General features: G+C 61.7%; 3 protein-coding genes across 4 annotated transcripts; 1 reads left to right on the forward strand and 2 right to left on the reverse strand.

The window, feature by feature from the left end:
- The first annotated feature begins 3,692 nt into the window (after window positions 1-3,692).
- Window positions 3,693-76,502, forward strand: AP2A2 (adaptor related protein complex 2 subunit alpha 2). Of its 2 annotated transcripts, none has more exons than XM_066372486.1 (22): window positions 3,693-3,910; window positions 32,870-32,938; window positions 41,078-41,220; window positions 42,889-43,082; window positions 46,502-46,631; window positions 50,174-50,275; window positions 52,288-52,396; window positions 53,995-54,145; window positions 55,580-55,748; window positions 57,434-57,571; window positions 60,167-60,349; window positions 60,748-60,845; window positions 61,166-61,397; window positions 61,477-61,644; window positions 67,710-67,870; window positions 71,234-71,316; window positions 72,660-72,749; window positions 73,806-73,929; window positions 74,950-75,066; window positions 75,158-75,227; window positions 75,319-75,453; window positions 76,126-76,502. In XM_066372486.1, the coding sequence occupies exons 1-22, from the start codon at window positions 3,844-3,846 to the stop codon at window positions 76,201-76,203; spliced, it is 2,811 nt and encodes a 936-aa protein (XP_066228583.1). In that variant the 5' UTR covers window positions 3,693-3,843; the 3' UTR covers window positions 76,204-76,502. The 2 variants fall into 2 exon arrangements, with proteins under 2 accessions (XP_066228583.1, XP_066228624.1); XM_066372527.1 differs by having other exon boundaries at window positions 53,998-54,145.
- Window positions 76,503-78,720: 2,218 nt separating this feature from the next.
- On the reverse strand, window positions 78,721-105,034 carry MUC6 (mucin 6, oligomeric mucus/gel-forming). Its single transcript, XM_066372591.1, has 33 exons — window positions 104,824-105,034; window positions 101,800-101,862; window positions 101,288-101,528; window positions 100,937-101,063; window positions 100,473-100,563; window positions 100,285-100,394; window positions 99,941-100,148; window positions 99,686-99,808; window positions 99,165-99,285; window positions 98,881-99,019; window positions 98,596-98,700; window positions 98,392-98,464; window positions 98,175-98,312; window positions 97,762-97,923; window positions 97,581-97,675; window positions 97,350-97,482; window positions 96,962-97,211; window positions 96,820-96,872; window positions 96,630-96,739; window positions 96,036-96,187; window positions 95,787-95,928; window positions 95,245-95,355; window positions 94,685-94,870; window positions 94,142-94,381; window positions 93,884-94,040; window positions 93,559-93,702; window positions 93,237-93,299; window positions 92,843-92,875; window positions 92,205-92,417; window positions 91,463-91,690; window positions 80,312-80,350; window positions 79,569-79,671; window positions 78,721-79,299 (listed from the first exon to the last, which is right to left on the reverse strand). Exons 1-33 carry the CDS (start codon window positions 104,882-104,884, stop codon window positions 79,122-79,124), a joined length of 4,392 nt encoding a protein of 1,463 aa, XP_066228688.1. The 5' UTR covers window positions 104,885-105,034; the 3' UTR covers window positions 78,721-79,121.
- LOC136389646 (mucin-6-like) lies at window positions 81,506-91,028 on the reverse strand. The gene is made up of 3 exons (XM_066361485.1): window positions 90,977-91,028; window positions 82,268-85,639; window positions 81,506-81,699 (listed from the first exon to the last, which is right to left on the reverse strand). Exons 1-3 carry the CDS (start codon window positions 91,026-91,028, stop codon window positions 81,506-81,508), a joined length of 3,618 nt encoding a protein of 1,205 aa, XP_066217582.1.
- Window positions 105,035-135,631: the final 30,597 nt, after the last annotated feature.

Genomic DNA, 135,631 nt, shown 5'->3' on the forward strand with positions numbered 1-135,631 from the left:
TCCTCAACCTCCCCTCCAGGTGGTGTCATCAAATGCACGGTTCTGTGGAGGTTTACTGATGACTGACACAGCGCTAGCTAAGCCCTTTCAACCCCGGGCAGGTGGATGCGAAGTGCTCTTTTTATTTATTTACTTATTTATTTATTTTTATTCAATGACAGGAGGGGAGGCAGAGCGAGACTATTGCATGTGTCCTGACCGGGATCGGGAACACCCAGCAGGCTCACTAGGGGCGATGCTCTGCCTATCTAGGGCGTTGCTCCATTGCTCAGCAACTGAGCTCTTCTTAGTGCCATGGAGACATCCTCAGCACTCGAGGCCAACTTGCTTCAATTGAGCCATAGCTGCAGGAGAGGAAGAGAAGGGGGAGAGGGAGAGGGGGTGGAGGGGTGGAGAAGCAGATGGGTGCTTTTCCTGTGTGCCCTGACCGGGTATCGAACCCGGGACTTCCACACGCCAGGCTGATGACAAGCCACAGGACAGGATGGGGATCGCCCCGACATGCCTCAGAGACCGTAGAGCCCCAGAGACTTCCATGACACGGTATCCCTGGGTGCGGTGATAGGTACTCATTAGGACCAAGGTTGGCAGACTGAAACAGAGCCCCCAGCCACCACCGCGTCAACACAGCTGGCCTGAGGGCTGGCATGGCGGAAGGAGCGGCGCCTGCCCTCACGGTGGGAAATGGAACCCCGTTCTTCCTCCCGATGGAAAGGGGGCGTGCGCTCAGACTCCTGTTCCCAGATGGGCTCACATCATCATCCATGAGGGGCTTGAATAATTAATTGTATGTATCCCCTAAGAGTTTACAAGTTGAAGTTTCTACCTCCCACCTCCCACTGGCACCTCAGAATGTGGCCTTATTTGGAAAAGGGTAATTGCAGATTGAATTGAGATGATTTCATACCGGGGTAGGGCGTGTCTTTAAAGGGGACATTGGAGCAGAGAGAAGGGAGGCAGCTGCCTACGAGCCGAGCTGAGGAGACTCCGAGCCAGGTCCTCACGCACGCTCAGAGCAGTCCGCCTTGCCAACCCCTACGTTGCGGACTCCGGTCTCTGGGAGACCTTACGGCTCTTGCGTTTCTTTCTCCGCATTCTATCCAGGAATTTCTGGCATCTCAGCCCCGTCTTAACCTGGGTCATCCTGACTCGAGCCTCTGAGCAGTCAACAGCCCAAGCTGGCTCAGCTGACCCAGGTGGCCGGCTGTCTGAGGACTTTGTCCCGAGCACACTCTGCTAGGACGTTAACTCCACTTCCTGCAGTCACTGGGCATCGACCTTCCCTATCTGGGTGAGACTTTTTTTGTTGGGACCTGACTGTCCCAGGTCTCAAAGGATGGGGCTGGCCAGGCGGCTTTGCGAGCAAATGAGTTTTTCTCTTACAAGGTAATTCCTTCATGGGATGTCACTTACGGGGTCTTCAACTATGGGGACAACTTCATCCAATGAGGGGAGGCAGGTGGAGGCCTTTTGGGAAGTAGAGGTTGGAGGGTCTTCCCTTGGGGACCCCCCAAGCGACCTCATTTATGGCATCACTGTTCCCTGGGCCCCACACATACCACACCATCACGCCAGCTTTCTCGTAAGACGTGGGGAAGCCACAGGTTCCACTTCTGTGGCTATTTCGCAACAATCGAATCCAGCTGTGTGTGGCTTTGGGCTCAGTTCTGTGGCCGCCAGATGACATCTGCAGTTACAGGCAGCTCCTGCCACCCCTGGATGAGTAGTTAGGGACCTGAGCTCTTCATTCTCCTTCTTCAAGTCCAGCTTCACTTGAAGCATCCAGTCCCCCTTGCAGAATTCTTGAATTCCTCCTGCTGCACATGGTCCGTGGCTGGATTGTATTCCATCTCCAGAGACTGGGCCTTCTCCAAGCATGTCATTCCTGGTGACCACAGGTAGCCCTTGGGTGCCAAGGACTTGCCATCTCTCTGCGCCTGACCAGGCATGGATATTCAGGGCCTCTAGCCATGCCATGCCATGGCCCCAATTTTCTGGAAGGGTCACTGTCTGAAACCCATTTCATAGTTTATGGGAGGAAGGGGAGGCTCAGGTCTTGGTAGGAGCCCAAACGCAGCTGGTTAACCCTGCTGGGATGCTTCCCGACCGCCTGGCCACACTGCAGGCTCTGGGCTCTGCGGTCTCCACTCCCTCCTTCTCAATGTAAGTGTCCAGCATGCATCTGTGGGGCCCTCACCCCTTGGTGGAAAGAGATTTCAGCTCCACCCCTGCTCTTGGCAACCTGCTGTGACGAGAAGTGGCTAAAATACAACAGATGTCCAGTTTACACAATTTAAGGAATGCAACTGTTTCCAAGCTCTGCAGAGTCAGGAAGGTGGTGGCCTGTGTCTCCCGTAGCAGTGACTGTGGTCTGGGAGGGTCCCCGAGGACTCAGGCCTGAAGCTGGATGGTAATAAGTGATCTAAAAGGCTTGCAAGTGCCGACTGGAGGTATGAAGCCTCCTTATGGCCACTGTGTGTCTCCTCATGCCCTGTGGACCCCTGACACACACACACACACACACACACACACACACACACACACCCTTCCCAGAAGCCTTGGCATGCCCAGAGTTACCACTGAGAGGAGGTTGATGGTGGATGCCTGTCCAGCCCCAAGACCCTCCTCCAAGAAGCCCTCCACCTCAGACTGGCTTGGGCACTCTGTCCATGCTCCTCGTGGACCCCTGGCTGCTGGGGTGGGTGGGGGTCTGCTTGTTGAGTACCCGGTATTATTACCTCCTACTGTGGGGGATGCAGGGCCTGGGGATCTCCCCTCCTCCAGGAAGCCCTCCAGTGGCCAGTTCCTTGGGAGATCTTAGAAGGTGGTGAAATTGCTGTCTCACGAGGAGCTGGGTTTGCACAGATTCAGGTTTCCCCTTGGGGGTCCTGCAGGCCCAGAGCGTGGGTGGGGTGCCTGGACCGTGAGAGGGGCCTGCCCTTTTCTTCTGGCCATGGTTCACCCAGGCATGATCCCTCAACGGGAATTGAGGAAGTAAACCAGGGCGGGATAGAGCTCTCACTGGTGGGTTTGGGCCACTTCCAGGTGCAGGGCCCAGATAACTCCTGATGAGGAAGGGAGATTCCTCTTGAAAGCCTTAGGGCTTCACAAAGGAGCGCTCCCCAGGGCCACTTCCTCCCCAGGGCAGACTCCCTGGGTGTCCATGCCGGCCAAGTCCCCTGCCGCGCAGTGTGGTGTGGGCTGCCCTCCGCCTCCACTGCCCTGGGGTGCAGAGGCCCGTGGTGGCAGTAGTGGCAAAAGGCCCTGTTGGACATTGAGGAATCCGATTGTGAACTGGGCCCTGAGGCCACCTGGTGCTGTCCGAGGGTGGGGGTGAGCAGTCCTTTCCCTTTAGGTAGGGCTGGGTCTGCTACGTGCATCAGGATTTCAGAGCACTTGCACACATACCTGGCCTTTCAAGGCGGGCGGCAAGTTGGCGCAGCACCTGGGCTGGGCAGCGTCACGGGGAGCCGGGGAACCGAACCTGTGGCTCCCAGAACGGAGCCGGCCCCGCGCCCGGCCCCGGCCTCGCCCCCGCGCCCCCGCGCCCTCACCCGCGGCGTCGGCCTGCAGGGGGCGCCTCCGCGCTTGTCATCATTGCACGACGGCCTTCAACGTGCTCGCCCCCGTGCGGCGGCCGCGCGAGCGAGCGTGCGCGTGCCTGCGGCTGCTAGCGTGCGTGCGTGCGTGCGCGCGCGCGCGGCGGCGCCCTGAAAGCGGCGCTGCGAGCCTGAGGTGCCTGGGCTGAGCGGCTCCTCCCGTGGCGCGTTGCCCGCTGCCCGCTGCCCGCTGCCCGCTGCTCCCTCGGGCCTGTCAGCTCAGGCCGCTCCCCGGGGCCCGAAGATGCCGGCCGTGTCCAAGGGCGACGGGATGCGGGGCCTGGCGGTCTTCATCTCCGACATCCGCAACTGTGAGTGGCCGCGGCGGCGGAGCCGGCCTGCGGGGGGCTGGGGTCCGGGGGTGCGGGTCCGGGGTGCGGACCGAGAGGGCGGGGATCCGGGGGTGCGGGTCCGGGGGTGCGGGGATCCGGGGGTGCGGGTCCGGGGGTGCGGACCGAGAGGGTGGGTGTCCGGGGGTGCGGTTCCGGGGGTCCGGGGATGCGGACCGAGAGGGCGGGGATCCGGGCTTCGAGGTGCGGGGTTCGGGTCCGGGGATCCGAGCTGGGATCGGGGGGGGGGTGCGGACTTAGCGGGGGTTCGGGGTTCGGGGGTGCGGACCGAGAGGGCGGGGATTCGGGGTCTGGGGGTGCGGACCTAGAGGGCGGGGGTTCGGGGTCCGGGGGTGCGGACCGAGAGGGCGGGGGTTCGGGGTCCGGGGGTGCGGACCTAGAGGGCGGGGTTCGGGGGGCACAGGTGCGGGGGCGGGGCATTAGGGATGCAGGGTTGAGGGCTCGGACTGGGGTACGGGGTGCGGGTCGGGGAGCCAGGTGAGGACCTGGCCTGGCACCACCGAGGGGCTTCCTGCGAAGACGCCCCTCCCTCGCATGATGTCACCGCAAGCCGTCCAGTCTTTCTAGCAATGGAGCATTTAACCCAGCCGTTTCCAAAACAGCGTGGGTTTTCACTCGGGGCGTGGGGACAGCGAAGTCTGTGTCTTGCAGGGGAAGGAGGGGAGCAGCTTTGTGACCCGGGATTCCCGGGCTTATTACTCCTGATTGAAATGACTCACTCCCCAGGGAGTTCCCACAGCAGACTGGGGGGCAGTGGGCTGGCGAGTGGGATGGCTTTGGGGAGACTTCTCTGCCTGCTGCCTCCAGTCAGGGACATGCAGGGGTGCGTGAACCCCCTTAGAGTGGCCAAACCCCAAAGGCGGGACAGGCCTCCAGGGGCGGTGGCTGCCGTCTGTCCCTAGTAACTTTGGCTTTGGTGCGCAGACATCCTTGTTGGTGTTCAGAGAATGCTCCTTTGATTTCCTTGAAAAAATAAACACAAAGCCAGTTTCTGTCTGGTGTGTTTTATTACCCACCACCTTGTTGACTGTGGTTTTCACTTATTTATTTATTACCTTAGGTTTAATGTATATTTTGAAGAATGTTGGTAACCTCATTTCCTTAGACTGGGGTGGAGGACCCAGACTGTGGAAGATTCAGATCCTCTGTCCCCCTCGCCCCTTTACGCTGCCAGAAATTGGTGTGGAAACACAGCCTCGAAGCTTCTGCAAGTAGGGCAGTACCCTCTCTCTTTGCTATGGAAAGTAATTTCCAAGACAGTAATAGTCACCATCCTAATGCATCTTGTAAAGCTGAGGGTGTGTGTGTGTGTGTGTGTGTGTGCACCACTACTTCAGGGGACCCTAGGGCAAAGGCTTAGCAGCCTTAAATTAGCAGTGACAGATATCCTTCATTTTGGGAGAAAATTGCATTGGGCAGGGAGTTGGGATGGCCACCCACTTGCTCCCAGAGCTCATCGGCCACAGACCTGTGCCGTGTGTGCGCGAGGTCTGCGTTTGACTGGAGGGTGCCCTGCACCTGGGGAGGGCACGCAAGGGCTCCTCAGCTGACTGTGGACCAGACTTTCTCCGCTGCTGCCGGGTTGACATTCCGGCTGCTCGTTTGCTGTGTGGAGAGCTGGGCTGTAGTGAGCAGCTTCCCAGCCTCTGCCCTAGAGGCCTCAGGTGTGACAACCCGAAAACGTCTCCAGCCAGACATTGCCCCGCGGGGCAAAGTTGCTCTGGGAGAGAGCCACTAGTGTAGACCCGGCGATAAGACACTCTCTCTCCTCCCGAAGGAGCTTATATAAGAAGGGGTACCTGGTCCCTGGTGGGGGCCGGGGCCGGGTCCCTGTTCCTGACCCCGCTGTCTGGGCGTCTTCCGTCACTCAGCACCCTCAGAGCGGTGGCGCGCAGCCCCTGGGCTCCGCAGGTGGACCGCGTCTGTCTGCTCGCACAGCTCCCGGCACGGGACGTAGGCCCCGTAGACGGACAGACGAGTGAGGCAGAGCAGATGTCACCAACGGGGTGACTTAGGCCGATTGTGTCTCAGGGGCAGGCGGAGGGCCGAGGGCTGCAGGGACAGCAGGGGATTAACATCTCCACAGCGTCGGTGGGTGGCTGGAGATGGGAGTGGAAAGTGAACCCTGGCCAGAGCTGGTCTGCGCTGGACTCCGGTGTGGCAGGGAGAGGGTCCCTGTCTCCTTTCCCCTCGACTCTGCCTGATGCTGGGGCCTTCCTGCTTTCCTGTGAGGGTAGTGGACGTGGCCAGGCTCTGAGGAGCGGGCACTGAGCTGGCAGCAAGGGACTGGGCTCCCACGGCCTCTCCCCAGCTCCGTGATCTGCAGCCACCGGCCACTGAGCCTTAGTTTCCTCAACTGACGGGGTGGACGTTGAACTGAAGTATCACTGAGATCTGTTTCGGCTCTAAAACCACAACTTCCTTCTGTCTTTCTGAACTGGTCTCGTCAGGGTCCCCCTTGAAGACTGTGGAGAGCTGCCCCGACCTGTGCGTACTTCAGGTCAGTCCTCGGCTTCCGGCCGGCTGGCGGGGCACAGGGCACCTCTGAGCACGGGCAGCAGTGACGAGCTCCGTGGCACAGGCGGCGAACCAGTCCGGGGCCTCGAAGTTAACTCGGTCCTTTCCGACCAACTTCAGCCCGGTGCCACTGAATTCAGCTCATGTGACTTCAGTGAGGGCATTAGTGAACTCCTTCTCCCTCTCTTTCTCTCTCTCTAAACGGGTATTCAAAACCTGTGCTCCTTTTATTTAGTCCTAGTTCTGTAAACAGATCTTTATTTTGAAGCAAGTCTAGATTCATAGGATGTTGCAAAGAAATGGACAGGGAGGTCCCTTCACTCTCTCTCCCCCCTGAGGCGGACATCTCACACAACAGGACAGTTTCAGCCCCAGGAAGCCAGCAGGGGTACAGTCTATGCTGGGCATAGTCACACCTCACCACTGTCGCTGCACCGAGGGGTGTGTGTAGGCACGTGTGCTGTTGTCACGTGTAGCTTCCTGTAAACCCCGGTCCACCGAGACAGAGAGCTGTTCCATCACCACAGAGCCCCCGTGTTATCCTGTGTAGCCAGACCCCCCCCAGCCCCTCATTCTGCCCTCCGTCCCCCCATCCCATCCCCAGGGTGCTGCGTGAGGGGGGCGTGTGTGTCTGTCCTGCTGAGGTGGATTTTCTCACTCAGCACCGTGCCCTCGAGGTCCCGGTGATCAACCTGCTATTCAAGCTGTCTCGAAGAAAACAAAAGAACTGCTTGAATTGGGGAAAGAGTGGTTATTTGATATTTTTTCAGTTATTTTGGAACTTTTGTTTGCTTCTGCACATGTGAAGTATTATTATTGGTGAAGGAGAGTCATGTGCTGTTGATTCTTGAACAATGCTGGGGGTAGGGAAGCTGACCTCCCTGCAATTGAAAATCAATGTAAATTTCGATTCCCCAGAAACTTAGCTATATCTCAGTATCTGCAGGGACCTGGTTGCAGGACCCCCATGGGCACCAAAATCCGTGGGTGCTCAAGTCCCTTATATAAAATGGTGCAGCCTGACCAGCAGTGGCACAGTGGATGGAGCATCGACCTGGGACACTAAAGTCCCAGGTTCAAAGTCCTGAACCTGGCTTGAGCGCAGGCTCACCAGCTTGAGTGCGGGGTCGCTGGCTTGAGCAAGGGCTCACTGCCAGGACCCTAGCCCCCCCCCCCCACAAGACTCGAATGAGAAGCAATGAACAACTAAAGTGATGCAATGACTAGTTGATGCTTCTCATCTCTCTATCTTCCTGTCTCTCTCAAGAAATAAATAAAGAAAAAATAATGGCACAGATCATTGTATAGTCCGCTTTCCACGTCCCTGGATTCTCCATGGTGGATGTGGAACCTGGTGCGCACTGAGAAATATCTGTCCGTCCGTGGCCCAGCGCAGCTCAGACCTGTGTGTTGCCAAGGTGCACCGCTATAAATTAATGCTTGTCTTGATGTGTTGCTCTTGACATGGCAACACAGTGTAGTTAGAATATCGCTGAAATGATGAAATGCTGCTGAAAATGTCGGACTCAGAATTGCCCGCAGAATCACAGGACTGCCGTCAAAGGGGAAGAGTTGAAGGGTCGCTATTCTTGGGAGACCATCCTGGGCGCCCTGCCCGTGGGGCGGAAATCTGCCTGTATCCCTGCCAGCTGGGTGGTGGGCAGGGCTGCCCTGATGCAGACAGGGCACCGCCCTCCCGCTCGGAGGCGTTGACCGAGTCCCTCGGGGCTGGGGAAGGGAAACAAGTGGACAGATGTAATTAGCCCTGTGGCAGAAACCCAGAGTTCCCGGTTCTTGGAGAAGGGACGTGATTTTGCTTCGGTTGCTCCTGTGAAACAGGTCGAGAGTCATCCCTGTGCTCCCCACAAAACTCGGCCCCTTTGCTGTCTGTCGGCTCTGCTGAGATTTGGCAACACTCAGCGTGATGTTTTAGCATGACTAAAGTTCAGAAAAATGTTATTTCTTCATAAAACCCATTTCTCATGAGTCAGAAACTGGACACGGAGAAACTGAACACGCAACTTGAAATTCAGCTTAAACGTCAGTGTGCAAATTAAAGCCGGGACTTGATTTTCCTGAGCGAGAATCTGGATCAGCCTCCGAGGTTAAGTCTGCTCCGTAACGTTCTCAAGTAAAAAAACCCCAACAAACCCTAAAAACCGAAGGCTCATTTTAGTCTTGACTGTACAGTTTAAAAATGCTGACTTTTGAAAAAGAATGCTCTTCTGGCATGTTTTCTGCTGCACTTTCATGCATAATCTGTGTTTCTGAGAAGCTGATTAAGGAAGTATGTGACGGAGGGTGCAGGGAGGGACGGCCAGCAGGCAGAGGAGGAAGGAAGGGTTTGGTCCAGGTTGAATTTCTCTGCCAAGGCTGGTGGTTGCGGCTTCTAGGAACTATCGCCCTGTTCCTCCCGGGTCCCTCTGGCTCCGGCGAAGGCGCTCCCTCTCTGTGACAAGTAGACAGGTCCCGGGTGATAAGTGTGTTCTCCTGCCGGATACCTAGACTACTGCTTTCTTCTCCTCCTAATATGATTTTCATTCTGGGTTTTTTTTTTTTGGGGGGGCAATAATAAGTCAGGATTTTGTAATTGCAGAGTTAGAGCAAAGGCCGTCTTTCTGGGATTAAAGGGCATTTCCTTGGCTCTTAAACTGCCAAACAACAGAGTCAGACCCCGGGGGAAGATCTGCGGGGGTTTTTGCGCCAACGTGACCGGGGAGTGTGACTTGGAGTCAGCTCCCGAGTGTGAGTGCGAGGGGTCCCCACTCCTCAGGATCTTAACTGCCGGTTTTCGTTTTCGTAGGTTCTGGGATGAGGCTGTCCTCTCCCTTAGCTCAAATTTCAAAACTTAGACGGCTCCGAAAACTAAATTTCTTTCGTTGTAAATCTCTGTTGAACTTGTTTGGCCAAAATGCTGTCCCGGCGCTGCCCTGAGCTCTGTGTGGCCTCCCGGCCGGGCGGGTGTTCAGGACACGGTGGTGGGGGCTGACGGGTGGTGGCTGTGCACCTTGAGCACCTCTGAATCCTGGGACAAAACTGGGCCCTAGGTTTCGGATCTGGGATGCATCTGGGCCTGTCATGGGACCTACTGGTGGGGTTCAGAGAAGTGGCCCCCTGAGGAGCTCAGACACACGCATTTGCCCTGACTGAGCATTCGGGACTCTGGACGTCAGGTAGACCCTGGCCCCAAAGGGCTCCCTGGTTTGGAGGTGGGCAGAGGGCACAGGAGAGGCACACAGGGCAGGCGGGCAGAGGGGACAGGAGAGGCACACAGGGCAGGCGGGCAGAGGGGACAGGGGAGGCACACAGGGCAGGCAGGCAGAGGGGACAGGAGAGGCACACAGGGCAGGCGGGCAGAGGGGACAGGAGAGGCACACAGGGCAGGCGGGCAGAGGGGACAGGGGAGGCACACAAGGCAGGCGGGCAGAGGGGACAGGAGAGGCACACAGGGCAGGCGGGCAGAGGGGACAGGAGAGGCACACAGGGCAGGCGGGCAGAGGGGACAGGAGAGGCACACAAGGCAGGTGGGCAGAGGGGACAGGAGAGGCACACAGGGCAGGCGGGCAGAGGGGACAGGAGAGGCACACAGGGCAGGCGGGCAGAGGGGACAGGGGAGGCACACAGGGCAGGTGGGCAGAGGGCACAGGAGAGGCACACAGGGCAGGCGGGCAGAGGGGACAGGGGAGGCACACAGGGCAGGCGGGCAGAGGGGACAGGAGAGGCACACAGGGCAGGCGGGCAGAGGGGACAGGAGAGGCACACAGGGCAGGTGGGCAGAGGGGACAGGAGAGGCACACAAGGCAGGCGGGCAGAGGGGACAGGAGAGGCACACAAGGCAGGCAGGCAGAGGGGACAGGAGAGGCACACAGGGCAGGCGGGCAGAGGGGACAGGGCAGGCGGGCAGAGGGGACAGGAGAGGCACACAGGGCAGGCGGGCAGAGGGGACAGGGGAGGCACACAGGGCAGGCGGGCAGAGGGGACAGGAGAGGCACACAGGGCAGGCGGGCAGAGGGGACAGGAGAGTCACACAGGGCAGGCGGGCAGAGGGGGCAGGAGAGGCACACAAGGCAGGTGGGCAGAGGGGACAGGAGAGGCACACAGGGCAGGCAGGCAGAGGGGACAGGAGAGGCACCCAGGGCACGCGGACCTCTGGGAAGGTGGTTCCGCCCGACTGTGGAGTGCTCCCGTCTGTCTGTGGGTGGCCTCATCTGTGTTCTTCTTCTGTGGACGTGCGTTTGGTCCCCCTCCCCACCCCACCAGTGTGATGACATGGACGCGGGGTGCAGAGGCGTGGCCCCTCTGGTCCTGCCCCCCCGCTGGTCTGCACAGTCTGCCCGACTGAAGGTCACTGAGGTCCCCAAAAGTGGGAGCGTCAAAGTTGATGACCTCTGTAGCATGTGGAAAGTTCACTAACCTTCCCAGCTCCACAAGATAAATGGGGTGCTACTCATGGGAAACCGGTCACGGGGTGTCTGAGACGTGGCCGACAAAACTGTATTTGCTGATCTGGTATTGGCCTTCTTTCAAACCTTTCCGACTTTGGTATGAAAGCTGACATGGTTGAAATGCTGTGAAAAGCAGCATGATGTTGCACTGAGAAGACTTTCTGGGTGCTGGGGTTCAGGTCGGTGCTCCCGTGGTGGGCTGCGGCTGAGATAGAACGGGCTCTGGGCTCTGGTCGGGAGGCAGAGGGGAGCAGCGTGCCAGCAGGAGGCGGCCTGTTCCCCCGTGGAGGCTGAGTAGGAAAGAGGACGCGGAGTTTGGGGACAGAGATGCACGTGCCAGAAAGGGAGAGGAGGCCCAGCCTCTCCCAGCGTGCTGCCACGGCCCCCGGGACCCGCGTGGCACTCTGGCCCTTGCCTGCCTTCTCTGCGTTTTTCTTGAGCAGTGTCCGCAGAGAGGAGCACAGTGGGGCTGCCATCACCCAGGACTGAGTGTGGGCCGCAGGTTCTAGAGCAGGGGTCGGGGACCTGTGGCTCGCGAGCCAGACGTGGCTCTTTTGATGGCTGCATCTGGCTCGCAGACAAATCTTTAATAAAAAAATAATGTTAAAAATATAGGCCTGACCTGTGGTGGTGCAGTGGATAAAGCGTCAACCTGGAAACGCTGAGGTTGCCAGTTCAAAACCCTGGGCTTGCCTGGTCAAGGCACATATGGGAGTTGATGCTTCCTGCTCCTCCCCCCTTCTCTCTCTCTCTCTCTCTCTCTCTCTCTCACTCTCTCCCCTCTTTATAATGAATAAATAAATAAAAAAATTTTAAAATATAAAACATCCTCATGTATTACAATCCATTCATTTCCTACCGCTCATGTTCACGGTTGCAGGTGGCTGGAGCCAATCACAGCTGTCCTCCGGGACAGCACCACATTTTTATTGGATAATGCGTAAGGTACACAGGTCGTGGTATGGCTCTCACAGAATTACATTTTAAAATATGTGGCGTTCATGGCTCTCTCAGCCAAAAAGGTTCCCGACCCCTGTTGTAGAGGCTTCTGAGGTGGGTCCAGTTCTTCTCCTGTGGTGGTGGGGTGCTGCAGATGTAAGAAGGGCAGGGGTGCGCCCACATCCACCTGAGCCCCAGAACGAGAGGACGGCCTGTGCAGCGAGGCTGAGCCCCTCTTCCTGGTGCCGCCGAGCCCCGTGGGGCTCCCTCAGCCGCCTGGCCCCTCCGAGTAGTCACTGAAGACGAACGCTTCCCTGGGGATCTGGTCAGAGTCTGATTCTGTTCCCTTTCCCCCTTTCTCTCACCTTTGCTTGCTGGGGTCTGCAGAGCCCGGGCTTTAAACCCAGTGAGAGTTCTGGGGGCCTGTGGCCACCCACGTCTCACCTGCCCCGGGGTGTGGCGGTTTTACAGGGGTTGCTGAAGCTGGAGGCCAGCGCCCAGGGGGGGTGGCCCGGTTTCCATTTTGCATGGCAAGGTGTTTTTCTTACCTTTGAAGTCCCTTCTGGTGGTGGTGCAGGGGTCGCGGGGACTCGCTCCGCTCCGTGTGCTGTGCCTGCAGCTCTCTGCACTCCGCACGCAGGGCGGTGTGCTGGGCTGGGACCCTGCTCTGCCCCGTGTGCTGTGCCTGCAGCACTCTGCACGCAGGGTGGTGTGCTGGGCTGGGACCCTGCTCTGCCCCGTGTGCTGTGCCTGCAGCACTGTGCACCCCGCAGGGTGGTGTGCTGGGCTGGGACCCTGCTCTGCCCCGTGTGCTGTGCCTGCAGCACTGTGCACCCCGCAGGGCGGTGTGCTGGGCTGGGACCCTGCTCTGCCCCGTGTGCTGTGCCTGCAGCACTGTGCACTCCGCAGGGTGGTGTGCTGGGCTGGGACCCTGCTCTGCCCCGTGTGCTGTGCCTGCAGCACTGTGCACTCCGCAGGGTGGTGTGCTGGGCTGGGACCCTGCTCTGCCCCGTGTGCTGTGCCTGCAGCACTGTGCACTCCGCAGGGTGGTGTGCTGGGCTGGGACCCTGCTCTGCCCCGTGTGCTGTGCCTGCAGCACTGTGCACCCCGCAGGGCGGTGTGCTGGGCTGGGACCCTGCTCTGCACTGTGTGCTGTGCCTGCAGCACTGTGCACCCCGCAGGGTGGTGTGCTGGGCTGGGACCCTGCTCTGCCCCGTGTGCTGTGCCTGCAGCACTGTGCACCCCGCAGGGCGGTGTGCTGGGCTGGGACCCTGCTCTGCACTGTGTGCTGTGCCTGCAGCACTGTGCACCCTGCAGGGTGGTGTGCTGGGCTGGGACCCTGCTCTGCCCCGTGTGCTGTGCCTGCAGCACTGTGCACTCCGCAGGGTGGTGTGCTGGGCTGGGACCCTGCTCTGCACTGTGTGTTGTGCCTGCAGCACTGTGCACTCCGCAGGGTGGTGTGCTGGGCTGGGACCCTGCTCTGCCCCGTGTGCTGTGCCTGCAGCACTGTGCACCCCGCAGGGTGGTGTGCTGGGCTGGGACCCTGCTCTGCCCCGTGTGCTGTGCCTGCAGCACTGTGCACCCCGCAGGGTGGTGTGCTGGGCTGGGACCCTGCTCTGCACTGTGTGCGGCCAGCCTCCCTTCATGTGATAGGTTGAGAGAGCAATTATGTGTTCCTGTTACAGCTTAGAAAGCATCGAAAACAGCATCAAATTGATGCTGAATGTCTTTTAAAACAGCCAGTAGAAAAAAATACAGCACAATAATGAGTATTTGGAACACTTACGGATTCCGTTGATCGCTGTGGAAAACAGCAGTTCTGTAGCTTTACTGTGTTGTTTGTTTGTTTGGGTCGTGTGCAGTGCAGCCGGGTCAGAACCTGACCTGGGCCTCGCTGTGTCCACGAGCATGAGTCCTCGGCGCTGAGCTCGTGCCGAGCTGTGCGGAGAGGCCGGGACAGCTTCCTCGGTCTCCGTCCTTCCTTCAGCTTTTATCACCTGTTTCAAGCTTCGGTCACCTCATCAGGGAACTGCCCTTTGAACTGTCCGTGGACGGAGCAGCACCTCCAGCCTCCCGGCACCAAGGACGTGCACAAGGAGGCGGGGAGGCTGACTATCCTCTGAGGGCCGTTCTCTGGTGCCCAGGCGTGCGCTTTACGGGGCCTGGCTCTGAGGTTGTCATCCCCGGGACGGATGCTGGTCGCAGAGGGACAGGAGATGCTCTTCTGTCGGACGTGCGGCCTCTAATGCTGCCTTTCTGTAGACCCATCTAAAGTTTGCTTTTCATGAGCGGTCCAGAAAGCATAGTGTTCGCATTGCGTCCCTAAAATGTTTTGCTGTACTTGGGATACAGCCCCAAGAGTGAGCCATGTTTTGAAGGTGTGTATTTCAGAACTTACCTTTGTTTTTCTGACATACTTGTTCAGTTATATCAGACCTTTTCTGGGTAATTGTTCAGCGTGTTCATTCACTTGAGAAGTCTGCAGAGTGCCTGCTGGGTGTCAGGATTCTTCCGGGCTCTGGCGATTCAGTGGTTAACCAGATGGACGAGACCCCGTGCTTCAAAACCAAATGCTGGAGAACAGCCAACACCGGGCAGAGAGGCATACCTGTCTCTGTCTCCATCCACGCGTCCATCGGTTGGTTATGCAGAAGATCAAGTCGGGAAGGGAGTGGGAGGGCTCTGAGCTTCCACGAAGGGGTCCGGTGAGGTAGCCTGGGGAAGGTCTATTTTCAGGAAGCTTGAAGGAGTGTGGCAGGGACCCTGGGGACGTGCAGAGAACATTCTGCAGACGGAGGTGCTGCCCTCAGCGCGTGCCGCAGGCACACGTCCAGTCAGGGTGAGCGGGCTGCAGAGATGGAGGCTCCTTACGTGTTCGGCGCAGGAGTGGGTGTGGCTTCCGTGTTGGCGGTCAACAGCAGGGCAGGCCGGAGGCGGGCAGCCCGTGGGGGCGCGGGATTGTGCCGAGCACCGGAAGAGGCTGCTGCTCGGGCCACGCGGAAACGGCGAGGAGCGACTCCGCGTGCTTCGTTCAGCTTAAGGGTGCTGCCCTGGGTCTCAGGCCTGACTTCTCTCCCGATGGGACTGCCTGCACGCGAGGTGGCTCTTTCCTCTGGCTGCTGTTAACACCTGGCCTTTTCGCTAGCACTGGTCAGCTTTATTTATTTATTTATTTATTTATTTATTTATTACAGAGACAGAGAGTGAGTCAGAGAGAGGGATAGACAGGGACAGACAGACAGGAACGGAGAGAGATGAGAAGCATCAATCATTAGTTTTTTATTGCGCGTTGCGACACCTTAGTTGTTCATTGATTGCTTTCTCATATGTGCCTTGACCGCGAGCCTTCAGCAGACTAAGTAACCCCTTGCTTGAGCCAGTGACCTTGGGTCCAAGCTGGTGAGCTTTTGCTCAAACCAGATGAGCCCGTGCTCAAGCTGGCGACCTCGGGGTCTCGAACCTGGGTCCTCCGCATCTCAGTCTGACGCTCTATCCACTGCGCCACCGCCTGGTCAGGCTGGCCAGTTGTTTTTTTTTTTGGTATTTTTCTGAAGCTGGAAACGGGGAGGCAGTCAGACAGACTCCTGCATGCACCCGACCGGGATCCACCCGGCATGCCCACCAGGGGGCGATGCTCTGCCTATCTGGGGTGTTGCTCTGTTGCGACCAGAGCCATTCTAGCGCCTGAGGCAGAGGCCATGGAGCCATCCTCGGCGCCCGGGCCAACTCTGCTCCAATAGAGCTTTGGCTGCGGGAGGGGAAGAGAGAGACAGAGAGGAAGGAGAGGGGGAGGGGTGGAGAAGCAGATGGGCGCTTCTCCTGTGTGCCCTGGCCAGGAATCGAACCCGGGACCCCCGCACGCCAGGCCGACGCTCTACCACTGAGCCAACCGGCCAGGGCCTGTTCTCTGTGTCTCTGAACAGGCTTGTCATCTGTCTCCATGAGCATGTGGAATATGTCATAGTGACTTTACTGTTCTTTCCTGATTCTGTCATCTGTGTCATTTCTGGTCCTATTCCTGTTGATTGATTTTTTCCTACTTATTATGGTTTGTATTAATCCTGTTTCTTCACATTGCCTGGTAATTTTCTTTTATTGGATATTGGGCATCATGAATTTTATCTAGTCAGTCCTGAGTATTTTTGTATTTCTTTAAATATTCTTGAGCTTTGGTCTGGGATGAAATTGTTTGGTCCTTATAAGAAGGGACCAGATTTTATTTATTGATTTTATGGAGAGAGGAGGAGGGGGTTGGAGTGAGATGTATCAACTCATAGTTGCTTTACTTTAGTTCATTGATTGCTTTTGTATGTGCCTTGACCGGGCAAGCCCAGGGTTTCCAACTGGCAACCTCAGCGTTTCAGGTCGACACTTTATCCACTGCACCGCCGCTGGCCAGGCACGTCCAGGTTTGTTTTTTTTTAGATTTAATTTATTCATTTTATAGAGAGAAGACAGAGAGAGAGAGAGAGAAAGAGAGACAGACAGAGAGAAGGGGGGAGGAGCAGGAAGCATCAACTCCCATACGGGCCTTGACCAGGCAAGCCCGGGGTTTTAAACCGGCCACCTCAGCGTTCCAGGTCGACACCCTACCTACTGTGCCACCCCAGCTCAGGCCAGGCATGTCCAGGTTTTTAATTGCTTCAGGTGGGAGGGTAAATCCTTAGTTAGATATCCATGAGTGGCATTCAGAGGAGAGGTCTGGGCTGGAGGTGAGAGTGTAGGGCCTGGTTTGTAGCTAGTTTGTGAAGCCCAGAGACAGGAGGTCAGGTCAGCGTAGGCGTGAGTGCAGGTTGTTAAAGGTGGTCTCACCTGCATAGGTTTCCTGTGTGAGTGGGTGTGCTCCCAGCATGAGTTCACATGCGCTTCTGATCTGCGTGGGAATACTGGACGTTAGTTCTGTGATTCTCCTTGTTATGGGTGGGGAAACCAAGGCACAGGAGCCCGGGGCCCCATGGCTGCCTAACTGTGGTAGAGCCCATTGGGACTGCCTGCCTCCAGGTCTGTCTGAGCCCCAGTGCTGGGCCTGCTCTGCCGGGAGGAGGGGCCGGCAGGTGGGCTGTGGGGAGGGTTGAGCTGGTGAGCCTGGTGTGGTGGGTTCAGGGAGAAGGGTTGGGACACCTTCCTAACAACTCTCTGAGGAATTCTGTTGTGAAGAGGAAAGAAGGAAGCTGGTGATTGCTGAGAGCAGAGGGTGTGGCTCTCTGTAGCCCTGTAAGGAACAAACCAGCACTCCTGTGTTGTGCAGATTGGAAGCTCGCAAAACCTGGCTCAACAGAGGCCCTACCTGGAGTCTCACCAGGTGTCTGCAGGGCCAGGTCCCTCTGGATACTTGGGGTGGAGCTGCCTCCACTCAGCCCCTGCTGCCTGGGGCTGCGCCCCGGCTCCCTGCCGCCTGCGCCCCCTGCGGCCTGGGGCTGCGGCCCCGGCTCCCTGCCGCCTGCGCTCCCTGCGGCCTGGGGCTGCGCCCCGGCTCCCTGCCGCCTGCGCCCCCTGCGGCCTGGGGCTGCGGCCCCGGCTCCCTGCCGCCTGCGCTCCCTGCGGCCTGGGGCTGCGGCCCCGGCTCTCTGCCGCCTGCGCTCCCTGCCGCCTGCGCTCCCTGCAGCAGAGCTGGCAGAGCTGCGGTCTCGCTCCCAGGGCGGGCCTGCCCACATTCCTTTTCAGGCTTTCCCGGAGGCCCCTCCCGCCAGTCCTTTCAAGATTCGGATCTCTGACTCTCTGACTTCATCAGCCCCTTCTCCTGCCTCCAAGCAGAGTGTTATCTGTGGTGAAGGGCTCATCTAATTAGATTGGGCCTACTTGCAGGACCCAGGATATCTCCTGTCTTAAATTTTTTTTCTTTTAAGTGAGAGGAGGGGAAAGAAAGAGACAGACTCCTGCATGCACCCCAACTGGCATCTGTCAACCCCTGTCTGGGGCTGATACTCGACTACTGAGCTAATTTTAGTGCCTAAGGCCAGTGCTCTGACCAACCGAGTTATTCTTAGCACCCAGGGCCACTCTCAAACCAGTCGAGCTGCCGAGGGGAAGAAGGAGAGAAGGGGGAGAGAATAAATGTGTGCCCTGACCGGGGATGGAACCTGGAACTTCCACTCTCTGGGCCAATGCTCTATCCACTGAACCACTGGCCAGGGCCTAGTCTTATTCTTAATTAAATGTTTTAAAAAATTTAGTCAAGAATGTTGTTTCAGTAGTTAATTATAAAGCACACTTCTTCATTCCATTCGTAAACTTCAGAGTCATTTATTTTCATTTTATAGCCATTTTTTTTTAGTTACTTAAAAAATGCGATTACTTATTAATTCAAAATTGCATTGGCTGGTGCTCAAGCTGAACCAGTGACCCCCTGACTCAAGCCGGTGAGGACCTTGGGCTCAAGCCAGCCACCTTGGGCTTTAAGCCAGTGATCTTTGGGCTTCAGGCCAGCGACCTTTGGGCTCAAACCAGCAACATTGGGGCCAGGTCTGTGATCCCAGGCTGAGGCTGGTGAGCCTGCCCTGAGCCAGCGACCTCAGGGTGTCACACCTTGGGCCTCAGGCTCAGGCCTGCATTGCACCACCCCCTGGTCAGGCTGCTGTATTACTTCTTAATGTACCTGTTTCTCCTGGGCCCCAATCTTCGGGACAGGACTGTAAGGGATCAATGTGACAGGACAGGGCAGGCAGTCTCCGTCTCCTAGCCCCAGAGGATGTTTTCCTGGAGTGGGTAATTCTGTGTCACTGGACAGGTCTGGGACTTCTGTCACACATCCTGAGGGTGTTGTCTCTGGTTGGACCTTTTCTTTGGAGACCGAATGTCTGTGCTCTGGGCCTGTGCTTGTTTGCACTCAGCTTGGGGGGGGCCTGTCTTTTGTGCAGCTGGAGTGTGTAGAAGGTAAAGTTGTTTTGAGATTTTGCAGTTTTGAAAAAATGTATTTTTTAATTTCATACTGTATTTTTAGGGGTGAGGGGGAGAGAGAGAGAGAGAGATCGATTTGTTGTTCCACTTATTTATGCATTCACTGGTTGAGTCTTGTATGTTCCCCAACTGGGAATCGAACCTGCAACCTTGGCGTATGGGGACGAGGCCCCAGCCAGCTGCCCGGCCAGGGCCTTACCTTCATGCTCAGTTGAGAAGTTGGCTTGGATTGAAGTCTAGGCTGGAAATAACTCCTCCTTCGTTTTGAAGGCATGGCTCTCTCTTCGTTCCTAGTGGCCTGAAGTGTTGGGATACTGTGCCCAGGTGTGGCAGTGGGTGGAAGCTCATGCCCTTTGGGTTTGGGAAGACGGTCTTGTTTCTCTGATAATTTTCTCTCACCTTCTCTGGGTGTTGTGAGCCTGGGGGCGTGTCCACCATTCGGTGCGGCGTCCCTGAGTGTGCGTTCTCAGAGTGTCCCTTGCTCCAACATGCCAGTGTCACCAGGCTTGGAACTTCCATGTTCCTGCTTCTCCAGAGGGGAACCCTTTGTCTTCTGCTGGGGTTGGGGTGGGGTAGGCTGCTTGGCTGCAGGGTCTGGTGGCGTGGCCTGCTGCTCCTTACGTGGACTTCCAGTCCATGCTCCTGACGTCCACCCCGCAGGCACCGGGCACCTTCTGTTCCTGAGCCTCTTCGGTTCTCTGTCCCAGAGGGTTTGTGTTCACTGACCCGCCCGCCCGCCCGCACGCCCGCCCACCCACCCGCAGCTGGGTGCCGGTTGCTCTGTGAGGCTGAGTCAGTGGTCACGTGACCATCTTTTTCCAGTGTCCACATTTCTGATGTAGTCTTCTCCTTTTAAATAAGTTTTTGACTAACTTTATATATTATATAGATACACACACATATATTCACACACGGGAACTTCACGACCATTGTGGTCATTATTTGTGCTTTGGATTAATCACTGATTGAGAGAAGGCCTTGGGAAAGAATAATTTAACTTTTAAAAAGATTAAAAAAAAGATGTTATTTATCAATTTTACAGAGAGTTGGGGGGAGAACGAGAAGCATAGTTGCTTCACTTTGGTTGTTCACTGCTTGCTTGTTGCCTGTGCCTTGACTGGGCAAGCCCGGGGTTTCGAACCGGCAACCTCAGCGCTTCACATTGACGCTCTGCCGCTGCGCCACCACAGGCCTTAACAAGATTTAACAAATATATTGATTGATTTTCTAGAGATAGGGGAGGAGGGAGGGAGGGAGGGAGGGAGAGAGAGAGAAATACTGACTGTTGCTCCATGTACTTATGTGTTCGTTGGTTGCTTCTCATGTGTGCCGTGACCAGGGATGGAGCCCGCAACCTTGGTGCATTGGGGGCAATACTCTACCCACTGAGCTGCCTGGCCAGGGCCCAAACTAATTTAACTTTTAGTCCCTTTTACTTTTTTAAATGCAGTAATAATACCTTTTATTATTGACTCTGACTTGGGCAGGTAGTTCTCACCAGAGGGCTTGTTTTCTCTGTGACTCTGGCATTTACCCTGATTCTCACCTGAAGCAAGTCGGCAGGGAGGGCCTTGCTCTCTCTTGTGCAGAACAGCACGGGCTGTATGTCTGCACGCCTGTTTCTTCCGGGCTCAGTTTACAGTGCTCCGAGACCCCGAAGTCAAAGCAACAGGGAGAAGTGTCTGGCAGGGTTTGTCCCATAGACGCCATCTGTGTCGGTGAGCAGTTTCTTGTTGGCCACGGAATACAGTAAATAAAGAGAGACTTCTCCTGGAGGTTCAGCCAGTGTTGATCAACCACTGTTACTGGTAATGAGTCTGTCTAGAGGAGTTTGTGTATTTACATTTCCAAAGAGTGACTTTAAACCCTGAACTCCAGCTTCTAGAACTAGAAAGATTGCTTTAGCATATGTACTTCGTCTTGGGGGATAAAAAGGGAGACTAGTTATGTCGTTACCGCAGGTACATAGGGTGTCCACAGAAGGCCTCTCTGAAGGAGGGACATGGAAGCTGGACCCGCCTTCCGAGGGGCGGGGCTCGGGGTGGCCAGAGCTGGCTCTGCTTCAGGGCAGGGAGGACCAGCCGGTGTCCCTGGAGCTCGGGGAGGGGAGGGAGTGGGGCAGAGATGGAGTCAGGTGCTGGGCAGAGGCCAGTCAGGCCCTGGCAGCCGGTCAGCGCTGCTCTTGGTGCCGTCGAGGAAGCTGCCGGAGAAAGTCAGGCGAGCGGCAAGCGACAAGTGTCGTTCTGTTTGAAGCATCACCTGGCTCTCTGGGAAGTAGTTAGAGAGGCTGGGTGGACGGGGCCGCGCTACGTCTAGATGAGGGGTGTCGGTGCGGTGGAGACGGTGAGAGCGGAGCACTCGCTTGCAGGAGGGTGGTGACGCCCCGACAGGGGGGTGGCGGGAGGGAGGACCCCGATGCCAGGCGGAGATCCCAGCGTTCAGCAGATGCCAGCTGACTCCCAGCTCCACGGCATCGAGGCCCTCGGGACAGCTTTGGGCCGTTGTGAGTACCAGCGGTGTGCTGCTTTACTGAGCACTCCCGGTATGCTTGTTCCTCACCCGGTCCTCACTGTCCGGGTCCTGGGGCCACAGCAGTGAGCGGGACAGGCGAGGCGGCCTGCTCACCTGGAGCTTACCTGCGGTGGTTGGAGACAGACAGCATAAGAAAGTGGTAGTGCATGGTAGACAGTAGGTACAGGAGAGAGGAGTGAGGGGGAAGGCATTGGGGCCTGTGGGGCTGTCGGTTTCCAGCTTCAGGTGGGGTGACCAGGAGTGGGCCTGCTGTGAAGGGAACAGCCGCAGACTGGAAGGCGTTGGGCCTAAAAGGCGTTAGGTGGAGGGCGTTCTGGACAGGCCTTCATGGGGGGAGAAAACCAGTAGGTGCAGGAGACAGCAGGGGGCCCCACGGCTGCAGTGGGGTGACCGGGAGGAAGGCGGTAGGAGGTGAGGTCAGAGGGCAGGAGGAGACAGCAGGAGGCCCCACGGCTGCAGTGGGGTGACCGGGAGGAAGGCGGTAGGAGGTGAGGGCAGAGGGCAGGAGGAGACAGCAGGGGGCCCCACGGCTGCAGTGGGGTGACCGGGAGGAAGGCGGTAGGAGGTGAGGTCAGAGGGCAGGAGGAGACAGCAGGGGGCCCCATGGCTGCAGTGGGGTGACCGGGAGGAAGGCGGTAGGAGGTGAGGTCAGAGGGCAGGAGGAGACAGCAGGAGGCCCCACGGCTGCAGTGGGGTGACCGGGAGGAAGGCGGTAGGAGGTGAGGTCAGAGGGCAGGAGGAGACAGCAGGAGGCCCCAGGGCTGCAGTGGGGTGACCGGGAGGAAGGCGGTAGGAGGTGAGGGCAGAGGGCAGGAGGAGACAGCAGGAGGCCCCACGGCTGCAGTGGGGTGACCGGGAGGAAGGCGGTAGGAGGTGAGGTCAGAGGGCAGGAGGAGACAGCAGGAGGCCCCACGGCTGCAGTGGGGTGACCGGGAGGAAGGCGGTAGGAGGTGAGGTCAGAGGGCAGGAGGAGACAGCAGGAGGCCCCACGGCTGCAGTGGGGTGACCGGGAGGAAGGCAGTAGGAGGTGAGGTCAGAGGGCAGGAGGAGACAGCAGGAGGCCCCACGGCTGCAGTGGGGTGACCGGGAGGAAGGCGGTAGGAGGTGAGGTCAGCGGGCAGGAGAGACCAGTGTGGGGGCCTCGTGTAGAGCGTTATAAAGACTTTTTTTCCCTTGCATACTGAACACTAGGATCATGAGACGTGGTCCCAGGCCTCAGAGCAGCTCAGGCCCTGGCCGGGCAGAGTGGTGGGTGCTGTGAGGGGGGGAAGAGTGGAAACGGTGGTCAGCGTGGGGGAGGTGGGCAGCTCAATGCTACAGGGGCAATGGTCAGGTCAGGTCGTGCTCAGCTGGCAGGGTGTCGGGGGGTGGCCCAGGAAAGGGGGGAGCACAGAGCAGCTAGTTAGGCCGGGTGTCCACAGAAGTCCTCTCTGAAGGGGTGATGTGACTGTCACGGAGGTGTGGGTGGTCCCTGGTGTGAGTAGTGCCTGGTGGGTGGTGGCACGTGGCCGGAGAAGGTGGTAAGGCAAAACCAGATCGTGGGACCCCCTCTGCAGAATGTGGACCATTGCCGTATTTTAAACAGGACAGCAGCACCGTGCAGCTTACTTTGTGTTGGTAGAATGAATAGTCACCCTGAATGCAGAGGATGGATTTTAGACGAGGCCCAGCGGCAGGAAAGCCAGTTAGGGCGAGGTTGCTTGCTCTCTCTAGTGGAGAGGGCGCGGGTCTGAATCGAGGCCGTGGGATGGGAGGGGAAGGCTGGTTTTGGAGGGTTAGACATCAGGCTCGACAGGCGACACGAATGGTCACGTCCTCTCTGTTCACGGCGGTTTTGAACCTGTCGCAGAAATGCCCTTTAGGCGGAATGGTGGTGGGAGGGTTGCTGTAAGTTCAGCCCAAGCAATGTGGACGCTGGTCCCAGTGGTCAGATCAACTCAGAGCTCTGGAAATTAACCAAAGGTTGAGACGATCCAAAGGTTGGATTTATTCAAGGAAAACGGCTGGCCGCACACTCGACCTCTTCTCATTCTCCTCCACGGTCTGCGGTGACTGAGGGACCAGCAGCCGTGTCGCCGGTGGAGACGCGAAGGCGGAGGGGCAGCGTAACGGTCTGCGTGCTGGAGGCGTGTCCAGCGCACACAGGGCTCCTTGCAGTACTCGGGGCGGAAATGGCAGCCCCTGACCAGTCCTCACCGAGCGCTCAGTGACGGAGCAGGACCTTAGGAGCTGCAGACAAGAGGGCTCCACAGAGAGAGCTCAGGAAGGTCACTGAGCGGATAGCAGCAGAAGTCCCTTGGTAGGGAGCATTTGGTTTCCAGAGTTGCTACGTTATATTATCAAACTTACCCAGTTTCCCATTAGAAATGAGGAGCTGTACAAAGTAACAGGAAAATGGGGTTTATACACGGGAAAAAAAAGTAGTAAAAACTTTCTTTGCAAGGGTCCAGATGTTAAACTTACGAGACAAGGAATTGGTTGTTGCAAATATGCCCTCGAGAACTAAAAGATACATGTAAAGAGTTGAAAGAGCCTGACCAGAAGGTGGCGCAGTGGATAGAGCATCGGACTGGAATGCGGAGGACCCAGGTTCAAGACCCCGAGGTCGCCAGCTTGAGCGCGGGCTCATCTGGTTTGAGCAAAAGCTCACCAGCTTGGACCCAAGGTCGCTGGCTTGAGGGGTTACTTGGTCTGCTGTAGCCCCCCGGTCAAGGCACATATGAGAAAGCCATCAATGAACAACTAAGGTGTTGCAACGAAAAACTAATGATTGCCTGACCATGCGATGGCACAGTGGATAGAGAGTCGGACTGGGATGCCAAGGACCCAGGTTAGAGACCCCGAGGACGCCAGCTTGAGCATGGGCTCATCTGGCTTGAGCAAAGCTCACCAGCTTGGACCCAAGGTCTCTGGCTCCAGCAAGGGGTTACTCGGTTTGCTGAAGGCCTGTGGTCAAGGCACATATGAGAAAGCAGTCAATGAACAACTAAGGTGTTGCAATGTGCAACGAAAAACTAATGATTGATGCTTCTCATCTCTCCATTCCTGTCTGTCTGTCCCTGTCTATCCCTCTCTCTGACTCTGTAAAAAAAAACAACAAACAAAAAAAACTAATGATTGATGCTTCTCATCTCTCTCCGTTCCAGTTTGTCCCTATCTATCCCTCTCTCTGTCTCTGTAAAAAAAAAAAAAAAAAAAGAAAAAGAAAAGAATTGAAGGAAAACATGGGAATGATAATTCACTAAACAGAGAATACCAACCAACGAATATTGTTAAAAGGAAAAAAACAAAACCAAAATAGAGCAGTGAGGGGATAGAGCAGGGGGGATAGAGCAGTGGGGGGATAGAGCAGTTAGGGATAGAGCAGGGGGGATAGAGCAGGGGGGATAGAGCAGTGGGGGAATAGAGCAGGGGGGATAGAGCAGGGGGGATAGAGCAGGGGGGATAGAGCAGGGGGGATAGAGCAGTGGGGGAATAGAGCAGTTAGGGATAGAGCAGGGGGGATAGAGCAGGGGGGATAGAGCAGTGGGGGAATAGAGCAGGGGGGATAGAGCAGGGGGAATAGAGCAGTGGGAGATAGAGCAGGGGGGATAGAACAGTGAGGGGATAGAGCAGGGGGAATAGAGCAGTGGGGGGAATAGAGCAGGGGGGATAGAGCAGTGGGGGATAGAGCAGGGGGGATAGAGCAGTGGGGGATAGAGCAGTGGGGGGAATAGAGCAGTGGGGGGAATAGAACAGGGGGGAATAGAGCAGGGGGGAATAGAGCAGGGGGGATAGAGCAGTGGGGAGATAGAGCAGGGGGGGATAGAGCAGTGGGGGGATAGAGCAGTGGGTAATAGAGCAGTGGGGGGAATAGAGCAGGGGGGATAGAGCAGGGGGATAGAGCAGGGGGGAATAGAGCAGGGGGGATAGAGCAGGGGGGATAGAGCAGGAGGGGGATAGAGCAGGGGGGATAGAGCAGGGGGGAATAGAGTAGGGGGGATAGAGCAGGGGGATAGAGCAGGGGGGAATAGAGTAGGGGGGATAGAGCAGGGGGGATAGAGCAGGGGGGATAGAGCAGGAGGGGGATAGAGCAGGGGGGATAGAGCAGGGGGATAGAGCAGGGGGGAATAGAGCAGGGGGGAATAGAGCAGGGGGAATAGAGCAGGGGGGATAGAGCAGGTGGGGAATAGAGCAGGGGGGATAGAGCAGTGGGGGATAGAGCAGGGGGGATAGAGCAGTGGGGGGATAGAGCAGGAGGGATAGAGCAGTAGGGGGAATAGAGCGGGGGGAATAGAGCGGGGGGAGTAGAGCAGGGGGGAATAGAGCAGTGGGGGGGGTAAGAGGGGGGAATAGAGCAGTGGGGGGGGTAAGAGGGGGGAATAGAGCAGGGGAGAGGAGAGCAGTGGAGGGTAAGAGCGGGGGGGGGGATAGAGGACAGGAGAAGCATATTGTTGTCACTTTGTCTTCTATCTGACTTAAAAAAAACCCAGCATAAAACAATAATTTAAGTTAGTTTTAATAGAGTTTAAGTAAAACTATACTGATGAGCATAGAACATATAAGGATGTGATTTGTGTGGCAATAATAGCACAAAGGAGGGGGGAGGAACAGTTATGTAGGAGCAAAATTTATCTCTTAATTAAAGTTAAGTTTATATTAACCCAAACTACATTTTCTTTTCTTTATTCCCCCCCCCTTCCTTTTCCAAGTGAGAGGAGGGGAGATAGACTCCTGCCATGTGCCCCAGTCGGGATCCACCCAACAAGCCCTGTCTAGGGCTGATGCTCTGCCCATCTGGGGCCATGCTTGCAACTGAGCTATTATTAGCACCTGAGACAGAGGCTCCATGGAGCCATCCTCAGTGCCCATGGCCAATGTGCTCGAATCAGTTGAGCCCTGGCTGTGTAAGGGGGAAAGAGAGAGAGAAGGGGGAGGGGAGAAGCAGACGGTGGCTTTTCTGGTGTGCCTTGATCAGAAATCAAGCCCAGGACATCCACATGCCGGGTTGACCCTCTACCACTGAACCAACTGGCCAGGGTAAGATGTTAATTATAGCCTAACCAGGTGGTTGTGCCGTGTTTAGAGTGTCAACCTCAGACCCCAATTTGAAACCCTGAAGTCGCTCACTGACTTGAGTGTGGGCTTACCAGCTTGAGTGCAGGGTTGCCAACTTGAGCGTGGGATTATAGACATGACCCCATGGTCGCTGGCTTGAGCAAGGGGTCACTGGCTCGGCTAGAGCCCCCGCCCCCGCCCACATCAAGGCACATATAAGGAGTAATCAATGAACAACTAAAAGTGCCGCAAGCACAAGTTGATGCTTCTCATCTCTCTCTCTCTCTCTCTCTCTCTCTCTCTGTCTCCTTTTCTCTCCAAAAAGAAAAAAAAATCGATTAAAAACTTTTGTGCTGGAAAATGCAAAGAAGAATCAAGAAAGTGATAAGGCTTACCACGAAAGAGAGAAAATACTTGAAAATAATGTATCTGATCAAGGCTGGATCCAGAATATTAAACGAGAAGTGGACCAAGTGTTTGAGTTTGTTTCTTAAAAGCAGATGCCCAGAGGTCCCATAAGCACACGAAAAGCCATCAGGCGAATGTGAATCCAGGCCACAGTGGGACACCCCCTCACGCCCCCCGGGCGGGTTGTGGTGACGTAAGGGGGGTGGGGACGCGTTGGCAGTGTGGTTCTTTCCTGGGGGTGAGACAGAATGGGGCTGCCCTTTGGGAGAACAGCTTGTCACCCCTCAACACACAGCGACCGTGTGGTCCAGCGGTCCCGCCCCTAAGTGTCCCCTCAAGAGAAACGAAAACATGTTCACAGGGCAGCTGGTCCACGAATCGTCCACAGCAATATTGTTCATAATGGCCTCAAAGCGGAAACGCCCCCAAACCTGTCAGGTGATGACCAGATAACAAAGTGTGTTGTGTCACCTGACGCGATGCCATTCAGCCGTGCGAGGGGTGATTCTCGCCGCTGTGTACGTGACGAAGAGAAAGGAGCCGGTCCAAGAGGACCACGTGGAGGCTCTGTTTCTATGGAGTGCTGAGGAGAGGTCAAGGCGAGAGGGAGCGAAGGGGCCGCTGAGTGACCACGGATGGGCGGGGCTTCTTTCTGGGGAGATGAGCATGTTCTGGGCTGGATTGTGGCGGACGCACAGCTCTGAGGATGCACAGCCAGTGAATGAAGTGTGGGCTTCCAGTGATGAATTGTGTGATGCGAGACTTCCATCCCGACAAAGCCAATAAAAGCATCCCAGTGGGCACTGGGCGGAGACAGACATGGCTTTGCCGTCTGGGGCATGACCACCTCTGGTCGTCTTTGAGATCTTCACCCCAGGTCCTGAGGGGTCTGACCGTCTGGGGCATGACCACCTCTAGTCTTTGAGATCTTCACCCCAGGTCCTGAGGGGTCTGACCGTCTGGGGCATGACCACCTCTGGTCGTCTTTGAGATCTTCACCCCAGGTCCTGAGGGGTCTGGCCGTCTGGGGCATGACCACCTCTAGTCTTTGAGATCTTCACCCCAGGTCCTGAGGGGTCTGGCCGTCTGGGGCATGACCACCTCTAGTCGTCTTTGAGATCTTCACCCCAGGTCCTGAGGGGTCTGACCGTCTGGGGCATGACCACCTCTAGTCGTCTTTGAGATCTTCACCCCAGGTCCTGAGGGGTCTGACCGTCTGGGGCATGACCACCTCTAGTCGTCTTTGAGATCTTCACCCCAGGTCCTGAGGGGTCTGGCCGTCTGGGGCATGACCACCTCTAGTCGTCTTTGAACTCTTCATCCCAGGTCCTGAGGGGTCTGACCGTCTGGGGCATGACCACCTCTAGTCGTCTTTGAGATCTTCATCCCAGGTCCTGAGGGGTCTGACCGTCTGGGGCATGACCACCTCTAGTCTTTGAGATCTTCACCCCAGGTCCTGAGGGGTCTGACCGTCTGGGGCATGACCACCTCTAGTCTTTGAGATCTTCACCCCAGGTCCTGAGGGGTCTGACCGTCTGGGGCATGACCACCTCTAGTCGTCTTTGAGATCTTCACCCCAGGTCCTGAGGGGTCTGGCCGTCTGGGGCATGACCACCTCTAGTCGTCTTTGAGATCTTCACCCCAGGTCCTGAGGGGTCTGGCCGTCTGGGGCATGACCACCTCTAGTCGTCTTTGAACTCTTCATCCCAGGTCCTGAGGGGTCTGACCGTCTGGGACATGACCACCTCTAGTCGTCTTTGAGATCTTCATCCCAGGTCCTGAGGGGTCTGACCGTCTGGGGCATGACCACCTCTAGTCTTTGAGATCTTCACCCCAGGTCCTGAGGGGTCTGGCCGTCTGGGGCATGACCACCTCTAGTCGTCTTTGAGATCTTCACCCCAGGTCCTGAGGGGTCTGGCCGTCTGGGGCATGGCCACCTCTAGTTGTCTTTGAGATCTTCACCCCAGGTCCTGAGGGGTCTGACCGTCTGGGGCATGGCCACCTCTAGTCTTTGAGATCTTCACCCCAGGTCCTGAGGGGTCTGGCCGTCTGGGGCATGGCCACCTCTAGTTGTCTTTGAGATCTTCACCCCAGGTCCTGAGGGGTCTGACCGTCTGGGGCATGACCACCTCTAGTCTTTGAGATCTTCACCCCAGGTCCTGAGGGGTCTGGCCGTCTGGGGCATGGCCACCTCTAGTTGTCTTTGAGATCTTCACCCCAGGTCCTGAGGGGTCTGACCGTCTGGGGCATGACCACCTCTAGTCTTTGAGATCTTCACCCCAGGTCCTGAGGGGTCTGGCCGTCTGGGGCATGGCCACCTCTAGTTGTCTTTGAGATCTTCACCCCAGGTCCTGAGGGGTCTGACCGTCTGGGACATGACCACCTCTAGTCGTCTTTGAGATCTTCACCCCAGGTCCTGAGGGGTCTGGCCGTCTGGGGCATGACCACCTCTAGTTGTCTTTGAGATCTTCACCCCAGGTCCTGAGGGGTCTGGCCGTCTGGGGCATGACCACCTCTAGTCGTCTTTGAACTCTTCATCCCAGGTCCTGAGGGGTCTGACCGTCTGGGGCATGGCCACCTCTAGTTGTCTTTGAGATCTTCACCCCAGGTCCTGAGGGGTCTGGCCGTCTGGGGCATGACCACCTCTAGTCGTCTTTGAGATCTTCACCCCAGGTCCTGAGGGGTCTGGCCGTCTGGGGCATGACCACCTCTAGTCTTTGAGATGATCACCCCAGGTCCTGAGGGGTCTGGCCGTCTGGGGCATGACCACCTCTAGTCTTTGAGATCTTCACCCCAGGTCCTGAGGGGTCTGGCCGTCTGGGGCATGACCACCTCTAGTCGTCTTTGAACTCTTCATCCCAGGTCCTGAGGGGTCTGACCGTCTGGGACATGACCACCTCTAGTCTTTGAGATGATCACCCCAGGTCCTGAGGGGTCTGGCCGTCTGGGGCATGACCACCTCTAGTCTTTGAGATCTTCACCCCAGGTCCTGAGGGGTCTGGCCGTCTGGGGCATGACCACCTCTAGTCGTCTTTGAACTCTTCATCCCAGGTCCTGAGGGGTCTGACCGTCTGGGGCATGGCCACCTCTAGTTGTCTTTGAGATCTTCACCCCAGGTCCTGAGGGGTCTGGCCGTCTGGGGCATGACCACCTCTAGTCGTCTTTGAGATCTTCACCCCAGGTCCTGAGGGGTCTGACCGTCTGGGGCATGACCACCTCTAGTCGTCTTTGAGATCTTCACCCCAGGTCCTGAGGGGTCTGGCCGTCTGGGGCATGACCACCTCTAGTCGTCTTTGAGATCTTCACCCCAGGTCCTGAGGGGTCTGTTCTGAGGCCTGTGTATGTCACGTGGGCTTTTTGCTTGTGCTTTGCTGTGGTCCTCATCATTGCCCACTGATGGGAAAACTGAGGCACAGAGAGGTTAGGTTGGTGGCCCAGGGTCAGTCCCTTGTAAAGACCTGGACTGGAGGTTGTGTCCTGGCTTGATTTCAGAGTTTGCTCTGTTGACCACTGTACTGACCACCTTCATATCATTTTAGCAACATCTTCCTTCAAAATTAGACTTTTTGGCCAAGTTTTGGCTTTTGACTTACCCAGTGAACTCATTTAGAAGTCTTTATTTAGACGAATTCTTAGTGTGAATTTCAGACTTCCTGCTTTGCTGTTTTGTAATAAGCTGTGACAGGCTCCTGTCACTCTCTGCTTCCTAGGATGCAGGACTGTCCGTCAGTCAGTGCAGCTCACAAACAAGGAGAAATCGTTGACCAGCACGGTACTCTGGAAGGGTGACAGAAGGGGATTCTGAAAGTCTGGTTTTTTTTAGCAAACCCTGTGCCCGAGGCCACATTCCTCGCTGCCCACTCCACGCACTGGCGGCTTGTTTTGGGGCAGAGGGTGCTGGCCAGTCCAGGTTACTCATTAACCAGCCCAGCTCCTAAGTCCACTGTGGGGACTCCTGTGACAGTTCGTTGTCTTCCGTGGCCTGCCACATTCGAGATAGATAGATGGGGCGGGACAGAGGTCGTCCTGCAGACCTGGTGAGGCTGTCACCGCTGACACCTGACCCAGGGAAGGTGGGCTTCTGAAGTCGGGGCAGGGCAGGAAAGCCTGTCCCTCCCCCACAGGAAGTCTTTATCTGAAAAGATAAGATTTTTTGCTGGACCTGCTCCTAGTAATGTGGGGTGACCGAGGTGCGGGTGAGGCCCTCTGTCTGGGAAGAAGTGCAGCTTGGGTGAGCGTGGCCTGGCATCGCCAGGAAGGCCCGCCGGCCCAGTGCACACTGTCCTCACCACGCAGGGTGGCGGCTCGGTGCCGCACAGTGGGAGAGGCCTCCTGACGTCGCGATTCGGTGTGTGAATTACCAGTCGCCGTCGTCGCACTGGGCTCCGTAAGACCCCCCTTCAGGCAGACGCCTGGGGCTCCAGGGTCGGCCCCTAGGGGCAGCCTTGCTGCACAGTGAACGCAGAACCACCTCCAGTTACAGGCTGGTGTCTGTGGAAGTGCAGACCGGACCCTCATGCTGGTGTTGCCCCGTGAGAAGGGGCGTTGAGGCGAGAGCCCGGTCAGTGGACACACCAGAGAGAAGCACAGATTCCTGCACACGTGTGGGAAGTACACACCCAGACACAGCCAGGCACAGGCACACACGCACACCCCCCTGTGCCGGGGCTCCGTCCACACTCCATCCAGACCCTGTGAAGTCCCCTGTAGTCTGAGTGCATACAGCAGAAAGCTCCCAGACTGTCTCTCATGGGTCTTTCTGCCAGGTCGGAAAGCTGGCTTCAGCAAAGATAGTACTTTTTAAGAAAAATTTAAGAACAATTGGCCCTTGACCTTCGGCCAGGATTGTTCCCAGGAACCGGCCGGAGGGCTGGGCAGGAAGCAAGACGGTGGCCCAGGAGGTTTGGGCCTCTCTGGCCCCTTCGCAGACTACACCCCTCCGTCCCCAGACCTGACCATTGTAGTTTTTGTTAAAGCTCTGTAGCCCCCACTCTCACCCCCAGCTGACCTGGCAGCTCCCTCAAGGGGGTGGGAGATGGTTCTAGTCAGAGCCCCTGACCCTTAAAACAGTGGCCTCTGAGAGTGTCATGACCTCTGTCCCACCAGGGGCTTTCTAGGTAGGAGTGTTCCTAGAATCCAGACTTTAAGCTCTATTTAGTAGCAAGTTACTAGTAAAAGATAGTGATTTTCTGGGCATGCCCTGGAGAGGGGGCTGCCTTGCTGAGGGCTGAGATGAGGCCCAGAAGGGGTGGTGATGAGGCCAGGTGGGTGGGCAGGTAGCCTGTCTGGAGGGAAGTGCCAGTGAACCCAGCCTTGGGCATCTGAGCTCCTGGGGGCGGCTGCTGAGAACCCTCCTTCCCTGGAGGTGCAGCGCCTGGACCGCGGCACCTGCACAGGGTCTTGAACGGCAAACTGGATCCTGCTTTCAAAGAGTGGTGGAAATTCACAGGCCTGTTTTTACAGACACCTCACCTTCTCCTGTCTGGTGAGTGCTTTCTTGTACAGTATTTCTGCAGGGCTTGTTGAGACGAGCCCGTGCTCTCGGCCTCGGTTTCCACACCAGTCACGGTGGAGGGGAGGGAGCAGGGTCCCGTCATGCGTGCTCACGTGTTGCATCCACATACATGTTGTTGAGGTAGGGCGGCTTAGCAGCAGACCCAGGGTGGAGCCGGAGCCGACTCACCGTGTCGTGGAGAGTCCCACGCCCCGTCGCGCGCTGCGAGGGGGAGCGGCCAGAGCTTGTCGGCTGGTGGACGTCATAAGGACAGAAAGTGGAAAGTCGTCAGTAGGAAAAGTTTATACTTCAGAGACTGATCTGTGGCCGTAAAAGTCAAGTTTAGGAGTAAACTGTTAGCTGGAAACGTGCAGCAGGTATTTGAGCGCCACTTGTTCCGGAGCTGGGACAAAAAGGGGGGTTGCCGATGTGCCTGCAGACCCCCTCCCTCCCGCGCCGCGCTCAGGAACGTGCCGCGTGGACGGCTGGCCCGCTGGCCCTCGGCCAGGGGCTCTGGTCAGAGGCAGGTTGCTTCGTTCCCCGGGCTTCAGACAGCAGCGGTTCTGCCGCTCACAGGCCCTGTCGGTCTCGCCAGGGCACGGGTGCGTGCGTGGAAATCGGGTAAAGTAACGCATTTGTGTTCTTTTTCAGGCAAAAGTAAAGAGGCAGAAATAAAGAGGATAAACAAGGAGCTGGCAAACATTCGATCAAAATTTAAAGGTAAGTGTGTGACTTCTTTCATGAAACTTTCTTTTGTAAATTTTATGTAGGAGGGATTTAATCTTTTAATATTATTCTTTCTTTTCCCACTTTAAACCAACGTTCTTAGTACAGTTACTGTCACGGCTCTTAGAATTTAAAAGTGTTTCAAGTCAAGTTGTTGGTTATTCTCGAGTGTTTTGAGGTTTATGCAGAGTTGATTAGATGGCGCAGTCTCTTCCGGGCCCTGGGCTCTTCCGGGAGCTGGGAGGAAGCCCGTCTGACCAGTGACCTTCCCCAAAGGCCTTGGCCCCACACGGCTCTGAGCGGCTCTGAGCGTGCGAACCAGCAGACCCCACGCGCGGGGCTCAGACCTGGGCTCTTCCCGGAGCTGGGAGGAAGCCCGTCTGAGCCAGTGACCTTCCCCGAAGGCCTCGGCCCCACACGGCTCTGAGCGTGCGAACCAGCAGACCCCACGCGCGGGGCTCAGACCTGGCCAATCCCGGAGCTGGGAGGAAGCCCGTCTGAGCCAGTGACCTTCCCCGAAGGCCTCGGCCCCACACGGCTCTGAGCGTGCGAACCAGCAGACCCCACGCGCGGGGCTCAGAGCAGTCATCTCAGACGAAGACGTGCTCTTCCTGAGGCCACTAGTTATTTGTTCGGAGTGGTTTTTATTTTAAGACTTTATTTCTTGATTTTGCAGAGAGAAGAGGGTTGGGGAGAGTGAGAAGTGTCCGCTCATGATTGCTTTTCTTCAGTTCACCGCTTGTTGCTCGTTGTTGGAGCCTTGACTGGGCAAGCCCGGGGTTCTGAACTGGCGACCTCAGGGTTCCAGATTGATGCTCTGTCCGCTGTGCCACCACAGGCCTGGTTGTTTGGAGTTTTATAAAGTGATCTGAGCACTTGCTGTGTTGAAACATTAAGTAATCTTACCACTGAGTCTGGGGGGAGTACACCTTCCCCCGGCACCCACTCATTTTGAAGAATGGTAAAGCATCGATTTTCAGCCGTTAGGACGTATTTGTGGAAGGCCAGTTAGCCCTTTAAGCCTTAGTTTCTCAGTTACTTTTTACAGGTTTGAGACCTGGTTCAAGTCTCTGAGCAGACTTTAGAGATTGGGTGGAACTGCCCAGGACCTGTGGGTGGAGGAGGGGCCTGGGCCCAGCGCCAAGGGGCCACGGGCGCAGGGAGACAGGCTGCTTGCTGGCGGCTCCCTTGTGTTGCCAGGTGATGGGGAAGCGGTGTGGTTCTAGGGGTGACTGGCTGGTCTGCCTCTGCTGAGCCCGAGGAAGCACCTGTTGTGAGACTGTCACCCAGGCCCAGGGATGCTCTCAAGCGTCTGTGACGCTCCTTAAATCGCAGTGAAATGGTTTGCTTGTATGTCTGTTTTTAGGGAGCTATCTATAACTCATTGCTTATTTTTAAATATATTTTTTCTTATTAAGACTTTATTTTTTAAAAGGAGTTTTATGTTCACAGCACAATTAAGAGGAAGGTACAGAAATTTCTCATATGCTCCCTGCCTGCCCCACGCCCAGCCCCCCCATTATGGACAACCCCACGACATGGTATCTGCACTGGCCTGTCCTCATCACCCAGGGGCCAGAGTTCACATCCCGGTGCATCTTGGCATTGTCGTCTGTGCATTTGGACACGTATAGTGACCTGCATCCACCATGGTAGCATCCCTGCCCTGAAATCCCTGCGTTCATCCGTTCCCCTGGCAACCGCTGAGCTTTTCATGTCCCCATCGCTCTTTGCCTTTTCCCCAGACTGTCACAGAGTTGGAATCACACAGGGTGTGTGTAGCCTTTTCAGACTGGCTTCTTTTCCTTAGTAATAAGCGTTTAAGGGAATGTCTCTTCATGATCTGATAGCTCGTTTCTCGTGATCACGGAATAGTAATCCACTGTCTGGGTGGATCGCAGTGTGTTTACCCATCACCCGCTGAAGGACATCTCTGTCACTCCCAGGTCTGGGCGACTATGACTAGAACTGCTGTGAATAGCCCTGTGCAGGTTTGAGTGGACGTGAACGTCCAGCTCCTTCGGGTAAACTCCGGGGAGCACCTTTGCTGGACGTTTGGTTTTGTGAGAAATCACCAAACCTCCTTCTAAAGCAGCTGCACCCCCTGCACCCCCACAGCAGCGAGGGGGACACCTGCTGCTCCGTGTCCCCGGCACTGGACACCTGTCATCCAGTAGGTGTGGGTGGCGCCCCGCTGGTGTGACGGGCACTCCCCCACGACAGACTCCTGTGTGCGTGCTCCCTGCCTCTGGCAGCGGCTCTGCTGCGGGGCCTGGGCTGTCTCGCGGGGGTGCAGGGCTTGCTCTGATGCCCCTTGTCCCGTCGCTGGCCCTTCAGGCTGGGCTGTCCGAGCAGCCGGCCCTCCCGTGGGGTCGGAGGACGAGGTTCAGTAGCCACAGCAGTGAAGCGTGCGGGGAGGAGGCAGGGCTGGATGGGGGCAGGGAGGCAGCAGGTGGAGATGCGGGCGCTGTGGACGCTCAGAGAGGTCTGGGCTCGGGACCCGCCATCGCTTTGCCGTGGCTGCAGAGCCCAGGCAGACAGAACTGACCGCAGACCCTGTCAGCTGACCACTCTTGGCAGCTCCGGCCTTTGTTGATGTACAGCCTGTGTCTGCTGCACTAATTGTATCTGTGTGTGAAAGACGAATACATTCCTGGATCGATTGTGAGTCCTAATAAATGTTAATTGTATTGTTGTACAAAGGTCACGGCCCTTCAGATGGTCAGTCTTCCAGCCATCTATATAAATGCTTCTGACAAACAAGATTGTGTTGTTTCCTCTGCCTGCATGCCTCAGCCGGGCCACCCTGTGTCGTGCAGGAGGACCCTCCTGTCTGTTAACCAGTTGGCATCAACTGAGTGTGCGTATGCCCCTAGTAGTGGCACATAAGAGAAAACCTCCCTGCCTTGTGTCTAGAAGTGTGTGCTCTGGGGGACTTCCACCCCCTTTACGAAAGGTTAGGTGGTTAGATCCATGCCTTCCCCTGGAAATACCGTGCAAGCCGTGTGCTGACATAAACCATTCTAAACTTTCTCGTACTCACATGAAAAAGTAAAAGGGAGCGACTAAAGTGAATTCTAATGTTTTATTTGATACGGTAACCCTAAAATATCACTGCGACATGTCATCAGTAGGAAAAGAGAACATTGCCTTCACACTTTTCCACACCTAGCCGTTGGCATCTGGTGTGTGTGTTATACGGCAAGCCACCCGCTGCAAGGGGCACGTTTCCAGTGCTCAGGAGCCACAGGGGCTGAAGCCGCCCCATTGGACCAGGCAGACTGAGACCAGCCCTCTACCTGGACAGCGTACAGAGATGCAGAATGAAAATAGTCTTGACAGCATCCTGGAGTGACAGGAACACCACTGGCCTTATCCAAGAGGAGGTCCCTGCTGCAGGCAAGTGCTGCCTGCTGCTGCTGAGCCTGAGCCGCTGACCCCGAGACACAGCGGGGAGCAGAGCCCCGGTACTGCTGCTCCGAGAGCCGCTGACCCCCGAGACACAGCGGGAAGCAGAGCCCCGTTACTGCTGCTCCGAGAGCCGCTGACCCCCAGGACACAGCGGGAAGCAGAGCCCCGTTACTGCTGCTCCGAGAGCCGCTGACCCCCAGGACACAGCGGGAAGCAGAGCCCCGTTACTGCTGCTCCGAGAGCCGCTGACCCCCAGGACACAGCGGGAAGCAGAGCCCCGTTACTGCTGAGCCTGAGCCGCTGACCCCCAGGACACAGCGGGAAGCAGAGCCCCGTTACTGCTGCTCCGAGAGCCGCTGACCCCCAGGACACAGCGGGAAGCAGAGCCCCGTTACTGCTGCTCCGAGAGCCGCTGACCCCCAGGACACAGCGGGAAGCAGAGCCCCGTTACTGCTGCACCGAGACACAGTGGGAAGCAGAGCCCCGTTACTGTTACTGCTGAGCCTGAGCCGCTGACCCCCAGGACACAGCGGGGAGCAGAGCCCCGTTACTGCTGAGCCTGAGCCGCTGACCCCGAGACACAGCGGGGAGCAGAGCCCCATTACTGCTGAGCCTGAGCCGCTGACCCCGAGACACAGCGGGGAGCAGAGCCCCGTTACTGCTGCACCGAGACACAGTGGGAAGCAGAGCCCCGTTACTGCTGAGCCTGAGCCGCTGACCCCCAGGACACAGCGGGGAGCAGAGCCCCGTTACTGTTACTGCTGAGCCTGAGCCGCTGACCCCGAGACACAGCGGGGAGCAGAGCCCCGTTACTGCTGAGCCTGAGCCGCTGACCCCGAGACACAGCGGGGAGCAGAGCCCCATTACTGTTACTGCTGAGCCTGAGCCGCTGACCCCGAGACACAGCGGGGAGCAGAGCCCCGTTACTGCTGAGCCTGAGCCCGCCGTCTCCAGGTGGTCGTCAATCAGGCGACTTCGCCCTCCAGAGCCTCTGGCACGGTCTGGGGACAGCGTTGGTGTCACACTGGTTTGGGAGGGTGCTGCTGCCACCCAGTGGAGGCAGGCTGGGAACTGCAAGCCACCTTCCAGGGCACAGGACAGCCCCCAGCCCTGTGCAGCCTGGGCCGGAGGAGAGAAACGTCCAGGCCCCGAGCCCACCCAGAGTGGAGCCCCTTTCACCATAAACTGAGGCCTCCAGAGACAGTGCTGTCAGGGCCCAAGTGACCTTGAAGTCAGCCTGCCTGTCGTGATGCAGGGAGGCCTCGGACATCTGGACGGTCCGCGGAGCCTCAGGCCTTAAACTCGGGTGAAGGGAGGAGAAGCAGCCTGTCTGGAGATGCTGTTCCCGGGGCCGCAGATGGTTCCTGCAGCGAGCTCTGCACACACACTGCCCAGCACGGAGGCAGGTGACCGGGCACACGAGCTCTGCACACACACTGCCCAGCACGGAGGCAGGTGACCAGGCACACGAGCTCTGCACACACGCTGCCCAGCACGGAGGCAGGTGACCAGGTGACCGGGCACACGAGCTCTGCACACACGCTGCCCAGCACGGAGGCAGGTGACTGGGCACACGAGCTCTGCACATACACTGCCCAGCACGGAGGCAGGTGACCAGGCACACGAGCTCTGCACACAGGCTGCCCAGCACGGAGGCAGGTGACCGGGCACACGAGGGTCGAGACGTGGCCGGGGACATCAGGAACAGTCACAGAACCCCAGCCCCAGGTTCAGGTGGAGACGAGACCAAGGCTCTCCGTTTTAGAGAAGTAATCGGCACACCTGGAAATTCCAGCGGGAAGCTTGGGGAGTGGAAAGGTGGTATAGCAGGTTTTGAGATAAGACCACCTGGAAATTCTGGAGCTGAGACCTGCAGTAACCCTGTGAGAACTCCGTGGAGGGACGTGAGGACGGAAGCAGCTGGAGAGAGTTAGGGTTCTGAGAGATGGGTGAGGAAACACCTGTCCTGACCCCGTTTTCATCTGCTGTCCTCATGAGCTGTGCTGTGGTCTCCCTCGGTCCTGGCACTGCTCAGCCTGGCACACTGCCTGTTCCTGGAAGGCCTGCCGAGGAACGGGCACCAGAGGAGCTGGCAGAGCCTGGGGCACATGCTCGACGCCTTCGTGGCTGTGGCCAGCTGCCCTCCCGTTCTCTCCTTTGGTGTGCACTACAAGCCAAGGACCTGGCTGCCATGATCGTCATCCCCACTTGCCGCTCAGAAAAGCCTCGAAGTAACAGTTTGAGATCGCTGGAATTAGAAGACAGTTCTAGCCAACACTGAACCTGACTTTTGAGGGCTGTCTCAGACTGGGACAGTCGGGAGAGAAGCCACCCTGTGGGCCACAGGGCGTAGACTGGAGAACCTGGCGCTCTAACGAGGGTGGCCATGAGGCCCGGGACTGGGTGGCCTCCGGGGCTGAAGGAGAGACCTCGGGACAGGTGTGGACGTCCTTCCTTGGAGCGAGGAGGGCACTCAGCCCGCTGGAGTGCAGGGGCGGTGCTGGTTTGGCCTGGCCTGGGCACCGGCCTTGGGGCCAGGCAGAGGGTGGGGCCCTGCTGTGGGCTGTGAGTTGCTGGTGTGGGCAGGAGCCCGTTTGGATGCAGGGGTCCTGTTGAGGGGTCTGTGGGAAGGTTATAGCTGGGGTGGGGTCAGGTTGAGGGGTCTGTGGGAAGGTTATAGCTGGGGTGGGGTCAGGTTGAGGGGTCTGTGGGAAGGTTATAGCTGGGGTGGGGTCCTGTTGAGGGGTCTGTGGGAAGGTTATAGCTGGGGTGGGGTCAGGTTGAGGGGTCTGTGGGAAGGTTATAGCTGGGGTGGGGTCAGGTTGAGGGGTCTGTGGGAAGGTTATAGCTGGGGTGGGGTCAGGTTGAGGGGTCTGTGGGAAGGTTATAGCTGGGGTGGGGTCAGGTTGAGGGGTCTGTGGGAAGGTTATAGCTGGGGTGGGGTCAGGTTGAGGGGTCTGTGGGGCGGCAGAGCCCCTGTCCTCACCCCCAGCTGCAGGAGGGCGCCCTCTGCAGTGGTGTCTTTCCAGCGCGTCGATCAGGCCGGTAAAGGGGAGGAGCGCGGGGGTTCTGCTAAAGGGGAGGAGCGTGGGGGTCTGCCCTGAGCCCCTGGACTCAGCCGCTGACCAGGGGCACCTGGACCTGGTGTCCTGACAGTGAGCTTTGCAGTGGGGAGTGGGCTCGGGCTCCTGCAGAGGGAAGAGCCAGGCCCAGCGGTGCCCTGTGGTGGCCACCAGGATGCTGGCTCCTCATGCACACTTCGGCTGGGCCTTGCTCCCGGGGGCAGGGGAGAGGGGCTGGCAGTGTTGGGGAGCACACAACATGGACATGGACATCTGGGCTCTGGACAGCAGGGCTTGTTCCCAGGCTTGTCCCTGACCCGCAAGTGCAGGTGGTCCCTGGAAGCAGTGGGGCAGGTGGTCCCTGGAAGCAGTGGGGCAGGTGGTCCCTGGAAGCAGTGGGGCAGAGCCTCTGCTGTCTCGGACATGTGAGCGGCACCTGAGGCAGGGTGTGTCAGTGCCACTCTGTGCTCGGAGGTGACCTTGGCCCTCGCCCACAGCCCTTGGTCCACAGGAGCAGCTGCTGCTGGAAGCCAGGTCTCGGAGGGCTGATGGTTCGAAACGTGCTGGGGAAACCCTGGGGTCGCCACTGACCCGACACAGGAGGGCAGCCCACAGCGCCAGAGCGGTCGCCCCTTTCCGAGCGACCACACCGAGGGCCGGGCTGGGGCTGGAGGCCCCGGGCGGAAAGGAAAGGAAAGGAAAGGAAAGGAGAGGCATCCTGCTGCGGCAGCCGCGGCTGTGAGACCTGCAGCCTGGTTGTCACTCTGCCGGTGCTTGTGGTCGGCTCGGAGGAGGAGTTTACACTTTAGAATTTGTACTTACTGATTTTTAGAGAAAGAGGAGCTGGGGAGAGAGCGAGTGAGAGAGATTTGTTCTACGCATTCATGCCGTCATTGGTTGACTGCTGTGTGCGCCCTGACGGGAGCTTGAACCCGCAGCCGTGGCGTGTCGAGACGGTGCTCTAACCCAGAGCTTTTCAACCACTGGTCTGCACACTGGGGTCCGTCTGCCAGAAACTTTGTGCCGGTCCACAGGCGTTAACCACCCTCTTCATACAACGTCAGGACCGTGGCCTGGCGGGTTGGAAACCACTGCTCTAACCAACGGAGCTACCTGGCCAGGGCCGGGGTGTTTTACACTTTTAAGTGACACTGGAGCTTCAGGTGTTTCTAATGGCAATCCTGAGGGATCCTTTAACAGGGAGTCACATGATTTCAATGTGCCATGATTTCTAGTGAGGACCAGTTGGGCTCTGGGGTGGAGACATGGAGCCCTACTGTTCCTCTGTGTGGTTTTGCGGGGTGACTTGTCCTAGAGGTGGTGTGAGACGGAGGGTTATGTAGACAGTGTTCATCTGCGTCAGTTAGGAAACTTGTTTAGGAGATGAACATACAGGTTTAAGGCACGGCCAGCTCTAGCGACCCTGGCGGATAGTGGCAGGTCGGACTGCGGCCCGGGCGGTGCCTGCCCGGGGCCTCCTGTCCTGGGAGCCCACAGCTCCGGCGGCAGGTCTGTTCTTCAGGGAGACCAGACGTTTGGATTCTGGTGTGTACCATGCAGTTTAGGGATGCCGCGCGCGCCCAGCACGGGGTGGGTGTGCATCTGCTGGGGCCACGGCCTGTCCTGGTCCTGCCACTGAGCTCTCCACTTCCTTTCCCAGGTGACAAGGCTCTCGACGGCTACAGTAAAAAGAAGTACGTCTGCAAATTGCTTTTCATCTTCCTCCTGGGCCACGACATCGACTTCGGGCACATGGAGGCCGTGAACCTGCTGAGCTCCAACAGATACACGGAGAAGCAGATCGTGAGTGTCGCTGTGGGGTGGGGTCTGGGCCGGAGGGCGTCGGAGAGCAGTGCCCGGTGTGGGCACCCCGACCAGCCCGGCTGTCCAGGCACTAGGGGCCGGAGGGCGTCGGAGAGCGGTGCCCGGTGTGGGCACCCCGACCAGCCCGGCTCTCCAGGCACTAGGGGCCGGAGGGCATCGGAGAGCAGTGCCCGGTGTGGGCACCCCGACCAGCCCGGCTCTCCAGGCTCTAGGGGCCGGAGGGCATCGGAGAGCAGTGCCCGGTGTGGGCACCCCGACCAGCCCGGCTCTCCAGGCACTAGGGGGCCACGGCAGGAGCTCTTCCCAGGTGACAGGCTTTTGACAAGGTGGCCGTGTTTTGACATGTCCCATGTGTCTGGGAAGCTCCCCTAGGCTCAGACTGGTGCTGCGTGGGGCTAGCTTCCACGTGACGGTCCTTGTGAGGTCTGCCTCAGAGGGGAGAGCGGGTGTCTTCTTCCCGCAATGTGTAACTTTCTGCTTCTCCCATCCAAGTGCTGACCAGGCCCGACCCTGCTGAGCTTCCGAGATCAGACGAGATCGGGCGGGTTCCGGGTGGTGTGGCTGTAGACTAGCTCTCTGCTTCTGAAGCGTGCCCTGCACTCAGGTGCGGCTGGCTGCCTGCTTCTGGCGCCTTCCGGGGCGGCCTGCATCTTCTCAGGAATCCTGTTTCTGTGTGTCTTCTCCAGTGTTACAAAGTAACATTTCCCCGTTCAAAAACGTACAGAAAATAAGAAATACCTTAGATGCCCCAGGAATTTTATTAAGTGTTCGTATTTACTCCACAAGAACTTATTGAGCGTTTTCCGTGGATCAGGCTAAATAAGGCCCTGGGGGCACAGTGACCAAAGGTGATGGGGCTCAGTGGGGAGGTGGCATCAGACGGCCCTCTGTGTAGACAGTCCCTGCTCTGGCCAGTGCCTGAGGAGGTGAGAGAAGCTGCAGCCCTGAGAGGGGAGAGTTCCCGGGGAGAGCCCAAGCTGAGACCGCAGGACGGGGGGCTCGCTGGTGGGCGAGGGTGCACCCAGTGGGGAGCAAGCCGGGGGCTCCCCTGCGCTGCATGTGCAGAGTGGAAGGGGGCGTGGCTCCTGTGGGCCTCCCTGCTGAGACCAGCCGAGGTGTGAGGACTCTGTGCGCCCTGCACGGGGCGCTGTGGGCCGTGGGACGCACGGGCTGGAGTTTGGCCTGGGTGGGGAGGGGGAGCTGGGGGCGGAGGCAGATTCGGGAGAGAGAGAGACAGCAGTTAGCTGGACTCTGGAACCCAGCCCCCCAGTGTCTTTAGTTATGGTCAAGGCAGGCCCCTTCCCCTCTCGCTCAGGACAGTGGTGAGTCTGGGTTACTCAGACGGAGAAGTGAGGGGCCCGGGGAGAGGGCCACGGTGTCTGCGTCCACGGGGCCCCGACGCCTTCTGAGGCCCCTCCTGCAGGACGTGCTCACGCAGAGCCGACGGCAGAGACTCGGCTTCTGTGGCACAAGCGTCTCACCGGTGTGGACGTGCCCTCTCTGCGTGGCTCTAGCAGCCCGTGAGCGTTGTGGTCATGCTGGGGCTGGGGGGCTGGTCCAGCCTGCGTGGGGGTCTGCTAGGCCTCTCGGGGCCCACTTGGACCTAGGGGGTCACGAGCTTTCTGCTCTTCTGTCTTTTGGCCCCAGGGATATCTCTTCATCTCTGTGCTGGTGAACTCCAACAGCGAGCTCATCCGCTTGATCAACAACGCCATCAAGAACGACCTGGCCAGCCGGAACCCCACCTTCATGGGCCTGGCCCTGCACTGCATCGCCAACGTCGGCAGCCGGGAGATGGCCGAGGCCTTCGCTGGGGAGATCCCCAAGATCCTCGTTGCTGGGTATGTGTCTTGTGATTGGCTGAAAAAGGTCTCCCTCTCGTGCTGAAGAAATCAAATGTATAGCAACTTAAAGACTTTATAGAATGGGTTAGTCTCACATTTATTTTGCGTGGTGGGAGAGGAGAGACCGTTTAGATGTCAGGTGAAGTCCCTCCGGCCAGCCCGCTGCCCGCCACACACAACCCAGCCAGGAGGCGGCTGCAGCCTCACCCGGGGCTGTAGGAGGAGGGGCAGGGGACCGAGGAGAGGGCCGCACCCCCAAGTCCTGGGACTTCTCTGTAAACCGTCCCGCCCCCTTGAGTTTGGGGAGATTCTGTGTGGGGCATGGAGGTTCTGCTGAGGGCAGGCCGGGCGGGCAGGAGGGCCGCTGGGAGGGCACCAGAGAGGCCGGGCGGGCAGGAGGGCCGCTGGGAGGGCACCAGAGAGGCCGGGCGGGCAGGAGGGCCGCTGGGAGGGCACCAGAGAGGCCGGGCGGGCAGGAGGGCCGCTGGGAGGGCACCAGAGAGGCCGGGCGGGCAGGAGGGCCGCTGGGAGGGCACCAGAGAGGCCGGGCGGGCAGGAGGGCCGCTGGGAGGGCACCAGAGAGGCCGGGCGGGCAGGAGGGCCGCTGGGAGGGCACCAGAGAGGCCGGGCGGGCAGGAGGGCCGCTGGGAGGGCACCAGAGAGGCCGGGCGGGCAGGAGGGCCGCTGGGAGGGCACCAGAGAGGCCGGGCGGGCAGGAGGGCCGCTGGGAGGGCACCAGAGAGGGCTCTGCAGGAGGGCCGCTGGGAGGGCACCAGAGAGGGTTCTGCAGGAGGGCCGCTGGGAGGGCACCAGAGAGGGTTCTGCAGGAGGGCCGCTGGGAGGGCACCAGAGAGGCCGGGCGGGCAGGAGGGCCGCTGGGAGGGCACCAGAGAGGGCTCTGCAGGAGGGCCGCTGGGAGGGCACCAGAGAGGGTTCTGCAGGAGGGCCGCTGGGAGGGCACCAGAGAGGCCGGGCGGGCAGGAGGGCCGCTGGGAGGGCACCAGAGAGGCCGGGCGGGCAGGAGGGCCGCTGGGAGGGCACCAGAGAGGCCGGGCGGGCAGGAGGGCCGCTGGGAGGGCACCAGAGAGGCTGGGCGGGCAGGAGGGCCGCTGGGAGGGCACCAGAGAGGGCTCTGCAGGAGGGCCGCTGGGAGGGCACCAGAGAGGCTGGGCGGGCAGGAGGGCCGCTGGGAGGGCACCAGAGAGGGCTCGCAGGAGGGCCGCTGGGAGGGCACCAGAGAGGCCGGGCGGGGGGGAGGGCCGCTGGGAGGGCACCAGAGAGGCCGGGCGGGCAGGAGGGCCGCTGGGAGGGCACCAGAGAGGCCGGGCGGGCAGGAGGGCCGCTGGGAGGGCACCAGAGAGGCCGGGCGGGCAGGAGGGCCGCTGGGAGGGCACCAGAGAGGCCGGGCGGGCAGGAGGGCCGCTGGGAGGGCACCAGAGAGGCCGGGCGGGCAGGAGGGCCGCTGGGAGGGCACCAGAGAGGCCGGGCGGGCAGGAGGGCCGCTGGGAGGGCACCAGAGAGGCTGGGCGGGCAGGAGGGCCGCTGGGAGGGCACCAGAGAGGCTGGGCGGGCAGGAGGGCCGCTGGGAGGGCACCAGAGAGGGCTCTGCAGGAGGGCCGCTGGGAGGGCACCAGAGAGGCCGGGCGGGCAGGAGGGCCGCTGGGAGGGCACCAGAGAGGCCGGGCGGGCAGGAGGGCCGCTGGGAGGGCACCAGAGAGGCCGGGCGGGCAGGAGGGCCGCTGGGAGGGCACCAGAGAGGCCGGGCGGGCAGGAGGGCCGCTGGGAGGGCACCAGAGAGGCTGGGCGGGCAGGAGGGCCGCTGGGAGGGCACCAGAGAGGCTGGGCGGGCAGGAGGGCCGCTGGGAGGGCACCAGAGAGGGCTCTGCAGGAGGGCCGCTGGGAGGGCACCAGAGAGGCTGGGCGGGCAGGAGGGCCGCTGGGAGGGCACCAGAGAGGCCGGGCGGGCAGGAGGGCCGCTGGGAGGGCACCAGAGAGGCCGGGCGGGCAGGAGGGCCGCTGGGAGGGCACCAGAGAGGCCGGGCGGGCAGGAGGGCCGCTGGGAGGGCACCAGAGAGGCCGGGCGGGCAGGAGGGCCGCTGGGAGGGCACCAGAGAGGCCGGGCGGGCAGGAGGGCCGCTGGGAGGGCACCAGAGAGGCCGGGCGGGCAGGAGGGCCGCTGGGAGGGCACCAGAGAGGCTGGGCGGGCAGGAGGGCCGCTGGGAGGGCACCAGAGAGGCCGGGCGGGCAGGAGGGCCGCTGGGAGGGCACCAGAGCGGCTGGGCGGGCAGGAGGGCCGCTGGGAGGGCACCAGAGAGGGCTCTGCAGGAGGGCCGCTGGGAGGGCACCAGAGAGGCCGGGCGGGCAGGAGGGCCGCTGGGAGGGCACCAGAGAGGCTGGGCGGGCAGGAGGGCCGCTGGGAGGGCACCAGAGAGGGTTCTGCAGGAGGGCCGCTGGGAGGGCACCAGAGAGGCCGGGCGGGCAGGAGGGCCGCTGGGAGGGCACCAGAGAGGCTGGGCGGGCAGGAGGGCCGCTGGGAGGGCACCAGAGAGGCCGGGCGGGCAGGAGGGCCGCTGGGAGGGCACCAGAGAGGCTGGGCGGGCAGGAGGGCCGCTGGGAGGGCACCAGAGAGGGCTCTGCAGGAGGGCCGCTGGGAGGGCACCAGAGAGGCCGGGCGGGCAGGAGGGCCGCTGGGAGGGCACCAGAGAGGGTTCTGCAGGAGGGCCGCTGGGAGGGCACCAGAGAGGCCGGGCGGGCAGGAGGGCCGCTGGGAGGGCACCAGAGAGGGTTCTGCAGGAGGGCCGCTGGGAGGGCACCAGAGAGGGCTCTGCAGGAGGGCCGCTGGGAGGGCACCAGAGAGGCCGGGCGGGCAGGAGGGCCGCTGGGAGGGCACCAGAGAGGGTTCTGCAGACGGGAAGCAACCTCCGGCTCCGTCTGGAGGGGGGAGAGGCTGGGAGGCTGCTTTGCCATCTACCTCCCTTTCAGCTTTTTTATTTCCAAGTGAGTCTGAACCAACGTGAGAAACCTGCAGACCACCTCCTCTTCTTTTCCAAAGAAAAGCTGCTTTAGCAACTATGTGACTCAAACACAGACGGCAGAGCGTCACTGAGGTGCCTGCACAGCCAGGTCGCCTGCGGCAGTTGGGTGGCGTTGGCAGACCCTCTGGAGAGGGACGGTGGGGGGAGCGGACTCCTCGCTGTGGCTGTCTGAGGTGCCATCCACGGAGGCAGCTCTGCAGAGCAGACCCCTCGCACGGGCGGTCTGCGCCCGGTAGAGGCTGAGTGCCCTCAGTCTGTCTGCCCTTCCAGCCTGCCCGCTGGTGTGCCTCGGGCCCCCCGCTCCTCTGGGGCGGGGCGGTGCACCGCGTGGGTCCGCCACGCTGGCTGTGCTGCTGAGTGACCGCCGCCTCTGTCTTGCAGAGACACCATGGACAGCGTGAAGCAGAGTGCCGCCCTGTGTCTGCTGCGTCTGTACCGGACGTCGCCCCACCTCGTCCCCACGGGCGACTGGGCGTCCCGAGTGGTGCATCTCCTCAACGACCAGCACCTGGTCAGTGCCTCCAAACAGGAGCCCACACCCTCCCCACCGGCCGGGTCACCTTGTAGGAGTAGCCCCTCTGACCGCTCCGTGTGTTTCCTCACGATGTTGTCCAGGGAGCCTGTGGGCACCCGCTTCCTGGGGTGACCGGTCGGACGCGGTCTCTAGCTCACCTGGAACTGGGTGTTGGGGGCCCCTTGCAGGCTGGGCTGCACAGCCGAGTAAGACAGAGGTCAGCCAGGGCATTCCCGGGCTGTGGACGAGGACAGGGGGCACAGAGTGGCTCAGTAGCTGCGGTGAGACGTCCACACTGGACGTGACGCCAGGAGGTGAGGTCAGGTCGGAGCAGGTACTGACAGAGTGGTCTTGTTTTGCCTCAATTCTGTTGTATAAACGAGAGAATCAAACTTCAAGACAAACAGGAAGATTTACCTGTGAGTAGAGAGTATGAGTGTGTTATCTGGTTATTGTACTTGTTTCCCAGAAGAGAAATCAACCTTAAAAATGGAATTAAGCCCCAGCCAGATAGCTGATTGGTTAGAGCGTCTTCCCGAACATTCGTTGCTGGTTCGATCCCGGCCAGGGCACGTACAGGAACAGATCGATATTCTTCTTTCTCTCCCCCTTCCTTTCTCAATAAAATCAACCAATAAAAATAATCAAGTTAAATTAAGTATAAAATGATATTTACACGGAGATTCAGAGGTGAGCTTGCCGGGTGTGACTGCCCCACGGGTTGTCCCAGGCTCACTGGGAGGGTGTGTGTCCAGACAGGGGCAGCGTTTCCTCAGAATGGAGCTGGGTGTCTGCAGACAGAGTTGTTGGGAGAGGGCTGGGCCCGGACAGGAGGCCTGGGCGTGCGCTTCATGTGCCAGCCACGCACCCTGGGGCATGCTGGAGCACGCAGGGTCAGACTGACCGCACCTGTGGGTGCAGGAAGCAATTCTGGAGGCCCGGAGGCTTCAGGTCACACGTTGCTCCTCAGGTGGGACCCTATGAGGCAGTGGGGCTTTTCCCAGCTTTGCAGATGAGAAAACTGAGGTTCAGAGATTGAATAGCTTCACATAGATCAAGGCTTGAACTAGGAGGTGCCGCAGGCTCAGAGCTGGGACCTGGGGCCCTCCGCTTCCCCAGAGTGCAGGTGCTGCGTGGGGCTCAGAGCTGGGACCTGGGGCCCTCCGCTCCCCCAGAGTGCAGGTGCTGCGTGGGGCTCAGAGCTGGGACCTGGGGCCCTCCGCTCCCCCAGAATGCAGGTGCTGCGTGGGGCTCAGAGCTGGGACCTGGGGCCCTCCGCTCCCCCAGAATGCAGGTGCTGCGTGGGGCTCAGAGCTGGGACCTGGGGCCCTCCGCTCCCCCAGAATGCAGGTGCTGCGTGGGGCTCAGAGCTGGGACCTGGGGCCCTCCGCTCCCCCAGAGTGCAGGTGCTGCGTGGGGCTCAGAGCTGGGACCTGGGGCCCTCCGCCAGCCCAGAATGCAGGTGCTGCGTGGGGCTCAGAGCTGGGACCTGGGGCCCTCCGCTACCCCAGAGTGCAGGTGCTGCGTGGGGCTCAGAGCTGGGACCTGGGGCCCTCCGCTCCCCCAGAATGCAGGTGCTGCGTGGGGCTCAGAGCTGGGACCTGGGGCCCTCCGCTTCCCCAGAGTGCAGGTGCTGCGTGGGGCTCAGAGCTGGGACCTGGGGCCCTCCGCTCCCCCAGAGTGCAGGTGCTGCGTGGGGCTCAGAGCTGGGACCTGGGGCCCTCCGCTACCCCAGAGTGCAGGTGCTGCGTGGGGCTCAGAGCTGGGACCTGGGGCCCTCCGCCAGCCCAGAATGCAGGTGCTGCGTGGGGCTCAGGGCAGGCTGCACGGCTTCCTTTGGGCGAGGTGCTCTGTACGGACGCTGTCGTCAAGCTTATGGATTCCTGGCTGGCACAGGTCATCACTGCTGCCTTGTCAGGAAGCCCCTGCATCCCTACGGCTGCCGGCTGCCCCCCCCCCCCCGTGAACGTCCCCGCCCAGCCCGGAGGAGCCCGGGGGCCTGTGTGGGCGACGGGGCACCCTCTACGCCCTTACGTGGTCACTGCCATGGAGCAGGCTGGCTGGCATGTGTCCTGGGCTCTAGCCTTCTCCCCACACCGCCCTTCCTACAGAGACACCTGCAGGGAGAGCCAGAACCCGTGCCCAGTGGCCCTTGAGCTCCAGCCGACTCTGCTGGCCCATTGCTCATTTAGTGGAGACCTGGTGGGCCAGCCCAGGCTCCAGCACGGCGGGTCAGCGGCGCTCTGCCCTGGTGGAACCTGTGTGCTGTGAATACTGAGCTTGTTAAAGCTGTCTGGCTTGTGGAGTCTTGGTTACTTACTCTGTCCACCAAGGATGGACAGTCAGGCCAGTGAGAGCTGTCTGTCCCGTGCAGTTCACGTTCCACGGGAAAGGGAGGGACCAGTGCAGCGAGGCTCTGATGAGGCTGTGGCTCTGCCCCTGGAGTGACGGTAGGGGGCCGTGGGAGCACCTGGTCCCAGGGGAGTTTCCTGCTGACTTTGTTTGCACCTTCACCATGAAGAAGTGTTCATTTTGTCTTTTTTTAATTTTATATTTTTTTCTGAAGTGAGAAGCGGGAGGCAGAGACAGACTCCCGCAAGCGCCCGACCAGGATCCACCCGGCATGCCCACCAGGGGGCGATGCTCTGCCCATCTGGGGCGTCACTCTGTTGCAACCAGAGCCACTCTAGCGCCTGGGGCAGAGGCCAAGGAGCCATCCTCAGTGCCCGGGCCATCTTTGCTCCAATGGAGCCTTGGCTGCAGGAGGGGAAGAGAGAGACAGAGAGGAAGGAGAGGGGGAGGGGTGGAGAAGCAGATGGGCACTTCTCCTGTGTGCCCTGGCCGGGAATCGAACCCGGGACTTCCACACGCCGGGCCAACGCTCTACTGCTGAGCCAACTGGCCAGGGCTCATTTTGTCTTTTTTCCCCCCTAATTTGTGAGAAAACTATTTAATATTTCCTGCAAAAGCCATGAGTTATTGGGAACAACTTGTGCTGTATGGTCTTGGCAAGGAGGGAGTCCCATTGGGCGTGATGTTTTAGGGGCTGACCCGGTGGCAGAGACACGGCCTGGGGCACTTTTCTAAAGGGCTGGAAAGTGTTTTTCAGTTGTTCTTTTACAACCTCACTTTTGGGTTGCAAAGATTAAAGTGAGTCTAAAGATAATAGCTCACCCCACAGTCCTCGTGGGCTGATGGTAACGGGGCGGTGGGGGCGGGGGCGGCAGGCACAGATGTCCATGGGCCAGACAGGCGACGGGGCGGACAGGGGGCTGGGGGAGTGGAGACCGGGGTAGGGGCTGGCATATGCGGGGCTGTGTGTCTGCAGGAGAATCTGGATAGAGAAAGCCGCCTGCAGTGTGCTGTCTTCATCTCTAAAAGCATGGTGGGCCGATCGGAGTCGGCCTGGGGGCCTGTGGGCTGCCAGGTGGCCACTCTGAGCTTCAAGCCTCATCTGAAGACTGGGTTTAAAATGAGAGCTGAGTCTCAGGTATTTTGACTGGAATCGAAATGCAGGTCATGGTGTGTCTTTCTCCCAGGGTGTGGTGACTGCCGCCACGAGTCTCATCACCACCTTAGCACAGAAGAACCCGGAAGAGTTCAAAACCTCCGTTTCTCTGGCCGTCTCCAGGTTGAGCAGAGTGAGTCTGTGGATGGGGGGCGGGACTCAGAGTGGGCTTGGGTCTCAGTTACCTTATGTAATGAATATATTCATTTCCTTTTTATTTTTTTATTATTTTTTTTACTTTTTTTTTCTTTCTTTCTTTCTTTCTTAAGCTGGAAACGGGGAGAGACAGTCAGACAGACTCCCGCATGCGCCCGACCGGGATCCACCCGGCCCGCCCACCAGGGGCGACGCTCTGCCCACCAGGGGGCGATGCTCTGCCCACCAGGGGGCGATGCTCTGCCCCTCCGGGGCATCGCTCTGCCGCGACCAGAGCCACTCTAGCGCCGGGGCAGAGGCTGAGGAGCCATCCCGGGCCATCTTTGCTCCAATAGAGCTTTGGCTGCGGGAGGGGAAGAGAGAGACAGAGAGGAAAGAGGGGGTGGGGGGTGGAGAAGCAAATGGGCGCTTCTCCTATGTGCCCTGGCCGGGAATCGAACCCGGGTCCCCCGCACGCCAGGCCGTCGCTCTACCGCTGAGCCAACCGGCCAGGGCTCATTTCCTTTTTAGAATGCAGGGTATTTGGCAGTTTATAAATTCTAGAGCAAAACTTGGTTAGTTATTGGTTAGCCTTTCTTTTTATCTGTGTCAGTTGAGAGAGGTCCCACTTGTGTGGGAAGGTGCCCTGAGCCAACCAGTCCAGCTTCCAGCCCCCCACCTTGTTAGGCCGGGGTGCTCCGCCCTCACCACCGCGGCCTCGCCCTCACCTCCACGGGCCCCGCCCTCACTGCCTGGGCCCCGCCCTCACCTCCACGGACTCCGCCTTCACTGCCGCGGCCCCGCCCTCACGGCTCGGGCCCCGCCCTCTCTGCTCGGACTCCGCCCTCACCGCCGCGGCCCCGCCCTCACCTCTGCGGCCCCGCCCTCACCTCCACGGGCCCCACCCTCACTGCTCGGGCTCTGCCCTCACCGCCGCGGGCCCCGCCTTCACTGTCCCTCCGTTCGCTTCGAACTTGTCGCTGGCCTCGTGTGGTCTGGACTTGGTGCGAATGGTCACGCAGCATTTAGTTTCTTGTGTTTGACTTGTTTTGGTCAACATTGTGGAATGATTATATTTTTTTTTTTTAATTTTTTTTATTTTTTTATTTATTCATTTTTGGAGAGGAGAGGGAGAGACAGAGGGAGAGAGAGAGAGGAGAGACAGAGAGAGAGAAGGGGGGAGGAGCTGGAAGCATCAACTCCCATATGTGCCTTGACCAGGCAAGCCCAGGGTTTCGAACCGGCGACCTCAGCATTTCCAGGTCGACGCTTTATCCACTGTGCCACCACAGGTCAGGCTGAAATGATCATATTTGTCTATTGTGCTTTTCACTCACTTTTGATGCCATATAGAATTTGCACAAATATGGCACACCCACTTTTCTGAACGTGCTCACTTGTGACTTACATTGTCACACTGGGGGGCTTTGTAGGGAGAAGCTACTGTGAGCCCCCTGATGCTGGAGGTGGGGAGGCACCGAGCTGAGTGGGGGCAGTCGTGTGTTCTGAAAGCAGAAGGCTGGTGGCAGGTCTGCCCTGCTGGGGCCTGGGTGGAACCGTGAGGGAAGGAAGTGCCCTCCGGCCCTGGCAAGCTCATGGCAGCAGGGTACACTTGGGGGCCGTGGGGACGCGAGGCTGGGGTCAGGACACCAGCCTCTCGCTTCTGAGGGACCAGAGACCTCCCTTTTGTGTCTTACTCACTTTCTGGTCCACAAAGGAGAGGCCGAGGCTGTGGGTGTCGTGGAACTCTGTGCTGGGACTCAGCAGGGTCAGCGCAGGTGTCCCGCAAGGCAGGGGGCTTTGGTCACACAGCAGCAGCAGCCCGAGCCGTGGTGGGCTGCCCTCACCTGGAGCAGCCTGCCCTCACCTCGCAAGCACAGAGGAGCTTATCAGATGCTCTTAGCATGTGACCTGTGGCCCCAGAACCAGTGTGGCGTTGTGTGGGTCCCTGCAGTGGGGGCCGCGCCTGGGCCCCTGCCCGCAGCCCCTCACACCTGTGCTGTTTTACAGATTGTGACGTCTGCGTCCACAGACCTGCAGGACTACACTTACTATTTTGTTCCGGCTCCCTGGCTGTCAGTCAAGCTTCTGAGGCTGCTGCAGTGCTACCCACCCCCAGGTACGGCGGAGCACCCAGGCTCAGACAGGAGGCAGCCCCACGGCCAGGTCTTTCCTGTTCCCTTTGTGGCCCTCACTGACCTGGGAAGTTGGCAGTGTTGTTACTGTCTGTGGTTATTTCTGCCCCTCCCCCCCATGAGGGAAGCAGGGAGACAGACAGACTCCCACATGCGCCCGATCGGGATCCACCAGTCATGTCCACCAGGGGGTGATGCTCTGCCTATCTGGGGCGTCGCTCTGTTGCAACCAGAGCCATTCTAGCTTCTGAGGCGGAGGACATGGAACCGTCCTCAGCGCCCGGGCCAACTTTGCTCCAATGGAGCCTTGGCTGCGGGAGGGGAAGAGAGAGACAGAGAGGAAGGAGAGGGGGAGGGGTGGAGAAGCAGATGGGCGCTTCTCCTGTGTGCCCTGGCCGGGAATCGAACCTGGGACTTCTATACACTGGGCTGATGCTCTACTGCTGAGCCAACCAGCCAGGGCCTATTTCTGCTTTTATATATATAGTATGGGATCTGTGCAGGTTTTTGAAGCAATCTTTTAAAATAAAACTTGAAACCATTAGAAATTTTGTATCCTAAATTGTTAATAATCTGTGTAACCTTAACCATGTACACAGGATATTTTTGTGTTCATGTTTCATTCTAAAATGTTACTGGTTTGATGAGCACCACAGGTATTTAGAAACAATTTCCTGGTTGAAGGGTGAACATGAAAATTTTGTCAGATACCCCCAGTTCCCTCTACAAAGATTGCTTTGTTGTTGTAACCTTTTCATTTGAATCTAATTTGTCTTTGTGCAGGGTGTTTGTTAATTTCAAGTACCTTCTATACTAAGTATCTCTTACACCAAGTGTGACCCTCCTCCTCCTCTCCTCCCCATCTGGTGTCACAGACTCAGACCCACCCTCCCCGCTTGCCCACGCTGTGAATTCCCTCACCTCCTCCTCTCAGGCTGGAGCGGGGTCTTTCTCGGCCGTCCCTGCTGTGCTGTGGTGGGGACCTCCACCCTCCTCACCCTCCAGCCTCTGGGTCCCGGTCTCTTGGGGGCCCTTGGGGACCCTGCTCTGCCTCCGACTCACGAGGCACAGGGGTGCTGTCTGCTCGCACACGGCTGTCTTCCCAGCACCCTGACGGTTTTTGTGGACGTGTTCCATAGTTGTTTCTGACGTTCTGGTATTTTTACTGCTTTCTTACTCTTTTTTGGTCCATTGTTTCTTCTGGTTTGAGTAGATATTAAATTTTTTCCTTTTTATTGTTTCTTGTAACTTTTCCTTTATTTCTATTGGTAATTGCACATGGAGAAAAACGTTTTGCCCTTTTTTCCTAAAACTTTTGTGTATCTTGTGTTTTGTCCGTGTGTCTGAGGTTTTTTTTTCCCTTCACGTGTGATCTGTGTCTCCGTGAAAGTGGCGTGTCATTAAAACGTCTGTGTCGTTACCCTGGCTCTGAGGCGTCTTCTTTTAAATGGCTGTGCAGTGTGAACAGCCACCGTTTCTCCCCAGTTTGAGAAGACGGGAGAGTCTGGACCCGAGGGGTGCGGCTGGGAGGGGCCGGGTGGGCCGTGGGGGAGCTGGCCTGACGGCGTTCTGTCCCGCCCAGAAGACCCTGCCGTGCGAGGCCGCCTGACCGAGTGCCTGGAGACGATCCTGAACAAGGCCCAGGAGCCGCCCAAGTCCAAGAAGGTGCAGCACTCCAACGCCAAGAACGCCGTGCTCTTCGAGGCCATCAGCCTCATCATCCACCACGACAGGTGCGTCGGCGGTCCTCTGGCCACTCACATTTTGAGTTCGAGGCCCAGCCTGATCACAGGACGGCATATACAGCTAGGCTGGGTATGGCTAGTATACATAGGATGCCTAGGTTTATGTTGATGAGGGGGTAGGGTGTGGGGAGGGGAATCCATATGGTTAGGGCTAGTGTTAGGGCCAGGATGGGGGCAATAATGAATATTGAGATGGATGATGTGAGGGGTCGGAGGGGTTCTTTAATAAATAGTTTTACTGCATCTGCGATTGGCTGAAGTAAGCCGTAGGGTCCGACTACGTTGGGGCCTTTTCGTAGTTGTATATATCCCAGCACTTTGTGTTCTAATAGGGTTAGGAATGCTACGGCTAATAAGATAGGTTAACCAAGAACATTTTGGGAGTGTGAGACCGGGGCCCCTCCACAGGCACTGGCGTGAGCTGCTGCCCTTGTACAGCCCTCTTCTCGCCACCCCCCCCCCCCCCCCCCCGCCCCGCCCTGCCCCGCCCCGCCCCCAGGGCCTCTGCTGTCCCTCCTGACCACACCCTGCTGCTGGGCGGGCGCCTGTCTGTGTGGGTCTCGCTCACTGTCCTGTGGGCAGAGCAGCCTCCCGGCTGTCTCAGGCCACTCTGGGGAGAGCGGGGATGACCAGGCGGTCAGTGCAGCACAGAGACGGGACAGGTGCCGGACAGCGGGAGCGCTTCCTGCCTGGCCGTCTGCGCAGCTCCGCAGCCGGACTCCCTGCACGCGGCCTTGTGCGTGGTGCTGTGTTCTCGGTGCTGTGCTTGGACCCCCGCGCGGAGCAGGGAGCACCCGGGCCGTGCAGGCCTGCTCACCGCCGCTTCCCCCACACACTCCTTCACACGCACTTCCCTGAGACACACACAGTCTGACCTACACTGCAGACGCCACTTTCCACGTGAGAGGAAGCCTTTGTGTCTTTATTAGACGTGTTTGAAGAGCAACAGCATCACGAGCCAGAGGAGTGGGCAGAGATCTAAGATTTCAGTCCTCGGTGCAGAAGTGCTCACCAGCCTCTCTCAGGTTTACCCGCGGAGTCCTCTCGCTGTCGGGGCTCCACCCGAGCGTTTCCCGGGCTGGTGACCTCTGGCCGAGACCCATTCCTGGCCACAGCCTGACAGGAGCCCCGAGTCTCCGCCATGCGCTCGGGACAGGGCTGCAGCCGTCGCTGGGCTTGGGAAGGCGCCTCTGTTTCCAGCAGCTCTTTGGAGTTGGTGGAGTTCTGAGAGTGTCTTTCTCTGTGGTCACTACCAGGGGGACGTCAAACTGACCTGATGTTTACAGTTCAGGCTTTTACGTCTTGGGAGGCCCCTGTCGTCTCCACCTCAGCAGCGTGGTGACCGTGAACACGGCAGGGCATTGCTGCCTGCCATGCTGACGGGCACGTGGGCCCTGCTCACCCACTTCTCCGTCCCCGCAGTGAGCCAAACCTGCTCGTCCGCGCCTGCAACCAGCTGGGCCAGTTCCTGCAGCACCGGGAGACCAACCTGCGCTACCTGGCCCTGGAGAGCATGTGCACGCTGGCCAGCTCCGAGTTCTCCCACGAGGCTGTCAAGACGCACATCGAGACGGTCATCAACGCCCTGAAGGCAAGTGCCCTTCCGGGGCGGACGGTCCCCGGCGTGGGGGGCGCTCCCGTCACCGGCGTCGCTGGGGTGGGCGCAGCAGCTGGAGCCGAGCCGCGGGGACCCCCGGGAGGAGCTCACGACTCCCCTGGGCGCCCACGACACGGTGTCCCGGGCGCTTCTGTCCTCGGCCTGGGGCAGGACCACTGTAACGCGCAGCAACTGACCCTGCGTCTTACACGCGCCAGACTCGCAACAAACCTTGGAATCAACAGAAAAAACGTTTTTGGTAGGAATATAAAATATCTTGTCTCCAACAAAACTCACCTTTTGCAAAAGAGTGTTAGGGACCCGGGGTGCTGCTGGCTGTCAGCGAGGGTTAGGGATCCGAGTGTTAGGGATCCGGGGTGCTGCCAGCCGTTAGTGAGTATTAGGGATCCGAGAGTTAGGGATCCGGGTGCTGCTGGCTGTCAGCGAGCGTTAGGGATCCGGGGTGCTGCCAGCCGTTAGCGAGTGTTAGGGATCCGGGGTGCTGCCAGCCGTTAGCGAGTGTTAGGGATCCGGGTGCTGCCAGCTGTTAGCGAGTGTTAGGGATCCGGGTGCTGCCAGCTGTTAGCGAGTGTTAGGGATCCGGGGTGCTGCCAGCCGTTAGCGAGTGTTAGAGACCCGAGTGTTAGGGATCCGGGGTGCTGCCAGCCGTTAGCGAGTGTTAGAGACCCGAGTGTTAGGGATCCGGGGTGCTGCCAGCCGTTAGCGAGTGTTAGGGATCCGAGTGTTAGGGATCCGGGGTGCTGCCAGCCGTTAGCGAGTGTTAGAGACCCGAGTGTTAGGGATCCGGGGTGCTGCCAGCCGTTAGCGAGTATTAGGGATCCGAGTGTTAGGGATCCGGGGTGCTGCCAGCCGTTAGCGAGTGTTAGAGACCCGGGTGCTGCCAGCTGTTAGCGAGTGTTAGGGATCCGGGGTGCTGCCAGCCGTTAGCGAGTGTTAGAGACCCGGGTGCTGCCAGCTGTTAGCGAGAGTTAGGGATCCGGGGTGCTGCCGGCCGTTAGCGAGTGTTAGGGAGCTGCTGGGCCTGCGTTCCAGCCCAGGCTTAGAGTCAGAGCAGGTCCGGCTCTGTTGCTTCGTGTTTGCACGAATTTAACATGTTTTTTGTACAATTTGAACAGGAGGCTGACTGGGTTCGGAGTGAGCCTCGTGCTGTCCTGGGCCCCTCCAGGCCCAGGATCAGGGCTGTGCTCCATCACCACTGGGCTCACCAGCCGGCCCTGCCTTTGCTCATTCTCGACCCAGAACCTGTGCTTTCTTGTGCTGAGACACTGATGTGCAGGCCTGGGGCGGGGCCCAGAGCCACCCCCAGCCAAGCGCTTAGGCAACGCGGAATGTGCCGGGCTATGACCTCTGGCCCGTCCCCTAGGAGACGGAGCTTGATTCTGGGCTGGGGGGCTCTGCCGGACCAGAGCCTGGGGGGTCCCTGGGTTCAGATGGTGAGTGAGGAGAGCAGAGCTCAGGGAGTGTCAGGACCACTGTGGGGGTCTGTCCACCCAGCCCGGGGTCTGTCCACCCAGCCCGGGGTCGGTCCACCCAGCCCGGGGTCGGTCCACCCAGCCCGGGGTCGGTCCACCCAGCCCGGGGTCGGTCCACCCAGCCCGGGGTCGGTCCACCCAGCCCGGGGTCGGGCCAGGCTCTCACTCTGGGCCTTGCTCCCGCAGACGGAGCGGGATGTGAGTGTGCGCCAGCGGGCCGTGGACCTCCTCTATGCCATGTGTGACCGCAGCAACGCCCAGCAGATTGTGGCTGAGATGCTGAGCTACTTGGAGACTGCAGACTACTCCATTCGAGAAGAGATTGTGAGTTCCGATGGCCTTTGTGTTGTCACCAGCGCCAGACGCTTGTGCATCTCAGCAGAGTGCCTCCTTCTTGGTTCGGGTTCTGTTCCACCCCTTTGCTGAGAGCCTGCTGGGCGCTGGGTGAAAGTTTTCTTTGCTTTAGCATTTGTCTCCGAGCCTCCCTCTGGTAAGGTTTCTGGCACTTTCCTCGCCCTCAGGGAAGGACTTCCACTGTTCCGGGTCCAGTGAGGCTTCAGTGAGCTGCGGCTGAGGTCAATCTGAATTCAGATCCCCGTGGGAAGGACTGTAATTTTGGAGCTTTGAGTTAATACTTCTTGCTTAGCGTGTTCTCCTGACATCTCTGTGGTCTATCCATGAAAGAGCCTGAGCCCTGTTGATCGCATGGCCATCTTAGCGTCCGGTGCTGCTGTGTGGTCTGCAGAGGGTGCACACACCCAGCGAACTGCTCACTGTGTGAAAGGCATCGTGCCCCAGCCTGAGGGCAGGGGGCGCTGGAGCATGTGCCCAGCAGAGAGGAGGCCGGTGCTGTGTGGTCCACCCAGGTCTGGCTCTGCCTCCCCAGGGCCTCTCGGGCCCAGTGTCAGCCTGTGCAGAGGAGCTGGCAGGGCTCCCAGCCTCCCCGTCCTGGAAAGGTGTTTGTTACCTGTGTTTCTGGCACCAGAGTGCAGCTGCGGCCTCCTCGGGAGCTCTGTGGAGCGCGTGTCCGCGTCAGGGCTGGCTGAGCGACGGGCTCCGGGCTGGTGCTTCTGTGTGTTTGTGGCTTGTGAGGTCAGGCGCTCAGTGTGGTCTGAGTCACTCAGAGAGTGGCTGTGGCCGGGCTGCTGGGTCTCGCCTTCCAGTGCTGAGTGGCCGTGCTCAGTGAGGGCCGTGCTCAGTGAGTGGCCGTGCTCAGTGAGGGCCGTGCTCAGTGAGTGGCCGTGCTCAGTGAGGGCCGTGCTCAGTGAGGGCCGTGCTCAGTGAGGGCCGTGCTCAGTGAGTGGCCGTGCTCAGTGAGGGCCGTGCTCAGTGAGGGCCGTGCTCAGTGAGTGGCCGTGCTCAGTGAGTGGCCGTGCTCAGTGAGGGCCGTGCTCAGTGAGGGCCGTGCTCAGTGAGTGGCCGTGCTCAGTGAGTGGCCGTGCTCAGTGAGGGCCGGCTCGGGCTGCCCTGCAGCGGGAGGGCCGGGTGGGCCTCTCAGACGTAGGGACTCTGAGCTGAGCTGGCCACTAGACGGAGAAGAGGGCCACAGAGGAAGAGGGGCAAGGGCGTGTTGGGGAGCACGGGGCCGGGCCCTGGCCTTGGGCAGGAGGCTCCCAGAAGAGGCACGTGGGCAGAGAGGCGCTCAGGGTGGGCTGTGGCGGGGGTCTGGTGTGGACACCTGTGGGCACAGGGCTGGCGCAAGGACTGCGGTTATTGCTGGGGGGTGTCATGAGCAGAGACGGGTATGCTCTTGTGTGTGACGGTCTCTCCAGGTCTTGAGTGTCAGTCAGCTCCGTGTCAGCTCTCGTGTCCTTTAAATGAGTGTCGTTTTCAGTTTTGTCACGTGAGGAGTGAAGCAGACACTCCCGGCCCCTGGTGAGTGCTCCGTCCTTCTGTCAGCCAGGTGCCCGGGAGCAGCCGTGCCCAGGACACACACGGGCCTGCCCACAGGGAGCCTTTCTGTGCACAGGGAGGACAGGGCGTGGGCAGGACAGGAGACCTGCTTGTGGGGTGGCCGAGGCAGGTGGAGGCAGGCCTGGTCCTGGGGGGCCTCTGGAAGGTCCCGCTGTGGGGATGGGGCTTCTGCAGGACACGGCAGAGAGTTGGCGGGCGAGGACGAAGGCACGGCAGCCGCAGGGGCAGGAGGCGGCTGAGCACTGTGGGCCGGTGTCGTCCGAGGGCCCGAGGGCGTGGCCGCGGGTGAGCCGAGGTGCTGATGCGGCGTGTGGTCTGGAATGATGCTCTGCGTCATGTGGAGAGTTGTGCGGAGGCCGAGGAGGAGGGCAGAGCAAGTGGACGTGGTCCAGGCGCCAGCAGAGGTCTGGGCACCGTGGGGAGGGAGGGTGGCAGGGACCCTGTGAGGGCAGGCAGCTCACCGGTACCTGGTCTGGTTTGGGTGCTGATGCTGTTCGGGGGGACACAGTTGCCCCATGTGCCGGGGGCAGAGGGGCGGGCCAGGCCTGTTTTGGTCAGGGACACTGTTAAAATTCTATGTGTGCCGGGGGCAGAGGGGCGGGCCAGGCCTGTCTTGGTCAGGGACACTGTTAAAATTCTATGTGTGCCGGGGGCAGAGGGGCGGGCCAGGCCTGTCTTGGTCAGGGACACTGTTAAAATTCTATGTGTGCCGGGGGCAGAGGGGCGGGCCAGGCCTGTCTTGGTCAGGTCGGCCCTCACGCATTCCTGGAGCTACACCTGGTCTCTGCTGCGTGTTCCTAGGGGTGTCTTGTCGTGTCTGGTGCTGGAGGGTGTGTGGCTTCCCTCAGTCAGATCTGCAAACCTTAGACTGACTGGGCTCCTCTGAGACCCTGTGGGAGTGTCCTGGCGCTGAGCTCGGCCGTGTGGGTTCAGTTCTGAAGCCCTGTGTGGACACCCTGCTGTGAGGGGCTGCGGGCCCCTACACTGAGCGGCCGCCTCCTCTAGGTGCTGAAAGTCGCCATTTTGGCGGAGAAGTACGCCGTGGACTACACGTGGTATGTGGACACCATCCTGAACCTGATCCGGATCGCGGGCGACTATGTGAGCGAGGAGGTGTGGTACCGTGTCATTCAGATTGTCATCAACCGGGACGATGTGCAGGGTTACGCCGCCAAGACGGTGTTCGAGGTACCCGCCGCCCCGGGGTGGGCCCGGGGATGGCTCCCTGCCCTTCCGTCTCCTGCTGCCCCTCTGCTGGGCCCTCAGCCCTCTGACCCCGGTCTCCACGTCACTGACCGGGGGTGGGGCAGTCGGTTCTCTAGAGGCCACCTGACTGCAGGACACAGAGCTGGTGCCTTGGGCTTGCCTCCCTGTGCACGAGAGCCCATGGGGCCTCTGCTGCTGCCCAGGGCCTGACCGTCAGCTTTGGGGAGCAGGGCTCTCGTTAGGAGGCAGTTTGGGCACGCCTCTGCCTCTGGGGCTCCTCTGCTGCTGCTCCTCTGCTGTGGGGGGGGCAGGAGGGGGGGCTGACACCGGGAGGCCTCCCTGCGCCACTACACTCGGGCACATCCCCATGCCCTCTGCAGGCCCTGCAGGCCCCGGCGTGCCACGAGAACCTGGTCAAAGTGGGCGGCTACATCCTGGGCGAGTTTGGGAACCTGATAGCTGGAGACCCCAGGTCCAGGTGAGACACCCCCGGGGAGTCAGGGAGAATCTGCTCGGGCGGGGCTGCACCTGCTGGTTCTCGTCCTGGTGGGTGGTCTGAGGTGGCCGCCGGGACAGCCTGGAGTGAGGCCACCTCCACTCGGACTGGCGGCTCTATGTCCTGCAAGCTGTGCAGAAAGCAGGGGTCCAGGTTGAGAGTGCAGATATGGGTGTGTGGTCACTCTGTCCCCCGAGGAGGCGTGCCTGCCGTGTGCAGCTGGAGCACGAGCTCCCTGGGCGGGGCTGAAGGGGCGGGAGGGGGGCGGAGGTGACGCCCCGCCCTCCGCTGCCCCCCCCCAGCCCGCTGGTGCAGTTCCACCTGCTGCACTCCAAGTTCCACCTGTGCAGCGTGCCCACCCGGGCCCTGCTGCTGTCCACCTACATCAAGTTCGTGAACCTGTTCCCGGAGGTGAAGCCCACCATCCAGGACGTGCTGCGCAGCGACAGCCAGCTGCGGAACGCCGACGTGGAGCTGCAGCAGCGCGCCGTGGAGTACTTGCGGCTCAGCGCCGTCGCCAGCACCGACATCCTGGTACCTCCCGGGGCGCCGCCCGCCCACGCCAGCCCGGGCACCGGGGCCGTGCCCAGCACTGACCGCCTCTTCCCTGCAGGCCACCGTCCTGGAGGAGATGCCCCCGTTTCCGGAGCGGGAGTCGTCCATCCTGGCCAAGCTCAAGAGGAAGAAGGGCCCGAGCACAGTGGCCGGCCTGGAGGAGGGCAGGCGCGAGCGGGGCGCCGACCTCAACGGGGGCCCCGAGCCGGCCCCGGCCAGCGCCACGGTGGGTCCCTCCCTGCCGCCGCCCCCGCCCTGCCTGGTCCCCGGTGGGTCCCTCCCTGCCTTCCCCACCCCCCCCGCCCCCGCCCTGCCTGGTCCCCGGTGGGTCCCTCCCTGCCGCCGCCCCCGCCCTGCCTGGTCCCCGGTGGGTCCCTCCCTGCCGCCGCCCCCGCCCTGCCTGGTCCCCGGTGGGTCCCTCCCTGCCGCCCCCCCCCCCCTGCCCCCGCCCTGCCTGGTCCCTGGTGGGTCCCTCCCTGCCGCCCCGCCCTGCCTGGTCCCCGAGGCTCAGGGCCAGCGGAGCCTTTGTCTGCTGGGGAAAGTGTGTGCCGAGAGCCAGGTGGGGGCCCCGAGCCCGGCCTCGTCCCGAGGCGCCCGTCTGTCCTTCGGACCTCGCACCCTGTTGTCTGCAGTCCCGTTCAACGCCCAGTCCTCCTTATCTCGAATTGATTCATAAAATGGGGTCACTCCCCTCTTTTGCGGGATTGCTATGGTGGGAGGCCTGTCTGGGTGCTCTTACTGGTTTGAGGGGGACCCACCTTGTGCTGTGCTTGGGGGTTTTCAGGCGTGGATTAGACTGAAGCACGCCTCCCTGCCACGGAGGACGTCGGGGGAATACTCAAAGTACACCAAAGTGTGCCCTCTGATGTTGGCCAGGTGGAGGTGCCACGTTGAGTGTCACAGGTGTCGTTGCTGTCCCCAGCTGGACTGGGAGCTCCCGGAGAGTGGGCACACCAGCTCTGCCCTGTGGCAGTCCCCTCGACGGCAGCCGGCTGCCCGAGACCGCAGGCTTTCTGCTTGTCCACACTCTGTTTCCCTTCCACGGTGCTGGTCCAGTGACGGGAATAATGCCACTTTCCATTATCAGGTGGCCTTTGTGAGGACGAGCTTCAGAGGTGACGTGTGGTCTGCTTGTCAAAAGTGCGCTGATGTCCAAGCCCAGGTGCCCCTGGGCAGGGTCCCTCCGCACGGCCCCCTCCACTTGTGTGCTGTGTAGACTGTGTCCTCCCCTCAGGCCAGGACACGCGGCCCTGTGTTCAGACCTCGTGGTCAGGCCCCCCACCTGGGCCTGCGGCCTTCTCCCCAGAGGCGCCCTGTCAGGCTGGCCCTCTGCGCGGCTCCTGCTGAGGCCGCTCTCTGGCCGGGCCTTGGAATCTCAGGACGAGTTGGTTTTGGAGTGAGTGATAAATGCATGCTGTCTCCAGGTGGTCCTCCCCTTCAACAAGACTTGCTTTTCAAACCGTGCCTTTGACCTCGCCCGTGGGCGCGGAGCGAGCCTGAGCCTGAAGGCAGCGCGGGGCTGTCCGCCTCCCCGGTGTGGACGCTGCCTGTGGAGAGATCCCAGCGGCACCCACTGCCAGGGACGTTGACAGATTGGGTTCTAAAGTGACATGATTTCTGAGGGTGGTTCCCACACGGGTTTGCTCATGAGCTGGTGCTGGCGTTACACCGGCCAGGTCTGCCAGTTGCCATAGAGACAGCGGCCGCCCTGCCCTGCACAGAGGTCTGTCTGAATGAGGACTCGCTGTTGGGGTGGGGGCGTATGGGGGCGAGCAGTGCAGGACCCCTCCCTCACTGCCATCCGGGGCCTGTGCCGGCTGGTCTGTGCTGGGGCTGCCGGGGCCGCCTCTCGGTCCAGCAGCGGTGACCGTGAGCAGGGCGCCTCGAGGCGGGCACAGGGAATGGCTCTGGCCTCCGAGCAGGCGCCTCGAGGCGGGCACAGGGAATGGCTCTGGCCTCCGAGCAGGGCGCCTCGAGGTGGGCACAGGGAACGGGCTCTGGCCTCCGAGCAGGCGCCTCGAGGCGGGCACAGGGAACGGGCTCTGGCCTCCGAGCAGGCGCCTCGAGGCGGGCACAGGGAATGGCTCTGGCCTCCGAGCAGGGCGCCTCGAGGTGGGCACAGGGAACGGGCTCTGGCCTCCGAGCAGGCGCCTCGAGGCGGGCACAGGGAACGGGCTCTGGCCTCCGAGCAGGGCGCCTCGAGGCGGGCACAGGGAATGGCTCTGGCCTCCGAGCAGGGCGCCTCGAGGCGGGCACAGGGAACGGGCTCTGGCCTCCGAGCAGGCGCCTCGAGGCGGGCACAGGGAATGGCTCTGGCCTCCGAGCAGGGCGCCTCGAGGCGGGCACAGGGAATGGCTCTGGCCTCCGAGCAGGGCGCCTCGAGGCGGGCGCAGGGAATGGCTCTGGCCTCCGAGCAGGCGCCTCGGGGCGGGCACAGGAAATGAGCTCTGGCCTCCGAGCAGGGCACCTCGAGGCGGGCGCAGGGAACGGGCTCTGGCCTCCATCTCAGCAGCTGCTCGGTTCTTTCCTACTCGGTGAGTTCTGAGACGTGCACAGGCGTATGCGAGGCGTTTCGGCCACAGTACTGCTCACGTCAGGATGTGGTGGGCCTGGGACCCAGGCTCTGGTGCTCAGCAGTGAGCTCCACTTTGAAAACAGAACCATGACAAGGTTGAACATTCTGTTAGGAGCATGGGGGTGGAGGGGGTGGGAGGAAGGCCCTCTTCCTGGGCAGTGCAGTGCAGTGCAGTGCGTTCTATAACTCAGGCCCTGAGCCTTCTTGACTGTGAGTGCTGCTGGCAGGTGTTCGTGGCTGGGAGCACATGACTGCCGTCTGGGTTGACAGCCCGTGGCTCAGGTGGCTGGAGTCCCATCAGAGACCCCTCCGAAAGGGGAGACCTGCGGGGGCCGGGGGGCTGAGGCAGGAGAAGCAGGCCAGGGGAGGGGCCCTCCTGGCTGGAACCGTCCTCCAAGGGGAGGCCCCCCCCGAGATGTCACTGAGCCACTTGGTTTGACGTGAACAGCAGTTTGGAGTCCTGGCTGCTGCAGAGGCCGTTTGCTGTGCAGTGGTCTGCTCCCGCACGCATGGCCCTGCGCGCTGCCTGCTGCTGGTGCCTGGCCCCCTGTGCCCCTGGTTATAGGGTGCTTTTCTTTTCTGACAGCGAGAGACAGAGAGAGGGACAGGCAGGGACAGGCAGGAAGGGGGAGAGATGAAAAGCATTCTTTTTTTTTTTTTTTTTTTTTTTACAGAGAGAGGGAGGGATAGATAGGGACAGACAGGAACGGAGAGAGATGAGAAGCATCAATCATTAGTTTTTCATTGTGACACCTTAGTTCAAGGGTCCCCAAACTGCGGCCCCCTAAGGCCATTTATCTGGCCCTGGCCGCACTTCTGAAAGGGGCACCTCTTTCATTGGTGGTCAGTGAGAGGTGACCGCATCCTGTGCTCCTGGAGTACTGTATGTGGCGGTGCCACAAAGCGCGGAGTCGCTCACATACAGTACTACTTCCGGTGACGCGGGACGCACGCATCATGGCTCTGGAAGCACGTCATATCACTTGTTACGGCTAGCAGTGACAAATATGGAACCGGACATTGACCATCTCATTAGCCAAAAGCAGGCCCATAGTTCCCATTGAAATACTGGTCAGTTTGTTGATTTAAATTTACTTGTTCTTCATTTTAAATACTGTATTTGTTCCCGTTTTGTTTTTTTACTTTAAAATAAGATATGTGCAGTGTGCATAGGGATTTGTTCATAGTTTCTTTTATAGTCCAGCCCTCCAACGGTCTGAGGGACAGTGAACTGGCCCCCTGTGTAAAAAGTTTGCCTGCCTTAGTTCATTGATTGCTTTCTCATATGTGCCTTGACTTCGGGCCTTCAGCAGACTGAGTAACCCCTTGCTTGAGCCAGCGACCTGGGTACAAGCTGGTGAACTTTTGCTCAAACCAGATGAGCCCACGCTCAAGCTGGCGACCGCGGGGTCTTGAACCTGGGTCCTCGGCATCCCAGTCCGACACTCTATCCACTGCGCCACCGCCTGGTCAGGCTAGAGAAGCATCAATTCTTCATTACAGCACTTTAGTTGTTCATTTATTGCTTTCTCATATGTGCCTTGACTGGGGGCTCCAGCAGTGTGAGTGACCCCTTGCTCAAGCCAGTGACCATGGGTCTTGTGTATGATCCACAGGTGTGCTTTTTGCTGTAGTGATTTTTGCTGTCTTTGCTGTTGGAGTGAGGAGGGTGACTGTGCCAACTGGGCACCGGGGGCTCCCCTGGGAAGTCACCCCAGCCCTGAAAGGGGGCAGTGGGTCCCAGCACGTGGTGGGGCCTCCTGATGGATTCCCCAACACAGCACTTACTTGTGTCTGTTGTGAGTTGGGATGTGTTTTTGACTTAACTGGACGGAAGGGGTGTCCTACTCAGAAAAAGGCTTGCCCTGTTTTGGAGGAACCGGTTGGCAGAGGAGAGAGGACCGCATTCCGGCCACAGGCGCGTCTGCACAGGTGCCTGCTCTGCATGGTGCCAGGCCGCCTCCTGTGCTGCCAGCTCCCGACGGTGGCCGTGTGCGCAGGCGCCTGTCTGTGCAGGGAGGCGGAGGAGCTGCTGCTAGACCATTCCTGCACTGCACACCGTCTCCTGCTCTCTGCCCAGCTGCCCCGAGTCCTCCCTCAGTCAGGAGTCCATTCTGTCCACTTGGCCTGGAGCCCATCCCACCGGAGTCACCCACATGCTCTCCGCAGGGCGTGCATTTTGCAACGCCTCCTACCTCTACGTAGAACTCTTACGTAGTGTCACCTGCCTACACAGGCCAGTCTTTAGGGATTCAGTGCACGGTGGTAGCTGTGTGGAAGAGAAACGGGCTGTTATTTATGCGAACATGGATGTCCACGTGTGCATGCTGAGCGTGCCTGTGCCAGGACGTGGGAGGCGGGCGAGGCCTGTGCCTGGACCGCGTGTCCACGGCTGCAGAAGGAGAGGCCCTCGTCTTCCTCAAGCTCATAGACCATTGGGTCCCTGGGAGGACGAGTCTGTGCTGAAACGAGCGGAGCTGATCGCGGTCTGGGGAATGGCGTCTGGACATGCTGTCTGCCGCGGTGAGCTGGCTCTGACCTGTGCGGCGTCCCGTGGGACCGTCCAGGCCCTGAGGATGAGCTTTCAGGGCAAAGCAGCTCACACCTCTGGTTCTGCGGGCGGTGTAATCCCAGTGACCACCAGAACCCCTTCTGTTTGGCGGTGGCCGCCCCAGAGGTGCAGGGTCAAAGGGCGAGCTTCAGCTGTGCAGTTGGAGCTCCCAGCAGGGAAGGAGTCCGTGTGTCCTGTGACGTCAGTGTGTGAGTCCTGCGATGTCAGTGGGTGTGTCCTGCGACGTCCGTGCGTGAGTCCTGCGATGTCAGTGGGTGTGTCCTGTGACGTCAGTGCGTGAGTCCTGCGACGTCAGTGGGTGTGTCCTGCGACGTCAGCATGTGAGTGCTCTCCGAGCGGCCTTGTTCTTTCTTTGTGCAAAGGTTTAAACAGCAATTATTTTTCAAAAATATGTCCTATAGGCATTTAATTTCCTTTTTCTGCGTAAAGCAGATGAGTGTGATGGTGGCCACACGGGGCACCTCGCCGTGATGCTTGCTTTTGTCTCCTCAGTTGATGTGCACGTTCTTATTTCTCAAACCAGACGTTTCTTTTTTTCTTTTTTATGAGAGAGGCAGGAACATTGATCTGTTCCTGTGTGTGCCCTGACCGGGGATTGAACCGGCAACCTCTGTGCTTTGGGCCAACACTCCTGCCAACCACGCTGTCTGGCTAGGGCTTTATGATTGATTGACTGATTGACATTTAGAAAGACGAGAGAGGCAGGGAGAGGGGTGGGGAAGGGAAGCACTCACTGGTTGCTTCCCAGGTGTGCCCTGACCGGGTCTCGAACCCGCAGCCTTGTCGTTTTGGGACAACACTCTAACCAGCTGAGCAACTGGCCAGGGCCAAACCGGACATTCCTCTTCGGTCTCTTGCATGACAGAATGTTTTTAGACGTTGTTTTTTCTCTGGTAACACTTGTGAACAAAGCTGGGCCATTTTCCAGTTGTGTACGGCTGTGATCCATCCTCACCCTGGGCTGATTGCGAGGCCTGACTCTGGTGCCGCCGTGCCCCAGAAACACTGTGGCCCCTCGCCTGCCCACCCAACATGCGCCACGCAGCCCAGCAGCCGTGGGGGCAGGACGCAGGCCCTGCCCCTGGCTGGACTCTGCATGCCCGGAGGGCTCTTCTATGCTGACTCTCTTCTTCCTTTTTTCCAGTCCACGCCGTCTCCCTCGGCAGACCTCCTGGGCCTGGGGGCCGCGCCCCCGGTGCCCGCGGGCCCGCCACCCTCTTCTGGCGGGCTGCTCGTGGACGTGTTCTCAGACTCGCCCTCCGCGGTCGCGCCTCTCGCTCCCGGCTCCGAGGACAACTTTGCCAGGTAGTTGGTCTCCTGCTTCCTGAGGACAGGGCCTCTGTCTGCCCGCGACCCGGGGCCCTGGTCAGCTGGGCGGGGCGGGCGAGGTCCTTTCTTCCAGGTCCCTCCTGGGCAGAGGCGTGGCCTCTGGGGCCGGGGGGCTTGCTCTGTCACCACCTCGGCCTTGGCTGTCGGTCGGTTGGCACTGAAGATGCTCCCGTTTGGGAAAAGAAGGGGGTCAGGTGGAGAAGCCATGCTGGCTGTCACTCGTGTCTGGTTGTGTGCCAGTGTCACCGCGGTGTCAGCTGTCCCCTGTCCAGAGCGCTGCTCTCTGCAGCTCTGTTCTCGCTCCCTGCACCCTTTCCTCTCTGACGGGGGCCCCCTCTGTGCCTGCCTTCTGGGTACCCAGCCTTTTCTTAAGGTTCACTCTCACTTGCATACTTGCTGCTCTATTCCATAAAGCCTGTGACTGGGGCTGCCTGCCCCTCCTGTGACCCGCTCCGTCCTCGTCACTCTGACTCTCACCTGGATGTCTGCGCTCTGACCCTGCACTGGCCTGGGCCCTGCTCTTCCCAGCACGGTCCCTTCCTCATGCTGTTTGGTGTGTGGGGTTCGTCCCTTTTCCCTGCTGGCTCGCTCTCTGCCCCACCCCCAATAGAGAGCAGGTGTGCTCTGTTCCCTACAGAGGTGGCAGTTTTCAAAGAGCGGCTCCTTGTCCTTGGCTCTTTTGATGGACCATCACAGAGCCCGCGTGGTCTGCAGTTTGTTCAGTCTCTCTGTGTCCCTGCTGCACGTGGGTCTGCTTCCCGGGCTCGTGGGCAGTGACCGAGGAGAGGCAGGTGGGCAGTGAGCAAGGTCCCCGCCTCCGGCTGGAACAGGCGTCCCAGGCCACTGGGTCTGAGACCGAGGAGAGGCAGGTGGGCAGTGAGCAAGGTCCCTGCCTCCCGCTGGGTGTGAGACCGAGGAGAGGCAGGTAGGTAGTGAGCAAGGTCCCCGCCTCCCGCTGGGTGTGAGACCGAGGAGAGGCAGGTGGGCAGTGAGCAAGGCCCCCGCCTCCCGCTGGGTCTGAGACCGAGGAGAGGCAGGTGGGCAGTGAGCAAGGTCCCCGCCTCCCGCTGGGTGTGAGACCGAGGAGAGGCAGGTGGGCAGTGAGCAAGGTCCCCGCCTCCCGCTGGGTGTGAGACCGAGGAGAGGCAGGTGGGCAGTGAGCAAGGTCCCCGCCTCCCGCTGGGTGTGAGACCGAGGAGAGGCAGGTGGGCAGTGAGCAAGGCCCCCGCCTCCGGCTGGAACAGGCCCCTCGGGCCCGTCTCTGCTGCCGTGCATCCTGGGGACAGGGCCTCCTCCAGGGTTCTAGCCCTCGCTGTGTCTGTAGGCTTCTTGGAAGCTGTGCAGCCCCTGGACTGGGGCAGGGGCACCGCTGGAGCTCCTCACGTGACTCAGGTGCCCTCTGGGAGGGCAGAGCGTGAATGCCGCCCTGACCTGGGTCCTCTGTGCTGTCTGGCAGGTGGCTTGCCCGGTCCAGGTGTGCGGTGGCTGTGTGGTCTCTGGGCTGCTGTCTGGACCTCTCTGTGTGGCGGTGCTGAGTGCCGGGGGTCTGCTGTGAACTCGGTGTGGGTGGGGGTGCCGAGTGCATAGGGGCTCGCACAGCTCCCGGTGTGGGGAGACATGCCTGCCCCCCGCCTTCCACAGTGGTCTGCATTAGCCCTAAAACTCCACAGCGTCACCTTTTGGTTGAGATGACCCTTTGAAAGTACCAGACGTTGACGGTTGGGCTACTTCCGTCACCTGTCACTCGTGCACGCCCTTCCCATCTCCTTAAGAAGTGGCACTTCAGGTGGCTTAGTCTCCACCAGCTGCCACGTGCTGCCTGGTCTTGCGTCTGCGCGGTGGGGCCCAGCGGGCGGCCCTCTGTCGTGGGAGTCGGGTGTGGGTGGAGCAGCGGCCTGGCCCTGCGTCTGCGCGGTGGGGCCCAGCGGGCAGCCCTCTGTCCTGGGAGTCGGGTGTGGGTGGAGCAGCGGCCTGGCCCTGCGTCTGCGCAGTGGGGCCCAGCGGGCGGCCCGCTGTTGTGGGAGTCGGGTGTGGGTGGAGCAGCGGCCTGGCCCTGCGTCTGCGCAGTGGGGCCCAGCGGGCGGCCCGCTGTTGTGGGAGTCGGGTGTGGGTGGAGCAGCCCATGACTGTGGCCTTGGAGCTCCGTGGCCTCAGTTGTGCTGTGGGAGCCGAGGGTCCCTGGTGGTCGGTTCTGGGACCCTGGCCGCACACCTCAGGTGTGTTTCAAGAAGTCTGTGTGCGCTTTTTACCTTGTGGAGCTTTGTGTGCGTGGAGCTGGACAGAGGACAGGACAGGCGGGGCACCTGTGGCCCTGGGGTCACGGGGGTGTCACGGGGGTGCTGAGCTGTCTCCACATCTCCACTGCTGCTCCTGTGCCTGCCTTCTGTGCTGCTTGGATTGGTCCTGGCCCGGTGTCCCCTGAGGGGCCAGCTGAGACCACAGTGCTGATGAGCATCACCACCTCTGGGGGGGCGCTGAGGACAGTGCAGGGCCCCTGGTTTGAGCTGCTCCAGCCAGCGCACTGTGCGCTGGGAGACTGTGAGGTGTGGGGGCGGCTGCCACGGGCCGTCTGTGTCAGGAGCCCCCCGGACTGCGTGAGGGCGGGCGTGGAGTGCTGGGCACAGTCCCGTGGACTCTGCCTGCCGGCGCCCTTCTCCTTCGCCTGCCGACCCGGGTCCGGGCGGCCCGGCTGGCTCATGCGCGTCCTCGCTGACGGCGAGACCTGCTCCGCCCCCCCCCCTTTCCGTGGGCGGTGGTAACTGACGCACCTGGACGAGGCCGAACACGAGCTCCTCCGAGAGGAGCACAAGTGCAAAGTGACACGTGTTGTGTTTCCTCCTAATTCTGTGCAGTGTAGACGCCATGTAGTGAACGCCACTCTGGGCCCCACGCAGTGCAGCTCACCCTGCACTGAGGAGGGGGGAGGGGGAGGGGAGGAGGGGGAGGGGGGACGGACCGTGCTGTGGAGCGGGGCGTCGCCCGGACACCGTGGTCCTCCCTAGACTGGGGTCGGCCTTAGTTGTCAGGGCCCGCAGTCCCTCCTGCAGTGTGTGCACATGTGGGGCCTGCTGGAGTCGGAGCAGCAGGGAGTTGTTGACCAGCGTGAGGGCAGAGGACGGCCGTCTCTGTGCACACCCCGTGTGGCTGGGTCCCTGCTGCCTGCTCATTTTCCGTCTCTAGTGGGCACTGCTTATGTTCTTGGGGATATTTTTCTTTCTCTTCCCTCATGTCCCTCAGGCTTTTCTGGCCTTAGCGTTCATTAGACGCTTTTTCAGAGCAGATCTTTGTAGTTTCAGTGGGTGGCTTTGAGTGACTCACATACTGTCCCTTTCCCCCTAGGTTTGTCTGTAAAAATAATGGTGTATTGTTTGAAAACCAGCTGCTTCAAATTGGACTTAAGTCTGAATTTCGGCAGAATCTAGGTATGTGTTTTAATTAATGGACATTTCTCTTAGAAGTCATGTGGAGAAAATATTTCCAAGTTGCGTATCTGATAAGGGACTAGGCCATGGAGTATAGAGTGTAATTGAGCTCAACAATAGGAGAACCAGCCACCTAGTTAAAAAGTGGGCGGAGGACTCGCCACGTCGCTAAGGAAGATGTACAGACAGCCAAACACACGTGTGGAGGCGTTCAGCATCACTAGTCACAGAACGCAGACGAACCACAGCGAGATGCCTGTCAGAGCACATGCCTGTCGGGGGGCTGCCAGCAAGACAGACTCACAAGAGAAACGGGGGCACTGAGCGCCGCTGTTGGGGAGGAGAGACACTGCAGCCGCTGGGGGGCAGTGCGGGCGTCCCTAAAAGTGACATGGATCTGCCGTGCGACCCAGCGACCCCGCGTCTGGGAGCAGACCCAAAAGAAGTGAGAGCAGGTCTCAGAGAAACACGGCACACCCACGTCCACAGCAGCTAGAACGTGGAGGCAGCCCGCGTGTCCGTGGACGCAGGGTGGACGCACAGCGTGCAGCTCGTATGCGCAGCGGGGTAGCACTCAGCCCTGAGAAGGAAGGAGGGACGCTCTGACACAGGCTGCACGCAGGGACCTTGAGGACACTGTGCCGAGTGGATAAGCCAGACTCAGGAGGACACGGCCTGTGACCCACTCACGGGAGGTCCCCAGAGGAGTCAGACCCACAGAGACTGGAAGATGGTGGTGGGTGCCGGGCCTGGGGGAGGGGACAGGGAGTGGGTGTTTCATGGGGACAGAGAGTCAGTCTGGGAAGACAGAAAGTTCTGGAGATGACGGTGGTGACGGTTGTACAACAGTGTGGACGTGCTCAATGCCACTGAGCTGGGCACTGAAGGGGGTGAGGGGGAAAGAACAAGTGAAGCTGAAGGAGGGAGAGAGCCGGCCTCCACCCTCCAGCCCTTCAGGGGCGCCGTGAGGGCTCACAGTCACGGTCACCGTGTTGAAAATGAGTTGGGACACTTGACTTCTGCTCTGATTAAGGAGTGAAACTGGCCTTGGCAGGCCCTGGGGTTGGGGTGTGAGGGTCACTTTCCACCTGAGCTCGGGTATGAAAATGTGCAGATTGCTGTAAGATCTCTGTCCTGGCATCAGTAACCGGACACATCGCAGCATCCTTACACCCACCAGGCGGGTCCACGGGCACCACCATGGGGGCAGGACCCCTGCTGGACGGCACTGGCTGTGGCACCGGAGGGGGCCCAACACTTGGCTGGACTCAGCTGGGGGCGGGGCTCTGGGTCTCCCCGTCGCTCCTCGGGGTCTGTGTGTGACACGAGCCGTTTCCTTCTAGGTCGCATGTTCATATTTTATGGGAATAAGACCTCCACGCAGTTCCTGAACTTCACTCCAACGCTGATCTGCTCGGATGACCTTCAGGCCAATATCCTTGACTCCATCGGCCGTGCGCTGCCAGCAGCCCTCTGGGGATTGGAGGAGGGCTTGAGGGCGGTTTATTTAAAAACCAGAATAGCAAGATGTTTCCAGGTGGTGTTTTCACAGGACGTGCATGTGTCTGTCCCTTTGGTGCTTGCTCCGCGCTCCTGTGATGCTCTGAGGCCCGCTGAGCCCTGGTTTCCTTCTCCGGGGCTCCCACAGGCAGCTGCTGCGGGAAGCAGCGTGCACACCAGGCCGGGGGTGAGCTGGCGTCTGCCTGCAGCGGCTCTGTGTTCAGACGGGAGGCTTGTCCCCAGTAAACATCCTCAGTGTGATTAGGACTCTCCCAGCCAGGGTCACATCAGTACCCAAATTCTTCCTCCCGGGCTGGGCTGGCCAAATAAAGTGGTGGAAGGCCCAGGCTGGCCCAGATGAGGGCACTGCCTGCCCGGAAAACCTCCTCACCACCGGCCAGACCCCCAGGTTTTTGTTTTTAGAGAGAGAGGGACGGGGGCAGGAAGGGCAGGAGACAAGAAGCTTCAACCTATAGCCGTGGCATTTGATCTGTTCATTGATTGCCTTTCGTATGTGCCTGGATGGAGGGGGGTTCCAGCTGGGCCAATGACCTCTTTCTTGCTCAAGCCAGCGACCAGCGACCTTGGGCTTCAACCCAGCAACCTTTAAGCTCAAACCAGCGACCATGGGGTCATGTCTATGATCCCACGCTCAAGTCAGCAACCCCGGGGTCTCAAACCTAGGACTTCAGTGTCCCAGGTCAGCACTCTATCCACTGTGCCACCACCGGTCAGGCCACTTTTATCTTGAGATAAATACCTTATAAATGTTGCCCGTTAAAGCTAAGTATTCTAGGGTAGTCATTAAGGACACTTGTGTGCAGGATCAACTGTAATAAAGGTTTCATCTAAGATCAGCAGCGTGAGCTCCACTTTTTGAGCCTCTTCCAGAATGTTTCTTGTCCTGGGCTCTGGGGCCTGGGGGACACTGGGCTGGCTTGGCTCGGACCCACTGCCCCGTGTTGAAACGGCCTCCTTGACACGTACACATCTGAGCCTGCAGACCAAGCCGGTGGACCCGACGGTGGACGGGGGCGCCCAGGTGCAGCAGGTGGTCAACATCGAGTGTGTGTCCGACTTCACTGAGGCCCCGGTCCTCAACATCCAGTTCAGGTGGGAGCCCCGGGGGTGGCATCCGTGGGCTGGCGGGGTGTCCCTACCCCCGCTCTGGCCAGAAGCTTGCGATAGGGCGGGCCTGCATGTAGCTGTGCACCTGCAAGCCGTGTGTCCTTGCCAAGCTCAGCGTCCTTCCCTTGGAGGCTGGTGTGAGCACCGAGGGGAGCCCATGGGTGCTGGCATGGCCACGTGCCCCGTGGCACCAGCCACAGAGTGTGGAGATGGGGGAGATAAAGGGAGCCCGGGCCTGTGAGGCCCGCGGCTCCTGCTGGCGTGTGACCCCTCCAAGGCCCAGTGCTCTCGAGCGGAGAGACGGGGGGGCCTACCCCGGTGGGCTGGGGGCCAGCCGCAGGGGTGACGGTCGTCTGCTGTGCGCGTTCTCACAGTTGTACTCCCAGCGGCACGCGGCCAGGGGAGAGTCCACTGACAGGTGTGCAGGAGCCGTGCACACGCCCGGTGCCATCCTGTGCCCGGTGCCCGCCGCGCCCGGAGACGGCCTCTGCGCAGCACCGCCGGGACGCCCCTCACCCTTGTGGACAGGGCAGCCCTCTGGCTGGCAGCTGGGCTGATGAGCAGCCTGCTGCTTTCACCTGGGCCCTGCCCTGGGCCCTGGAACCCTGCGTGTGGGGGTGCCCTGCAGCTGAGGCCAGGCTGTCTCCCTGCCTGCTTTCACCTGGGCCCTGCCCTGCCCTGGGCCCTGCGTGTGGGGGTGCCCTGCAGCTGAGGCCAGGCTGTCTCCCTGCCTGCTTTTACCTGGGCCCTGCCCTGCGCCCTGGAGACCTTGTGGGGGTGCTCTGCAGCTGAGGCCAGGCTGTCTCGCTGCCTGCTTTTACCTGGGCCCTGCCCTGCGCCCTGGGGACCATGTGGGGGTGCCCTGCAGCTGAGGCCAGGCTGTCTCGCTGCCTGCTTTTACCTGGGCCCTGCCCTGCGCCCTGGGGACCGTGTGGGGGTGCCCTGCAGCTGAGGCCAGGCTGTCTCGCTGCCTGCGGCTCTCCTCAGCATGTCTGTTGCTCACAGGTACGGGGGGACCTTTCAGAATGTGTCCGTCAAGCTGCCCATCACGCTCAACAAGTTTTTCCAGCCCACAGAGATGGCTTCTCAGGATTTCTTCCAGCGTTGGAAGCAGCTGAGCAGGTGAGCGGCCCTCCTGAGTGGTGGGGTGCGGGGCGGCTGACTGTGCCGTCGCAGCCCGGCTGCGGGGCTGACGCGGGTCTCTGTGTCTCAGTCCCCAGCAGGAAGTGCAGAACATCTTCAAGGCAAAGCACCCGATGGACACAGAGGTCACCAAAGCCAAGGTGATGGCCTTGTTCGCGGGGCTCCCAGCCAGGGCCCGTGTCCCCCGCCTCTGCTGCCGCCAGTGTCCCAACTCCCGTTTCTCTGGCACAGATTATTGGGTTTGGTTCCGCACTCCTTGAGGAAGTTGACCCGAATCCTGCCAATTTTGTGGGAGCCGGTATCATCCACACGAGGACCACGCAGATTGGGTGCTTGCTGCGCTTGGAGCCAAATCTGCAGGCCCAGGTGAGGCCTGGCGGTGGCCACACTGCCGCTGTGTGTACTGTGGTGCAGTCGTCCACCCTGGGAACCCTGGTCCTCTGTGTTGGGTTTGAGGAGATCCGACAGATGTGTGCACCTGTGTAACCCCACCCCATGGACACACGTGACACTCCGCTGCCCAGCACCTGCCCTGGCGCCTTGCTGTCTGCTCCGGCCTTTCCTTGAGGCAGCTCTGCATGTCCCTCTGGCCCTGACGGCCTCAGCCCCGGGGTCGGCCCACCCTCCTGCTGACAGACTCCTGGGCTGTCCCAGCCGGTCCTTCTGAGCAGAGCTGCTGCAGGTGCCCCTGGGTGTGCCTCAGGGCGGACGTCTGTCTTCCTGTCTCTGAGTGGGGCCAGTGAGGGCCTGTGGGCTCACAGCGTCCGCACAGGTGGCTGTATGAGAAGCTGCCCTGTGCCCCCCAGAGGCTGGAGCTCGTACCCCCACAGCTCCTGGAGTTCCCACTGGCCCCAGTGTCAGATGGTGTCAGTTCAGCTGCTGGGAGCGTGCTTGGTGCTCTAGTCTGTGAGACGGGCAGGCGCCTCCGAGAAGGGCTGGGGGGGGGGGGAGGGGGGTTGAGCGCGGCCACTGCCCCAGGGCCACCCCAAGGGCCATGTGTGCACAGTGGCCCCTGACCTGCCTGCTGCTCTGTTTCAGATGTACCGGCTCACACTGCGGACGAGTAAGGAGACCGTGTCCCAGAGGCTCTGCGCTTTGCTGTCGGAGCAGTTTTAGTCCCCGAGGACAGAGGTCAGGCTCCTGGCCTGTGTCTCCTCGCCTCTGCCGTTGTCCGCACCCCATGCTGCACGTGGTGCTGTGTGTGTGTGCCCTGCGGGGCCCTCCCAGCCTGCCCTCCGCCTTGGCCCTCGGGCCAGGCAGGGACACAGTCCGCATGAGGGGAGAAAGACTGAGCCTGGACTGCAGCCGGCCTGCCAGGTCAGGGCAGCGTGGGTCCTGGGGTCAGTTTTTATAGAAATCAAGACAGCTCTGTGGTTACGTCTGCAATTAAAGGGAAATTAGAAGTTTGAAAAGGACAGTGTTTTGAAATTTTATCAAAATGCCCGTGCTGTGCTGCTGCTCACCTGGCTTCTCTGGACCGCAGTGGCTCTGTGTCATCGGGCTGGGTCTCAACGAGGCCGGCGTGGGGGTTCTACCGGGCGCAGGGGTGGTGGCAGCGGCCCTGACCTGGGAGCACAGGCGGCAGCCCCCCCAGCCCCCTGCTCTGGGTCAGGACTCTAACCTCAACGTTGGACACTGCTTCTCACGCCTGTCCACACAGCTGTGTGCTGGTTGGTGTGGTTGTTTCCCTCCCAACACTGTTTTTTTTTATTTTTATTTTTATTTATTTATTATTTATTATTTTTTATTTATTTTTTTATTTTTTTCCATTTTTCTGAAGCTGGAAACGGGGAGAGACAGTCAGACAGACTCCCGCATGCGCCCGACCGGGATCCACCCGGCACGCCCACCATGGGGCGACGCTCTGCCCACCAGGGGGTGATAATCTGCCCATCCTGGGCGTCGCCATGTTGCGACCAGAGCCACTCCAGCGCCTGAGGCAGAGGCCACAGAGCCCTCCCCAGCGCCGGGGCCATCTCTGCTCCAATGGAGCCTCGGCTGCGGGAGGGGAAGAGAGAGACAGAGAGGAAAGCGCGGCGGAGGTGTGGAGAAGCAAATGGGCGCTTCTCCTGTGTGCCCTGGCCGGGAATCGAACCCGGGTCCTCCACACGCTAGGCCAACGCTCTACCGCTGAGCCAACCGGCCAGGGCCATTTTTTATTTTTATTGACTTTAGAGAGGAAGGGAGAAGCAGAGGGAGAGGGACAGGAACATAGATCTGTTCCTGTCTGTGCCTTGACTGGGATCAAACCGGCAACCCCTGTGCTTCAAGGCGAAGCTCTAACCAACCGAGCTAGCCGGCCAGGGCTCCAGCGCTCTTCTTACGGGGTGCTTGCTCGTGGTGCCGGCTGACTGTGCAGCGAGGTGAGGGTCCCCGGAGGCCTGAGAGGGCACAGAGCTGGCCTCTCCCATCTTCGAGTTGCACCGTAGTGGTTGGGGGCTGGTGATTGCAGGGTTAGCTGTGACTAACAGAGAAGATTCTGGAAGGCAGTCTTCCTTGTTGGTGGCCGGAAGCTGTCAGTGCACCCAGGTGGGGCCTGTGCTGCAGTGGGTCCCGAGGAGGCGATTCCAGGAGGTGCCCTCTGGGTGCTGGGGTCCATGCCATGTTGCAGACACCCCACCCAGCGTCCCACACCCATCTTCTGTGTAGCTCCTGCAATGTGTGGTCTGTGGCCCGTGGCAACCTGAGCAGCCAGCACTCCGTGAGCATGGACCCTTGGCTGGCCATGTGGACAGCAGCCCTGGGGAGGGTGTGCACACTGCGGGCGTGGGCGTGGGCGTGCCACAGCAGTGAGGCTCCTGGTGCTTTTGATCAAGGTGGTGGCCGGTGCGCGGTGCTCAGGCACTGTGGTGTGGTCGGCCCACAGGAGCGTCTCCTGGGTCAGTCTGCATCTTCCCTGAGCTAGGCCCACATCCCAGTGCCATTCTAGGTGTGAGCGGCATAGGGGTGGTCTTTTCCAAGGAAAAACCAATGATGGGACGCTGATGGGACTGTGTGAGCTGTCCCCAGAGGGATGGGGCTGTGAGTGTCATCCCCGGAGGGACAGGAAGGGGAAGAGACAGTGTCGTCCCTGGAGGGGTGGGAGGGAGAGGTGACCACGTGTGTGTAGTGTTTAAGGGGAGCTGCCCTGCCTGCGGTCGAGGTCTTTTCTGTAGCCATGCTGCCACCCACCCTGATGGCACAGGCTGGCGCTTGGCCAGGACGGGCTCTTCAGAGCAGGGTGGCCAGGGCCATGGGCAGAAGCTTGGGTGCCTTAGAGGTGATGGGCCTTATACGGTCGAATCTCTGGGATCATTCTGGGGCTCCCCTAGCCCTGGCTCCCCCTGCAGTGCTCGCGGGGCGATGTCCTTCTCGGATATGAGCCTGCGGAGCTCGCGGGTGTGTGTGTGTGTGTGTGTGTGTGTGTGTGTGTGTGTCCCGAGCGAGGACTGTGTGTGTGTGTGTGTGTGTGTGTGGCCCGAGCGAGGACTGGACCCCGGGGGTGGGCCTGAGGAGGGCCGGAGGGCCGGCAGAGGAGGCGAGGGCCCCAGCCTGGGCCAGGCCCGGCCCCGTGGGGCTCGCTGGGGTCGGGGGCCCATGGGAGCCGGGGGAGCGTGGGAGACGACAAGCAGAGCTCACGGCCACGGTGCCTGGACAGCGCTAGTTTATTTGTCACGTGTTCACGGGCTGCTGGAGCGCTGGGCGGGGGCAGGTGTGGGTGTGGCTGTGCGGCACGCCCCCCTCGCCCCCTCGCTTCCGACGGCTCAGCTGCTCTCCTCGCCCCCGCCATCCCCGCTCTGTGCCCCTCTCCCCGGCGCCTTCTCTGGGGCCGCCTTCCTCGGCCGTCCTGGTGGCTCAGCTCTGCCAGGGCTGGGCGTGGCCTCCCTGGCTGAGGCTGCGGGGACGACGGGTGGGCACGGCTCTGAAGTGTCGTGCCTGGGCGCAGTGTGCCCAGGGCTCGTTAAGGCCATGCCTGGAAAGGGGTTGCTGGGCACAGCGGGCAGGGGCTGGGGGGCGGGGGCCACGCGTCACCCTCTCGCCCAGGGGGCTGCGCCCTAGTCTCTGCAGTGCCAGGGCCCGCACACGCAGCCTCTGAACACCTGCAGCGTGAGCACCAGCGGCCGGCCCGGGGCCTCCGGGTCCGGGCAGGGCAGCTCCAGCTGCTTCTCGTAGGAGCTGTGCGGGTGGCAGCAGCTGCAGACGCTGTCCACCTGCTTGGTGTTCGTGTTGAAGCTGTAAAGAACCCGCCCAGGGGGCGGTGAGGGCGCAGCCTGAGGAGGCCCCGCTCCTCCCTGGCCACTCCGGCAGGGCAGGTCCGGGGGGTCCTCAGATGCAGCTCTGTTGCTGACCTTGCCGGCGGCCCTGAGGCCAGCCATAGGCGTGGAGGAGGTGGGTGGGAGCTGAGCTGGACCTCGCGACCCCCACGCGGGGCCCTGGGTGGACAAGGCAGATTCCAGGTGCGGAGCCCCGCCCTGCCAGGGGCTGCCCGGCCCGACACTCACCTGGCCGAGGAGGCGCAGACGCCCTCACAGCGGGTCAGTGTCACGTTGGCCGTGCACCCCTGGTAAGTGACCTCCGCCTCAAACTCCCTCACGTGGCAGACCTCTGAGGGCGGAGAGGCAGGCGGTGAGACGGCAGCCCCAGAGGGCGACGCCAGGTGGGCGCAGACGCCCGGGAGCCCTGCTCCGCCTCTCTAAGGGCAGGGCTGGCACCGGGGCTCAGGGCCTCGGGTTTCTCCCACCCCGTCCGGGAGGGAGCAGGCACCAGCCGCACAGCCCTGAGGTGGAGGGCACCCTGGGGGGCTGTGGGCACCGCCCTGAGGTGGAGGGCACCCTGGGGGGGCTGTCGGCACCGCCCTGAGGTGGAGGGCACCCTGGGGGGGCTGTCGGCACAGCCCTGAGGTGGAGGGCACCCTGGGGGGGCTGTCGGCACCGCCCTGAGGTGGAGGGCACCCTGGGGGGGCTGTCGGCACCGCCCTGAGGTGGAGGGCACCCTGGGGGGCTGTCGGCACCGCCCTGAGGTGGAGGGCACCCTGGGGGGGCTGTCGGCACCGCCCTGAGGTGGAGGGCACCCTGGGGGGCTGTCGGCACCGCCCTGGCCCGGCCAGCCTGGGTGCCCTCTCTCACACCAGGGCAGTCTTGGAGTCTCCCGCTGCCCCCTCTGGCCAGGGGCTTTCTCAGAGGACGAGGCAGATGGCCGCTGTCCCCTCGCTCCCCAGCCACCGTCCTTCCCAGCAGGTACCTACCTGTGAGTGCAGGTATAGCTGTTACGCTGGGCTTAGAACCTGCGGGGGGGAGGAGGGGAGGCCGTCAGTGTCCCCAGAGGGGAGTTCCCTCGGGGGTCTGTGGTCCCCCTGGGACCTGCGAGCTCTGGCCAACGTCCGAGCCAGTGGGCAGATGGTGTTGGCGAGCCACCGTGGGCTCCCCGGCAGCTGGCAGAGCAGCGCTGTGATCAGGAACTTCCAACGTGGCGCCTGAGGGAATTGCTAGAGGTTCCTGAGCAAAGACTGGAGCTCTGTTCTCCGCAGCCTAGCCCCTGCCCGCCCCGTCTCTGCTGGGGCTCTGTTCTCCGCAGCCTAGCCCCTGCCCGCCCCGTCTCTGCTGGGGCTCTGTTCTCCGCAGCCTGGCCCCTGCCCGCCCCGTCTCTGCTGGGGCTCTGTTCTCCGCAGCCTAGCCCCTGCCCGCCCCGTCTCTGCTGGGGCTCTGTTCTCCGCAGCCTGGCCCCTGCCCACCCTGTCTCTGCTGGGGCTCTGTTCTCCGCAGCCTAGCCCCTGCCCGCCCCGTCTCTGCTGGGGCTCTGTTCTCCGCAGCCTAGCCCCTGCCCGCCCCGTCTCTGCTGGGGCTCTGTTCTCCGCAGCCTAGCCCCTGCCAGCCCCGTCTCTGCTGGCGCTCTGTTCTCCGCAGCCTGGCCCCTGCCCGCCCTGTCTCTGCTGGAGCTCTGTTCTCCGCAGCCTGACCCCTGCCCGCCCCGTCTCTGCTGGGGCTCTGTTCTCCCCAGCCTGACCCCTGCCCGCCCTGTCTCTGCTGGGGCTCTGTTCTCCGCAGCCTGGCCCCTGCCCGCCCCGTCTCTGCTGGGGCTCTGTTCTCCGCAGCCTGGCCCCTGCCCGCCCCGTCTCTGCTGGGGCTGGGGCGCGAGGCCTGGCCGGGACAGGACTCTGCATGTCTCCACGGGTCCCTGTGGCCCCCGTCTGTCCTCCGGCGTATCTCCACGGGTCCCTGTGGCCCCCGTCTGTCCTGCCCTCTGCTCTCTGGCCCCCTGCCCCGCTTCCTGGGGTCCCCTCCCCACGGCCGTCCTGCACCAGCCCTCGTCCCACAGGAGAAGTGCATCACTGTGAACAGGCCTTCCTGGGGCTTGTGAGGAGAGCTTGCTCCAGGTGAGGGGCGCTGCGGAGGGGACACCCCGCAGGGAGGGGAGCAGTGTCCCTGGGGGACCAGACGGCTCAGGCAGGCCTGGGGGCAGGAGGGAGCCCAGAGTGGAGGCCGGGGGAGGCGGCAGGGCTGAGGCCTGGGCAGGGACGCTGCTGGGAGACGGGCCGGCCAGCCTCCGCCTTCCTCTCTGCAGCCTGGTCGTACGCCAGGTCTCTGCCAGCCCTGACCTCTTCCGCGTGCTGGAGGGGACCGTCATGGGGGGCTGCTGAGGGGAGGCCAGGACTGCAGCCAGGGGCGTGAGGGGGAAGGGTGGGGCATGAGGGGGTCCGGAAAGGGGGCCACCTAGGAGAGGCCAGGTGCCCATTCTAGCCAGATGGGAGCTTGCTGGAGAGGGGCCTGCAGAGAGCAGGGTGTGGGGAAGCATGGTGGGCAGGTGGGGTCCAGACACCTCCAGGGCGCAGCTGGGGACCTTACAGGTGAGACCACAGTGGCACGGCCAGAGAGTGCTGCTGATTACAGACAAAGCTGCCTCTCCAACCAAGTCTGTGCCCAGCGCCCTGTGCTGCATGGCTGTCCCCAGGACAAGCGAAGGCTTTGGGGATGGAGAGGAGACGTGTGCACCACGATGACAGCAATGTGCCGGGCGTGATGGCAGCATTGAGAGTAGGGAGCCAACAGGGTGGCGATGGCTGAGCACCAGTGGCCATCGGGCAGCACGAGGGGACAGAAGGCAGGGACACCCTGCAGTGATCCAGAGTGCTACGGAGGACAGAGGCCAGGCTGGGAGGAGGCTGTGTGCCCAGGCGCTGGGTGGCCTGTAGAGGGGCACTTACTGGAGCTGGGTACAGATGTGCGGAGAGAGGACACGGATGGCCCTGCAGTGGGGGAGGGGCCTCCATGTGCAGTGACAGAGCTGCTCAGCAGGACAGTGGTCAGCAGTCCAGTGGCAGGATGCCTGGTGGTGAAGTTCGTGGCTGGAGAACTGGGGATGGTGGTCACCCCCACGGTGGATGACATGAGGCCGGGCGTGGGGACTCGGGTGGTGAGAGAAGTGGACTGGGAGGTGGTGGCCTGGGAAGACAGGGTGGGGGAGGCCGGGGCGCTGGCCGTGGTTCTGGGCGTAGACAGAAGGCCGATGGTGCCGGAGGTGGGCACAGGCGATGGACTGGGGGAGATGTGGAGAGGGGGTGTGCTGGGCAGTGCAGACGGGGGCAAAGTGGCAGGGAGTGGAGGTGAGAGGGAGGATGTGATGGGGGTGGACATGTCCGGGGACAAGGAGAGTGTGGACAGCGAGGCGTAATTTGAGACTGTAGGGAGTCCCGAGGAGGACGGAGTAGGCCCACTGGTGGTGGGCAGAGAGGAGGGCGCAGAGCTGCCAGGCAGAGCAGTGGAGTACTGGGGGTTAGGGGACGGTGATGTGACAGTGGTCAGAGGACTGTGGTTTGATGCTGGGGAAGCCGCAGAGGATACAGGAGGGCTGATGCTGGAGCCAGGGGACTGGGACAAGGAGGTGGAGGTGCGGGGTGTCCCCGTGGGAGTCCCAGTCCACAGCTGGCTCGTGGAGGGGACTGCGGTGATTGGAGAAGGTGTTGTCCCTGAGTGGGCAGGAGCGGAAGGGTGTGATACAGAGGAGGTGGTGGTTTTGGCTGTGCTGATGGAGTTAGGGCCTTGTGTGGTCCCAGATGTGGACAATGTCCCTGCAGGTGTTGTGGGTGAGGGCACTGAGGCCGTGCCAGGGACATGTGTCGGTGGCAGAGAGGTGCCTGTTGGCCTTGCAGTGGAGATGTGAGGAGAGTGTGTCTGTGGTTGGGATGGGGTGATAACTCGGTTAGAGGTTGGGGTGACCGAGTTGGTGGCAGAGATTGGAGCTTGGGTGGATTGAGTGTTCGTGGATTGAGAAACTGTTGGGAATGTGGCAGTGGTCCTGAACGATGTCCCTGTGGGCGGGCCTGTAATGTGGGAGGTGGTGGAGACTGAGCCAGTGGGTGCAGAGTGAGTGGTGGATGGAGTGTGAGGCCTGCTGCTGGACGTGGCCTGGGCGCTGTGTGTCACGGGGGTCCCAGTGCCTGTACTGGAGGTCGTGGGTGAGACGGTGGTTATTGGAGAAGGTGTTGTCCCTGAGTGGGCAGGAGTGGAAGGTTGTGACACAAAGGAGGTGGTGGTTTTGGCTGTGCTGATGGAGTTAGGGCCTTGTGTGGTCCCAGATGTGGACAATGTCCCTCTAGGTGTGGTGGGTGGGGGCACTGAGGCTGTGCCAGGGACATGTGTTGCTGGCAGAGAGGTGCCTGTTGGCCTTGCAGTGGAGATGTGAGGAGAGTGTGTCTGTGGTTGGGATGGGGTGATAACTCGGTTAGAGGTTGGGGTGACCGAGTTGGTGGCAGAGATTGGAGCTTGGGTGGATTGAGTGTTCGTGGATTGAGAAACTGTTGGGAATGTGGCAGTGGTCCTGAACGATGTCCCTGTGGGCGGGCCTGTAATGTGGGAGGCGGTGGAGACTGAGCCAGTGGGTGCAGAGTGAGTGGTGGATGGAGTGTGAGGCCTGCTGCTGGATGTGGCCTGGGAGCTGTGTGTCACGGGGGTCCCAGTGCCTGTACTGGAGATCGTGGGTGAGACAGTGGTGAATGGAGCAGGTGTTGTCCCTGAGTGGGCAGGAGCGGAAGGATGTGACACAGAGGAGGTGGTGGTTTTGGCTGTGCTGATGGAGTTAGGGCCTTGTGTGGTCCCAGATGTGGACAATGTCCCTGGAGGTGTGGTGGGTGAGGGCACTGAGGCTGTGCCAGGGACATGTGTCGGTGGCAGAGAGGTGCCTGTTGGCCTTGCAGTGGAGATGTGAGGAGAGTGTGTCTGTGGTTGGGATGGGGTGATAACTCGGTTAGAGGTTGGGGTGACCGAGTTGGTGGCAGAGATTGGAGCTTGGGTGGATTGAGTGTTCGTGGATTGAGAAACTGTTGGGAATGTGGCAGTGGTCCTGAACGATGTCCCTGTGGGCGGACCTGTAATGTGGGAGGTGGTGGAGACTGAGCCAGTGGGTGCAGAGTGAGTGGTGGATGGAGTGTGAGGCCTGCTGCTGGACGTGGCCTGGGCGCTGTGTGTCACGGGGGTCCCAGTGCCTGTACTGGAGGTCGTGGGTGAGACGGTGGTGAATGGAGAAGGTGTTGTCCCTGAGTGGGCAGGAGCGGAAGGGTGTGACACAGAGGAGGTGGTGGTTTTGGCTGTGCTGATGGAGTTAGGGCCTTGTGTGGTCCCAGATGTGGACAATGTCCCTGGAGGTGTGGTGGGTGAGGGCACTGAGGCTGTGCCAGGGACATGTGTCGGTGGCAGAGAGGTGCCTGTTGGCCTTGCAGTGGAGATGTGAGGAGAGTGTGTCTGTGGTTGGGATGGGGTGATAACTCGGTTAGAGGTTGGGGTGACCGAGTTGGTGGCAGAGATTGGAGCTTGGGTGGATTGAGTGTTCGTGGATTGAGAATCTGTTGGAAAGTTCGCTGTGGTCCTGAACGATGTCCCTGTGGGCGGACCTGTAATGTGGGAGGTGGTGGAGACTGAGCCAGTGGGTGCAGAGTGAGTGGTGGATGGAGTGTGAGGCCTGCTGCTGGACGTGGCCTGGGCGCTGTGTGTCACGGGGGTCCCAGTGCCTGTACTGGAGGTCGTGGGTGAGACGGTAGTGAATGGAGCAGGTGTTGTCCCTGAGTGGGCAGGAGCGGAAGGGTGTGACACAGAGGAGGTGGTGGTTTTGGCTGTGCTGATGGAGTTAGGGCCTTGTGTGGTCCCAGATGTGGACAATGTCCCTGGAGGTGTGGTGGGTGAGGGCACTGAGGCTGTGCCAGGGACATGTGTTGCTGGCAGAGAGGTGCCTGTTGGCCTTGCAGTGGAGATGTGAGGAGAGTGTGTCTGTGGTTGGGATGGGGTGATAACTCGGTTAGAGGTTGGGGTGACCGAGTTGGTGGCAGAGATTGGAGCTTGGGTGGATTGAGTGTTCGTGGATTGAGAATCTGTTGGGAATGTGGCAGTGGTCCTGAACGATGTCCCTGTGGGCGGACCTGTAATGTGGGAGGTGGTGGAGACTGAGCCAGTGGGTGCAGAGTGAGTGGTGGATGGAGTGTGAGGCCTGCTGCTGGACGTGGCCTGGGCGCTGTGTGTCACAGGGGTCCCAGTGCCTGTACTGGAGGTCGTGGGTGAGACGGTGGTGAATGGAGAAGGTGTTGTCCCTGAGTGGGCAGGAGCGGAAGGGTGTGACACAGAGGAGGTGGTGGTTTTGGCTGTGCTGATGGAGTTAGGGCCTTGTGTGGTCCCAGATGTGGACAATGTCTCTGGAGGTGTGGTGGGTGAGGGCACTGAGGCTGTGCCAGGGACATGTGTCGGTGGCAGAGAGGTGGCTGTTGGCCTTGCAGTGGAGATGTGAGGAGAGTGTGTCTGTGGTTGGGATGGGGTGATAACTCGGTTAGAGGTTGGGGTGACCGAGTTGGTGGCAGAGATTGGAGCTTGGGTGGATTGAGTGTTCGTGGATTGAGAATCTGTTGGAAAGTTCGCTGTGGTCCTGAACGATGTCCCTGTGGGCGGACCTGTAATGTGGGAGGTGGTGGAGACTGAGCCAGTGGGTGCAGAGTGAGTGGTGGATGGAGTGTGAGGCCTGCTGCTGGACGTGGCCTGGGCGCTGTGTGTCACGGGGGTCCCAGTGCCTGTACTGGAGGTCGTGGGTGAGACGGTGGTTATTGGAGAAGGTGTTGTCCCTGAGTGGGCAGGAGTGGAAGGGTGTGACAGGGAGGAGGTGGTGGTTTTGGCTGTGCTGATGGAGTTAGGGCCTTGTGTGGTCCCAGATGTGGACAATGTCCCTCTAGGTGTGGTGGGTGGGGGCACTGAGGCTGTGCCAGGGACATGTGTTGCTGGCAGAGAGGTGCCTGTTGGCCTTGCAGTGGAGATGTGAGGAGAGTGTGTCTGTGGTTGGGATGGGGTGATAACTCGGTTAGAGGTTGGGGTGACCGAGTTGGTGGCAGAGATTGGAGCTTGGGTGGATTGAGTGTTCGTGGATTGAGAAACTGTTGGGAATGTGGCAGTGGTCCTGAACGATGTCCCTGTGGGCGGGCCTGTAATGTGGGAGGTGGTGGAGACTGAGCCAGTGGGTGCAGAGTGAGTGGTGGATGGAGTGTGAGGCCTGCTGCTGGACGTGGCCTGGGCGCTGTGTGTCACGGGGGTCCCAGTGCCTGTACTGGAGGTCGTGGGTGAGACGGTGGTGAATGGAGACGGTGTTGTCCCTGAGTGGGCAGGAGCGGAAGGGTGTGATACAGAGGAGGTGGTGGTTTTGGCTGTGCTGATGGAGTTAGGGCCTTGTGTGGTCCCAGATGTGGACAATGTCCCTGGAGGTGTGGTGGGTGAGGGCACTGAGGCTGTGCCAGGGACATGTGTTGCTGGCAGAGAGGTGCCTGTTGGCCTTGCAGTGGAGATGTGAGGAGAGTGTGTCTGTGGTTGGGATGGGGTGATAACTCGGCTAGAGGTTGGGGTGACCGAGTTGGTGGCAGAGATTGGAGCTTGGGTGGATTGAGTGTTCGTGGATTGAGAAACTGTTGGGAATGTGGCAGTGGTCCTGAACGATGTCCCTGTGGGCGGGCCTGTAATGTGGGAGGTGGTGGAGACTGAGCCAGTGGGTGCAGAGTGAGTGGTGGATGGAGTGTGAGGCCTGCTGCTGGACGTGGCCTGGGCGCTGTGTGTCACGGGGGTCCCAGTGCCTATACTGGAGGTCGTGAGTGAGACGGTGGTTATTGGAGAAGGTGTTGTCCCTGAGTGGGCAGGAGTGGAAGGTTGTGACACAAAGGAGGTGGTGGTTTTGGCTGTGTTGATGGAGTTAGGGCCTTGTGTGGTCCCAGATGTGGACAATGTCCCTCTAGGTGTGGTGGGTGGGGGCACTGAGGCTGTGCCAGGGACATGTGTTGCTGGCAGAGAGGTGCCTGTTGGCCTTGCAGTGGAGATGTGAGGAGAGTGTGTCTGTGGTTGGGATGGGGTGATAACTCGGTTAGAGGTTGGGGTGACCGAGTTGGTGGCAGAGATTGGAGCTTGGGTGGATTGAGTGTTCGTGGATTGAGAAACTGTTGGGAATGTGGCAGTGGTCCTAAATGATGTCCCTGTGGGCGGACCTGTAATGTGGGAGGTGGTGGAGACTGAGCCAGTGGGTGCAGAGTGAGTGGTGGATGGAGTGTGAGGCCTGCTGCTGGACGTGGCCTGGGCGCTGTGTGTCACGGGGGTCCCAGTGCCTGTACTGGAGGTCGTGGGTGAGACGGTAGTGAATGGAGCAGGTGTTGTCCCTGAGTGGGCAGGAGCGGAAGGGTGTGACACAGAGGAGGTGGTGGTTTTGGCTGTGCTGATGGAGTTAGGGCCTTGTGTGGTCCCAGATGTGGACAATGTCCCTGGAGGTGTGGTGGGTGAGGGCACTGAGGCTGTGCCAGGGACATGTGTCGGTGGCAGAGAGGTGGCTGTTGGCCTTGCAGTGGAGATGTGAGGAGAGTGTGTCTGTGGTTGGGATGAGGTGATAACTCGGCTAGAGGTTGGGGTGACCGAGTTGGTGGCAGAGATTGGAGCTTGGGTGGATTGAGTGTTTGTGGATTGAGAAACTGTTGGGAATGTGGCAGTGGTCCTGAACGATGTCCCTGTGGGCGGACTTGTAATGTGGGAGGTGGTGGAGACTGAGCCAGTGGGTGCAGAGTGAGTGGTGGATGGAGTGTGAGGCCTGCTGCTGGACGTGGCCTGGGCGCTGTGTGTCACGGGGGTCCCAGTGCCTGTACTGGAGGTCGTGGGTGAGACGGTGGTGAATGGAGACGGTGTTGTCCCTGAGTGGGCAGGAGCGGAAGGGTGTGATACAGAGGAGGTGGTGGTTTTGGCTGTGCTGATGGAGTTAGGGCCTTGTGTGGTCCCAGATGTGGACAATGTCCCTGGAGGTGTGGTGGGTGAGGGCACTGAGGCTGTGCCAGGGACATGTGTTGCTGGCAGAGAGGTGCCTGTTGGCCTTGCAGTGGAGATGTGAGGAGAGTGTGTCTGTGGTTGGGATGGGGTGATAACTCGGTTAGAGGTTGGAGTGACCGAGTTGGTGGCAGAGATTGGAGCTTGGGTGGATTGAGTGTTCGTGGATTGAGAATCTGTTGGAAAGTTCGCTGTGGTCCTGAACGATGTCCCTGTGGGCGGACCTGTAATGTGGGAGGTGGTGGAGACTGAGCCAGTGGGTGCAGAGTGAGTGGTTGATGGAGTGTGAGGCCTGCTGCTGGACGTGGCCTGGGCGCTGTGTGTCACGGGGGTCCCAGTGCCTGTATTGGAGGTCGTGGGTGAGACGGTGGTTATTGGAGAAGGTGTTGTCCCTGAGTGGGCAGGAGCGGAAGGGTGTGATACAGAGGAGGTGGTGGTTTTGGCTGTGCTGATGGAGTTAGGGCCTTGTGTGGTCCCAGATGTGGACAATGTCCCTCTAGGTGTGGTGGGTGGGGGCACTGAGGCTGTGCCAGGGACATGTGTTGCTGGCAGAGAGGTGCCTGTTGGCCTTGCAGTGGAGATGTGAGGAGAGTGTGTCTGTGGTTGGGATGGGGTGATAACTCGGTTAGAGGTTGGGGTAACCGAGTTGGTGGCAGAGATTGGAGCTTGGGTGGATTGAGTGTTCGTGGATTGAGAAACTGTTGGGAATGTGGCAGTGGTCCTGAACGATGTCCCTGTGGGCGGGCCTGTAATGTGGGAGGTGGTGGAGACTGAGCCAGTGGGTGCAGAGTGAGTGGTGGAAGGAGTGTGAGGCCTGCTGCTGGACGTGGCCTGGGCGCTGTGTGTCACGGGGGTCCCAGTGCCTGTATTGGAGGTCGTGGGTGAGACGGTGGTTATTGGAGAAGGTGTTGTTCCTGAGTGGGCAGGAGTGGAAGGTTGTGACACAAAGGAGGTGGTGGTTTTGGCTGTGCTGATGGAGTTAGGGCCTTGTGTGGTCCCAGATGTGGACAATGTCCCTGGAGGTGTGGTGGGTGAGGGCACTGAGGCTGTGCCAGGGACATGTGTCGGTGGCAGAGAGGTGCCTGTTGGCCTTGCAGTGGAGATGTGAGGAGAGTGTGTCTGTGGATGGGATGGGGTGATAACTCGGTTAGAGGTTGGGGTGACCGAGTTGGTGGCAGAGATTAGAGCTTGGGTGGATTGAGTGTTCGTGGATTGAGAAGCTGTTGGGAATGTGGCAGTGGTCCTGAACGATGTCCCTGTGGGCGGACCTGTAATGTGGGAGGTGGTGGAGACTGAGCCAGTGGGTGCAGAGTGAGTGGTGGATGGAGTGTGAGGCCTGCTGCTGGACGTGGCCTGGGCGCTGTGTGTCACGGGGGTCCCAGTGCCTGTATTGGAGGTCGTGGGTGAGATAGTGGTGAATGGAGAAGGTGTTGTCCCTGAGTGGACAGGAGCGGAAGGGTGTGACAGGGAGGAGGTGGTGGTTTTGGCTGTGCTGATGGAGTTAGGGCCTTGTGTGGTCCCAGATGTGGACAATGTCCCTCTAGGTGTGGTGGGTGGGGGCACTGAGGCTGTGCCAGGGACATGTGTTGCTGGCAGAGAGGTGCCTGTTGGCCTTGCAGTGGAGATGTGAGGAGAGTGTGTCTGTGGTTGGGATGGGGTGATAACTCGGTTAGAGGTTGGGGTGACCGAGTTGGTGGCAGAGATTGGAGCTTGGGTGGATTGAGTGTTCGTGGATTGAGAAACTGTTGGGAATGTGGCAGTGGTCCTGAACGATGTCCCTGTGGGCGGGCCTGTAATGTGGGAGGTGGTGGAGACTGAGCCAGTGGGTGCAGAGTGAGTGGTGGATGGAGTGTGAGGCCTGCTGCTGGACGTGGCCTGGGCGCTGTGTGTCACGGGGGTCCCAGTGCCTGTACTGGAGGTCGTGGGTGAGACGGTGGTTATTGGAGAAGGTGTTGTTCCTGAGTGGGCAGGAGTGGAAGGTTGTGACACAAAGGAGGTGGTGGTTTTGGCTGTGCTGATGGAGTTAGGGCCTTGTGTGGTCCCAGATGTGGACAATGTCCCTGGAGGTGTGGTGGGTGAGGGCACTGAGGCTGTGCCAGGGACATGTGTCGGTGGCAGAGAGGTGCCTGTTGGCCTTGCAGTGGAGATGTGAGGAGAGTGTGTCTGTGGTTGGGATGGGGTGATAACTCGGTTAGAGGTTGGGGTGACCGAGTTGGTGGCAGAGATTGGAGCTTGGGTGGATTGAGTGTTCGTGGATTGAGAAGCTGTTGGGAATGTGGCAGTGGTCCTGAACGATGTCCCTGTGGGCGGACCTGTAATGTGGGAGGTAGTGGAGACTGAGCCAGTGGGTGCAGAGTGAGTGGTGGATGGAGTGTGAGGCCTGGTGGGGGTGGCTGTGGCCGGCCAGGTGAAGGGGCTTGTGTGCAGTGTGTTCAGGCCTGTGGTGATCTCCGGTGGTCCTGGGGTCCCCGTGGGCCGAGTCTCCTGCCCAGTGGTGGTTTTTTCTGTTTGGTGGTGAGTCGCGTGCTCTGGGGAAAGAGCATGTGTCGGTCATTTTTCTTTTCAACACTTTTCCCTCACACGTTTCTTAAGTGTACCTGTCTGCTGTTCTGTCTGCCTTGCTCCCTGAGCCCCGCTGAGCACCCCCATAGTGTCTGATTGACTCTCTTGGACTCTGTGTTTTGTGGTGAGTGTGGGTTTCTTCTGTGCAGGTATACGCCATCTGGCTTGCCCCCTCCCCCCTCTGCCTGGGTGGGTTGGTCAGGTCATCCCCGGGGACCACTCCAGGGTTCCTGTATTGTTTCGTAATGTTGGCGCTGCTAGCCAACCCCAGGACTGCCCTTGGGAGCTCCGGCAGCTCCGTGGGTCACGGCTCACCTGGCGTTGGGTCTGCCGTGGTAGATGGGTGTGGTGACGCTGTGGCCAGGGGGAAGTGCAGAGAGAAGGGGGTTAGCTGGTGGGCTCAGGCTGCTGGCTGGGCAGGCTGCCCCTTCTCTTGGGCTGCAGGCATCTCCTCCCCTTGGCCTGGGCACAGAACCTCTGTGCCCTGTCCCCTCTGTGGGGACACCGGGGGGTGCCCTTACTTTTGGAGGGCCCCGTGGAGGTTGCTGAGGTTGCTGCAGTTGGCCGTGCTGCTGTGGTGTGCGCTGTGGACCGAGCCGTGGACCGTGTGGCTGTGCTTAGGGAGGGCACTGTGGGCCCCACTGTGGCCTGGGTCACGGTGGGTCCTGTGGCCGTGGACCGGGGCGTGGCCGTGGGGACCAGCGGTGACGTGGCACGCGTGGTGATGGCAGAGGTTGTTGGGTGTGACTCTGCAGGAAACAGGGCAGAACCTCTCCAGACCGTCTGCCCCTGTTCCCTTTCCCTGCTGAGTTCGAGGTCCCTGGTCCCCCGTGCCACAAGGGTGTGGCCAGCTGGGCACATTCGACCCCCTTGAGAGGGTCGTGTGTCTTCTCCTAGCTGACACTCATGTCCTCCCTTGGGTGGCCTTGACTTGTGGGTCCTCCGTGGCTTTTCCAGTGACCACGGGAATATCAGGCCACTGTCTGTCCCTTCACCTACCCTTGCTAGCAAGACTCATGTCCTGTTCCCTCATGGCTGCTGGGCAGGTGGCAGGAGGCGCTGCCATGTGGGGTGGGCAGGCTCAGCGAGAGCTGGCTATGCTCGCTTAACCCAGCAGGCCCCACGTGCGTGTTAGCGACAGTACGGACAGCACAGAATGACCCCATCCCGTGACCTGCTTATTCTCAAACACACGTCCTGTGCCCACCCCGCGGAGCGCATCTGATTGCACAGGTGCTTCTGCCCCCACGGCGGGGTCCTTACCTCCAGTGGAGACTGTTGCTTCTGTCTGGGTGGCCGGGGCTGTCCCTGTGTGTGTGGAGGAGGGGGCCGAGGCCGTGGGCGTGTCTGTGGGCGTGAAGCCAATAGTGGGAGTGGCAGGTGTGGGAGGGGAGCTTGGTGAGGGCGCACTAGAGCTGAGGAGGCCCGTGGTCGTGGGGGTCGCTGTGGTGGGTCTGGCTTCCGTGGAAGGTGAGCCTGAGGGGGGCAGATTGGCCGTTGCTGTGGGCACAGCTGTGGGAGGAGCCCCCTCTTGCTTGCTGAGCCTTTGAGCCCTGCAGCCCTCCCACTCCCAGGCGGGCGGGGCAGGAGGCACAAGGTGAGTCTGGGGCCTCTGAGGGCACCATGGGGTCCCATCGGCCCTGTCATGACAGTGGCTGAGTGGCAGGGACACAGTGGGGTGGCCGTGGGTCCAGGAGCGAAGCTTCACACGCCCTCCCCTCTGCCTTCCTGGTCAGCACCAGCTTCTCCCAGTGGGGGCAGCCCCAGGCGGCCCACGTCCACTCCAGCCCCACCGCCCAGGCTAGCCAGTGGCTGCAGGGTGGACACAGGCTGATGGTGCCCAGGGAAGAGCCCAGGGAGAGCGCCTGCTTCACCTTGGCACCTAGTGTGCATGCAATCACCTGTGCTGGGCGGCAGCGTGGTGGGCAGCAGCACTGCAAGAGGAAGGGTGGTCAGTGCTACCCCCCACCCCCTCCGCCCAGCCCTCCAGGGCTGTCCCCTCCCTGCACCACCCCCAACCCAGAGATGGCCTGGCAGCCGGGAAGCTCTCCAGCTCCCCTGCCATCGAGCCCCCAGGAGGCTCCTGCTCTGCACTCACAAGCCCTGCGGGCTGGCACAGCCTGGGCCTGGTCTGCCTGGAGGGTGGGGCTGGGTGTGGGGGAGTCAGCGTCTGGGGAGGGGAGGCCCTACTGTTTTCCCTGGGGCCTGGGGAGTGAGTGCTGGAGAGCCAGTCTGTGCAGGGGCTGGGGCTCCACTGTGGGCCGGGCGGGCGTGGGGGCCCCAGGTGGAGCTTACTGCACGGCACGCAGGTCCCCTTGTTGTGGTCGAAGTACTCGTCCTGGGAGCAGTTGTAGCAGCCTGCGGGTGCCGGGGCGGCCGGACCTCAGTGCCTTCAGGCCTTGGTTCCAGCCCTGTCTGCCCACAGCCACTCCCTGCCTTTCCCTGAGCCACAGCGGCAGGTGTCCCCGTGTCCCCCACCCCCAGTTGCCCTGGACTGGGCCTGTCGCGGTCCCCATGGCTCTGGAGTGGTCCCTCCCCCACCTGTCCTGCCCTGACCCCGCGGAGCCTCTCTTCCCGGCCTGGGCCGCCCACCGCTCTCCCCGCGCCGCGCCCGTACCTTCCATGTTGGTGCCTGGGAAGCCCTGCAGCTGCTGGGGGCAGAGGCACGGCTGGTAGTGCCACGTGCAGTTGGCCTCCTGGGTGTACTGGAACTGGCCGTCGCCCACCTGCGTGTGGGTGTTGTAGAAGCCGCAATAGATGGCTGCGGGGACGGGCGCCTGTCAGGTGGTCCTGAGCCCGCCCAGAAGCCCCCGCGCAGGCCTGGCAGGCTCAGGGTGGTCCCCCTCAGGGTCTCCCTGGGGGAGGCACAGCCCACCGCCCGCCCCGAGACAGGTGCTGCCTCCAGGGCCGCCGGCGCAGGCGGGGCAGGGCGGGGTACTCACGGCAGAAGTCAGGGGCCCTCCAGTCCACACACACGCCCTTGTCCAGGCAGGCCTGGGCGTAGGCGGCCACGGCGTCGCACAGGCACTCGCAGTCCCCACCCGTGTCGCACCCGCACGTGTCGCGCACGCAGGCCTCGTAGTAGGGCAGGCGGTACACCTGCGGGAGCCGGCCTCAGTGTGCGCTGCCCCCCCGCCGGTCGGCCCGAGGCCCAGCGCCCGGCGTCCCGGGAAGCCCGGCCCCAGTGGCGTGCAGCCCACCTGGCTGTGGCAGGCGGCGAAGGTCTGGCTGTTGATGATGCTGCACTTGCGCTCGGCCCAGGCGCGGCGGAAGGCGTTGCGGGCGCAGGGGTCCAGCGCGAAGTTGGCATCCCCACACAGCGGGTCCTCCTTCCACGAGTTCACGAACTCCGGCTCGTTGGACGCCACGTACTTGCTGCGCGTCTCGAAGTCGTCCTTCATGTTCCCGTTGTAGTTGCCGCACAAGCCACACAGGGCGTCCTGCGGGGGCGGAGCCAGGCGGGGCGGAGTCAGGCGGACGGTGGGCGGGGGCCAGGCGGGCGGTGGGCGGAGCCAGGCGGGGCGGAGTCAGGTGGACGGTGGGCGGGGCCAGGCAGGCGGCCGGCGGTGGGCGGAGTCAGGCAGGGCGGAGCCAGGTGGACGGTGGGCGGGGGCCAGGCGGGCGGTGGGCGGAGTCAGGCGCCCGGCCGGCGGTGGGTGGAGTCAGGTGGGGGCGGAGCTAGGCGGCTGGTGGGCGGCGCTGCCCCACCCCGGACGGCCCCGGCAGGGGCGCGTGGCTGGTACCTGTGAGGCGCGCGAGAGCCTGATGGAGACAGCCATGTTCTTGTTCCAGACGAGGGTCAGGTTGTAGCTGCTGCCGATGGAGACGTCCAGCAGCAGGTGCAGGGAGCCGGCCTTTGCCCGGAAGTGCACGCGAGGGTCCTCCCCGCTGACCGTGTAGTTCCTGTCCGCCAGCACGATGGACAGCCCCTGTGGGGTGGGGCCATTACCGGACTGCCTGCCCCCAGGCCTGGGTGGCCGCTACATGCCTGGCCCGCGGTCGCTGAGGTGGGGTGGACAAGTCCATTAAGGACGCCTGTGGGCCAGCGCCTGCTGCGGGCTGGCTCTGGGATGGGGTCTGTCCTCTAGCCTGCCGTCTGCAGAAGGTTCCAGAACATCACGGCCACTGCGCTGAGGGCTGAGTCGGGCTTCTGGGACAACAGCTCCCCGTGGCTGTCCAGTTCTGACACACTGCTCCCCGTTGGGTGGACGAGGGGGCAGAGGGGCAGTGGGCAGCCGGTGGCAGAGAGGTCAGGACCTGGGGCCCCCTGGCGGCCACGTAGGGACCCAGCCAGCCCGCTTACCCCCGCGGAGACCCTGATGGCCCGGGAGCAGGTGATGCCGGATTTCCCACACACGACATTCTCCGTCAGGACCTTGAAGGTGGGCTGGGAGGCATTGGTGCCGCAGCCGTCCTGTGGGGAGGGGCCACTGAGGAGGAGCCCGCCAGGAGCTCCCGTGGCCCCTCCCGCGGTTCCCATCCCCTCCTCCCCAGGGCCTCACCGTGGCCCCCGTGGTCCCCTCCTCGTGGCCCCTCCCGCGGTTCCCATCCCCTCCTCCCCAGGGCCTCACCGTGGCCCCCGTGGTCCCCTCCTGAGGCCCCCTCCCGCGGTTCCCATCCCCTCCTCCCCAGGGCCTCACCGTGGCCCCCGTGGTCCCCTCCTGAGGCCCCCTCCCGCGGTTCCCATCCCCTCCTCCCCAGGGCCTCACCGTGGCCCCCGTGGTCCCCTCCTGAGGGCCCCTCCCACGGTTCCCATCCCCTCCTCCCCAGGGCCTCACCGTGGCCCCCGTGGTCCCCTCCTGAGGCCCCCTCCCGAGGCTCCCTGTGGCACCCCCAGGGCCTCACCGTGGCTAGGATGTACTCGCAGTTGCCCTCAAACACGAAGCGCTGCCCGTCGAAGGTGACCACGTGGCCCTCCCCATAGAGGGTGCAGGTGGACGAGCAGTGGGCGCTCTGCTGGCAGGTCCACTTCCCCCTTGAGCAGGCGCTGGGGAGAGCAGGGTGCTCTGGGATTCTGAGGGGCCCCACCTGTCCCTCAGGAGCCTGAGGACAGCCCTGGGTCCCTCGGGTCTCCAAGGCGGGGCTGTGGCTTACCAGGTCTTACAGTCGGTGTGCAGCTCAGCTCCCCGTTGGTAGGAGACCCCCGCAAACTCACAGGGGCACTCCTCGGGGGGCACGCACTGCCCGTTGGCGTTCTCGTAGAGCCCCTCTGCGCAGACGCAGCCGGGCTCACACTTGGTGGGCACCTGTGAGGAGGATCGGCAGCCCCTGGGAGGGTGGCCCTGGCCATCGGCCCTGCGTTCCTTCCACACCCACTGGCTGTATCCACCCCGCTCTAGGCACTGCTCTTAGCAAAGCTGCCCCTCCCTCTGGAAGGTTCCAGTGCCTCTGTGCCCCCTCCTGCTCTTCCCACTTTGGGTTCCTGGCCCACAGTCCTCAGGGAACCCCACAGACTAAGCCCACCGCTCTCCAGCTGCCCGGCCTCGCAGCCTCCCTGGCCACGCCTATTATGGAGGACAGGGATGGAGGGACGGAGCTCAGCTCCGCCTTTCCTGAGGACTCTGTGGACATCCTCTGGGGGCCCAGCGAGAGGCTCTGGGCTGTGGACAGCAGGGGTGTCCAGCACAGGTCATCCCGTGGGGAGGGTCCTCTGGGGAGAGCCCTGCTCTTCACTCGCCCCAGCCTTACGCAAGGGGTGCCCGTGGCCAGCATCTGGCACGTGGGGGCACAGGCCGCCCCGAACTTGTTCCCCGAGGACTGGCTGCAGGCCTGGAATGTCTTGGGGGCTGAGCAGGTTGCTGCAGGGAAGAGGGGCTGGTGAGGCAGCTCAGGGGTCCAGGGCACCGCGGCCCAGGTCCGCCTCCGCTGAGGTACATACCCAGGAGCGTTTGCGGCCGTCCGGGGCAGCTCAGCCGCCCGTTCGCGCAGTGGCTGCAGGAGAGGCGTTGTGAGTGGGCGGCCCTGGGGCGGGGCTGCAGGCGGGCGGGGCCGCCCCTCCCTCCCCCGGCCCCCGCACACACCAGATGACACCATTGACCACCGTAGACTGGCCGGCCAGGATGAGCTCCCGGTCCTCCAGGAGGCAGGGGCACTGGGCCTTGCGCACACACTCGGACCTGTGGTTCAGGTAGGTGCCCTCGGGACAGTTGCAGCCTTCCACGGGGACGGCCGTGGGGTGACACTCCGCCCCGCGGTCAGATAATGAGAAGCACGTGCGGCCGCAGGCCCAGCTGTCGTAGCTGAACGTCTGGTTGCCCGTGCACGGGGTGGCTGTGGGGAGCCTGGGTTTCAGGCCCTCGGGAGGGCGGGTGGCCGGCCAGAGCTTGGGCCCTGGCCCTCATCGTGTCCCCGCCCTCCACACAGCCCTGGGACCCCTCCTGCCCCCTGCCACACCCGGCTGGCACGCACAGCAGTTCTCCACGCTGCTTCTCCAGCCCCACAGCAGGACGCCCCGCGAGGCGCAGGCTTGGGCGTAGTTCCCCAGGGCGGCGCAGATGTGCGGGAAGGTCTCCTCGTAGTTGCAGGCCTGGTACACGCACCTCTGCAGGCAGACAGCAGCGTGGGCGCCCGCCCTCCCGCTGCCCAGGTTCCCCCCGGCTGCCCGCAGGCCCCGCCCCGCTGCCCGCAGGCCCCGCCCACCTTGTAGAAGGGCTGGGGGTTCACCACGGCGTGGCACTTCTCGAACGCCGTGCCCTTGTTCAGCAGCGCCGAGCAGTGGGTCTCCGCGCACACCTCTGCGGGGACAGGCCCGTGGGTGCTCTGCGCACCAGCACGCGTGTCCTGCCCGCCCTGCAGCCCCTCCCGGAGGCCGGGCACTCACTGTTGAGCTGGCTCATGGAGCAGGGGTCAGTCTCACGCTCCAGGGCGGCCGGGCAGTTCCCTGCCCGCCAGGAGTCCACAAAAAGCGCGGCGGTGCCCTCCGCGATGCCCATGCTGGTCGTGAAGTCGTCCGTCGTGTCCCCGTTGAAGTTGCCGCAGAGCCCTGAGCCGGCCGGGTCGTGAGGGCGGGCCCACCTGCATCCTCCTCCTGCCCTGCGTCCCCCTCACTGTGCCCTGGGCAAGAGGCCATCACTGGCTGCACCCCTGGGAGGGCTGGCCTGGGATTGTAGGCGCTGGATCCGCTGGGTCCGCGCAAGGCTCTGCTGGGTCCCTTTGCTTCTGGTGAGATCAGGCCGGGCGGGGACAGGGCTGCCATGCTGTCCCTGGGCACACGGGGGCGGGGGGGGGGCTTACCTCTAGTCTGGCCTCTGAATTGGGGCCCGACGGTGACGTACACCTGAAACACAGGCTGCAGCTGGATCACGAGCTCCAGCCCGAAGGTGGTGGCCATCTGGAGATGGGTGGACGTCTGCCTGAAGATCGTGACGTTGCCTGGAGGGGACGGGGGCTCAGCGGGTGGCGGCCTTGGGGCCCCGGCCCACCGGGGCGCTGGGCAGGGCTGCAGACGTACCAGTCTCATAGGGCAGCCACTTGGCGTCTCCGTTGTTGGTGACCACCTCGTCCTGGGAAATCACGATTTTGTCCTGGAGGGAGGGTGGGCTGAGTTACTGGGGGGCCAGGTGTAGGGGGAGCTGTCCTCCTCCTCCAGGCCAGGCGGGGGACACATCTGCTCAGGGATCTGTAGACTCAGCAGCTGCAGGTGGGGCGGCCGTACCTGGCTGGACATGTAGATGAGGGCGGCCAGGGAGGTCTCAGAGTGCGAGTACCCAGACTTGTCGTAGGCAGCCATGAGGGAGCCGCCGTCAGGGAGCAGGGGGCTCTGGGAGGAGGGCGGTAAGCACAGAGGACCGGCGGTTTATTATGGGGGCCCCCCAGTGATGCCTCTTGTGATGACCTGTGGGGAACCCCCCCCATTAAGGACCCCTTGTGCTGACCCCCCGGCCCCGTGGTGACTCCTCCAGGCAGTCCCCCAGGTGAGCCCTGTGGCAGCCTGTCCCACCTGGAGGAGGATGTAGGTGCACGTGCCGTGGAAACGGTAGGGCCTGGCGTCAAACGTGGTCACGAAGGAGCCGCCTTCCAGGGCACAGCGCCGGGGGCAGGGCCGCTCCTCACATTCCCAGCGCCCCATGGTGCACTGGCTGTGGGGGGCAGGGCAACCCAGAGTGGTGGGCGGGGCTGCTGGGGCCAGATGGCACCCCCGGGAGCTCCGAGCCATGCCCTGATCCCTGTGACCCCTCATGTCCCCGCTCCTGCCCTTGCACCCTCACAGATGACTGCACTCACCAGGTGCGGCAGGCATCTGCAGTGACCTCCCCGGGGGCATAGGTCACCCCGCCGAGCGAGCAGGGGCACTGGGCCACTGGCACGCAGGTGAGGTTTTTGGAAACATCGTTGAGAACCGTACCTGTGGGAAGGAGGGGCTCCCTGAAGCTGTGTGGAGGACCCTCCCGCCCTCCTGGGCAGGCCCTGTCCCCCTCTTCATTCCTCCCTGGCTCAGTGGTGACCCCACCTTCAGTCCCGTCCACGCTCAGAGCAACGGGCCTCTCTGCACGTGCCCAGGCCTGGGGCTGCCCCTGGCGAGCAGCCGGCCCTGTCTCTGGTCTGGCTGAGCTCACATCCTCCTGGCTGCCTCTCCGACCCCCCGGTGAACAACCACCTCGCTGTCTCCTGGGTGTGGGCACGGGGCCCTGGGCACACTTTGGGGGTGGCAGGCAGGTCCTGCCTCCAGTGTGCCGGTGGGGTGCAGGCTGAGGCCCTGCCTCTGGGCTGGTCTGGAGGGGTCCCGCAGGGGGCAGCCCCCTTACCTTCCGGGCAGAAGCAGCCGAAGGTGCAGAAGCTGGTGCAGCTGTGCTGCTGGTTCGAGCAGGTCCTGATGCAGGCCTCGCCGCATTCCTGGTACACCTGGTTGGCTGGGCACGGGCCCAGGGCTGCAAGTGCACGCCGCCCAGTGAGAGGGCAGGGGTTCCCCAGGGCCCCGCACCCCCGGCCCCTCCCCCACTGGGCCTCCTGTCTGGCGTCGGGGGGCACTGACCCGCCCCACGGCCCTCCTCGGGACTCACAGCAGAGGCCGGGGCCCCGCCAGCGCCGGACGGGCTGGCCGGCCAGGCTGCAGTGGCGCGAGTACTCGGACAGCGTGTTGCAGGCACAGCCCCGCCAGCCCGGCTGGGGGCACCTGGCCAGGTCCGCCTGGCAGCTGTGCAGGAACGGCTCCCTGGGCACGGTGCACTTGGGGGACACCAGGGTCAGCAGCTGGGCGCAGGTCTGGGCCTGGGCGGAGAGCCACTCAGGGTCACGGGGGCAAAGGCCACACCCCACACCCCGTGTCTGGACTTGGAAGGCCACAGCTGACCCCGCCGTGGCCGACAGGCTCCCGGGCCCCGGGCGGCCCTACCCCCTCACATACGTGCTCTGCCCTCAGGGCCTGGGGGCTGGGGATAGCCTCATAGGCACAGATCTCGTTGGGGTCGTCCAGCTTCTGGAGGGCGGCGTGCTTGTGGGGCTCCAGGAGTTTGCCTGTGGGCGGGCGTGGGGCAGGTCAGCGCCCCGGGACTGGCCACAGAGGGGCCTGGGCCCCGGCCGCCCCCCACCTACCATCCTCGCTCAGAAACTCATTGGTCTTCTCGCCGTCGAAGTTCCCGCAGAGACCACACAGCTGGCCCATGTGCTTGTCCTGCACCAGGACCTGTGGGCGGGCAGGCGGGCGGGTGGTCAGTCCTGACGGGGCGATGGGGAGGGGCGAGGACCTCCAGGGCTCCAGCTCCCCTGTCCAGATGCAGAGGCCGGGCCCAGGACACCCTCACTGTGCAGGCTGTGCCTGTCCTCCCTCCTCCGCCCCAGGGGACCTCTTTTCTCACCGGATGGCCTGCACTTCCATGTGGGGAAACTGAGCCACCAATAAAGGCCAGGCCCGTCCAGCCTCCTGGCCAGGGTCAGCACCGGGTTGTGGGAGCCAGAGGACTGGTCGGGACCCCACCCCCAAGGAGGGTAGCCCCTAGCTCTGCCCGCCCACCCGCCCGCCTCCAGGCACAGCGCCTCTGCCCTACTGGTGTCCTCACCATGAGGTGGGTGCCCGGGCCCCACACCACCACCAGCTCCAGCTCCAGCTGCTTGGCCACCAGCCGCACGCTCTGGCCAAAGGGGGTGATCTGCAGCCCGTTGCTGGTGTAGGGCAGGCTGACGGTTCTGTGGGTGAGAGCGGTCAGTGGCTGCCCCCCCAGCCCCCCGGGCACACTCTTGGCCCCCAGACATCCAGCCCCCCAGGCACACTTTTGGCCCCCAGACATCCAGCCCCCCGGGCACACTCTTGGCCCCCAGACATCCAGCCCCCCGGGCACACTCTTGGCCCCCAGACATCCAGCCCCCCCAGGCACACTTTTGGCCCCCAGACGCCCGGCCGCACGGCCTACCCCACGTCTTTGACCGAGATGACGTCCTGCTGCACGGTGACCACAGAGGCCCCCAGCTCCACGATGACCCGGGAGATGTTGCCGCCGGGCTCTCGCCGTAGCTGGACGCTGAAGGTGGGCGAGGCGCCCTCACAGGTGGCCGCAAAGACATAGTTGCAAGTCCCCTCGAAGTTGTACACGTGGCCATCAAAGGTGGAGAAGTGGCCATGGCCCCACGTGGAGCACCAGCCCCTGCCCGGAGCTGTGGAGAGAGCTGCTGGGGTCTCGGAGCTCTGTGACCCCCTGCTGGCTGGCGGGGCAGGTCTGGGGCGGCTTGGCCTCATGAGCTGGGCCCCTGGGGCACCCACGCTCAGAAGCAAGTGGCCCCCCATGTTCTCAGCCCTCCTGGGGTAGGAGGGAAAGAGGCCCCCACACCCAGAGCTGGGGGCTGTAGCGTAGTCCTCGCCCACGGGGTCCCCCAGCCTGGCAGCAAAGCCGGTCTCCCCAGGGGACCTCTCCGGTGTGGCCCTCACCTGTCTGTGGGGAGTCCTTCGGCCTCTGGAGGCCTGTGTGGACAAAGGAGGTGTCGTTGAGACCTGCGTGGACAGGGTCCATGGTCAGAGCTGGGACCGGCCCCCTCTGCTCCAGGGCAGAGCCTGCCCCCGGCACTCAGGGCGGGGCTGTGAGCAGGGCCCAGGGCTGGGCAGGGACACTCCGCCACCTTCTCCTGGTGGGGCTCAATCGCTGGTTCCGCACGTCTGCACCGTTGTGTGCCTGTCACCGCACAGTGGGGACCAGGCCACTGCTCCTGAGAGCCCCCCAAAAAGGCGAGGTGCACCCTCACCTGCCTACGTGCACACAAACACTCAGCAGTGAGCGGGGCCTGAGGCCTGGGCGGAGGGCAGGGCCAGGTCTCAGGTGTGTGGGTGGGCGCCCGACACTGGACACCAGCCCTCTCTGGTGCCCTCTGACCCCGGGGCCTCTGCGAGTCTCCCTGCCAGGCTCCCTCACATGCTCTCTCACGGACTCGCAGATGCTCTGGCCCCCTCTGGGGTCAGCAGGGGAACCCCCAGTGCAGGACAGACGCAGCCGTGGGATACATCAGCCGGGCTGGCTCTGGGGTGGCTCGTGCATGTCTGGGGTGGCTGGGTGCCCAGGCTCCCGCATGGTCCTCGTCGGCCGGGTGGGTGTTGGGCAGCAAGGGAGAGTCCTGAGCTCAGAGGGGTTCAGTGGTCTGTGGACAGGCAGGCAGCAGGGGAGAGCTGGGGAGAAGCTAAGGGCCAGGCGGCTCTGTGGTGAGATCCGCGCTCTGGCTGCACCCTTGTGCTCCCAGCCTCTCTCTGGGGTCCACTCCCTCTGGAGTCCACGCCTGGCTCTGCAGACCCTCAGAGAGGCCAGAAGAAGGCCAAGGCCCCACTGCAGACTTCTGTCTCTGGGGCCCTAAAAAGTGGCCAAGTTCCTGCTCCCTCTAACCCTGACCCTCCCGCCTCCCAGACAGTCCTGGGCTCTAGTGACCCTTGCCAAAGAAATGCCCAGGGTTCCTGGGTCACAGCCACTGTAGGGCAGGTAGCACTGGCCCCTGCCCCTCTGGACAGGAGGATGACCCTGTTCAGGGAGGCGGGAGTAGTGGCCTCACCTGTGGGCTCCCCTCCCAAAGGCTCCCCCCGCCCCGTGTCCTGCTCCCTGCGAGTTCCCCTCTGTGGCCCCTGTGGGCTCGAGAGGAGGTCCCCTGGCTCCGTCTCCCGGGCCCTCCTGGGGCCTCGCGCCTGCCACGCCCTGCCCCGTGACAGGCAGGGAAAGGTAGCAGGAATCTCAGATGGCGTGACCGACCCAGCCCCCGCGTCTTGTCCCCTGGGCCCCCCGAGGGCAGCTCCCCAGTCCCCACGTCACCTGGTGCCAGCCCGGCCGAGCCCTGTCACGTCTCCTGTCCTGCGCCCTGTTGGTCCCCACCTGGGCCAGTGACCTCCGGCTCTGTCTGAACAGTGACCCCGCCGCCCTGCGTCCCACCTTGGCAGCGGGGGCTCCTTTGAAGACACCCCGGGTGCTTCCCACCAGTGCAGCCGAGCAGGCACTGACCCCTGGCCGGGACCCACGGCGCCTCCAGGGTGGGCTGGCCCCTCAGCCCTCAGCCCCTGGACAGGTCATGCAGCGGCCAGAGCACTCGCTGTTCCTTCTACACGCTTGGTGGCCCTGCCCGCCCCTGCCCGGTCTGGCTCAGCCCTAGCCCAGCAGGGGCCCCCTTCCCGGCTGCACAACCTCAGCGCCCCCCCCAGGACCCTGGCACCGGACCCCATGCTTCTGGTCCCGAAGGCAGGGCCCCCCTGCCCCTTCCTCCCAGGCCAGCACCAAGGTGCCCGGAGAGGTTTTCCCGAGGTTCCTGCAGACGTGGCCTCCACCGCCTGTGGAACCTGGACCCTCGGACCCCCAGAGCTACAGCCCCCCGCCATGCCGGCGGGCCCCCACCTCACCCTGCCGGCCCCAGGGCACCACTCTCCTCCCCCGGGTTTGGGGTCCAGGCCTCAGCTGGGCAGGGGTCCCTGGCGGGGAGGCGGCAGCTGGAGGGACAGGGTGGGCCCGGGGTGGGGGGATCCACTGGGGCTGGCGTCTGCAGCCTGACTCCTGACCCCTGCACCTGGGCCCACTCCCTGGCTCCCTGGGGAGGCTGTAGGGCATAAGGGGGCTCCCGGGAGGGGCCTGTGAGCCCAGGACAAAGGAGAGGAAGAGTGTCTGTCCGGGCTTGGCCGCATGGGCTCTCAGCAGGTGGAGGAGACACGGGCCTGGCACTTGTGGTCAGTGAGGGTCATACCCCTGGGCCACCGAGGGACCCTCACCACTCAGTGACCCTTCCCAGGGTTGGGGCAGGCATGCAAGCCACCTCGGCCTGTGACATTGGCGGTGCCAGGTGTTGTGCAGGACGAGAGGGGATGAGGGTGGGGGGAGGAAAAGGAAAGGGACCCCTGCCTGTGGCCCCAGCGGGTGAGACTAGGTGGGCTCATGGCAGCCACCGAGGGGGAGATGGTGCCCCCCTTTCACAGATGGGGAAACTGAGGCCCAAGCCCATTGAGGGGTCCTGGTTCACAGCCGGGACCCGTGGAACCGGGTCTGCACCTGGGTTTTCGGGCCCCGGTGCCCACCAGGCCCTACATCCCTGTGGCCGCCCCTGGCCACCTCTCAGGATCCACAGCCCAGTGGGAGAGTGGGAACCCTGGCGTGGGGCTGAGCCCTAGCTCGGTCCGCCCAGCACGAGCACCCACACTCTTGACTGTTGTGGGGGAGACTCGCGTCCCTGTGGGACCCCTGCCCGCTGCAGCCTTGAAATGGTCCTCCCTGGCACCCGGGCTCTGCGCCTCTGACCCTCTCTCCTTGGGCCGACCCGGACCTTGGCCAGTGCAAGAGGGCCAGAGCCAGGAGGTGGTCCCCCAGCTATCCACATCCTCGTGGCCAGCCCACCTCTGGCCAAGTCGGAGAGGTGAGAAGCCAGGGAGACCTTCCCAGGCCCAGGGGCCCCTCAGGGCATCCGGCCGTCCTGGGGGAGGGGCCCGCAGGCCCCCACTCACCAGCACTGAGCAGGACCCCCCCGCAGGACAGCACCAGCAGCAGCCGCTGAGGCCCCAGCATGGCGCGTGTGGAGAAGAGAGGTCACCGCTGGACCTGGCTCCTCCCGCCCCTGGACACCGGGCAGGCTCTCTGCACCTGTGCAACTGAGTGGCCAGCCTCGGACACCTTATGTAGGGGCCGTAGGTCCTGCCCCTGCCACGCCCTCCTGCCCCCCACGCTCCAGCCCTGCAGTCGCCTCCGCTGGCCCGGAGCAGCGGTGGCCAAACAGGATCTCGGCTCTGCTTTATCAGGACTTGGGCTTCAGAGAAGAATTCTTCCGCGGGCCGCGGCCCCGTTATCGCGTGTGCTTCCGAGCAGGGGTGGCTGGCCCCCGCCTCCCGGGGTCCTGCAAACACCTCCCGTTTGCTCCAGGCTGTTTGCCAGGGGCCATTCTGGGGGGGGTTCCGGGGAACAGTTCCTGGGGGGATCAGTGTGGGCACGGTCAGCCACGGCCCGCCCGGGAGCCACAGGCAGCTTTGTCCAGGGCGTGGGGGACACATTGGGGCTCCCCTCTGCCCTTGTAGGGGGCTCAGGGTACTGGCACCGCTGCGGCCGTGAGCTCCACCCTCACCGAGACCCCAGGACCTCAAAAGGCACCAGCGTGCGGGGCCCCAGCCCCCACTGAGGGAGAAACCCCTCCCCCGCACCTCCCCCCAAGGCCTGCTCCAGAGGTGAAGCCAGTGGTCTGCCCTTGGGGCTGGGGCACCGGGGGGGGGGGAGGACTCAGACCCCCCCGAGGGCGACGGCACACGCAGGGGCTCAGGGCCAGTTCCTGGAGACCCCAGGGGCAGAGGTGGGATGGTCACGTGCACCCCAAGGCCCCCCCTCCCCTGTTAGGTTTGATTTAGGCTCAGGAGCAGCTGCAGGCGGCCTCGGGGGGCTGTCCGTCTGGGGGCCGTCTCTGTGAGGTGCCAGCCCCCAGAGAGGACGTGGCTCCCCGTCTCAGCAGGGGGTGGCAGGGCCAGCAAGCCCTTTTCTGTGGGCAGGACGTAAGCCCGCGTCACGAGGGGTGGGTCAGGGTAAGGTTCAGGATGAGGGGCACGGCCAGGGTCAGGGGTGAGGGTGTTCTGGGTCCTCTGTGGGTTCCTCTTCTCAGAGAGCGGGGAGGGGAGCCTGACAGCTCTCCAGGCAGCCCAGCCCCCAGTGGGAGCTTTCGTGGGACCCCACGTTGGAACTCGGGGCCTGGCTCAGGGGCTTCCCCTCTCCCGGGTGCTTCTGGCCCCACGGAGACACGGGCTGAGGGAGCTCTGGGGTCCTTCATTGAGGACCTGTGTCTGGGCTGCCAGTCAACCCCAGTCCCCACCCCCTGGGCCCCCACATCAGCTGTGAGGGTGCAGAGCCCGCGTGGGCTTGCATGGGCTGCCTCTCCACCCACCTGGAGGACCAGCTGCACAGACGCGGGCACTGCCCCCCATCTACCTGATAAACGTTACTTTCAAAAGAAAGTCGTCCTAACAGAAACCACTCTTGGGGAGCTGTGTCCCAGTCCTTGCTCCTTAACCTGGAATGGCCCAGGGGTGCGCCTGCCCCCCGGCCGACCGAGAGGCTGCAGCAGTCGCAGTGGTGGGCGCGGGGGTCCCAGAGTGCCCCCCGGGTTCACGGCAGGGAGGGGAGGAGAAAACGGAGGAGGAGGCCAGGGCCCCCCAGGGATACGGGTGGGCCTTCCCTCAGTCCTCAGGCCCGTCCTGGGTGCAGAGGGGCAGGAGCCCAGATGGGAGCCGGGCTGGGGGTGGGGTGACCCGTCAGGCCTCAGGACAGGCAGGGTGGAGAGGGGCCCAGAAACTTGGTTGCTGGACCTGCGCTCAGAGGGCTGACCAGGGCCCTGTCCACCAGATAGAGCCACTGAGGCCTGGGTGCAGCTCGAGGTAGTGGGCAAGGCTGCCCCCCTGTGTCCCCTGTGGCTCGCTGACAGCAGAACTGAGCCCGGGGCCTTGTTCTCTGGCCCCCCGGGGTGGCCACGGCCGCCTGCCACCCCCTGCAGGCACCGGACCACAGGGCCCTCGTGTGGCTGCTCTGCGGCTTCCCCTGCAGGCCCCGCAGGCCCCTGTCTCCTCCCTCTCTGCTAACTGCTCTGTCCCTTCTGCACTTGGCGCCCCATATCGGGAGCTGTGGGGTCTCCCACTAGTGCCTGGCACCGTGGGGGCCGTCCACCTGCTCTCTGCGGGTCCCAGCACCCGGAAGGCACAGCAGGGGACGGGCGAGGGACGGAGCCCAAGGAAGTGAGCTGTGATTGCGGGACATTCCTGGATCACCGACCAGCGGGTCTGGGGAGGGGGTGGTGGCAGGCACTGGTCTTCATGTTGTTGAGGGCGCTGGAGGGGTTAGGGTGTCCCCTGGACTGCAGTGGGTCAACTGCCACACAGTCCGGACCAAAGGAGCTTGTGCATGTGTGTGGGCCTGTGTGTGAACCTGTGTGTGTATGTTGTGTGTGCGTGCGGGTGCATGTGGGTGCATGTGTGTGGGCCTGTGTGTGAACCTGTGTGTGTATGTTGTGTGTGCGTGTGTGTGCATGTGGGTGCATGTGTGTGGGCCTGTGTGTGAACCTGTGTGTGTATGTGTGTGCGTGCGTGTGTGTGTATGTTGTGTGTGAGTGTGTGTGCATGTGGGTGCATGTGTGTGGGTCTGTGTGTGTATGTTGTGTGTGCGTGTGTGTGCGTGCAGGTGCATGTGTGTGGGTCTGTGTGTGAGCGTGTGCGTGTGTCTCTGCGTTGTACGGTCTGAGTTTCCTGGAAAAAGCGTGCTGTCTGTTCCCGGATCTGTGACCGCAGGGCTGCTTGGCGTCCTGTTCTGTTTGGTGCACAGCTTGGTGGGGGGGGCTCCAGCGCTGCGGGGGGGCAGGAGAGGAGGCATCTCAGGAAATCCCGGAGAACGGCGTGTTTGCGGCTGACCCGAGCGCTCGAAGGTGCTGAGCAAACAGCCGGGAGATAAGCGTGTGTGTGGCCATTGTTCCCGGGGGCTGGCGATAAGAGCACATCCCGCTGGCCAGCCCTGGGGAGCGGAACCCTCGCGGACAAGGGGCCGATTGTGCACCCTCACGCCCAGCTCGGACCCCTGCCCTGCGCTCCGTCGGTTGTGAGCGGCCCCGCTCATCCCCAGGGCCAGGCTGGCTGGGAGGCAGAGGGCCCTGTGGGCACTGAAGCCTGCCCTGCCCAGTGCGGCCCCAGCCTTGGAGCCCGGGGTCCCGGAGAAGGTCCCCCCCACTGCTTCCTGCTTCCTGTCTTAGTGGGGAGAAGGGCCACTGTCCCCTCGGCCGCGGTTCCTGGGCAGCGCTGACCTGAACTTCGCTGGGGCCTGAGGGTCTGATGAGGACGCTGGCATTTACCCCTGGCAGGTGCTTCCGGAATATTCCAGGACGGGCTTAGGCCTGGGTCCTGTCATGGACAGGAAGCCCCCAAGACCCTGGGTGTTCTGGACTCTGATTTACCAAGTGCCAGGGGCACACTCCGGCCGGCCCATCCTGGACCCCGCCTGTCAGGTGTGACGTTCCTGGGGGAGTGCAGGCAGGGGGGGCTGCAGGAAGCCCCGTCACCACAAAGGACTGAAAACCGTGGCTTTGGGGCGCGTGGGGGAGAGATTCCGACACGGGAGCAGAACTGGCCATCGTGCAGCTGGGCCCTGGCCGGGCCAGCGGCCACCATCGCCGGGGGGCGGCCAGAAGGCCAGCACTGGGCTGTGCAGCTACCCGGTGCTCCGTGGCAGAGCCAGCAGGGACTTCCCGTTGACCCGGTGCAAAGCTGGGACCATCCTGGCACCTGGCAGGGAGGGCGGGGCTGAGGGGCCCTTTGCCCGGCCTTAGAGCTGGTGGGCTCTTGTGCCTGCTGCTTGGGGACACAGTGAGGACCAGGGGACTTTGCCTTCCCAGCGGCCCCCTCTCCCTGTAGCTCTGCTCCCTGAAGACCCTCACCCTGGAGCTGCAGGCCCACCGTGCCCCCTGGCTCCCCCGTCTGGACCCCACCCTGGGCCGCCGGGGGCAACCACAGAGACCCCCTCCCCTGGCCGAGCGGACCCCTGCCGGCTCCCCACTGGGTCCAGGCTGATTGCCAGGGCACCCTGGGTGAACAGCAAACAGATAAGGCTGGTGGGGGGAGTGCAGGAGGGAGTGTCACGGGCCGGGGGGCAGCTTATCTGGGCTGCCTTTGCCTTCCAGCTGCAAGTGGCAAGCGTAGCACGAGTTTATTCTCTGCTGGCGACCTGTGACGGGGGCTTGGGGAGGGTGGGGGGCGCTGGCCCCGTCTGTGACCCTGGTTGCTGGCAGCCAGGTGGGGGGTACCGTTAAAGGCAGGCTGGAGTGCACGCACCTGGCCCCCCGGAGTCCGACACTGGTGTAGGGGCTCGTGTGCAGCACGCTGTGGGACATTTGCTAGGGGATGTCTAGCTCGGGCTGCTACAACAAGGACCCCAGGGGAGTGGCTTGTCAGAGACCTGCGTGCCCTTCTCCCAGCCCCGAGTCCGTGACCGTGTGCTAGCGGGTTGTGTTGGTGAGGCCGCTTCCCCCTGATGATTCCGGGTTGTAGATGGTGCCTCCTTGCTGTGTCTTCATACGGGGACAGAGGGACAGGAAGGGCGCTCTGGGTTCTCCTCCCATAAGGGCGCTAATGCCATCGTGGGGGCCCCACCCTCAGGGCCTCAGCACACTCCTAATTCATCACCTTGGGATAAAGGCTTCACCATGTGAACTTGGGGGCACGAGCATGCCGTCCGTAACAGGGGAAAGGTGTTCGGGGGGACATTTGGGTTCTGACAGGAGTGCCAGGGATGCAGTTCAAGTGTTTTCTGTGGGCAGATGCAGCTCAGAGCTGGGAGGGCCCCGAGCAGCCTTGGGAAGGCTTCCTGGAGGAGGTGGTGAGCCAGACTGTTGAGGCCAGGAGCTGGGCCGGAGTGGGGAGGGTCTTGCCACACTTCAACGTGCCCAAATGGCTGTGGGGACAGTGGACAGGAAACAGAGGCCAGCCCAGAGTGTGTAACTGAGGGCAGAGAATGGGGGTGGCAGGTAGGGGCTCTGCACAAAGGAGTGAGGGGGGCAGGGCCGGGTCTGAGGGGTCCCAGGGGACGCTGGCATCGACCAGCCGTGACCTATAGATGGCCGAGGAGACTGACAAGTGGCCAGCCCTTCACGGCTGATCAGTGAGAACACAGCACACGCTACAGGGGACCCACGTGGCATTCCTGGGCGACGACACAGGCCAGATGCCAGCTGGGGGACAGGTGGGGGCAGCTTCTTGGGGCCCCTGATGTCACGGGGCCGGAGGGCCGAGGCCCCCCAGCGAGAAGCCCGGGCGACAGGGTGGGTGTTCCTCCGGAGGGCCCCGTGTCTTTTATGCAGTCTGACAATCCGTGCTTTTTTTCATCGATCGGGGTTTCAGACGATGACGTCGAGTGGACTGACGGACGTGGTCCTGTGAGACCCAGCATCTTGCTGCTGGACGTCTCTCCCACGCAGCTGTTCTCCCCCGTCCTCTCCGCTGCGTCTTCTGGGTGGACCGAGTGGCTTTCCGTGTTCAGGTCCCTTCCTTTGTGGCTGTGGGTCAAATACGTTTGCAAATATGAAGTATATGTTTGCTCGCTTATAGTTTGCATTGTGTGTGGGGGACAGGCTGTGGGCAGACAGGGTCCTTATAGCCTAAGCTTAGTTTTTTTTTTTTGTTTTTTTTTTAATTTTTCCGAAGTTGGAAACAGGGAGGCAGTCAGACAGACTCCTGCATGTGCCCGACCAGGACCCACCTGGCATGCCCACCAGGGGGCGATGCTCTGCCCATCGGGGGCATTGCTCTGTTGCAACCAAAGCCATTCTAGCGCCTGAGACAGAGGCCATAGAGCCATTCTCAGTGCCCAGGCCAACTTTGCTCCAATGGAGCCTTGGCTGCGGGAGGGGAAGAGAGAGACAGAGAGGAAGGAGAGGGGGAGCGGTGGAGAAGCAGATGGGTGTTTCTCCTGTGTGCCCTGGCCAGGAATCGAACCCGGGACTCCTGCACACCAGGCTGATGCTCTACCACTAAGCCAACCGGCCAGGGCCACTAAGACTTAGTTTTAAGACTAAGCCTTTCCCTCCCTTCTAATACTAAGGTCTTCTTGACACTAAGCTTTTCCCCACACCCTTGACTGTTGCATGATGTGGGGTTGTGCACTCTTATGAGGAATCCCATTTATGCCTCAGATAAGTGGCTTTGTATCAGACACTTCCTTATTTGTATATTGGCTTTAAGGCTTTAATTTCTACACTATAAAATGGGGCAGAGGAGCCCATGCTGGAGGAGAGCAGAGAAAGGCTATGTGGAGGCCAGGAGAAGCAGCCAAGATGGTGGAGTGCTGAAGGAGAAGCCAGTTTGTGCAGAGTTTGTGCAGAGAGAAGGAGATGGGGAACAGAGGTGAATAAGGCTGGTGAGCTAGAAACCTTTGATTCTAGGGAACTCGGATGAGTCAGTGGCTTTGGGAGCCCTGAATGGAAAGGGAAGTGTTTTCCCACTGTGTGTATTTCTCGCCCACTGGGTGCAAGCTAGGATTAAAGCTAATGGTCCACCAGTTCTTGGCTCCGTTGTTTCATTACCATCTGAATCCAACGTGAACCTGCACGGGCCAGGCGGCTGGGATGGGGGCAGTGGTCACTGGCTTTACAGTGGCCTCATTTGCTGTGACCCTCCTCACTTCGCTGATCTCGTAGCAGCCACGCCGGGGTTGGCAGAATCCGTCTCTGACTTATCACTGATTGCCTTCAGAAGCCATGACCGCAGTTCCTGCGTAAGACTGGGACCGGGGCCCTGGCTGGTTGGCTCAGCAGTAGAGCGTCGGCCTGGCGTGTGGGGGGGTTCCGGGTTCGATTCCCGGCCAGGGCACACAGGAGAAGCGCCCATTTGCTTCTCCACCCCCCCTTCCTCTCTGTCTCTCTCTTCCCCTCCCGCAGCCAAGGCTCCATTGGAGCAAAGATGGCCCGGGGACTGGGGATGGCTCCTTGGCCTCTGCCCCAGGCGCTAGAGTGGCTCTGGTCGCAACAGAGCGACGCCCCAGATGGGCAGAGCATCGCCCCCTGGTGGGCAGAGCGTTGCCCCTGGTGGGCGTGCTGGGTGGATCCCGGTCGGGCGCATGCGGGAGTCTGTCTGACTGTCTCTCCCCGTTTCCAGCTTCAGAAAAATACAAAAAAAAAAAAAGATTGGGACCGGGCGTGCTGCATGCCACCCCATCCCTCCTAAGCCCGGTGCCGTCTGCGTGCGTTTCCCCAGCACGCGTGTTGCAGACTCTGCGCTCAACATGGTTGCTGAGTCGGTCTAGCCTCGTGTCTTCTCAAGAGATTTAAATAACAAGCAAAGAAATCCACAAACAAACAAACAAACAAACCCGATCACCTCTCGTGTTTCCCCGTGGACTGCCCACTCCGGAAGCTCTCAGGGCTGAGTGTTTGCTCACGTGACCTCCGCGCCGCTGCCCGTCCTGTCCGGAGGACGGTGTGAGCGTGCCCATGGCCGAGGGGTGCGCTGGCCGCGGGTCTGAGAGTGTCTCCCCTCTGCCCGTGCTTCCGGAAGATGCTTTTCTGGTGGGGAGGGGGCGCGATAGTCGCTTTTTCCTTTGTTGCTTTGAAGAGGTTGCTGCGCTGTCTCCCCAACAACGTGGATTCTGACTAAAGATGTCTGCCATCATCTTGTGCGTGGGCCTCCTAACAACGCGCGGTCCCTCTGGCTTGCTCCAAGATTCTCTCTCTCTCTCTTTTTTTTTTTTTAGGTGAGAGGAGGGGAGATAGACTCCCGCATGCACCTAGACCAGGATCCACCCGGCAACCCTGTCTGGGGCCGATGCTTAAGTACCAAGTTATTTTTAGCGCCTGAGGCTGTTGTGCTCTGACAAAGCTATATCCTCAGCGCCCGGGGCAATGCTTGGCTGCGGGAGGGGAAGAGAGAGACAGAGAGAAAGGAGAGGGGGAGGGGTGGAGAAGCAGATGGGCGCTTCTCCTGTGTGCCCTGGCCGGGAATCGAACCTGGGACATCTGCATGCAGGGCTGATGCTCTACCACCGAGCCAACCGGCCAGGGACAAGATTCTATTCTTATCACGGGTCTGGAGCAACGAGATGCTGTGTCCTGCTGTCGTTTCCCCATGTTCCTTGGTCGTGGGGCAGTTGAATGTCTCCCAGCCATGGGTTCTCAGTTTTCATAAAATTCAACAAATTCAGCTTGTTTTCCAACCCTCTGCCTCTCTGTGGAGCCAGCTACACCCGTGTCAGTGACGCCGTCTCACCGCTCACCCACAAGCAGCGTGTTGTTTTTTTTTTTTGTTTTTTTTTTTGTATTTTTCTGAAGCTGGAAACGGGGAGAGACAGTCAGACAGACTCCCGCATGCGCCCGACCGGGATCCACCCGACACGCCCACCAGGGGGCGATGCTCTGCCCACCAGGGGGCGACGCTCTGTTGTGACCAGAGCCACTCTAGCGCCTGGGGCAGAGGCCAAGGAGCCATCCTCAGCGCCCGGGCCATCTTTGCTCCAATGGAGCCTCGGGTGCAGGAGGGGAAGAGAGAGACAGAGAGGAAGGAGAGGGGGAGGGGTGGAGAAGCAGATGGGCGCTTCTCCTGTGTGCCCTGGCCGGGGATCGAACCCGGGACTTCTGCACGCCAGGCTGACGCTCTACCACTGAGCCAACTGGCCAGGGCTGTTTGGTTTTTTTTTTTTTTTGATTCTTTTGTTTTTCTATGTCTCATCTCGGTCCGTTTCCGTGGCTCTGGCGCCCAGTTCTCCAGCCTTTTTCGGCCGCAGACTCGCCGGCTGTGACTCCCTCCCGCGCGCTGTTGGTCTCCGGCGTGTCCTCGGCTCTCCAGTTGCAGTTTGCGTGTTTCTTTTCCTCCTCGCGGTCCCGGAGGCTGGAAGCCCGCGCCCAGCGGTGCCGGCCTGGGTCGCCCGTGGGCGTGGACATCCTCCCAGGAGGCAGCCTGCCCGGGCCCCGCCCCCTGGCGCAGCACAGAGCCCCGCGGAGGCAGCCGCTTTTTCGGGGTCCCTGGGACGCACTGATCCCGGGCAGGCGGGCTCGTCGAATTCATATTCCTGCGCGAAGGGTCGGCCTCCTCACGCCGGCACGCTGAGGGGCACGCAGCTTCCATGTCTGCATTGGGGGGGCGCCAACATTCGGCCTGTCTCGGGGCCCAGCCCTCGTGACCTCGTTTAGATCCCAGCGTTTCCGCTTCCAGATGTCACCGCCCCGTTGCGGAGGGGGGGGGGGTAGGGCTTCCGTGTACAAGTTTGGGGGTGGCACAGGCGTTTAGTCCGCAGCAGGCTGTCTCCTCTCTCTACCAATCTGCGTCCAAATGATGACCTCATTTAACCTCAGTGACCTCCGTGAAAGGCCTCTCTCCAAAGCCAGCCCCGTTTTGAGGGGCTGGGGGTTAGGGTTCCGACGTCGGGGTTCAGGGGGAGTCACGGTTCAGCCTCACAACGCCTCTCTTTGGGCCTCACGGGACATAAGAGGCTTCTCTAAGCCCAGCACACAGGCCTTCCCGTGCTGGGGTGTGGCTGGGGGTCCCCAGGTTCTGGCTGTGGGTACACCCTCCAAGCCGGACCTCTGTCCCTCCCACCCCCTGTTCTGGGCTCACAGGCAACCCTCCCGCGGGACCGCCCCTAGGGTAACAATCTCTCGTCCCGCACTGGCCCCCCAGGCCTGGGCTTTTCTGGCCTGAGCTGGCCCCAGCCCCCTGGCCCGCTGTCTCACAGGGTACCCACAGCCTGCAGGACACGGGTGGGCTCCCACGTTACAGTAACGACCAAGACAACGGCCCCACGGCTCTGGGTGCTGTGTCTCACTGCTCACACATCCCCTTCCCCTTTCCCAGTGGCTGGCCACCAGGGTGGTCCCTTCCGGCTTCCCTGGGGGGGGCCCAGGCCGAGTGGACCCCAGGCCGGGGTGGGGGCTGAGGCCTCCAAGCCCTGGCCGCCCCCAAGCCGCAGCCGACGGAGCCCCTGGCCCCTCTCCTGGGGAGGGGGGAGGTCATCAGGTCTCAGACTGGACGTCCTTTCAGCCAAATCTCAGCAGTGTCCTCTCCCCCCCCCCCCCTAGGCTCCCTGCTCAGGGTCCTAGCTGGGGGTGGTGGCCCTCGGGGGCAGGGCCGGGAAGGGAGGGCCCAGGGCCACTACAGAGCGGGGCCCTGAGTCCCCACTGCCTGCGGCCCCTGGGTGTGGAGCGACTGGACACTTCCTGGCCGTCACTGTGCCGGGGGCCCTGTTTGTATTCACCACAGAGAGGGGCCGACACCGTCCCGGGTACAGGTGGAAAAACCGAGGCACAGGGGAGTGACCCGCCCACGGCCGTGCAGGAAGGAAGGAGGCGGAAAGCCTGACTCCCTTGGTGCACACCCGTGTGTCCTGGTGGGTGGGTGTACGATGCCTGGGCCAGCAGGTGGCTGTGACCCAGAGCCTCGGGGTGAAGAGACAGGTGGGGTCAGGTAACCCCGGGACGTCCTCTGACCACTGAGTTTTGGTCCCAAAGTGGTGAGGCTGCACATCCTCGAAGGGCAGGGTCCCCCCAGGGCAGGGGCCCTCCGTGTGGCTGCGGGCACACACAGTCATGCCCACACACTCAGGCCCTGCTTACACACGTGTGGTTCCACAGCTGCTCTCCTGATCTCACGGGGGAAGGGGCTCAAATGCACACGCACGGCCGATGCAGACGGCACAATCCTTCCCGGATGGAGTGCGGGCTCCGGGCGCCGCCTGCTGGTGGGTGCTGGCATTGGCGTGCCACCCTCCTCTGGAACCTTCCGAGGGCTGGTGGCGCTGGTGGGCCTGGGGGGTCGCACAGGAGTCTGTTCTCCTGGTGCAGGACACGGGGACCTTTCCCACCTGGAGGGGCGGGGGGCGAGGTCCCTGAACATCCTGCTGCAGCAGCCCCCTGAGCCCAGAGGAAGCCCCAGGCGGACGGCTGACACGGTGGCACCGGGGCCTGGCAGGGAAGTCAGGAGGCATCCTGCCCCTCACCGCTCCTTCCCCAGCACCACCTCAACCCAAGTCTGCCTCTCTTCACCTCTGCGCCCCCTCCTGTGGGGCCTGTCCCCACCCCCAGACCTGACCGTGACCCCGGGAGGTGGCCCATCAGCATCGCTGCCCCTGCACCCCCGCCCGGTGCCCCCTTTGTGAGCGAGGGCACAGGGCTGCCCAGCCCCCGCCGGGACCGGGCCCGCCCCTTCGAGGTCAGAGTTTTTACAGACAAGGTGTTGGGATGTTGATCCCCCGTTTAGGGGCCTGGCCCGGGACTCTGCATGCCTACCGAGTGCCTGGCAAGTCTGGGGGTGTCCGAGGGGGCAGCTTTAGCAGGGTGGCCAGTGGTCTCAGGGGGTAGAGGCTGGTCCCTGCCCTCAGATGGCCCTCCTGGCTTCTCACGGGGCTTCAGGTCACTATGAAAAAGGTCCCCCAAATCTGGGGTGCTGTGGCCACCCCCAGGGAGAGGACCCTCCCAACAAGGCTCCTCAGGCCAAGACCTGGCTGGAGATTCCCCTCCTGGCATGCCCAGCCCACCGCAGACGAGGCCAGGCCACGCGGGGGAAGGGGTGCCTGGCACGTGTGGCCCTCGGGCCCAGGGTCATCTTGGTGGTCACTGTAGTTGGTGTTGCTGTCGGGGCAGCAAAGGCACGGTGCTTGGCCCCAGGCCCCCACACCTTCAGCCGGCCACACACCCGCCTTTCTGCACCTGCTGGGCTGGGGTTCCCTCTAGTCACTGCCTGTTTCTTCACGAGCCTCTTGGAAGCTTCCCCCCCTCCCAGAAGGCATAGGTGGAGGCAGGAAGTGACCCCCACAGGGGCAGAGAATGCAATGGAACCACTCTTCATCAATAGCCCACGACGTTTATGGAATGCTGTCCCCAGAGCCTGGATGGAGCCCAGGGTGCACAATGACCTTGGGGGCAGGGCCCAGGGTGCACGGTGGCCTTGGGGGCGGGGCCCAGGGTGCACGGTGGCCTTGGGGGCGGGGCCCAGGGTGCACGGTAACCTTGGGGGCGGGGCCCAGGGTGCACGGTGGCCTTGGGGGCGAGGCCCAGGGGCTGGCTCTGAGGGGCCGGTGGGGACTTGTTTCTAGACCCCCAGAAACTGCTCCTGACCCCCATCCCCTCCCAGCTGTCTGTTGCCTCCCCCACCTCCCACCCCCTGCAGCGTGCCTGGTTGAGTTGCTGCACGGGGTGGGGGTGCGGGGAAAGTGAGCTTGGACCCTGCGCCCAGAGCTGGGCCCGGAGGAAGCGGCTCCCGGAGACCTCACCTGTGGCCAGGGAGACCGGGCTCCAGCAGAGGGCAGTCTGGCCGTTCTTCCAGCCTCTATCTCAGACCCCACCTGGGGCAGGGTCCGGAGGGATGCCTGGGCACGGAGGACCTGCCCAGCTGTTGAGGAGTTTCCTGCTGGCCCCCACCCAGGGGCTCTGGGCCTGAGGGACGCTGGTCCCCTAGTGGCCGCCTGGGCTCCGGCTGAAGGGAGTGGTCTGTGGGTGTGGCCGGCATTCCGCTGCCCGGGGGAGGATGAGGGGGCTTGGAAGGGCCCTCCCGGTGGACCCGAGGAGACCCTGCAGGAAGCGACCCCTCAGAGCAGCGTGTCCTGTCTTTTTTTTTTTTTTTTTGTATTTTTCCGAAGCTGGAAACGGGGAGACACAGTCAGACAGACTCCCGCATGCGCCCGACCAGGATCCACCCTGCACGCCCACCAGGGGGCGACGCTCTGCCCACCAGGGGGCGATGCTCTGCCCCTCCGGGGCGTTGCTATGTTGCGACCAGAGCCACTCTAGCGCCTGGGGCAGAGGCCAAGGAGCCATCCCCAGCGCCCGGGCCATCGTTGCTCCAATGGAGCCTCGCTGCGGGAGGGGAAGAGAGAGACAGAGAGGAAGGAGGGGGTGGGTGGAGAAGCAGATGGGCGCCTCTCCTGTGTGCCCTGGCCGGGAATCAAACCCGGGACCCCTCGCACGCCAGGCCGACGCTCTACCACTGAGCCAACCCGCCAGGGCCAGCGTGTCCTGTCTTGTCACGTCTGGTGGCTGACATGATGCTCCCCAGGTTGGCCCCGGGCTCTTGATCTTAACTCCCCACCCCTTACCCCAGCCTACTCCTGCCCTAATTCCCACCCCAAGTCCCGGCTCAAAGCCCCTTGCCCTAGCACACTAGCCCTCAGACCCAGCCCTGTGCCCCCACGCAAGCTCTTGACCCCTGTCCCCCCCCCAGCCCTCCCTCCCTGAAACCCCTGACCCAACACTCTGGGCTGATGACCCCACTCCCATCCTCAACGCCCTGCCCGTCTCCCCGACCCCAGCTGAGTTAACACGTGGGGCTCAGGGGGGGCAGGTGAGTCCCCACGGAGCTGGACCCTGAGTGTGTGGCCCCCGGAATCCTACCACCTCTGACCACATCTGGGGTGTCTACTGGGCACGTCTTCGCTGGGCCAGAGGGCAGCCTGGGGGTGTCGTGCTGGGGAGGGGCCGGGGAGCCCTTATTGTCCTCTGCTCCAGGGGCTGCTGCCCGGTTCTGTGACCTGGACCCTGGTCGGTCCCCGGAAGATGCTGGAAGGGCGGTGGTGCTGGCCCCGTGCCCCAACAGGACCTGGCTATAAACTGGGCGGGGTGAGAGCTGCGGTGTGGACAGCTGACCCTCCCTGGTGGACTTTCCTCCCGGCCTGGCCCCCAGCTGTCAGCCCTGCCCAGAAACTAGCACCTTTGTTTGTTCCTCGAAGGAGCTGGTGGCATCGCCCGCCGGAGCCCTGGCCGGCTCTCTGCGGTGGGGGAGGCAGACCCGTGAGAGGCCAGGTTCCCCTGGGGTCCCCGCAGCCGCCACCCCGAGCCCAGGCCCTGGGCTGTAGGCACAGCGCCGACCCCGCCCAACAGCGGGCCAGAAGCCTGGAGAAGCCACCAGTGGCCAGGCAGGGACACCGAGTCTCAGAAGGACAGGGCACATAGGAAGTCCATTCAGCCATTAGCTGCCCCGCGCTGGGGAGCGGGGTCCGGGAGGCTGACCTCTCCCTCCAGCCGGCCTCGTCTTGGATGGAGGGAGACGATGGTCAGTGGAGGCGGGAGTGAGAGCTGTCACTCAGAGTGGCCGCCTGGCGGGGGTGGGGGTGCGGTACACGGAGCGTTTCTTCCCGTCTCCACGTTGCCGCTTCGTCCACGCGTCCACGGTCACCTGCAGGGTTCCGTGATAGTCTCAGGCGATGAATGTCTCAGCTGCTCCCCAAGACACCTTCTGGGGAGGGTCTGTGAGCTATAAACTACGTTCATAACAAGACTGAGAAGTGACCAGCCTTTCCCCCTGGTCTCACGTTCCCTCAGCTGGTGCCAAGTGCCCCCTGGGTGAGTGAGCCCCCCACCCCCGGGGACCCCCTCCTCCCCAGCACACGCTCCTGGGGAAAGAGGCGCCAGAGCCAGTGAGGGCGTGCGTCCCTGTGAATCAGCAACGACCCTAGTTTACCGTCACCCAGTCTCGGCTGGTGAGGAACGGAGTGTCGCCCAGGCACCCCGCTGTGCCCGGACACGGGTGCCACCCCATGTGCGCATGAGCTGACCTGGTCACTGACCCAGGTGAGGGGTCCTTCCTCCACATTGGACAAGGGACCTTGTCATTTCAAGGACAACAGACAGTCTTAGCTCCATTGAAAATTTGAGCTTTCGGCCCTGGCCGGTTGGCTCAGTGGTAGAGCGTCGGCCTGGCGTGCAGGGGGACCTGGGTTTGATTCCCGGCCAGGGCACACAGGAGAAGCGCCCATCTGCTTCTCCACCCCTCCTCCTCTCCTTCCTCTCTGTCTCTCTCTTCCCCTCCTGCAGCCGAGGCTCCATTGGAGCAAAGATGGCCCGGGCGCTGGGGATGGCTCCTTGGCCTCTGCCCCAGGCGCTAGAGTGGCTCTGGTTGCGGCTGAGCGACACCCCGGAGGGGCAGAGCATCGCCCCCTGGTGGGCAGAGCGTCGCCCCTGGTGAGCGTGCCGGGTGGATCCCGGTCGGGCACATGTGGGAGTCTGTCTGACTGTCTCTCCCCATTTCCAGCTTCAGAAAAATACAAAAAAAAAAAAAAAAAAAAAAAGACAAGGAAAAAAAAAAAAGAAAGAAAATTTGAGCTTTTAAGTGGAAATAAGAGTTTTGGAAGCTGCCCATCCCAGGACAGCCTCCTGACCTCCAGACTGTCCTGACAGGTGTGTGGCGGTGTGAGCGCTCGTGGCGAGAGTTCCTCACTGGAAACGGGATGTGTCCACACGCGGACACGTCCATGACTCTGGGGACCAGTGCAGGCTGCTCCAGAGTCACCACGGGCCAGAGACCCCTCGCAGAGCAAACAGGACCGGGGTCCTGGCGTGACTGGGGTGACATGTGCTGCTGTGTCCATGGTCCCGATCGCTCTCCGCCCTCAGGGAGCTGCCACCTGTCGGGGTTTGGTGTTGTATCAAAGGAGAAAGTCCACAGTTCCCCGAAAAGGGGGTAATCCTGCCTTTCCAGCCAGAGACCTGTGTGAGGCCAGATTTCCTCGTCCACGTCAGCCCAGGCAGCGCTGACCGCTGACCGCCGGGGGCACAGGGTAGTGCTCGTGTCTTTTTATCTCACTGAGGTTTTTGTTTTAGGAAATACCGGTTTTTGTTGTTGTTTGTTTGTTTTTTGAGAGATGCAGGGAGAGAGAGAGAGAGAGAGAGAGAGAGAGAGGAACTCTGAGCTCCTCCTATGTGTGCCCTGACCAGGGATTGAACCGGCAATCTCCACACTCTGGGACAAGGCCCCAACCAACCGTGCTACCTGGCCAGGGCCTAATTATTTTGATTTTTAAATTTTTATTTTGGAGGGATTTATTTATTTATTCATTTTAAAGAGGGGAGGGAGGGAGGAAGAGAGATGAGAGAGAGAGAGAGAGAGGAGAAAGAAGGGGGAGGAGCAGGAAGCATCAACTCCCATAAGTGCCTTGGGGCAAGCCCAGGGTTTCAAACCCGCGACCTCAGCGTTCCAAGGTCAACGCTTTATCACCTGTGCCACCACAGGTCAGGCCTTTTATTGATTATTTTTTAGAAGGACAGAGAGAGGAAGGCAGAGGGAGGGGAGGAGGAAACATCTGTTGTTCCATAAGTCGTGTAGAACATACTTATTCTTGATACAATGTTATTTTATGTTAGCATGCGGTGTGTTGACCGTTATTTTTAACCAGAATAACCCACGCTGAACCGCTTCCTCAGTGTGAGTGCCTCGCACGGCCGACAGGGAGGATGTCACCGCACGAGGGACAGCCCGCCGCCCTGGAGCCCGTTGGATGGGCAGGGCCCTGAGACCGAGGAGGGTGTTCGTGACTGGGGACAGGGTGGGGCTCACCTTCCTTGTCCTGCTGGGAACACCCTTCTTGCCAGGTCGGCTCCCTAACACCTTCAGAAGGTGACCCTGACATTGGGGGGTGGTGAGGTCACCCCGATGCACAGGTACCGACCCCTCCAGAGCCCCCACTCAACAGGGCTGCCCCTCGGTCACCTCCCTTGGGGTCACAGCTGGGGCTGCACTTGTTTGCTTGTTACTTAAAATAAATCTTGTCTCTTAAAAAATTTTATTTTCATTGTGGTAAAATACACAGAACATAAAATTCCCCACCTTACCCGTCTTCAGTGCCCAGCTCAGTGGCATTGAGCACGTCCACACTGTTGTACAACCGTCACCACCGTCATCTCCAGAACTTTCTGTCTTCCCAGACTGACTCTCTGTCCCCATGAAACACCCACTCCCTGTCCCCTCCCCCAGGCCCGGCACCCACCACCATCTTCCAGTCTCTGTGGGTCTGACTCCTCTGGGGACCTCCCGTGAGTGGGTCACAGGCCGTGTCCTCCTGAGTCTGGCTTATCCACTCGGCACAGTGTCCTGAAGGTCCCTGCGTGCAGCCTGTGTCAGAGTGTCCCTCCTTCCTTCTCAGAGCTGAGTGCTACCCCACTGCGCATACGAGCTGCACGCTGTGCATCCACCCTGCGTCCACGGACACGCGGGCTGCCTCCACGTTCTAGCTGCCGTGGACGTGGGTGTGCCGTGTTTCTCTGAGACCTGCTCTCACTTCTTTTGGGTCTGTTCCCAGACGCGGGGTCGCACGGCAGATCCGTGTCACTTTTAGGGACGCCCGCACTGCCCCCCCAGCGGCTGCCGTGTCTCTCCTCCCACCAGCAGCGCTCAGCGCCCCGTTTCTCCGCCTCCTCGCCAGCACTTGCTGCCAGCGGCCACCGCCTGGGTGTGGGCTCCTTCTGGGCGGGCCCGGGGGCTTGGCCTGGATGTTGGGGAACGTGAGGTGGGTTTTCAGACCAGGGCCCTCTGCTGCCCTGTCAGAACCCCCGCCCCGCCCCCCAGCTCCTGTGCCCCTCATCTTCCCTGGGGAGCCCCCGACCCTGGCTCCTGTCTGGTCAGAGGCCGAAGGGGACCCTGCCAGGATCAGCGTGTCCCGCGGCCTCTTGTCCCCAGCAGCTGCCCAGAGTGTCCTTGTGTCTGAGTCCCCGAGGCCTGGAGGTCGGCTGCTGGGGTGCAAATCCAGCCTCCTGTCCTGCCCAGTGTGAGGCTCAGACCCGGGCAGGCAGGCCAACACCAGATGGGGCCCCGGGCCTGATGTGTGCCGTCTTTATGGTGCTGGGTTTATTGTGCGGGGTGTGATTCTGTTCGATGCTACGAGCTGCAGGAAGCAGGGATTTATGGCCCGGGGGTTCAGCCCCGGGCGAGCCTGGCCCTTCCATCTTTACTTTGCGAGTGTGCTCACGTCACCGTGCGGCCCAAGTGACGTTCCGGGAACCGCTGAGTCACGGTTCACGTGGCGGGAATCTGGAGACGCGCCAAACGGACGACTTCACGGGCGGCCTCGACCGTCCCCACCGAAGCCGGAGACAAGGCCGGAGCCCTCGGTCCTGCGTCTCCTTCACGCAGCTCTGGCGGGACACGGGTACCCGGCTCTCTGTAGTGAACGGCACTAACTTTTCAGAGCACACAGCGACTCCGTGCACCAGCGGGGGGCGAGCGAGGCAGGGGTGTGTGGGGGGCTCCGTGGCTCTGGGCTCCGTGCACCAGTGGGGGGCGAGCGAGGCAGAGGTGTGTGGGGGGCTCCGTGGCTCTCGACTCCGTGCACCAGCGGGGGGCGAGCGAGGCAGAGGTGTGTGGGGGGCTCCGTGGCTCTCGACTCCGTGCACCAGCGGGGGGCGAGCGAGGCAGGGGTGTGTGGGGGGCTCCGTGGCTCTGGGCTCCGTGCACCAGCGGGGGGCGAGCGAGGCAGAGGTGTGTGGGGGGCTCCGTGGCTCTGGGCTCCGTGCACCAGCGGGGGGCGAGCGAGGCAGAGGTGTGTGGGGGGCTCCGTGGCTCTCGACTCCGTGCACCAGCGGGGGGCGAGCGAGGCAGAGGTGTGTGGGGGGCTCCGTGGCTCTCGACTCCGTGCACCAGCGGGGGGCGAGCGAGGCAGGGGTGTGTGGGGGGCTCCGTGGCTCTCAACTCCGTGCACCAGCGGGGGGCGAGCGAGGCAGAGGTGTGTGGGGGGCTCCGTGGCTCTGGGCTCCGTGCACCAGCGGGGGCGAGCGAGGCAGAGGTGTGTGGGGGGCTCCGTGGCTCTCGGGAAGGCGCGGAGGGAGACAGCCTCTGCGAGGGGGACCCCGCCTCTCTGCCTCCCGGGCCCAGGCCTGTGAACTGGCTGCGGCCGGCCGGAGAGTGACCTGGTCCAGGGTGGACCCCTGCCCGCCGGGACCCGCACCTCTCTGCTCACACAGCAGACGAGCTCAGTGGGCTCCCTGTCATCCTCGCTCCTGGGGGCGCCAGGCTCCGCCGTGCACCGGTCACCACGCCAACCTTCCATTGGGGGTGGGGTGCCCCACGTGGCCTGTCACCTCAATCCCATCACTCCTGTCACATTCTGGTGCCCATGGTGAGGTCTGGCCGCAGAGCAGAGTGACCACGGAGAGCAGGGACCCCACATGCATCCTTCCTGCTGTGCTGACAGAGACCCCTCCCAGACGGGGCGGGGCAGATCTCACGTGACAGGCCCGTCCTGACATCCTGCCCTCACCCCAGGCCCTCGGGACCCTACAGAAACCAGGTGTTGGGTCGGCGCCAGTGCAGCTGCCTCGGGCTGTGTCCAGGGAACCCACCTACCCCCCCCCATGTGCCTGGCCGAGGTCACCTGGAAGCTGGGGACATCGTGGGGTGGGGTGGCCTCCTTCAGCCACTCTGTGCCCTGTGCTGGACCCACGAGGCCCCTAGGGGACTGGCTTCTATGGCTGCATACAGGGTCACAGTTTAGGGAGGTGGAGAATTCGCCACCGAGGTGGCCCCTCCTCTGGCCCCTCTGCGCACCCCCCGGCCCTCTCAGGGTCCCCTCTTCCGGCCCCTGGGCCTGGCCCTCCTGTCCCTGGAGTGGGGCCGCTCCCTGCTGCTCTGGCCGCAGGTGCCTCAGGAAGTCCTCGGGCTCTGCGAGCGTCCAGCACCTGCTGACCAGCTCTCTGGGCCGAGTCCTCCTCTGTGTGAGGAAGTGGGGGACAGCCCAGGTCAGCCCGGTGCAGAGAGACAGGGGAGCGGGAGTGGGGGGCCCAAAGGCAGCATGTTGGGGGGTAGCCGGGCTCTGAACAGCTGCCACGGGGAAGGATAAAGACCTCACCACAGAGACGTCAGCTCCCCTGAGAAATCAGGGGAGAAAAAGCACAGGAAACCCACAGCAGCAGGGGGCTGGGGCTGGGGGGGGCACAGCACTGAGATGGGGTCCAGGGGAGGGGGCTGGGGGGGCACAGCACTGAGATGGGGTCCAGGGGGAGGGGGCTGGGGGGGGCACAGCACTGAGATGGGGTCCAGGGGGCTGGAGGGGGCACAGCACTGAGATGGGGTCCAGGGGAGGGGGCTGGGGGGGCACAGCACTGAGATGGGGTCCAGGGGAGGGGGCTGGGGGGGCACAGCACTGAGATGGGGTCCAGGGGGCTGGGGGGGCACAGCACTGAGATGGGGTCCAGGGGGCTGGGGGCGGGGGGGGCACAGCACTGAGATGGGGTCCAGGGGAGGGGGCTGGGGGGGCACAGCACTGAGATGGGGTCCAGGGGGCTGGGGGGGCACAGCACTGAGATGGGGTCCAGGGGGCTGGGGGCTGGGGGGGCACAGCACTGAGATGGGGTCCAGGGGGCTGGGGGCTGGGGGGGCACAGCACTGAGATGGGGTCCAGGGGGCTGGGGGGGCACAGCACTGAGATGGGGTCCAGGGGCCGGGGGCTGGGGGGGCACAGCACTGAGATGGGGTCCAGGGGAGGGGGCTGGGGGGGCACAGCACTGAGATGGGGTCCAGGGGGCTGGGGGGGCACAGCACTGAGATGGGGTCCAGGGGAGGGGGCTGGGGGGGGCACAGCACTGAGATGGGGTCCAGGGGCCGGGGGCTGGGGGGGCACAGCACTGAGATGGGGTCCAGGGGAGGGGGCTGGGGGGGCACAGCACTGAGATGGGGTCCAGGGGGCTGGGGGGGCACAGCACTGAGATGGGGTCCAGGGGAGGGGGCTGGGGGGGCACAGCACTGAGATGGGGTCCAGGGGGCGGGGGCTGGGGGGCCACAGCACTGAGATGGGGTCCAGGGGAGGGGGCTGGGGGGGCACAGCACTGAGATGGGGTCCAGGGGGCTGGGGGGGCACAGCACTGAGATGGGGTCCAGGGGAGGGGGCTGGGGGGGCACAGCACTGAGATGGGGTCCAGGGCCTGGGGGCTGGGGGGGCACAGCACTGAGATGGGGTCCAGGGGCCTGGGGACTGGGGGGGCACAGCACTGAGATGGGGTCCAGGGGGTGGGGGCTGGGGGGGCACAGCACTGAGATGGGGTCCAGGGGGTGGGGGCTGGGGGGGGCACAGCACTGAGATGGGGTCAGGGGGCTGGGGGGGCACAGCACTGAGATGGGGTCCAGGGGGCGGGGGCTGGGGGGGCACAGCACTGAGATGGGGTCCAGGGGGTGGGGGCTGGGGGGGCACAGCACTGAGATGGGGTCCAGGGGGCTGGGGGGGCACAGCACTGAGATGGGGTCCAGGGGGCTGGGGGCTGGGGGGGCACAGCACTGAGATGGGGTCCAGGGGGCTGGGGGGGCACAGCACTGAGATGGGGTCCAGGGGGTGGGGGCTGGGGGGGCACAGCACTGAGATGGGGTCCAGGGGGCTGGGGGGGCACAGCACTGAGATGGGGTCCAGGGGCTGGGGGCTGGGGGGGCACAGCACTGAGATGGGGTCCAGGGGGTGGGGGATGGGGGGGCACAGCACTGAGATGGGGTCCAGGGGCTGGGGGGGCACAGCACTGAGATGGGGTCCAGGGGCTGGGGGGGCACAGCACTGAGATGGGGTCCAGGGGCCTGGGGGCTGGGGGGGCACAGCACTGAGATGGGGTCCAGGGGGCGGGGGCTGGGGGGGCACAGCACTGAGATGGGGTCCAGGGGCTGGGGGCTGAGGGGGCACAGCACTGAGATGGGGTCCAGGGGGTGGGGGCTGGGGGGGGCACAGCACTGAGATGGGGTCCAGGGGATGGGGGCTGGGGGGGCACAGCACTGAGATGGGGTCCAGGGGCTGGGGGCTGGGGGGGCACAGCACTGAGATGGGGTCCAGGGGGAGGGGGCTGGGGGGGCACAGCACTGAGATGGGGTCCAGGGGGCTGGGGGCTGGGGGGGCACAGCACTGAGATGGGGTCCAGGGGAGGGGGGCTGGGGGGGCACAGCACTGAGATGGGGTCCAGGGGGCTGGGGGGGCACAGCACTGAGATGGGGTCCAGGGGCTGGGGGGCACAGCACTGAGATGGGGTCCAGGGGCCTGGGGGCTGGGGGGGCACAGCACTGAGATGGGGTCCAGGGGCTGGGGGCTGGGGGGGCACAGCACTGAGATGGGGTCCAGGGGGTGGGGGATGGGGGGGCACAGCACTGAGATGGGGTCCAGGGGGTGGGGGATGGGGGGGCACAGCACTGAGATGGGGTCCAGGGGCTGGGGGGGCACAGCACTGAGATGGGGTCCAGGGGCTGGGGGGCACAGCACTGAGATGGGGTCCAGGGGCCTGGGGGCTGGGGGGGCACAGCACTGAGATGGGGTCCAGGGGGCGGGGGCTGGGGGGGCACAGCACTGAGATGGGGTCCAGGGGCTGGGGGCTGGGGGGGCACAGCACTGAGATGGGGTCCAGGGGGTGGGGGCTGGGGGGGCACAGCACTGAGATGGGGTCCAGGGGGTGGGGGCTGGGGGGGCACAGCACTGAGATGGGGTCCAGGGGCTGGGGGCTGGGGGGGCACAGCACTGAGATGGGGTCCAGGGGGGGGGGGCTGGGGGGGCACAGCACTGAGATGGGGTCCAGGGGGCTGGGGGCTGGGGGGGCACAGCACTGAGATGGGGTCCAGGGGAGGGGGGCTGGGGGGGCACAGCACTGAGATGGGGTCCAGGGGGCTGGGGGGGCACAGCACTGAGATGGGGTCCAGGGGTTGGGGGGCACAGCACTGAGATGGGGTCCAGGGGCCTGGGGGCTGGGGGGGCACAGCACTGAGATGGGGTCCAGGGGCTGGGGGCTGGGGGGGGGCACAGCACTGAGATGGGGTCCAGGGGGGGGGGGGGGCACAGCACTGAGATGGGGTCCAGGGGGTGGGGGATGGGGGGGCACAGCACTGAGATGGGGTCCAGGGGGTGGGGGATGGGGGGGCACAGCACTGAGATGGGGTCCAGGGGCTGGGGGGGCACAGCACTGAGATGGGGTCCAGGGGAGGGGGCTGGGGGGCACAGCACTGAGATGGGGTCCAGGGGTGGGGGCTGGGGGGGCACAGCACTGAGATGGGGTCCAGGGGGCGGGGGCTGGGGGGGCACAGCACTGAGATGGGGTCCAGGGGCTGGGGGCTGGGGGGGCACAGCACTGAGATGGGGTCCAGGGGCTGGGGGCTGGGGGGGCACAGCACTGAGATGGGGTCCAGGGGGTGGGGGCTGGGGGGGCACAGCACTGAGATGGGGTCAGGGGGCTGGGGGGGCACAGCACTGAGATGGGGTCCAGGGGCTGGGGGCTTGGGGGGCACAGCACTGAGATGGGGTCCAGGGGGTGGGGGCTGGGGGGGCACAGCACTGAGATGGGGTCCAGGGGCTGGGGGCTGGGGGGGCACAGCACTGAGATGGGGTCCAGGGGGTGGGGGCTGGGGGGGCACAGCACTGAGATGGGGTCAGGGGGCTGGGGGGGGCACAGCACTGAGATGGGGTCCGACAGGAAAGAAAGCACCAGAGGAAAACCCAGCGAAGCCCCAACGCTGGGTCGCTGAGAAGGTCAAGGACACCGACCTGCCTCCAGCCAGGCTGATGTGCAGTGACCGGTGTTCGCACGGGAGGCGGCCTCAGCTCAGGCCGTGGGGAAGAAAAAGATGACAAGGGATTCTGACGAAATCCCCGCCAGGAAATTCAGCAACTTGGGTGAAACGGACACAGTCATCGAAAGACACCTAACGGAATAGCCCTTTAATAAAAAAAGAAAAAGAAAGAAATTGGGGGGAAACTTGACTTCCAAGGAAACTCCAGGCCTAGATGGCTTAAATGAAAAAAAGATGTTTCCAGAATCGCCTGGAAAAATAGGGAAAGGAAGGGATGGTTTTCAACTCTTTCTCTGAGGCCAGTTTCACCTGGTGGCCCAAACCACACAAAGACACAAGGAGAGACAGCCACAGACCTCCCTCCCTCATGAACACAGGGGCAAACATTATTTTATTTTATTTTATTTTATTTTATTAAGTAAGAGGAGAGAGATAGAGAGACAGACTCCTGCATGCACCCTGACCGGGATCCACCCAGTGACCCCCATCTGGGGCCGATGCTTTGCCCATCTGGGGCCAATGCTCACAACTGAGCTGTTTTTAGTGCCTGAGGCAGAGGCTCCAAGGAGCATCCTCAGTGCCCAGGGCCGATGTGCTTGAATCAATTGAACCGTGGCTGTGGGAGGGGAAGAGATAGAGAGAGAGAGAGGAGAGGTTGGGGTGGAGAGCTGATACTGTAGTTGCTTCTCCTGTGTGCCCTGACCGGACATCGAACCCAGGGTGTCCACACTCCAGGCTGACACTCTACCCCTGAGCCAACCAGCCAGAGCCAGGTGCAAACATTCCAAGCTCAATTCTAGTAAATGGAGTCCAGCGACGTATGAAAATCACGGTGGAAGCGGGTTCATTCTGGGAGAGAGCGCGGTCGACGAACCAAGAACCCCCCCCCCCCCCCACACACACACACAGCAGACACAGAGGAGAGCCCTAAACAAATGCCAGCACTCTCTCCTGATCAAAACGCCCAGCAAAGGGACAGCGGACAAGAACCTCTGTGACCTGACAGAGGGAGGGCGTCTGTGACGAGCCTGCTCCTGGCTGACATCACACGTAAGGACCAGCGAGCGCTCTCTGCCCGGGAGCCGGGAGCCGGGGGCCGGGACTACTTCTCTTCAGCGTCTAACCGCTGGAAGTCGTAGCCAAGGCAACCAGGAAGAAAAAAAATAAACGCCCCGTTGGCAAGACCAGAAGAAGGGGTGAAGCTGCCTCTAGACACAGGGGTCGGGAACCTTTTTGGCTGAGAGAGCCATGAACGCCACATATTTTAAAATGTAATTCTGTGAGAGCCATACAATGACCCGTGTACCTGACGCATTATCCAATAAAAATGTGGTGTTGTCCCGGAGGACAGCTGTGATTGGCTCCAGCCACCCGCAACCATGAACACGAGCGGTAGGAAATGAATGGATTGTAATACCTGAGAATGTTTTATATTTTTAACGTTATTTTTTTATTAAAGATTTGTCTGCGAGCCAGATGCAGCCATCAAAAGAGCCACATCTGGCTCGTGAGCCATAGGTTCCCGACCCCTGCTCTAGACACAGGGGATGTGGCCGTCTAAGGAGAAACTCTGGAATCTACAAAGAAGCTTCTAAAATGACTGAGTAGGGCGTGGGGGGCGGCAGACGAGGGTGAAGGGGGAGAGATGGTAAGGGAGGGAGACTGGACTCGGGGCGGTGAACACACAATGCAACAATGTACAGGTGATGTGTTACAGAATTGCGGGCGGGAAACCTGTATCAGCTCCTTAATGGATGTTGTCCCAAAATAAATTCAATAAAAAATAACATGAATGGGTGAGTTTATCCAGGTTGCAAGTTCCACACGATCAATAGACCAAAAAAAAAAAAAAAATTAGTTGTAGTTTGATGTACTGGCAACAATCAGAAATTGACCTAAGAGGCCGTCAGTCGGTTCGAGTGTTGTTCTGACATGCTGAGGTTGTGGGTTCAATCCCCCCGCCCCCATCCCCAGGTCAGGGCACAGAGAAGAATTAACCACATCAAGGAAAGCTACTAGGTAATGAAAAGGAACAGAATATTGGTACATGCAACAATGTTGCTGAATCTCAAAATAATTGTGCTCAGTAAGGAAACCCCAAACAAGAGACAGCGCCCAGGGGATGGGTCCCTTTACACAAACCCCCGAAGATGCAAGCTGCGTCTGGGGACAGAAAGGGACAGAAAGTCGGTCAGTGTTACCTCGTGGGTGAGAGGGGGCAGAGGAGGCTGCATAGGGTCCACCATCCCGAGTGTGGCCACGTGCTGGGTGGACGTTCATGCCGGCGCCGAGCAATGCAGCAGATGGTCTGTCAGTCCTGCCTCGGGAACGCCGTTTTCAGTTATTCAGAGTTGATGCTTTTAGACAGAACTTCGTCCTGCTCTCTTCAGACCAGTAAAGCTCAACGCCTTTTCCTGGTTGCAGCATAAAACCAGAGAGGCAGAACTGATCACGGCTGGAGTACATTCTAGAATTATTTTAGTGGTTACATATATGTAAAATTAATCGTCAAGACTTATTTAGCCTGACCGGGCGGTGGCGCAGTGGATAGAGCGTCGGACTGGGATGCCGAGGACTCAGGTTCGAGACCCCGAGGTCACCAGCTTGAGCACGGGCTCATCTGGTTTGAGCAAAGCTTGGACCCAGGGTCGCTGGCTTGAGCAAGGGGTTACTCGGTCTGCTGTAGCCACACGGTCAAGGCACATATGAGAAAGCAATCAATGAACAACTAAGGAACCGCAGTGAAAAACTGATGATTGATGCTTCTCATCTCTCCGTTCCTGTCTGTCTGTCCCTGTCTATCCCTCTCTCTGACTCTCTCTGTCTCTGTGATAAATAAATAAATAAGAGAGAGAGAGAGAGAGAGACTTATTTAAGCCCAACAACGGCCATGGTGAAAAAGATGAGTGGTTGTGGAGGTTTGGAGGAGGGGGTGGAAGGGTGGAGCGGGGGTTTGTAGGGCAGTGAAATTCGTGGCATGCTGGAATGGTGGACACACGACACTGTGCATGCGTCAAAACCCGCCGAACTTTGCGGTACGAAGAGTGAACCTTCATACATGCAAAACAAGGTTAGTTCCAGGATGGACGCTGACATGTGAGAACCACCCCACTGTATCACCTGTGGGTGAAACACCCTCGCTGTGGGGGCGGGGCGGGCAGGGCTCTGTCCTGGGAGCACCAGCCAGGGACCTCTGGTTTTTTGATACTCACACTGGCTGTGTCCACAGAGCAGCAGTCAACCCTCCGTGGACAATGGCCACACCATCGTCAAGGGGTGGACGATGTGCCCAGGGAATGGAGGGCTCACTGGGGCCGTTGTCCGGCTCTGCCTCCTCGGGTGGGCGTGAGCAGGGAGCGCTTTCAGTCTCTCTGGTCCTTCATCTGTAGAAGGCAGTGATGTGAGCACCGGGCCCCCAGGCCTGTGGAGGGCTGTCATGAGGTGGGGGCTCAGTCTGCCTGTGCACAGGGAACTCCTGTGATGTGCGGGCTCTGCGGAGCTGCTACAGAAAGCACCCCACCACCCCGAGAGATTTCGTTTCTTCATACACCCACTCACCATTCACCCATCCATCCACCCAGCTACTGCCCATCCACCAACCCACCTGCCCATCCATCCATCCATCCATCCATCCATCCACCATCCACCATCCATCCATCCACCATCCATCCATCCACCATCCATCCACCATCCATCCATCCATCCACCATCCACCCATCCATCCATCCATCCACCATCCACCCATCCATCCATCCACCATCCACCCATCCATCCATCCACCATCCATCCATCCACCATCCATCCATCCACCATCCATCCACCATCCATCCATCCATCCACCATCCACCCATCCATCCATCCACCATCCACCCATCCATCCATCCACCATCCATCCATCCACCATCCATCCATCCACCATCCACCATCCATCCATCCATCCACCATCCATCCATCCACCCATCCATCCATCCACCATCCATCCATCCACCATCCATCCATCCACCATCCATCCACCATCCATCCATCCACCCACCATCCACCCACCATCCATCATCCACCATCCATCCACCATCCATCCGTCCACCATCCATCCATCATCCATCCATCCACCATCCATCCATCCACCATCCATCCACCATCCATCCATCCATCCACCCACCATCCATCATCCACCATCCATCCACCATCCATCCGTCCACCATCCATCCATCATCCATCCATCCACCATCCATCCATCCACCATCCATCCACCATCCATCCATCCACCCACCATCCACCCACCATCCATCCATCCATCCATCCATCCATCATCCATTCACCATCCATCCATCCACCATCCATCCATCCACCCACCATCCACCCACCATCCATCCATCCACCATCCATCCATTTATCCATCCATCCACTATCCACCCATCATCCATCTGTACTTCCACCCGTCCACCCACCCGTCCACCCACCATCCACTTGTCCACCCACCCACCCATCTGTCCATCCACCATCAACCCATCCATCCATCCATCCACCCACCATCCATCTGTCCTTCCACCTGTCCATCCACCCATCCACCCACCCACCCATCCATCCATCCATCCACCATCCACCCACCCACCCATCCATCCATCCATCCACCATCCATCCATCCACCATCCATCCATCCACTATCCACCCACCGTCCATCTGTCCTTCCACCCGTCCACCCACCCGCCCATCCATCCATCCATCCACCATCCATCCATCCACTATCCACCCACTGTCCATCTGTCCTTCCACCCGTCCACCCACCCGTCCATCCACCATCCACCTGTCCACCCACCCACCCACCCGAAAGCAAAGTTGCTGAGTGCATCTACTGTGCGGTTGGCCCATGGAGAAGCCCACACAGGCCGCTGCTCGCAAGGCACTCACAGCCAGAAGGCCAACAGTGGCTACACAGAGTGGCCAGGCTGATGAGGACAGTGGTCAGGATAGAACCAGTCACTTGGACCTGGTCTCAGGGTGAGGTGACTGCCCGGCGATGACCGGTCTTCAAAAGCAGAGCGAGGAGGAACCCAGGCCCAGATGCCCAGCCTGCTGCCTCGGCTCTGCCCGCTCTCTCCTGGAACAAACCCCTCTGTGTGCCTACCTGCCACCCTTCACACACAGGTGTCTTACCTGTAGAAGCCTCGCAGGCCAGGGGGAGGTGATGGGGGCCCCGGCCCTGCATACCCCCAGGTCTTTCAGAACCTTTGAAGGTGCAGGGAGGGGTTGTGCTTGTCGTGTCTGATGTCTCGAGCAGGACATGGGGAGAGGGTGGGCATACCTGGTCTTTTGTTGCCTGTCCGGGGTCCCCAGATGCTTACCTGCCAAGGACCCTGCCCCCGTGGCTGGCTGGGGTTGCAGTCGTACTTGGGTGTACAGAGGAGGGGTTGGGAGCCCTGGTTTCTCTGGGCACACCCTCCACCTGCCCACCAAGGCCTGGCCAGAGCTGTGGAGCTGGGGCTGGGCCCAGGGTCTGAGAAAGGCGTGTGTGTGTGTGTGTGTGTGTGTGTGTGAGAGAGAGAGAGAGAGAGAGAGAGAGAGGGAGAGAGGGAGAGAGGACAAAGAGGGGAATTTATTTGAAGGAATTGGCTCCCACGACCGTGGGTCCCGCAGACTGAAGGCCCAGGGAAGGGTCAGTGCGGCAGCTCCCGTCGGAAGACCATCTGGAGGCTAAATTCCTTCCTCCTTGGGGCCTCAGTCTTCTCACCTAAGACCTTCAACTGATTGGATGAGGCCCACCCATGTTACGGATGGAGGGCGATCCATTCACATCTAAAAAATACCCTCACAGCAACGTCTAGACTAAGGTTTGACCAAAACCTGGGCACCGTGGCCTGGCTGTCGCACGAGGTCACTCAGAGCGGGAGGAGCTCGGGACGCAGCTGCAGTCTTCAGGGCTCTGCGGCAGCGGAGGGGCCCCCTCTTCTCCCCTCTCCCCAACCTCCCTTTCTCCCTCCGGCTCCCCTTCCTCTGCTCCGCGCCCTCCCCTCCCCCCCCCCCGCGGCTCTCTCCCCGCACCCCCACTTCCTGGTGAGTCAGGGTTTGTGGACAGAAAGCAGTGGAGCTGTCATTTTAGGCCGTGACCCGTGACGTCTTTGTGGCCTCCTCCCTCCGGTCGAGATTGTAAAGTGCTGTGACGCTGGGGAGCAGTGTCTTGTCAGCGCAAACACTGCAGGGCGTGGAGCCCGGGGCGGGGGCGGCGTGTGTGGGGTGCAGGGGGCTCCGGGCCGTGGCCAGTCCTGCAGCAGTCCCTGGCTGTGGTTGGGCAGGCGTCCTGGGGGGACCCTCGGGCATCACCTCCTTGTCCAGAGAGAGGCCTCACCCTGGCGGGTCCCTCAGGGGTCTCCTTGGCCGGTCTCCCTGCACGGGGCACAGGATGGGTCCCCGCTGGGGGTGGGGTGCCGCTCTCCAACGGCAGCGAGGGGAGAGGCTCTGGAGGGGGTACAGTCCCCCCTCGTCCACATGGGAACAGTGTCAGGTGTCCGTGTCCAAGGGCATGCAGCGTCCGACGCCCTGTCCGGACACCTCCTGGTTTATTTCCGTCCCACGCTCCCTGCCTCACCCCTTAGGGGCACCGTGGTGACCACTTTGGAAGGTCGAAGCCCAGTGGCCGTGCAGACTGACCAGGGAGCTGAGAGCGGAGCTGAGCCTGGGAAGTGGGCCCCAGAGCGGTGGGGGGTGAGGCCGACCTGGTCCCCTGGGCTGAGGGAGCCCTGGCCACCATCTCCCCCAGCTCCGTCCCAGCCCTGCTGGTGGGGGGTGAGGCCGACCTGGTCCCCGGGGCTGAGGGAGCCCTGGCCACCATCTCCCCCAGCTCCGTCCCAGCCCTGCTGGTGGGGGGTGAGGCCGACCTGGTCCCCGGGGCTGAGGGAGCCCTGGCCACCATCTCCCCCCAGCTCCGTCCCAGCCCTGCTGGTGGGGGGTGAGGCTGACCCGGTCCCCTGGGCTGAGGGAGCCCTGGCCACCATCTCCCCCAGCTCCGTCCCAGCCCTGCTGGTGGGGGGTGAGGCCGACCTGGTCCCCGGGGCTGAGGGAGCCCTGGCCACCATCTCCCCCAGCTCCGTCCCAGCCCTGCTGGTGGGGGGTGAGGCCGACCTGGTCCCCTGGGCTGAGGGAGCCCTGGCCACCATCTCCCCCAGCTCCGTCCCAGCCCTGCTGGTGGGGGGTGAGGCCGACCTGGTCCCCGGGGCTGAGGGAGCCCTGGCCACCATCTCCCCCAGCTCCGTCCCAGCCCTGCTGGTGGCCGGACGTCTCCCTCCCTGCACTGGGGGTCCCACCCGAGACCCCGAGGCTGGGCCAGGCGGGGTGTCTGGTCAGACCCCTGCCTCAGGTCACCACTGCTGCCCCAGCCAGAGGGCCACAGGGCTGACCTCCTCAGACCCCGAGAACGTCCCCCTTCTCCACGGGGAGGGGGTCCGCGCCTCGAGGCTCGGGGTGGGCGGGGCTGTGCTGTGCGCCGTTCCCACCAGGACAGAGGGGGCGTGGCCTGGAAAATCACTGTCGCTGGGGGAGAGGGGGC

This window comes from Saccopteryx leptura, chromosome 1 (assembly GCF_036850995.1).
Source record: "Saccopteryx leptura isolate mSacLep1 chromosome 1, mSacLep1_pri_phased_curated, whole genome shotgun sequence".
Lineage (NCBI taxonomy): Eukaryota > Metazoa > Chordata > Mammalia > Chiroptera > Emballonuridae > Saccopteryx > Saccopteryx leptura.

Excerpts from the sequence above, each read along its gene's own strand:
- LOC136389646 (XM_066361485.1), bottom strand. The coding sequence starts at position 91,028 with ATGGGGGTGCTCAGCGGGGCTCAGGGAGCAAGGCAGACAGAACAGCAG. Across the intron at positions 85,640-90,976 it reads GCAGACAGAACAGCAGACAG|GGACAACACCTTCTCCATTC; the intron begins GTACACTTAAGA and ends CTGCCCACTCAG. Across the intron at positions 81,700-82,267 it reads CACATCTGTACCCAGCTCCA|CAGCCCCCCATGACGGTCCC; the intron begins GTAAGTGCCCCT and ends GCCTCCCCTCAG.
- MUC6 (XM_066372591.1), bottom strand. The coding sequence starts at position 104,884 with ATGCTGGGGCCTCAGCGGCTGCTGCTGGTGCTGTCCTGCGGGGGGGTC. Across the intron at positions 99,809-99,940 it reads GCGGGGCCCCGGCCTCTGCT|CCCTGGGCCCGTGCCCAGCC; the intron begins GTGAGTCCCGAG and ends GTGCACTTGCAG. Across the intron at positions 97,676-97,761 it reads CTCCATGAGCCAGCTCAACA|AGGTGTGCGCGGAGACCCAC; the intron begins GTGAGTGCCCGG and ends CTGTCCCCGCAG.
- AP2A2 (XM_066372486.1), top strand. The coding sequence starts at position 3,844 with ATGCCGGCCGTGTCCAAGGGCGACGGGATGCGGGGCCTGGCGGTCTTC. Across the intron at positions 61,645-67,709 it reads CGGCCCCGGCCAGCGCCACG|TCCACGCCGTCTCCCTCGGC; the intron begins GTGGGTCCCTCC and ends CCTTTTTTCCAG. Across the intron at positions 75,067-75,157 it reads CGTTGGAAGCAGCTGAGCAG|TCCCCAGCAGGAAGTGCAGA; the intron begins GTGAGCGGCCCT and ends TCTGTGTCTCAG.